The sequence below is a fragment of the Cibotium barometz genome, chromosome 12 (assembly GCF_041138505.1).
Source record: "Cibotium barometz isolate CiBa-2024 chromosome 12, ASM4113850v1, whole genome shotgun sequence".
NCBI lineage: Eukaryota > Viridiplantae > Streptophyta > Polypodiopsida > Cyatheales > Cibotiaceae > Cibotium > Cibotium barometz.
In genome coordinates, this window is record NC_141057.1 from 27,097,862 (window position 1) to 27,234,765 (window position 136,904).

Sequence of the window (136,904 nt, forward strand, 5' to 3'; positions counted from 1 at the left end):
AGCTTCTTAATCACTTCATTTAGGAAGTGGCTTCCTTTACTGAGTATCTCTAATGGGCATCCGAATCTTGTCATGATAGTTTCATAAAGAAACTTTGCTATTGATGATGCCTTGCAGTCTTTTAGGGCCTGTCTTCTACCCATTTTGTGCAGTAATCCATAGCCACCACCAAAATGTATCTATTTCCTGTTTACTGAGCTACTAGCTTGAATGGGCCAACCCCACTTCTAGAATGGCTCTAGTGGAAATATTGGGTTGTGAGGCATTTTGTCTGCATCATTTGGTTGGCCTAGTGTCTGGCACATGTCGCACTCCTTCGCGAACTTGTGTGTATTTTTTAATGCTGTTGGCCACCATAATCCTTCCTCGAACACTTTTCGCCCCATGACTTCTCCGAAAAAGTGCCCTCCACTTATCCCTTGATGCGGCCAGCACAGCCTATTGCTCATGCTTGGGGACACATCTTCTCAGTATTTGATCAATGCCTATCTTGTGGACTAACCTGCTACCACCATAAACGACTTGCTCCTGGAGAGTCAAATTTTTATCTAATCTCTAGATATATACTCTAGAAAGGACAAGTTGGAGTGGAACTGCATCATCTCATCATACCAGCTAGGTTTTTCTCCATCTGTGATGAAGAGCTAAGCATCCAAGAAGTCATCTTCCACCCCTTCTAGATCTTCTCCTGACTCCGATCTAAACAAGAAATCTACTACTACGTGCTTGTTTCCTGGGGTGTGCTGATAGTGAACTCAATCTCTTGTAACAGTAGCATCCATCTGGCTAATTTTCTTGCTAGGTCTAGTTTGTTCACCAGGTACAAGAGAGCTTTGTGGTCCACATGAAATTCAAACACATTTCCTAATAGATAGTGAACTCAAACTTTGTAAACAACAGCATCCATCTGGCTATTTTTCTTGCCAGGTCTGGTTTGTTCACCAGGTATACAAGAGAGCTTTATGGTCCACATGAAATTCAAACACATTTCCTAATAGATAGTGCCTGAATTTCTTGATTGAGTAGATCACCCCCAACAACGACTCCTTTTCTGTGGTGGAGTAGTTTCTTTCTAGCCTGGATAGCCTTCTACTTGCGTAGTAAACTGGTCGAAACCAACCCTCTTTGTGACTTCTGCATGAAAGCACGACCAATGCAAAAATCAAAAACATCAACAAATACATGGGACACCAAATCAAAGTTCGGATGTTGAAGAATGGATGCCGATGACAGTATCCGCTTAAGATTCCAGAATACGTCTCCTAACCGCATCTTGACCAAACATATTTTGCATCTTTCATAGCTAGGTTGTATAGGGGTATTGCCACATTTGCTAGGAATCTCAAGAATTTGCTATGTCATTTTATTAGTCCTAGGAATCTGGTGAGTTCTTTGGCATTCTTGGGCAGCTGCAATTTTACAATAATCTTGACCTTGCCCGAACCTATTGCCAATCCTTCTGTAAATACTATGTGCCGTAATAATAGGGATCCACTCATGACAACGAAGGCACACTTGGCTAGATTTAGGCTCAGTCTGGCTTTTTTGCACTTCTCTAGGCACATCACGAGGTGTGTTATGTGGTCTTATTTCATTCCAAACACATTGAAATCACATTTCAAACAAATTGAAATCATCACAATCTGACATTTGTCTGGGTTCAACTAACCACCCAAATCATCTAGCCTCTTTAGAGCCATCCTCAGCTTCTCACAATGGACCCATCTGCCGTTGTAGTAGATACATAAATTATCAATAAACACTTTAATGAAGGACCTCAAATAGGGACCAAACACTAGATTCATAAACCTTTGGAAGGTGGCAAGAGCATTTGTAAGCCAAAAGGGCATAACCATGTATGCAAAACACCCCCATGGGGTAATGAAGGTGGTTTTCTTCTGATCCTCTGAGGAAATTGAAATTTGAAAGTATATTGACCATCACACTATATCTTTCATGCCTAGCTACACGATCCAAAATCTCATCTTGGAAAGGTAGTGGATAATGATCTCTCTTGGTCACAGCATTGTCAACACAGACTCTCCACTTTCCATTCTTCTTAGGAGTGATCATTACTAGAGAAGCCCATGCAGAATTATCAAGTGGGAAGATAAACCCTGCTTTCAATAGTTTATTCACCTCCTCTCTCAATACCTGCTAATGTACAACTCCCAACCTTCTCAATATTTGCACAACTAGTTTAGCGTTTGGCTTCAACTGGATCTCATGATGTACTGTTGACACCCCCCTAACTTTAGTAGTATAATAGGAAATGGAAAGATATGGAAATTGTTGCAACATAGTTAGATACCCTTTCTGCTCAGCCTCAACTAGATCCTTGGCAAGCATTTTCTGTAAAACCTCCTCCCTATCTCACTCTAATTCAACTTCAAATTTTCCCCTTCCTTGGAACACAGCTGTAGAGAGACATGCACATGATCAGAATCTAGCTCAAAGAGATGAACCTCTCCCCCATCATCCTCTATTTCTTGAGTCCTTTGTGAAACTGGTTTCTTCATCTTCATCTTCATCTTCTAAGAAACTACTCTCTGGAATCAATTCTCTCCCCTTGGCCATGTCATATATGACTTGTTTCCTGGCAGGCTAATCCATCTCTAAGATAAGGTGTCCTCTCCACCAATCTTGTCCTGGTCTCATTGTTATCATCCATGGTCTCCCCAAAATTAATGGGTATGCTTCTGTCCTTGGCTGGCATTACATATGAACATCTAGCTCAACTTCCTATCCAAGAATAGTCACCTGTAGCTTCTTTACCACTCCCAGACATCTAACTTTTTCATTATTTTCCATTCAAACTCTAAACTCAAAAGGTGCACTTACCTTCATCCTTAAAGCCTCCATAGTCTATAGGGCCATTACACAAACCTAGGTACCACCATCAATGTATACTTTGGGAACTTTAAATTTGTTCACCCAGGCATCCATGATAGGCAGATTGTCCTTATCTCCTTTGACACACACTACATTAAGCTAACCCCCTTTCTTCTCTTTCCTAGAAACCCTTGTGCTAACCAATTTACTCCATGTTTTTCAGAGTTTAGGGCATGACTGCAAGAGTTGGGACCAAGTCAGCAGACTAGGTCCCTTCTACTGGAGATCCCTCATAAAAGCATGCTCTTCCTCTTGAGCCCCTAAAGGAAAATCTTGCATTCCAATACACCTTCTAGGCCTGCTCTTCCTCTTACCCTCTTTTAATCCGTCCTCTCCAATTGCTTTCCCTTCTTCCTCCTCTGGACGGTCTTGCTTCATCTTCATGCTCTACACCTCTAGTTCTTTTGTTGGCTAACATGTTAGCTTATTCATCTATACCAATTAGATTAACGTCACCTTTTCTAGGCCCATTTACTAGTCGTTTGACCGAACCTAAGGTTCCTGTGGATTTGGAATCTCCTCTTCCCTCCTGATAATCATCTTGCCTTTCCTCCCTCCTAGTAGGTGCCGGAGGATACACATCTCCTCCCATTCTCTTGGGGTAAGGACACTGAGGAGAGGTATGACCCCTCTCCATACAATTGAAACACTAGACATTCAAGTTGGGTCCTCCTCATCCTCTACCTCTCATTATTTCTCTATCTCCTACCCTAGGGGAATTTTAGCCTCCTTGCAACAAACTCAGATTCAAATTATCCATTTGCTGAGTCGGCTGATTAAAACCCAACATCAAATGATTAACAGCCCACTATCCTCCCTTGTTCTGTCCTTCTCTCCCCAGTCGTAGGTCTGCCCTTAGCTAGAACCTCCCTTTGCTTAAGAGCCAACCTCTGAAGATTCCATTCCTTCTCTCTTGCAATCCTTAAGGTTTCATCAAAGGTTCCTGATCTTTTTAACTCCACCTTCTCTTTTAGATCAGCATGAAGGGATTGAATGACTCACAACCTTTTCTTCAATAGAATTCTATCCAAACAACACCAAGATAACCAAAACAAACTAGAGAACTTTTTAATTCCACACAACTTGACCTTCTTTGAATTTAAAGAAAACTGTGCAACTCACAACAAACCCTGAGAATTGGGAATTGAGCAGATGAAAGAAAACAATAAGAACTACAGCAATAACTTGCAAGCTTCAACCATCCAATATAACTAGGAATTGGTTTGAGAAATCCTTGATCTAATCCAAGTTTCAACAGTTATGCAACCTGAGAGGTTCTGGGGGACAACACTTTCCACACAAAACCCATTCTTCAACCTTCCAATATAACTAGGAATTGGTTTGAGCAATCCTTGATCTAATCCAAGTTCCAACAGTTATGCAACCTGAGAGGTTCTGGGAGACAACACTTTCCACACAAAACCCATTCTGCAATCCCTACTCTAGAAAGATCTAAGTCTCCTCTAACAGTCCCCACATCCCTTCTTCCCTAAGTCCCCACGTCCCTTTTTCTCAGAACAAGCCAACTGATGTCTAACAAGCTTTACAATAAACTACCCAACACAAAACTCACTCTCTCACCACTCTCTTCTTCCAAAAACACAAGCTCTCATACATCCAGCTTTCTCTCTTTTTCCCTTCTTCACGCAATGCTCTATATACATGCATACCTCAACTACTCTACCCAATCTTGTCAGCTTTTCTCCATGCAATAGTCCTCCCTCTTCTTAACAACAGTAGTAAATAACAACTAGTTTACAAATGCACAGATATCCATGCAATAATCTCTTACCTCCTAAGGTTCCTAACCATACCCAATTTGTTATTTTCTTCTCTTGGGGTTGGGGTGGACATCTCCATTGAGCATATCCCTTTCACCACAAAAAATCCTATCAACGTGTGTATGTATATATGAATATATATATATGTATGTATGTATGTATATAAGTGTATATGTATATACAAATATATAAATATACATATACATGGACACACATGCACATATATATGTATGTGTGTGTATACATACATACATACATATACATATATGTATGTATATGTATGTATGTATGTATGTGTGTATCTGTATGTATGTATGTATGTATGTGTGTGCGTGTTTGTGTGGAAGGAATTATGTATATATCGTGTGTGTTGTAGCCATTTATATGGTAGTAATGTGTGGACATAGGCTAATAATGGGCTGGGGCACTTTTTCACTTCCTAGGAGGTTTTTTTCCCCCAGTGTATGTACACACTCTTATGATTATATATAAGTGACCTTATCATGTCACTTCACTTATTCTCATCAATCTTCCTTAAGCATTGTGCTTCTCACCATCTCTCTTTACTTGTTGCATCTGTTTGTATGTTGCTACCTTCGTCTCCACTCTAACAATTGGTATCAAAAACAAGTTCTTTTGGCCCTCACTCCCTTGTCATCGAGATGCTCTTTTAATTGTCTTAGATTGAGGTATCCTCTTAGGTGGATAAGGTATACCCTATTGTGTATTGTTATCTACGTTAACACAAGTTTTATGTATTTTAGGGATTGTTCCCATGTTGTAAGGTTTTCGTAGACATCTCAAGGAAGTGTGAATTCGAACTGTGTTTGTTTAATTTTGGGTTTTATGAACTGCAAACAAGGTCATTGTCATCTTTAACATCGCATCTTTGAGCTCATCATCTATCACCACCATAGCTTTGATAACATCATCATCATTTTCATTGATTTTTACATTCCAGCTAGTAACATTTCTACACTTGCACTTTGTTATTTTTCATACACTTTGCAGGTTTCCTTCATCATTACTGATCTATGGTAGCCATCTCCATTGCATTAATGGGGGCAACTATAGTACTTGTAGGGCAGTTGGGGTATTTATATTTTATGTCAAAGATTCGTTACTTTTACAGGCTAAAATGATAGACAGTGATGTATTTTGGATGCTTTCCATTGAACAGGACCAACTACCCATTGTGGTCCTATATGATGTGTCATGTATTAGTTACCAAAGGGCTTTAGAATGTTATTATTGACATTGAGGTATGCCATGTTGTTGAGATATCGAGCTCATCTAGTGAGGCGGTGGACATTCATGACCCACCTGGGGGATAGGCCCCACACTTACACCATTGGCATGGTTGGTGAGGTCATGGGTGATATGCGGCCAGTGGGATGACAGGCTATGTGATAGCCATTCTAGAGAGACTGGCATAGTTATAGCGCCAGCTCATTTAGTTGGGTTCACACTATAGAGAACCCTAGTATGTATTTGGTTGAGTACCTTTTCATATGTGTGTACTCTTATCTTTGTATATGGTGTGTTGAGTGTTAAGTAAAGAAGAAGAAGATTTTCAGCCTCTCACCTTGTGTGTTCTCTTTTAGGGTTTTGTGAGTGTGTGTGTGCTTGCAAGAGCTCAAGCTCTCTTCTCCCCTGCATCTTTTCATGGTATCGGAGCCTGGTTCATGCTAAGGGCTGAGCTGCAAGCAAGAGAAGCACAGGAAGCGGTACGAGGGTAAGAGCTTCATCTACTCTTTCCTATTTGTGTTGGCGACTACACCCTTGTTGGGAGATCCACGAGAGGCACCGGCAAACGATCTCTGATTGAGGAGCTTTCTTCGTTCACGGACAAAATTTTTGGGGCCAAAAACGCGTTCCGAGCGCGTTAGGACCTCCGTTTTTAGAAAAGTGGGTGATTTCGAGCACTGAGGGTAAGTCATTTTGATTCTCTGCAGAACTCTGTTTTAAGAACTGCAGGAAGACAGATTGGTTGTGCAGACATTGTGTGTGCTGCAAGGAGGTCAACAGTTTCCATTGGGTGTATGTATGCACATTGAGGTCACTAGTTGTAACATTTGAGTGTAGTACAGTACCGTTACAGAAAATACAGTAGTTTGTGCAGGACAAACCAGAGTGCTGTTTCTGGTAAATTTGTGTGTCTGGCAAGATGTCAAATGATGGCATAAATTAGATTGTTGCAGAGAAACTTGATAAGGAACAACTTCCATGCTTGGAGGTTCAGGTTGACGAATTTCCTGATGGGAAAGGGTTACTGGGACTACATAGAAGGTGAGCATGAAGAGGCACCGGAGATATCGAAGATCAATCCGACTGCTCCAGATGTGAAAAAGTTCAAGGATTGGAACCAAGGAGCCAGAAAAGTTATGTATTGGCTCTCTATCAGTATACAGGACACCATGATTGGGCACATACAGGATGCCAAGTCCCCCAAGGAGGCGTGAGACACCTTGGTAAAACTCTATGAAACGAATACCAAGGCACGAAAGATACAGTTGAAGAAGGAACTTCATACTGTGGAGAAAAAGAGTATATCTGTGAGTGACTATGCATTGAAGATCAAGGGTATTATGGAATCCCTTGCATCTATTGGCGTTTCAGTAGATGATGATGATAAGGTGGAAGTCTGTCTATGTGGTCTCGAGCCACAATAGTAAGGCGTTCAAGACGTCTATTCAAACTCGGAAAAACATTCCCAATTTCACAGATTTGGTGTCTATGTTGATTATAGAAGAGAAGAGCTTGGGTGAAGATCAACAGTTTTCATAAAACAAAAACAGTTTAGAGCAACAGGCCTTCTACACAAGTTCAGGAAGAGGATGAGGTAGAGGAGGCCGTGGACGCGGCCAAGGAGGTGGCCAAACAGGTAGTCAGAATTATGGCTAGCAAGAGCAGCAACAACAACAGTCCCAGAATTCACAACAACAATAGCACGCAAGTGGAAGAGGCCAATGCAGAGGCAGGGGGAGTCAAAGAGGTCGTGGAAATTGGCAAAGGCAGTATAATGATACACGTGGATGCTTTTATTATGGTGGTAAGCCTGGACATGTGCAAGCAGATTGTTATAAGAAGCAAGCTGACATGCAAAATGGGAAATTGCAGCAAAACAACTATGCATCCTCGAGCAGAAACAATGAGGATAATGAAAGGTTGTTTGTTATGCAGCGTGTCATTAATGCCATGTCTGAAAATGTTAAAGCAGCATATAAAGATGATGTATGGTACGTTGATTCAGGTGCTTCGAACCACATGACAAGTCATGGGGAGTGGTTCAAGGAGATGAAAAACCTGGAAAGACCAGGTTTTGTGGAAACATGGGATGACACTGCTCATCCAATTGCCCATGTTGGAGATGTGCCATTGTCTATGCAGGATGGCAAAGTGAAGTACCTTGCAGATATACTTCATGTTCCAAACATAACAAAGAATCTCGTTTCAGTTGGCCAGATGATTGAGCAGGGTTTGCAGGTTCGGTTTAACCCTGATGGTTGTTATGTTGAAGACTTTAAAGACAAGTACAGGTTAGTTGCAAAAGGCAACAGAGTGGACAGAATGTTTACATTGAATGTAAACATGCCTGAAGTGGGTGCTGCGATGTTTGCAAATGGTTCAGAAACTATTGCAGACACAAACATTTGGCATAAAAGAATCGGACATGTGAATGTACAGAGAATGAAGTCTATGCAGACTAAAGGAATTGTGACAGGGCTGCCAAAGTTTAAAGTTGAAGGTATGCAGAAAATATGTGAAGCATGCCAATTTGGAAAGCAAACAAAGCATGTATTTCCACGTGACAAAAATGTGAGCAAAAATGCACTAGATGTTGTGCATTCAGATGTATGGGGTCCTACGAAGACCATGTCTATAGGAGGCTGCAAGTATTATGTGACATTTATTGATAACCACACAAGGAAAGTGTGGGTATACTTCATGAAGGAGAAGAGTGAGGTGTTCACTCATTTTCAAAATTTCAGAGTTATGGTTAAAAAGCAAATAGGGAAATATGTAAAGTGCCTAAGGTCAGATGGAGGGGGAGAGTACTTCTCCAATGAGTTCTCTGAATTTTTGAAGAAGAATGGTATTCGAAGATAGTTTACATGTAGATACACTCCGTAGAAAAATGGAGTTGCTGAGCAGAAAAACAAGCACATTGCTGAGATTGCGCGAGCATTGATGGGAGAGAAGAATATGCCGCATAGCTATTGGGCTGAGGCTGTTTCTACAGCAGTTTACATCATGAACAAGACTCCAACTGCAGCCATACATGATGTAACTCCAAAGGAGAGGTTTACTGGCAAAAAACCTGATTTGTCTCATTTGAAAGTCTTTGGATGCATTGCATATGTGCATGTGCCAGATGAGATGAGAACTAAGCTGGATCCAAAAGCTAAAAAATGTGTGTTTATTGGGTATTCCCTTGAGCAAAAGGGATACAGGTGTTATAACCCTGCTACACGTGAGTTGAGGGTAAGCAGGGATGTTGTTTTTTATGAGATGAGCAGCTGGTATGTTGCTGAAAAAGAAGCTATTGGGGCTGACATGAGTGGAAATGTGGTTGCACAGAATGCAAGTCTTTGAGTGGACCAGGAGAGTCCTCATATAGTGGTTCAATTTGATATACCATGGAGTGGCAGGCTGCGTCATAATACCAGTCCTGCAAATGTAATTAGTACATCACATAAAGGTAAAGAGAAAGTGGTTGAGCCCCTTAGTATGCCTGACATTTTTGCAGGGCATTCTCGTGATGGAGAGTCTAGTGGCTCAGAGATGAGCCTTGATGAGGATCTTGGGATACCAGTTATGAGAACACCTGGTGTAAAGAAGGCTATGGAAGCCATGAATGTAAAGCTGCGAAGATCTGGGAGAGTGAAGAATCCTGTGCAGAGGTTTACCTATGATGGTTATGTGGCACATCACTATGCATACATGGCAAAAGTTGTACAGGTTGTAGAGCCCTTGTAGAGCCCACATGCATTGATGAGGCTGTTGGAAATGTGTGTTGGGAGAAAGCTATGGATGAGGAGATGGATGCACTATATGGAAATGAGACTTGGGATTTAGTGCAATTGCCTAAAGGCAAGAAAGCCATTGGATGCAAGTGGGTGTATAAAGTAAAACATAACAGTGATGAAAGCAGGTTCAAGGCTAGATTGGTAGCCAAAGGATATGCGCAGACATATGGCATTTGATTATGAGGAAACTTTCAGCCCAGTTGCCAAGATGCAACAGTGAGAGTTGTGATAGCAGTGGCTGCGTCAAAGCAATGGTCTTTACATCAGATGGACGTAAAGAATGCATTCTTGCATGGGTATTTGCAAGAAGAGGTGTATATGTTGCAGCCACCTGGTTATGAGGATGTGAGTCACCCCGAGCATGTTTGCAGGTTGAAGAAAGCCTTGTATGGCTTAAAACAAGCACCAAGAGCATGGTCTGACAAGATTTCTGAATATCTTGTCACTATTGGCTTTCATGTAGCCAATGCAGATTTCTCGCTGTATGTGAGACACAGTGATAGAGGGGTTGTGCTTGTTGTCATCTATGTAGATGACCTGATCATTACGGGGGACCATGTTGCAGAGATCTTTGATGTAAAGATCTTGCTTAGACAGAAGTTTGAGATGAAGGATCTGGGGGAGCTCAGATATTTCTTGGGCATTGAGGTGATTAGGTCACCACACATGGTATTGGATTACCACAGAGACAGTATGGCTTGGACATGTCCAAGTCTGGTATGACAGGCTGTAAGCCTATCTCAGTGCCATTGGATCAGAATGGCAAGTTGAGTGTAGATTCAGGAGAGATTTTGGAGGATCCTACTATGTATAGGCGCATAGTAGGAAGCTTGATCTACATGACGATCACCAGGCCAGATTTGAGCTATGTTGTTGGGTTGGTGAGTCAGTTTATGCAGGTTCCACAGGAGCCGCATTTGGATGCATTGAGACGCATACTGAGATATGTGAGATCTACTTTGCATTGTGGACTATTTTATGAAACTGGGATAGAGATATGTGTACATGGGTACACAGATGCTGATTGGGCTGGTAGTATCTCAGATAGAAGATCTACTAGTATCTTCATGTTTTCTTTGGGGAGTGCTACTGTGACTTGGAGCAGCAAGAAGCAGCCTACGGTTGCCCTATCCAGTACAGAGGTCGAGTACAGAGGTGCTGCTATGGCAGCATGTGAGGTAGCTTGGTTGAGAAAGCTACTTGCAGATTTGGGTCTATCAGTGGGGATAGACAAGTTGTCATTTTTTGTGACAACATTAGCAATATACAGTTGGCTAGGAACCCAATTTTTCTTCATGCTCGCACGAAACATATAGAGGTCCCCTACCATTTTTTCAAAGAGAAGATTTTGGCAGGAGACGTTGACCTTGCTTATGTCAGTACCACACAGGATCAGGTACCTGACATCTTCACCAAAGCATTGGGTACAGAGAAGCTCCGCAGATTCAGGGCTTCTCTTGGTGTACATAAGATGGAGTTGAGCTCGAGGGGGAGTGTTGAGATATCGAGCTCATCTAGTGAGGCAGTGGACACTAATGACCCGCCTGGGGGATAGGCCCCACACTTACACCACTGGCATGGTTGGTGAGATCATGGGTGATATGCGGCCAGTGGGATGACAGGCTGTGTGATAGCCATTCTAGCATAGTTATAGCGCCAACTCATTTAGTTGGGTTCATACTATAGAGAACCCTAGTATGTATTTGGTTTACCTTTTCATATGTGTGTACTCTTATCTTTGTATATGGTGTGTTGAGTGTTGAGTAAAGAAGAAGAAGATTTTCAGCCTCTCACCTTGTGTGTTCTCTTTTAGGGTTTTGTGAGTGTGTGTGTGCTTGTAAGAGCTCAAGCTCTCTTCTCCCCTGCATCTTTTCACATGTCTCGCCAACACATAGAATAGTATAGGTACTTTGGATGGTGACACTAGTTTAGATGTAGCTATGGCATCTACATCTGCACCTCCCACAGTGGAAGAGACTAGGTGGGATGGTAGAGATTCATAGACACATGCATTTTTGGAACTTTCTGTGAAAAGGAGAATTATTCCACATATTTTCTCATATAAGACTGTCAAGCAGGCTTGGATGCACTTGTTGCACTTTGCCAAGTATGTCACATGCAACATGAGTGGCCTACTTGTGCAAGCAGTTATAGTCCAAGCAGTTATAGTCCAAGCATACAAATGAGAGAGATTTTATGGATGAGTTTCTCACAAAGATCAAAGATCTCAAGGAGTAGCTTATTCCACATATTTTCTCATGTAAGACTGCCAAGCAGGCTTGAATGCACTTGTTGCACTTTGCCAGGTATGTCACATGCAACACGAGTGGCCTACTTGTGCAAACAGTTATAGTCTGAGCATACAAATGAGGGAGATTTTATGGATGAGTTCCTCACAAAGATCAAAGATCTCAGGGAGTAGCTTATATGCATTGATGAGGCCTATCCAGACAGTTCATTGGTGTCTCCTGTTCTCACATCTTACTTGATTTATATGAGGTCTTTTTATCCACTCTTCAGCTCATGAGATGAAACCCCAATGCCCCGGTGCCCCTACCTTTGATAATTTAGGTGCAATGCTCTTGCAAAAGGAGAAATCTTGGTAAAACCAACCTAATATGCATGTGGGATATTAGACATTCATTGCTAATCAAAAAGGTAAAGGAAAAGCCTTTTCTCAGGGAGGCTATAAGCCAAAGGCAAAATCAGCCCAATCTTCTCACAAGAATGTCAAGAGAAGGAGGGTGATAAGCTTAAAGAGAAAGGACAAAGAAACTATTGTCAGAAGCTAATCCATTATATCAATGAATATAGAAGAAATAAGGAGAAGAAGAAGAAGAAAGAGTCAGGCATGGATGTGGACTGATGCATCAACACCAAGTGCTGAAAATAAGGAGTCAACAAACTATATACAGGATGATTGGGCATTCATTGTGAACTGCACTTATGACCTATGCATGATGTATATATTTTAGTGCAGATCAGCATGTTTGGTATCTTGATAGTGGTGCTAGCAAGAAGTAATGTGCTAGCAAGCACATTACTTCTCAATGTGATTTGTTTTCCTTCCTTGAGACTTCTCCTCATCAAAGAGGCACAGTCATATGCGAAAACAACTCCTCATATCTAGTGAAAAGAGTTGGTAAGGCTATTCTTGCTTATACAAATGGTGGGATGATCACTCTCTCAGAAGTCTTGTTTATGCCACGCATTAAAAATAACTTTTCATCAATCTCTGTCATTGCTAGGTTAGGCCTAATGGTGAGATTTATTGATGATAGACGTATAGTTCATGAGACTAGAGTGATGGAGATATGGATGCATGATATCCACCCAGTACTCTAAGGTATGGGCTTTAAAAGTTAGATACACATGAGACATTTGCACATAATGCTTGTTCAATAACTCACACACGTCACGAGTGATGTGAAGCTATGACATGCCCGCTTTGGTCACTTGAATTTTGAAAATTTATTGATGATAGAACTCTAAGGTATGGGCTTTACAAGTTAGATACACATGAGACATTTGCACATAATGCTTGTTCAATAACTATCACACACATCACGAGAGTGATGGGAAGCTATGACATGCCCGCTTTGGTCACTTGAATTTTGACAATTTGTTGCATCTTAAAAGGCAAACGATGGTGTTAGAGTTGCCAAAGCTTGAGACTCCTATAAAACTTGTATGTGAGGGGTGCATTTTGGGTAAGATGCAATGGGCATCATTCCCAAAAGATGGATCAGTAAGGGACATCTAGAAATTATAGCTTATACATAGTGATGTATATGATGGTACATCACTATCCATCTATAAAACTTGTATGTGAGGGGTGCATTTTGGGTAAGATGCAATGGGTATCATTCCCAAAAGATGGATCAGTAAGGGACATCTAGAAATTATAGCTTATACATAGTGATGTATATGATGGTACATCACTATCCATCGATCGATGGTGTCCTTATAGGACCACATACATAGTGATGTATGTGGTTCTATGAGGACACCATCGATCGGGGATATCTCTAGTTCATGAATTTTATTGATGACTACTCCAGGCACACTATGTGTCTCCGTTGAAAGGAAAGTTAGAGGTTTTTATATGATTTAGACACTTTGTTTCTAGGGCTGAAAATGTGCCTATATGTAAAGTTGGCACCCTTCATACAGATTGTGGTTGGGATATGGCTGAAAGAGGCATAAAAAATCAATGAACAATGCCTTACACACCTTAACAAAATGGTGTGGCAGAGAGGAAGAATAGATAAAGCTTGGAATGGTAGGAAGCCCTGTGCAGCTCATTTACATGTTTTTGGTTGTCTTGCTTATGTTCTTGTACCTAAGAAACAACGCAATAAGCTAGATGATAAGGTAGTAAAATGTATTTTTGTGGGATGCAACTGAGAAAGCAAAGCATATAAACTCTACCATCCTACCACAAAGGTAGATTTTGGTGAGTAGAGATGGTGTTTTTGTTGGAGAACTTAGTTTAGGCTATGCTTTTATGTTTTTGATACACTCCTACCTTTATACAATGCCAAGCAGCCATATATGGAGCAAATGAATGCAAATCAGTCCATATCGAGGCGCCGGGGACTAAGATCAACTAAAATTTCAGCCCATATATCAGCCTATTGATTAGGCAATTATGGATGATAAAGTGGATGATGAAAGGGCATTCATACATGCATCCAATACTATGCTAAAATGGTTGATGCAGCATTGTGGGATGGAAAATTAGCTACTCCATTGCTTAGCAGAACACATGCAAGTTCTCATCGTGAAGTTATTCTTTTATGAATCATACACTTGTCATTGCTAATATTTTTACTAATAAAGAGAGACATGTTTCATTTGAGAAAGCACGTGAAAATGATCATTAGATACAGGCCATGCAGGATGAGTATACGACTCAACCCTAAAAAATAACACTTGTTATTTGTGCCTTATGGTAAAAAGGCCATTGGTACAAAGTGGATTTATAAGCTTAAGCACATGATAGTAGCGTTGAGACCACTATAAGGCAAGGCTTATTACAAAGAGCATAGATTATGATGAGATATTTGCACCCATGTCTGATATGACTACAAAATCAGGGGTATTATAACATTGGCAGTTCATCATGGTTAGAATGCACATCAGTTGGATATCAAGATTGCCTTCTTGAATGGTGATTTACATGAGGAGGTTCATGTATCTTAGCCTCATGGTTTTATTAAGAAGAGATAGAAGTCGAAAGTATGCAGGTTAATAAAAGCTTTATATTGACTTAAGCAAGCTCCTAGAGCATGGCACAAGAAGATAAACACATGTTTGGTTACAGATGGTTTTTGCAATAGTCCAACTAAGAGTACCCTCTATGTAACCTCTATGTAAAGAGGAGTAAAGATTATTTTTTGGTCATGATTTTATACATTGATGGACATGCTGCTCACATGCCCTAAATGAGAAGAAGATTTCAACCTTCAAGGCTAAATTATATGTGTCATTTGAGACGATAGATTTAGGCTCGTTGCCTTGTTATTTGGACATACAATTTATGTAGCATGATGATGGTATTGTGATGTTGCAGTAAAAGAAAATACAAAGGCTTCTTACACGCTTGAAGACTGTAAGTCTATTGCTACATCAGGAGAGACAAGTGCTAGGCTTAGTCTCCAAGATGCATGTGAACCATTTGATGTTTTGAACAATAAGCATAAAAGAAGTCTATTCATAATGTCCATGTAATGCATGAGAAATCAATGCAAAAATGCACAGAGATCCTATCACATAAACATTTTGTCTAACATATAGAGGTTGCAAAACATATGCATGTCCATGAATGTAAGAGTGCTCGGAGGAAGGGTTAACAGTGCACTTGAGATAACCTGCTGGTCTACCCATGGGCCCAAAGTCTTTCCACATTCTCACCATCACTAAAAACGAAGGTATCTCTGAAGAGGGTGATGATAAGACATGGACTACCCTGGTTACCATGGGCCCCTCGTGATAATAACTCCCATGCTCCTAATTAATGACTCTTACATTCATGGGCATGCAATATTGAAGCATCCCACTTCATGTAAAGAATATAATAAAACGTACTCATCAATATTTATCTTTAGAGTGTGAAGCAAGCTTCGAATAAAAAAAAGATAAATCATCAACTCTAAAAATCTCTTTAAAGTGTAACGCAAGCTTCAAGCATAGTAAAGGATAAAACCTACTACCTATATTTCGCATTATCTTTTAAGTGTGAAGCAAGCTTCGAGCACAGTAAAATATAAAGCCTAAACCTAAACTTTTATCTTCTAAGTGTGAAGCAAGCTTTGAACACAATAAAAGATAAATCATATTCCTAAGACTTTATCTTTCAAGTGTAAAGCAAGCTTCGAACACAATGAAAGATAAAACTAATTTTTATTTTCTAAAATATATGTACAAGTGTGAAGTAAACTTCGAACATAGGTACACATATATCTAAACCTATATCTAAGGTTCTTTTACTTATTATATTAGAAATATTTTTAATTTTTCAATTTTAGAAACACTACCTTGAAAGGAAGTGCTTCTTTTATTAGCTTACAGCCTTCAGATATCGAAAGTCGTTACACATAGTACATTGGAAATGATGTACTATTTTTGTAGTGACTTGTTTTAATTGACAATATATCAATCTCGATAAAGTTATCGATGGATATATTATCGATCAAAATGTAAGAACCTAAACGTATAACCCAAAATACGTGATGTGTCACCGTATAATATGCCCATATAAGAGAACAAACGTATATAAAATGGACATTATTCACGTATAAAATAAATCTCATTTAACATATAATGCAACTTAGAAATCAACCATGGAAAGCAAGAATGGAAGTTCACCACACAATGTGGTGACATCTCATGAATGCTTCCACCTTGTCTCCTGATGAAGAGGATCTTCGCACATCAACCTTGAGCATTCCCTTCACAACCACCATTCCAACCTTCCCATGAGCATACTTCTTCTAAGAGGAATGATGCTGATGTTCATGCCCTCATTGAGTGCAAGAAATCACTTGTAACATTAGAGCCACATTTCAGAATTTAGAACTAGAAGCCTAGTTGTTTTACCAGCATCCAATCCATGTTATATCAGAGGATATTTAGGTATCTCCATTCCCATGAGCATACTTCTTCTAAGTGGTATGATGTTCATGTTCATGCCCTCATGCATACATATATACGTGATAAGCTCATTGTGTGCAAGAAATCACAAGTAACATTAGAGCCACATTTCAGAATTTAGAACCAGAAGACTAGTTATTTCTCACTAGCATCCAATCCATATTGTACCAGAGGATATTAAGGTATCTCCATTCATGCATACCCAACCTTGGGTTCAGTAGCCTATCTACTATAGTTTGACCTCAACACTATCCTATCCTATCCTATCCTACACAAGACTAGCCTATCAACACTATCCTATCCTATCCTACACAAGACTAGCCTATCAACACTATCCTATCCTATCCTACACAAGACCCATACTCCAACCCTATTCTGAAAAAAAAATCCAAAAACATGTCCAAGCCCTAGTATATGGACAAAAGCACAAATAGATAATGGAAATTTGTTTGCTGTTGACTTGGTTATAGCCCAGGATTCAGACTCCACCCACCTGGATGGGGGCATTCACGCATTTGGAGATACTCATTGCAGTGAGAGACTGCTCTGGGGATTGCACATTGTTCTTTGAGGTGGGTGAGGGTGGACGACTTCACAGAGTCATGACTGAGTCGGAGCTTGTGGTGGTTGACTGCATCTTTCAGCAGTTCCGAGTAGTAGGAGCTTGTGGTTGACTGCATCTTTCAGTGGATCCGAGTAGTAGGAGCTTGTGGGGCAGACTTTGGCATGTTGACCCAGACCCGGAGGCCATCACCGTTGACTCTGAGTGGCGCCTTTGGGCATGGGAGGCCCGGCCACTGGCCCGTTTACAGTGGGACCCAGGCGAGTGGCAGTGGAGAGACCCTTTTGCCTCGGCAAAGAGACCGCCCACGCCGTTCTTTCAGTATTCGGCATGGCTTGGCAGACATATTTTGCTAGCTCAACCAGGCCAGTCCAGCTGCTCTGCAGAGCATTGGCGGGGTGAGGGCATTTCAGCAGAGTTCCTGACTACATTCTGGCAGCGCATTTGGAGTAGTAGACAGCCCAGGCATACAGTTACCTTTCAGTGGTGGCTAGTTGCTCATAGAGCCATTGCTATGGGCACTTGGCTCAGTTTCGGTGGGGTAGGCCACCAGATTGCTCCAGCTGTGGACACCCACAAGAGACATAGAGGCACTGCCTCTGAGATTGCTCTCTTGCACAACAGATCTGGCGACGGATTTTGCGATTATACAGCCACCTTGGGGGGAGCCACCTTGGGGGTGACCAGATCTTTACATGGGGTGCCGTGGCTTGGAGCACTCTTTCAGGACCCGCACTTGGATATGAGATGACAGTAGATAGTCTTGCTCTTCAGGCTCAGTGAGGTCACCTTCTTCCACTTCAAGTTCCAGACTTCAGCACTGCTTTATGGTCGGGAGAGGGCGATCCTCACTACTAGGAGCTCATTAGCAGCCTGGCACTTTGGTTTGTATGGCGGGCATGCTGTAGACGCATCTTTGAGCAGAGGGTCATTCCACCAGCTGAGACTGTTCGAGACTTTTGGCTGGAGCTTATCCACACACTTCGAGATCAGTTTGACAGACTTCAGGGGAGTTCAGACTCCATGATCCTTCGCAGGCTTGCCTTCCTTCGACTATGGAAGAGCGGCCCGTTCTTTAGTGAGCAGCAGGGCATTGTGTGCTGGAGCCATAGGCCACCTGTGTGGCTATTCCCTCCACCACCTCATACTTCAGATAGCTTTAGAGAGTCTGGGTGTGTGAGTGGGAGAGCCTCCCTTTGTCTATACTGTGATCCCGCCTGATCGGGAGTTTGTAGTCCACTGGGCAGTTCTGTTGATAACTAATGGAAGGATCTTTTTGTGGAAAAAAAAATTGTTTGCTGTTTAAGAAAAAAAACCTCATTTTGGTGATTGATGAAGGCATCTAGGCCGGACCTCATTTTGGCCGACTGATGATGGCATCTGGGCTAGAGATTTGAAGAGGGTTACGAAGTCGTTGAAGAAGATGTAATTAAAGGCATCATCATCCCTTCCCCCAACTATCTTGTCACTCTCAGCATTTGCACATCGATCAAGCATAAAGGACCTCGTCCAATATATATTTGAGAAAACATGGAAACAATAGACTATTAGCAATGCTCAAATAAAGAAGCCTTTGATGAGATCGATAAAGAAGTAGCCTTTGATGAGATCGATAAAGAAGTAGCCGTTACTAGAAAACTCACCGCATTAAGAATGAGGGCACAAATGACCTAAAGCTAGCAAGAATAATGCAAAATGGCACACGCAACAAACATGCGAGAAAAATCCCCAATAATTATAAAACTTTACAAAAGCAATATCTTAATTTTTTTATATTTATATATATAATTAAATATGTCTCTCTCTTTCTCTCTATACCCTCTCTCTCTTTCTCTCTCTCAACATACACACTCTCTCTCTATCCTCTCTCTCTCTCTCTATCCTCTCTCTCTCTCTCTCTCTCTCTCTATCCTCTCTCTCTCTCTCTCTACCCTAGTTGTCTCTCTTAACATGCACACTTTCTCTCTCTCTCTCTGCCTGTATGCCTCCTTTCCTCCATGTTCTCTCTCAAACTCTCTCTTGATCTCTCTTTCTCACACAATCTCTCTTTCTTTCTCATATACTCGCTCTCTCTTGATCTCTCTTTCTCTTTCTCACACACTTTCTCTTTCCTTCTCACACTCTCTCTCAGACACACACACATACACACCCTCTCTTTCTATCATTATCTCTCTACCCTCTTGCCCATCCTGTCACTCTTTTTCACTCTCTCTGCTCTTTTTCACTCACTATCTCTTGCCCCACACACAGCATGGTAAAGTGAAGAAAGAGTGTATGAGATAATTACTTAAGTTGAGGATGGGCATGCTCAAACTTGTAAATTATAATAGAATAAGCAAATTTTATATGTATGCATTTTTTGCTATAAATATATGATAAGTAGTATTTAGTACTAAAGAGTTTCTATTATAATTATCATTATTGTTATTGAAAAAAAACTAGTCTTTGTGGATATATAGTGATTCTGTGAAGTCAAATATCCTTTCTTGTATTTGGATACATATTATTTACAAGAAAAATACAAGTTTTGTATATAGAGCTTGTTATTTAAATAAATTTAAAAATTTAAAAAAATATAATGAATATTCAATTTATGTAGATTAATTGACCATATAATTATATACACCATGAGTTCTCAACTATATATATGACCATATATATTTATTTAAAAACATAATGAATATTCAATTTATATAGATTAATTAACCATATAATTATATACACCGTAAATTCTCAACTATATAGATGTTACTACTTTTGCTATATAGAGATCATTAGTTTACTAGATGAAAGTTAGATTTCCTATATAGATATTCTAATTTGCTATATAGACTTCATTTCTTTCCTAGCAATGAGCTGGGTTTTCTATATGGTTATTATTATTTACAATATAGAAACTTCAGAATGCTATATAGGAAATGGTATTTGCTATATAGGGAAAATGTATCTACTAGTTGTAAGATTAATTTTTGATATAGATATTCACATTTCTCACATAGAAATCACTTCTTTACAAGATGAAAAGTCGATATTACCATTTTCTATATAGGAATCACTTATTTACAAGATAGATAATGAAATTTGCCAGGTCAAGATATAAGAAATCACGCTTAAGAAAAAAAAAGTGTGTTGAGATCTAGTAAATTTGTAAGTGTGTTGAGATCTAGTAAATTTGTAATTTGCGATGTTGGTGGGGGGTGCCTCTTTTGTTTTGTCTGGGCGTTCAGACTACAAGTGGCAGTTGATGACATCACCCACTGTACATAGTGGCAAGTGAGACATTGGTAATTCCAGTTGGCTCGTGTCGTGATTCCTGCCTCTCCACATAAAAAGAACACGCACGCACGCACGCACGCACGCACGCACGTGCGCGCCCACACACTCGCTCTTAAACCATTAGAATTCATATGAGTCCATCAATCATAACCTTCATTTGTAGCCAATTAGTTTTTTTTTTAAGTACTTAATCTTAAACACAAATTGAGTATAATGTGCATTTGTAGCCACAACAATTTCAATTAGTCTACTTAATCTTATACACAAATTCAATTCATCAATATCAAGCTTATCCACAAGTTCAATTCATCAATATCAAAATCAACCTTATATTATTGAGGCCCCTCTAAAACAAGTGTGCCTCTTGTTCACGACTTGTCTTCCATTGTCAATCTCTCTACGCATATAAACCTAAATCAAAATCAAGATATCATCAAATAAATCTTGATAGTAGAATAGTCTTTTTTTTAATTCACATAGAAAGTGAAAAGTGAGTTAAATTGAATATTGCACAATTCTTCAATACATTTCTCCCCTTGATCTCCTCAAGAAAAATAATTTCAACAATGATTGGTCTTGATCTCAAGAAGGCTCCATAAACAATTTGTAAAGAATTTCTCAATGCCGGCGCATATGCTACTTGTGCAGTCAATAAAAGTGAGACTTGGGACACTCAATCACACTCATAATGCCCTAGCTTAGAGTGCATCCATTTCCTTTCCAACCAGAAAGGTGACTCCCACCAATGTGCACCCATCTACCCCTCTCATCTCTCCCTTAATACAAGGCCCTTTTTTTGAGTCCAAATTTTTCCTAATGAATGGTACAAAATTAAGGAGCAAGGTCTAGACAAATAAGGATCTGGAAAGGGACACAAAAGTGCAAGAGTGCACAAATGCAAAAAACAAGATGCAACTCTAGAACTACAATTAAATAGCTAGCTCTTACAATCATTGTTAAATAAAATAGAGGCAAGCAATTTGAGTGATATAAAGTTCAGACATCAAGAAGCAATCATCATGCAATTGGCATGTACATCGAGGAGCATTCGTAGAGAAACCTAAAAGAGTCAAATGAAACTTTCAAAAAATATACTTTAGAAATTTCTCATTTTAAAATTTGAGCTCAAAAGTAAAGTTGCTAATTCAAGAAACCCTAATTTACATCCTTGTGGTCCTATTTCCTTTGCACTTCATTTCATGTTCTTAGAATGTTGAGCAAGATGTCCCCTCTCTCTCTCTCTCTCTCTCTCTCTCTCTCTCTCTCTCTCTATATATATATATATATATATATATAACTTTCCAGTACAAGATAGGTTTTTTCTTCGTCTTTTTTTAAAAAAGATCTATGGATGACCCAAGATATGGGAGGGTGCACTTCGCTTTGAGATTTTAAGTTGTGATATTGCTTTTATTCATTGAGCGTCTACATTATCTTCTGCGTGCAAGGATATGATCCATGCCATCTTTATGGGGAATTATCCTCTACTTTGTTACACCATTGGTTCAATATTAACCAACACCAAAGGCATTATGATTCGCCTAATCATATTTATCAACTTGTTTAAGACAGTTGCAGCATTCTTAGGTTACTTCACAAAGTTGCTTTGCTTACTTAATAACTCTTATTATATTCATATGGAGGAAACCCATAGCAAACACATGGCAAACCAATGGTCTGATGTCAAAGATTAATACAAAAAGAATGGGTACAAAAAGGGCTCTTCTCAGTTCCTTGATGTACATTTGCGTCTAACCTCTCCTTCATGACCTGTGAGAATGTTTGTTTGACTCAATTTTAGCATAGATACACTGAATTGCTCAAAGAACTTATCTTCATTTTGTGCATACAATTCTACCAAACTTTTGGACTTGGGGTTATCCATAAGTACTGAATCTGAGTGGAACAAGACCCTTTTTGCTAACACATTCTTGAAATAGTTGTTATCAAAGTGGTCTTTTGATAAGAAGTCTAAGTGAATGGTTAGCTCATCCTTGGAACTTGTTGGTAAGCACACCTTAGAGAGGTTATGTACAAAGAGTTCATCAATATCAGGTGAAACTCTTGGGAAAAGTTGGAGGTCAAGAGTTTTGCAATGGGCTTCACCAATAGTGTGTGCACCTGCAATTCAGTCAAAAAATAATAATCAATCAAATCTTCAGTGTGGATTCAAAAAAATTCAACACCTTGGAGCTCACCTAGTGAGCCAAAAGAAGAGGTTCACTTTGCAAGAACAAAAACCACGATCCAGATTAAGCTATAGCTTTATTAAAAGTGGTTACAAGGAAAACTCCAACAAATGAAAGGGAGGCTTCATTTGATACATGAAAGGTCACATAAATTTATTTTGCTAGTAATAATCACAAAACCAGATGAGAGGTGGATTAAAGGTGCTTGATCGGTGAAACCTCTAAAAAAACTTAATTAGAAGTATGTAGTTGCATGAAGAATAGATACACATAAGGTGCATACACTAATGCAATCTATATGTAGCAAACTGATACAAGAGGTCCACCAAATCAACCACATATATTCTCTTAAGTAGATTATTGTAGTTAAATTAAATGAAGTACATATCCCTTCATCATTAGTGATAGTTTTATTTTTGCAACAAAGCTAAAGTGCCTTGGTTATGGAATTCATGAATAGAGAGGAGAATTTCATTGCATAGATCTGGTGTTAGATATGATCAAACAGGTGGGTTTTTGAAGTAAATAGTGTTGTATGTAACTATTTTGCCCCCTTTATAAATTCTATTGAGAGCAGCATTAACGGCTAACAAGAAGAAGTTGAAGTAACACTAACCAGACAAGGCCACCAAGTCTTGAAGGTCTAGGCCATGGCCCATGAAGTTCTGATGCAATGCAGCAAAGCCATCAAGTGGAGTTGGAAGAGATTCCACAACAATCTTGTTGGGTGCTGGTGTTGGACTATCCCTCCGCCCACTAGGCATGGGAATCAAAGGGCCATCTGCCTGTCATAAACATTGTTCTAACAGTTAACATGTTTTTACACCCCAGAAATGGCATGGCCACCCAATCCATTTGCCCTTTTTGGCTCTTGTTGGGACCAATGCTAGAAAAAGAACTATCCTTTTGTGCAATTTTCACCGTTGTGATGGAAAAAACAAATTAAAATTCGCGTTAGGCTTGAATAATATTTTGGCAATGTAGCTCAGAATCAATTGAAATTTGAGTTAGCCTTGAATAATATTTTGGCAATGTAGTTCTAAATTGGTTTTTGTATACATGGTTGGAATTGACTTGGGGTGCTCATGGAAAAACATACGAACATCAAGACTTCTCCTTATTTTGGTTTTTTCTTTTTTTCGACAGTGATATTTGAGAGCACCCCCTCCCTCTTCCTTCTTTTTCAAAAAAAAAGAGGAAAAAAAAATATGATATCACTTTAGTGGGCAAGATATGTTCTATATGAGATTTTTTGAGATATGAAGAATTTTACCTTGGGTTTTGTATTTTTTTAAGAAATTTCTTTGTTAACATTTGATGAGCTTCCCATCACCATGATATGTGAAAAGGGAAGTGTTCCATTGTAATGTGTGGAGGTAATATATTTGAATTAGCTACGTAGCCTTATTTGCACTTGAAACTCCATGGGCAACATGATTGCATTTAAAAATAGATGCCTATCAACCCCCCCCCCCCCCCAAAAAAAAAAGGGGAAAAAAAAGCACACATTATGTGAATGATATCCCAACTTTAAGTGTGGATAGGGGGGATACTTAGTCCAAAAGCAGTGGTTGGCTACGGTTACCTTACTTAATGAAAAGGATACTAGTTAATGAAGACCCCAAAGATGATTATCAATAGTACTTGTAACGATTAGATCCTAAGTATCATTATGGATGGTACTTAGGGCTTTTAAAGACCATGGTTGAAACGGACGGAGATTTAAAAGTGAAAGTGATCTTGAAAACTTAGCCCTCGAGAGTAGTGAATGGGGGGAGGAGAGCCTTGAAAATTTAGCTCTATCCTCCCCGTCGAGAGTTGTGAATAAGGAAGGGAGTCTCCTTTGTCCATCTTCTTACGCCCGCATGTTACTAGGCAAAGAGCCCTATCTTCCCACCCCGTGTTTTTAGGCGAAACACGGGGCGAGAAGATAGGGCTTCTCGTCTAATAGGAGGTGGAGAGGAAGATGGACGAGGGAGACTCCCATCCAAGTAAGCACTAGGTAATGTAGTTATTTTCAATTAATTTATTTATGAATTCCATGGAAGACTAGAAGACTTACAAGGAAAACTGCCTCTCTTGCTGCTAGTGCAATAACGTCAGCACAAGACACTATTCCTGGGCACACCAGCTCCAAGTCCTCTTTGATGTTGTCCAGAATCTTGATGGATGACATCCGAAGTGAAGCTTTGTTAGGGGGAGCGTTTTGCTCACTAAAAGGCCTTTCAAGCAGGATAGAGGCATCGCACCCCTGCAAAATTGACAGAGCCAAGATCCATCATCATCCATCATCAACTTGCTTTTGAGATCTGGAAATTAGTAATTATTCGTAGACCCAATTAACTCCCATGAAACATTAATCTACTATGATTCAGCTTTTCATAAATCGATTAAATGTAGCTGCATTGGCAGAGAATCGATGGCAAGCTATAGGTTTCTCTCTCTCTCTCTCTCTCTCTCAAGGCTTGTAGACCTGAACAAAGCAGTCATGAAAAAGAATCCGAAGAAGCCCAGCTGCCTCACTTGGGTTTATGAGCATGCTCCTCCTCACTCCGTGTGCTATGATATGATGAGCTTGAGGGCACGAGGCCTTGTAGAAATCAAAGGAAAGGCCAGGGGCGACTCTATGGGATCTGAAGCTAGCCAGGCCATTGTTGTGATGGCGATGTAGCTTGTAGAAGTGCACGTGATGAGGAGAAGAGGTTGCTCGAGTGGCGATAAGAACACAGAAGAACAAGGCATTCCAAGCATAAGGCCCCATGGATGGGTGAGAGTAACGTTGAGAATCGCAAGAGCCTCACCCCCACAGGCCCCTACTTTGAGAATCATAAGAGGCGATAAAACACATCGAATGTGTGGGGGTGGGAGAGAGAGAGAGAGTGTGCGCGTGAGTGCGTGTGAGTGTGAGGAGAGAGACCCGTGTATGGAATACCCCCTACCAGAAAGTGGACTCACTGATTAACATACAATTGTGTGTATGTGTATATAGGTATCTAGGCATATATTTAATGTACGTATGTAGCCCTATACACAAATCTGGAGAGAACGAGAGGACATCTTGTCAATGCGCACATGCATATGTGCTCTTGTACACGCATATAGACGAACATCGGTCCTTTTGATTGATTGATTAAGAGAGAGAGAGAGAGAGAGAGAGAGAGAGAGAGAGAGAGATGCACATGCATGTTTCTATACACATATAGATAGACAAACAAAGGTCCAAGAGATGTTTGCACATACGTACAAATGGAGAAATATAGGAGAAACACAAACACAAATGGAGAAACAAAAGAGAGAGAGAGAGAGAGAGAAAGAAAGAATTTTGTAAAAAGATTGCTTACAGCTGGAAATTAGGTTTAAAACCAGATCATAATGCATGCATGTGTGTGTGTGTGTGTGTGTGTGTACATATATATATATAGAGAGAGAGAGAGGTAGAGGTCAAAAAGGCCTCCACTAGATGAAAGGTGGTATGATAATCCACCTTTTCCCCATGCAAGGAGACCACTAGTGCACATGGTGGAACTATAAAACAACCCAAAAAGAAAAGGTATCGAATCACTTTATATCTTCCACCAAACACAAAAGCCTGAGCAAAAGTGACCTCCTAAGACAAAGATAAGAAGCCTTGATTGCATGTAAATTTATATGCTATAAGGAAGGACAAACAATCACAAAATATGTGCAAGCTTAAATCAATTTCTATAGTTTCTACTCTTTATACATACATTCATTTATACATATTATATACATGTATTCATACACCATGGGTGTTAATGTGTGTATGCACGCGGGGAACATACATGCACAAATCTGTGTGCACCCACACATGCACACAAAAATTGTGTCCCATGCATGATTACATTGCACTCAATTGTTCATTGTAAGTTTTCCTCTAACATGTAAAGTACCTTTAGATGTCATGAAGTAACATTAGTAGACACATCAATGCATGAAGTAGTCGAAAAATAATACACAACTAGTAGTACAAAGCACTGATGAGGGGATGTGGTATCAATAATACTCATTGATGGGCTAGAATGATCATAGGTGGTTAAAAACATTCATGAATGTAGAAAGTGAAAAAGCTTCTAGCAATATAGTGCACATAGTAAAATACTCTCTCGATAACAATGTGCATTGTATATCCTTGGATGCCCCTATTAGGAAGCCTCTTTTAGTAATCATTTTGCATCTCCTTTTAGTAGCATTCCAACTTGTATTATAATACTAGGGGATTCATCCTAATGTAATCCAGATGATTCTCTAATTTTTGAATTAATGTTTTTGGTGGTTTTCATACTTAAACATGAGTCTACTATACTTTGAGAAATAATGTGTTTTATAACACCACTAAATACTTAAGTGGCTTCAACTTTAACTCATGGACCTCCACATGGTTGCTTGCCATTCTCTTGAAAACTTGGCAATAAATTATGATTGGGAGAAAGTATTTAGCCATATGGAAACAAGTAATGAGACCATCCAATGTCAAGCAATGCATGTAGTTTTCTAAAGGCTCCATTAGTGTATTGTTTAGTTTTTATGTAAGACCAACTTTCCATATGGATTTATCTATTTTACAAGTGATTTTATTGCATGAAGCCAAGTGTCTATCTCCACTCTTTTAAGCCACATTCTTGCCAATGGCAAGGTGATAAGTAATGTTGTCAAACAATTTTACACATCAACCTCAAGCCTTTGTTCGTGCTAGGCAACCTACCTTCTCTCCTTATGGAATATACAAAAAGGGTAGAGAGGATATGTTAAAGGGTTTATTCGAGCGGTAGCGCCCTCCCAAAAGGGAGGTATATTTAAGGGGTTTTCCCCAATGGCACCCATTACAAACTCAAATACAGATCCAAACGCTTTTTAGGGTGGGGGGAAATCTATCAACATTTAAGAATTGAAAGAATAATTTAAATAGGGTCAACATTATATGGGCCTTGGGATATAAAAGCCTAGACGAAGACTAGTGCTACAATTGTGATGCAATACTTTTTAGTAGCTCATTTTAGTGGCCTTAAGATCAATAAGGTCAACACATGTGATATTATAGTGTGGGATTTGCACCTTGGTTTAGTGATTTTTCCCACTAATACTACCATCACATAGTCATGAGTGGCTCCTAGTGCTTGTGCCTAGTTGGCTAAAGGAACGAAATAAGAGCCCAAGGGCTTTGATTTCTAGCCCCCCCTCCTCACGTGGCATAAGATATCTCATCCATCTATCAAGGGTTTAGAATGCTCAAAAACTAGGGAGGATTGAAGCAAATAAAAATGGGTTATTTAAGATGAAGGATTTATCGAGATAATAAAATGAGTTACCTTAAGATGAAGGGTTTTATTACCAATATAATAAACTCACAAGTCACATCAATCTATTGATCAAGTTCTATCTTGAAATGAGAGCCAAGTATATCCTATTAGATCTTAGTGAGCATTGCTTACTTACACAAATGCCATGTAATTAGAGCTTTCCAAATTTCCATGTGGCATGTTATCCATGTCATTAGCACAAAACATGTGTCTAGCCCATGTGAATCCAAATCATCCTTCACATTATATCATCCATAACCTATGGAATCTGTACACCTTTTCTCGTCCAATTACACTCACTAGACTCTTGACCAAATAACCTTTGGACCAAGTAGTCCCTACAAATGTGAAGGAAAATAGAAAGATGCTTCCCCTCAATTTCACAACCTCCATCACCACAATTTCAAACTCCTCCTTGGTGATGGAGCTCCATGATACTCCATGTGTGCCCACCTATATACTCTAGGCATCTTGGCTTGGGCAAATCGGACAAGATTCCTTTAAAGGCAAGTCCTTCCCTAAACCTTGTCCACCCTCACAAACAATGGAGTGGGAGACATTTGAACATAGATGGTGGAGCCATATCCTTTCACACGACTGCTCATGGCAAGTTTAGATTCGACTTTGATTAAGGTATTGATTTTTCACTCTATCCTAAGTTGTTTGATTAGTTGCATGCTTTCACATTACACTTTTTTCTTCAAAACAAGGCTCCAAAATCTATACCAAGAGTATCTTTCAATAAGAGTCAATGTTAGCAAGTCTCCAATTGTGATAAATGCCTTCTCACCCTCCCATATACTATGCCTATATTGATTTGTATGCGAATGTCTACGAATATCCTTCTCGATAAGGTAGTGTCTTTGAACTCTCCTTTGTTTACTCTCTAGGCTCCTCCCTCGCTAGGATAGAGTTTATTTTATATCCTCTTACCTTCACAATCAACACATTAGATGACTGTTTTTTTTTTTGTCGTGAAAGATAACTTTTTTCCTTCATATGCTTAACTCTCTAAGGTGCCAATGCCTCTTCCTTATTGGGTAGTGGTCATTCTTATGCTCGTTTTCTTAATACTTAGCACATTAGATGCATGTTGTTATGTCCACATTTTAAATGATAAGCTCTGTGTGTGAATGTGTGTGTGTGTGTGTGTGTGTGTGTGTGTGTGTGTGTGTGTGTGTTTTGGTGTAGGTCATGGTGGTGCTATTTCTCTCCCTCTTGTTTGCAATCTTTAGTTCTCTTTGTTATGGTCTAAGTTATAGTGGTATTTGCTTGTTTGCAAGACATTATAAGACTGTGTTCAACTATTATATAAGTAGAAAACATTACATCTCGTAAATGGCATAACCTCTTTAACGATACACTGGTAGCACGCCATTGATAAGATACATTAACTGTACTTCAACTTCCACTGGACACGATGTGCACTAGGCTTCATCACTTAGCATGTCTCTGATGCAAACCATGTCATAACCCATCAATGCATAAATTTACGTAAAAATCGAACCTACATGAGAATATAGAGAGAATGACAAATGTTAAAACTAATAGAGAAAGGCATGCAAGATTGAAAAAGTAGAAGAATGTGGTTAGGATTCACTTCACAAGCGTCCATCACATCTTCTTAAAGGCATGTGGATGTGCATGATATGCGAGGCAAGCAAGGGGTAAACATCCTTGTCAGTCTTCGAGAAATGGTAGCCTCATCTAATAATAGTGTTTTTTTTTCCAAAATTGAGAGGGAATTGAGCCGATTGAAAACATGCAATAACAGTGTTTTTTTTCAAAATTATGATTATTTTCTTCCAATTTTTGGCTTCATGAAAAATAAAGAGGAATTGTGTATGTTTTTTCAAAAGAAGTTTATTAAGAGCCTTAGAGAAAAAGTCTTAGTCAAATGATGTTGATCAATGTTGAAGGGATCGAGAGTTCCTTTTTTTTTCATTCTTGAAAATTTGGGACTTAGTATAGATGTGTTCCAATTTGTATTTATTGTATATTTTTTTATTTTCTTTTAAAATGACAGCTATTGAAAGTGATTGCAAGACACTTTGTGTAAGTATAGTTATTGTTGACAATAATAATACTACGAAGTGGTGGTAGGATAACTTTTGCAAATGGATATTTGTAACTTGTTTCTTGTTTGAACCAAAAAATAATAATCCAATGCTGTGTGACTTTGAATTTTAGTTTGAATTTCATCTTAAAAGATATGACTAGACGAAAATGTGTGTGCAAAAGCACGTGTGTGTGTGTGTGTGGAGAGAGAGAGAGAGAGAGAGAGAGAGAGAGAGAGAGAGAGAAGGGTTTGTACATGAAGATCCTAATAATGAAGGCACGATTGTAAGCTCGAGTGCATGATGCTTTGAACGGCTGAACACAAAAGTCCTTCTCCTCCATACCAAACCTTAAGCCTTCCCAAGTAAATGTGTACAACAAGTATGTGCTAAAGAACTGTTGGAACAGAGGAGGCTAGAGAGGATCAAAGGAATAGAGAACATAAAGAAAGTCCAGAATGAAGTAGAACCATGGTGGCCATGTTGGAAATTGGAACAGCTAAACATAGAGAAGGGCAGAGAACATAAAAAGGGAGTGCTAATAGCTGTGGCCTGTTAAATAATGCCAAACATTGGCAGCAAAAATCTCCCAGAGACCATGGAAGATAACTTAGACATTACTTTTCTCAGCTAAAACTCAGGATAGAACCCACTACTTTCAATGGGAGGTTGTTGGTTCAAAACCCACCCACCTCTTTGATGCTAATGAGTGCATAGTTTTGTCCATTGTGAGCATGCCCAAAGCATACATGATATTGAAACCACTAGCACCTTCTATATACTTAAGTTTATCGTCCAAGCTGTATCCCTTCCCACTTCCTTTTTCACAATGTGTCGTAGGATGCCTAAAATGCAAGCTTGCACTCAATGGTACTTCATGGGAGTTCTTGTTGCCTACAAGCGGACTAATCTCTTTTAGATTAATATATAATGGGCTGGTAGCAAATGATCGCTGATATGTGATGATTTAAATTGATAAGGCAATGTTGCTATAGATATAAGGTCTATTCTAAGTACATGATGTGAGCATAATTTAAACAGGACAATTTTCAGAGATGTGTAGTGGATATTGTTCAAACGGTTCTCTCTGAGTTCACAAATGAGTAGATGGTTGCAATGAAAGTTATTTTGGTCCATTACAATCTACGCAGGAAAAGAGTTAAATGAACAAGACTTCCAATGTCGGCAGGAAGCAGCAGCAAGGCTTCAGCAGAAAGTTGAGTTTGTAGATCTGGATAGAATTGAAGAGATCGCCAAGGATGTTTCAGCCAACGTTAAAACTCAGCAAGAGAGGGTTCTCTCAATAGATGGAGATTTTCCATTCCAGGCAAGGAAGTTTTCCAAGAATTTGGACCAGTGAACACACTTTTCAAATATTGAAGGATCAGCAATCATTAAGAGGCTAGAGTTGATCCAGCAGACTCTAGTCTCAAAGTTTTATTACAGTGGTGGGTGAGATTTGGCATTCTGGGGGTATTAGAAGTACGAGGTAAGAGAACCTCCTTCAACACAACCAGTGAGGTACACAGAAGATATGGGAGGATCTGTCACAAGATGCAGTTCAGATTGACCACACAAAAATCGAATTGTACACTGGGCTGTAAATATCATGCACATAGACCTCAACATATGTTGGGTATTCAAACCACTCTAAAGAACAATACATTGCATTTTGTTTCACTATCCTGCATAGACTTTTAGTAAATGAAGCATGAAGAAAATCAAGCATTTTCCTTTGTATGAAAACTAACACTGGGCTTCTCCCAACGTTTTCTAGAACATGCATAAGGGAGCCTCCACAACGTGTTAAGCATGGCCCTCTGCCGTATCAGGGACCCCTTCATGGCTGCCCATCCATGGGCAAGATTGCCCTTCCACCTCCTCTGAATGTTCTGTAACCAGCCTACCTCTCCAGTTTAAGAGCATCCATTTTTGCAACTGCTGCCTCCTGTCTTGGGTCTCCTCCTTCCACTTGCACACCATGAGCATCCTCAACTACACACAATGCTAATACACCTCCAGCACTCCATTCTCTCTCCACACGCTCTCTAGCAGAGGTTCCAATGGTTATTGCAAACACAGCATCATAGCCACCGGCACCTGGAACTCCTGCAAGCAGTACCCCCTCCATATCCATGGTTGCATCAAGCAAAGTCGTCTGAGATGGAGGCTCTATCTGAAAGTGCAACATCCAAAGAATCAAAAAATACAGAAAGAAAGAGTTTACTGTGCTGTTGCTAAACAAGGGCCAAAATGTCCATGCCTGGTCGTAGAGGGATTGGACTGCCGGGCAGGAACCCGGGTTGAAATCCCACCAGCCTTCACCCACTGGATACCTATGGCCATGTATGTGTGTGTGCACATCTCCAAAAAATGGGCCAAAAAATGTGTGTGTGTGCCACACACCTCTCCAAAAAATGGGCCAATAAAAGAGAGGTTCCCAACCGACACCAAAAAGGGCTGAGCTAGACAAGGTGTTCAAGGAACGTGACAAAAGAGATGCAAGGTTTGAAAGGTACAACTCCTAAAGGTGTGTCAAGCCTGGGAGGGTGTTATGAGGCCACATTGCAGCTATTGGACAAGGGGGAACGTAACATGAGCAAGAGGCCCTCTCTCTAATATACTAAAAAAAGAAGCATGAAAATTAATGATGGCGAGCATTATGGTTTAGTAGGGCTTACCACCCCCTCCAACCCACCCCCTAACCCCTCTCCCCTCCCTTAAAGGAATTGAAAACAGCAGATTGCTAAACTTGTATCCAGGCGTTAGAACCAAGCATGATTTAGAAACTACAAACATACAGGCACTCCAGCTGCATCACCCATTTGCCGTAGCATGGACCGCACATCTTGAAAGGCACGTCGTGTTTCCAACAATGCTTTAGCAATCAGCTGATGATGAACAGTAGCAGCATCTCCTCCCACTTCTTCCCACTGAGAGAAAAAAAAATCAACACCAACCTTCGATTTGAGTGTTTTCAAGCACTCGAATTACTAGAGCTTACAGTTCTAGACATACACCAGTCCCTTCATGCATCATGAATGTGCAAAATATTTGATTACCAAACCTGATTTGCTACAGCACTTTTGAAAGATTCCATGGCCATTTTGTATTCATCTTTGTGGTCCTTGGCAATTTCTTTGAGCTGAAGTAGTCCCCTTTCCACACCAGCATTAGCTTGACCAAGTTTCGACCACAACAGATGAGCAATTTCTGGTTGTGCCTTCCGCCAAGTTCGAACTGCCCCTACCATAGATGGCGTGTGAGAGCCACCAAATCCTGGCTCGCCAACAACCTGTTAGATATCTTTATTTTTAGACCAAATGCACATTCCTCTGTAACACCAAGAAAGACAATTCTGTGCAATGCATCAAGCTTCTGGGTTTTTCTGGTCACCTTGCCTCAAGACTTAGCTCAAACCACTGCATAAGCAACTAGATCACAACTAAGGGTGGATACAGAATATGCCCCCTGTCAACAACATCGCCATTGGTTAGGGATGGATGGGCAATCTTGCCCATACAACCCACAGCCTGTCCCCATGGGCTGGGACTGTTTCTAAGAACGACCAAGATGATTCCTGCTTAGTTGTTAGATAATGCTGACACTGCTTGGTTTTGTTTTGTGCAACGAATGCAGATAGTCATTGTTGACTATGGCAAGTGGTATGTTACTGACGCCAAACAAAGACTTGAAATGGCTAAGCGACAAATCCAGTCGCTCTGCTCAGCCATTTTCAAACTCTTACGCAAGAACAAAATGTGTTGTGCGAAGCCAAAGCGCGTCTCTCTGAATCAACAAAGCTACAAAAATGGCAAGTCGGATCGAGATGTAAGCAAATCCAAGATAAAGGTTGCTCATCAAAACAATTTTTCAAAAGCTTACATGCTGATAGGCAGAGAGAGAAAATTATGCTTGTTAAGAAATTCGATGGCACATAGACATCCACAAAAATGGAGATTGCAACTGAATGTGTCAATCATTATCAACGCATATCCAGAGTTCATTTGTTGTGGATGTTGATGTCCAGCATCCCATTGTTGACAATGAATCTGCTTTTAGATATGATATGCCTTTCACTAGGGAAGAGCTGACACATGCGTTATATGGCATGGGACGTTGGAAGTCACCTGGTTGGGATGGTTTGACAGTTGAATTCTTTGTTGCCTTCTGGGATGAGCTTAAACTTTCGATCTTGACCCTGATTAATGTTGCATAGGAGACAAGATGTATACCTACAATACAATTCAATGGGACTACATAGCTGAGGTCATGGTTGCAATGGGCTTTGGTTGATGATTGGCGACCAATCACGTTGATGCCAGTCATCTGCAAATTGGCAATCAATAACTAGGCCAAATATATTTTTCAAGGCTTTTGCTACAACCACTTGAAGAATATATTTGACATATATTAAGGCTTCCGAATCCCTTAATGATTGGCGACCAATCACGTTGATGTCAATTATTACAAACTGGTGACTAAAATGCTTGCAAATTGTATTGGCGGACTACTTTTTCATGGTTTGCATCCACAACAATATGATTTTGTCCCTAGAAGACAAATTATGGATAATATGGCTAATGTATGTCTGGTGATGGAATATGCCAAATATTCTTATCAGAACGTCCTTGTAAGTGGATGTAGAAAAAGCCTTCGATACAGTTCAATGGGACTACATAGCTGAGGTCATGGCTACAATGGGCTTTGGTCGTAAAATGCAACAAGCTATTTTTTTGTTATATCACGATAGTACTCCCTAGTGTGTTTTGAGTCGTGATCTCTCATCGAAGTGGACATTGCAAAAATCTGTTCGTCAAGGATGCCCTCTTAGTGCATTACTGTATGCTATTTCCACACATCCACTTTTCATGTATATGGATGTCTTGACTGCACAGGGGCAATTACATTGTCTATAGTTACCCAATGGTTCGCATTTTGTGGCCCAGGCCTATGCAGATGATTCTTTGTTCATGCCCAAAAATGATCCAAATGCTCACAAGTGCATCATGAGAACTTTGGAATTATTTGGTAAAGCAACTGGACTTTATATCAACTTTTCTAAGCATGCACTGCTTCCATTGACTCCTTGTGACTGGCATGCACTATTATGGCCACAACAAATTATTTCACCGGACCACCTCGTTAGACATTTGGGATATCCACTAGCATGGTATATGTCTACGCCGGATGCCATTCATTGGGTATTGAACAAATTGAAGGCCATGCTAACATATTGGAAGCTTTCTACATGGCCTTTAGCAAAATCAAGTTTTTTCAAAAAAGTAAAAACCCAACAGCCCTACTCCACAATTCCAGAAATCATCCCGAGAGGGGATAGGGTTTTTTCCAAGAAGTCATAATCGCGATGACACCTTTTCCTTGTAGCATGTTCACGCATGCTTAGTCTTCTTATGTGTGGGCTTCTCGGCATCAGTTTTTAGGACAACCGAAGGACAGGACACTATCACTAGTGATTTGCATGCACTCTAGTCGGGAAATACCCTCTTGATGCTTCCAAGTTCCAACGAACACATTGACGCATTATACACAGATCCTCAAACACGTCACACCACCAAGTGGATATACCTAGAGAACAAAGACCTGAATTGGGCCTTGACCAAGCTCTAGCCATACACTGAGGCAGTGGGCTCTGACAGTAAGGGATGTCAAGGTTTATGTGAGCAGCTCAGCTTGGGAATGATTTAGCCTTGGGCTTGGCAAGGCTCTAGAAGAAGCTGCCGTTCGGTCATAAGCTAGATAGCTCTTCTAGTTATGGCCTTTACTACTAATGAGCATCTAATATGCAGGGATGTTTGTTTAGAAATTGAATACTAGAATGTAGGCAAGTATAAACCCTGATAGAGACAGAGTTGTTTTAGTTGGTACTAGAGTATATGCTAGACAGCTTCAAATAATTTTAATTTAAAGATAGAGTTTGTTCTCACCAGTTCAAGCAAGGGAGGAAGAGCATATTCCTGCCTCTCTTCATCCCATGGCTCATTCACCAAACTTCTTACAATCTCGATTAATGGCAAGTACTTCCTACCTTCCTGCAAGCAAACAACACGAAAATTGACCTACCCACTCTTTTTTTGTAGGAAGCTTTCAATTACATGATAAAACTAAAAACATAATACGATTGAAATGGAAAAGTCTTGCCTGTGAACTCTATGGACTTATGACTTATATTTAATTGATCACATTTCTTGTAATGAACCATGGGCATAGTTCAAAAAGTGTTGCACACACCTTGCCAATGCACATAAATTGCACCACATAAAAGAAGAGGGACACAACGATCTTTTGTTCTTTACTTGGTTGGGTGACCACCACAAGAAGGCCAACATTATAAACTGAACAGTTTCTGTGTGGGTTTAACGCAAAGGGGAAGAAAATCTTGGCAATTTAATCAAAGGCCAGGCTGCTTTTGCTTGAATTCACTCTCGCAAGTTTCACCTACCTTTTGCAGCTTTGGTTGAAACTCAAGGATTTTAAAGATTCCAATCTTAACATGAGCTAGGTCATCTGAAGATCCTCACAAAACATTTATATATCTCTCCAAACAGCTTCATAGCTGATTTTTTTTACAAATTCACATCGATGTGGAAGATCCATTTTAAACACTCAACTATATCTTAGCTTCTTTCATGCAACCACTAACATAGTCACACAATGACCAAAAAGAATTCAATCTTGAACTGCAAGCCCGCAAACCACTCACGGTTTATCACACCTGTATTCATGTTGTCAAACCACAGGTCGTTGTCTCAACCTGGACAGGTCAAAACTTGAAATGCTGGTTTTCTTTGCACCCACTCCTTAGCCCCTTTGTAAATGTTACATTTTGCACTAGAAAATCATCGACTCCTTGTACCATCATCCAGCATGTAAGGTTATCGAGGCTGCAACCACTAACCTGTTGGTCCTAATAGAGGTAATCAAAATGCAACATTCCACACTCCGTAGTAGGTTTTCCACACCTCGAAGTCCCTTACATCAAAAACTCGCAATGGAAATTCCACATATCTGATTTTTTGGAATGCATCATCAGGATGTCGTTACTTATGTAGCATGGTATAGAGGTGGGTGGCCAATAGTATGTACTTGGATATTCATGCAATTTTAAATGGTTCATTGCAGTTTCACAAGTGTTCAAGGCTTTCTTCAAGGAGCTGTCCGAAGTGATCTTGCCTAGTGGACAGGCAGAGTCTCAGTTGGACACAGATTTAGAGAAGTTTCCGTGTGTGCTGCAAGTTAATCTAAGGGGACCTCAAAGGTGAAGGAGCTCAGCTGTTAGGGTTAGGGTTGAAGTACAATAGCCACATAAAGATGTGACCTAAAAGTTGTGTTCACATGGTCCGGCCATAAAGTGTGCCATGTGGACCAAATCACTTATAAACTATTATAAGTGGAACTAAGCTAAAACTGGGAAAAAAACCTCCACTAACTGAAGTAAAAAGTGCCCCAGTAACCTACTGATGATCACTAGCACTCCTCTGGGTGCATACACAGCATAAAACCCAACAAACCCCGCTGGAGTGATATGTGATCACTGTACATCATCCACCAAAAGGAAAAAAATTCAAAGCAGTGCGGAATGCTTCGAATTTCGGACGTGGTAATGCCTTGGTGAAGATGTCTGCCACATTCTGATCTGTAGGACAGTAGATCAGCTGATATCACCTGCTTGGAGTCTCTCCCGAACAAAATGATAGTGAATCTCAATGTGTTTCGTGCGAGCATGAAACACAGGATTCCTGGCCACCGCAATGGCACTCTGACTACCAGTATAGATAGGTGTAGGCTCCTCCACTAAAATATCCATATCAGTCATGAGACGACGCAGCCATACACACTCAACGGTAGTAGTGTAGGCTGCTCTGTACTCTGCCTCACAAGACGAAGTGGCCACTGTGGTCTGTTTCTTGCTTAGCCAAGAAATACATGAAGAGCCAAGAAAGAAACAATTTCCACTAGTGGAATGTCTGGTATCAAAATCACCAGCCCAATCTGAATCGCTGTAAGCATATAACTGCATGCCCCTCAGGATAAAGCAATCCAAGAGACAAGGTACCCTGCAAATACCGAAATACACGCTTCACAGCTTGCCAATGTGACAATCGCGGGCTGTGCATGAATATGCTTTACTGAGATACGGCATACTGAATGTCTGGCTGTGTAGTACACAAGTAAATAAGGCACCCAACAGCCTGAGCATATGTAGTGGCATCAAATAAAATACTGTCATCTTGTAGTGACAGTTTCATTCCAGGCTCCATAGGAGTGCTAATAGGCTTGCAATCCTAAAATTTAAACTTCTCCAGAAGTTTAGCAACATACCGAGATTGCAACAACCCAATGCCTCTGTTATCCTGCATAAGCTGTATGTCCAAATAGTAGTGTACGAGCCCCAAATCAGACATGTCAAATGTCTGTTGCAGTATCTCTTTAAAAGCTGCAATTTTGTCATCGTTTGATCCCATGAGCAAAAGATCATCTACATAAAGACTGATGACCAGCAGATCTTTCTCTTCATGACCATGTTCTGCAAAACCTATGGGCTGATATACATAAACTTCCTCCTCGAGGTCCCAAAGTAGGAAAGCAGTCTTGATGTCCAACTGGTGAACAACCCAACAACGATGTGCAGCCAATGCAATGACACACCTAAGTGTCGACATACGGGATGTAGGAGCAAATGTCTCCTCATAATCAATGCCCTTCTTCTGTGCATAGCCCTTTGCAACTAGACGGGCTTTGTACCTATCAATGGATCCATCTGCATGTCTTTTCAACTTATAGACCCACTTAGTACCAATGGCTTTCTTGCCTTTGGGCAGATCAACCAAATCCCATGTTTGATTCCTTTTAATAGAATCAAGCTCATCCTGCATGGCTTTATTCCAATGCACATTGTCTCGTGCATCCACAAATGAATCAGGCTCATCATCATCATGTAAACTGGCTGCCATAACCATATTCAAATCCATGATGTGTGCATGCTCATTGGTCTGTGTCTCCCTACGAGTACGGCCAGCAAGAGGAGTCTCTAGATGGCTGTCCTGTAATGTCCTCAAATACCATCTAGGTATATGTCTGACCTGTGGAGCCTATTGCCCCATATTTGGCTCAACTTCTGGCTCAATCTCCTGCTGAATTTCTGCACCACCTTCATGATTTGCTGGCTGTCCTGCACCCTCATGGGTTGGATCACCAATTGTGGAATGAAACTCCATAGGTAGTAGACCTTCAAACACATCATTTTCAGCCTGATTTGCATCATAACCAACCATGGATATTTCTGATTTTTCATCAAAAATCACATCCCGACTAGTAAATATCTTCTTGGACAGTGGGTCATATAACCGGTAGCCCTTGCTCTCACGGCTATACCCAACAAAAATACATTTTGTGGCTTTATCATCCAACTTCCTCCTCAACTCTTTGGGTATGTGTGCATATGCAAGACACCCAAAAGTACGAAAATGTGATACCAAAGGCTTGCGGCCATGCCAAGCCTCAAAAGGAGTAATGGAAACCAATGCCTTTGTGGGACATCGATTCAAAATATAACAAGCACACATAACAGCTTCCACCCAAAAGATATGTGGTAGCTTCTTTGCCTTTAACATACATCTGGCCATCTCCATGAGTGACCAATTCTTCCTTTCTGCAACCCCATTCTGCTGTGGAGTATAAGGAGTAGTATAGTGATGTTTGATACCTCTACTCTCAAGAAAGGAATTCAACATGTGTGACACATATTCCCTCGGTCAGAACGGAGAGTTTTAACCTTGCATCCTGACTCTATTTCAGCAAGTGCTACAAAGGCCAAAAATGCATCATATACCTGTGATTTTTGTGTCAATGGATAGACCCAGCATATACGAGAGAAGTCATCAATAAATGTAGCAAAATAGAAGCGACCTCCTAAAGACTTCGTCTGCATGGGACCACAAAGATCACTGTGTATAAGCTGTAACTTTGCAGTTGCTCGTAGAGCCTGATCACGTGGAAAGGAAAACCGATGCATTTTTCCCAAAATACAACCTTCACATATGTAATCTCGAGGCTTCTCCATAAGAGGTAGGTTTGTCAACATGTTATGTCGCTGCATAAGCATAAGACTACCAAATTTTACATGCCCCATGCGAGCATGCCATAACTCCGCATCAACCATACATGGAGTAAGAGTGAATGCATTATAAGCAGACTGATCCATTGGCTGAAATGCATCCAACTGATAAAGTCCATGACATAATGTACCAGTAAGCATCAAGGTCAAAGCATTAGCTTTGTCTCTGACCATGCATTTGTCATCATCAAAGTGGACTTGCATACCACACTGTGCTAAAGAAGAAATGGACAACAAATTCTTCTTTATCCCTGGTACATATAAGGCATCTGTAAGGCGAATAATAGAGCCATCAATGGCTGTGAGCTGAATCTCCCCAATGCCACGAACTGGATATGAAGCATTATTGGCACACTGAACAGTTTTGCCAACAGGGGCAGGGCCTACATGACAAAACAAATCCCTGCGAGATGTGATATGCTTTGAAGCACCACTATCAAAATACCAAGTACATGCATGCTCTGTCACACTGAGTGCCTGTGAAGACCAAGAGGCATTATAGCTGCATGTGTAGAAACAGTAATCCCTGTCCTCAACAAAAGAAGCAGTCTCCGGAGGAGCTTTAGAGGCATCATTCACAGACATCCCAGATTCCTTTGCCTTTTCTTTGGCAATCCTCTTCCTACACTCTGTGATGTAGTGACCTGGCTTCTTACAGTAATGGCATTTGCCCTTCTTCTTGGGCTGTCCATCACCTTTCTTGGTATCGTGAGATGAACCACCATCACCTGAATTCTGATTTGAACTCTTTGGTTGAGATTTGCTTTTCCCTTTTTGACCTGTAGTAAATGCTTGTTCAGCACTTGTGTTCATATTCATGTTCTTCCTGATTTGCTCTTCTTGTAACAAGAGAGCAACAAGTTCCTGATACTTAAGGGGTTCAACAGCATTCCTCATGCTGAGGTTCAAAGAGGTATGAAAAGCCAAGTAAGATCTTGGCAAAGAGTTCAAGATGGTGGACACAAGCTGTGTCTCAGGAATAATCTCATCCACATTGATGAGTTGCTCTCTCAAATCCTGCAGCTTGTTCAAGTGGCTAGACATATCATCTCCTTCATGCATTTTCTGATTTTCCAGCTCTCTTTTCAAAAACGAGATTCGAGCCTCATTATGAGCAGCATACATCTGCTCCAAAGTCACCCATGCATTCCGTGAAGAGCCAGCTGAACGAATATGAGGTATAATAGACCTCTGTGCTGACAATGCAATAAGTGACAAGGCTTGTGCATCTCTGGCATCCCATGTCTTCTGAGCATTTGTTCTTTGAACAGGCAATGGCTGACCTGGTGCCTGTACCTGTTGCCCTCGTCCACGAGCACCCCCTTGGGGAGGAGTCTCTGGAGCCAATGGACCTGGACATGGTTCATCACCACTAACAAAATCCCAAAGACCTTTTGCCACGAGCACATTTCTCAGCATAAAACTTCACAAGGAGTAGTTCATGCCATCCAATTTGTCTTCCTTGGACAAATACGTGAATACATCACTCAGCTGTTGATTTGCCATTATGCTAATGCACAATGTTGTACCTGTGTATCAAAAAACCCAATAGCAACAACCCTGAAAGCAACTGTACTCCACTGAATACAGCTAACCCAAATATGCCTCCACTCTCAATCCTCTGAATGTGCAACACAATGCACCACTGACTGAGTAGAGCAGCAAAAATGGCTTACACAGTGCCAAAATGCCCAAAAATGCCCAAAGTTACTGCACCCAAAACCTTGCAAAAAACCTGTAGAGATTTCTTTGCAAGAAAGTCTGCCTGTATATCTGCCAAAAACTTTCACATAGAAAATGCCAAAATTTCAGAACTTGTAAAGCTTACCACAAATGTGATTTTGCAGGTACAGGTGGCTGTTGGTTGTCCAGTACAAGTGTACGGTACAGTGCAGGTACAGGTCAACAGTTGGCTGTACGGAACATTTGTACGGAAACAGATCGACTGTACGGCGACTGTACAGTGCAGGTACGCGCAGCAGGTACTGTACGGAAACAACAGTCGACAGGTCGGCTGCAGGTGTGCGCAGCAGGTACTGGACTGCTGTACGGAGCAGGTACGGTCGACTGTACAGCGGATGTACACAGCTGTAGGTACACGTAGCAGGTACTGTACGGAGCTGGGTGAGCAGCTGACAGCGAGCGTAGGTCGCCTGAAGGTATTGTACAGGTACAAGGCGACTGTGTACGGAGCAAAGCAGGCGCCTGTACGGAGCAGAGCGACTGTACGTGCATCTGACGGGTATTGAACAAAACAGGCGAAACCTGTACGTGCAGCTGACGACTAGCTGCTGACGAACCAGTACGAGCAGCTTGACGAACCTGGTTGTACGGACAGCTGAAGGCGTGGAACAGTACGGGCAAGGCGCGTGGAGCAGTACGGGCAGGGCAGGCCAACCTGGAAGCTCTGATACCAAATGAAGGAGCTTAGTTGTTAGGGTTAGGGTTTGGAAGGTACTTCAGCAAGAAAACATGAGAGGTAGAGAGAGGAACACGACTGCTCATATATTGAGAGTGATAAAAATGAAGTACAATAGCCACATAAAGATGTGACCTAAAAGTTGTGTTCACATGGTCCGGCCATAAAGTGTGCCATGTGGACCAAATCACTTATAAACTATTATAAGTGGAACTAAGCTAAAACTGGGGAAAAAACCTCCACTAACTGAAGTAAAAAGTGCCCCAGTAACCTACTGATGATCACTACCACTCCTTTGGGTGCATACACAGCATAAAACCCAACAAAAGGACCAGTTGTTGCCCGATGTGTTCATTGATGTTCCAATGTCAAATTAGGTTCCGTATTTTGAGATTGGAGTCAGCCGCATACGTCAGATAACCTAGAGAAGACAATTTATGTGGATTGTGATCCTTTCAAGAATTCAAAATTTTGATCATTTTGTTGTTGAGGATGCATTCAATAAAACAGAGATGTTGACGATGCGTGAAGGTTTGCTGTGATGCCTTGATGGATGGAGTGGCATGATTTGCCGGTGAGCATGAGATACACAATGATGATGATGGGATCTAGACTTCAACCATTCACGAGGCCAAGTTTCAAATATAGCAGGACTGGCAGATACCAGGCGGTCTTGAGTGGCATGTTGGACTAATGTTGGAAATTATAGGAGTGTTATGCATGCTTGATGGAAAGTATCGAAAACACAAGCCTGCTCAATGTTTTGAAAGGAGAAATGTGATTATTTTTATGGAGCAGGTTTGCTTCAGAATCCACTTGATAAGGATAGTGGACTTGATGCATTGGTTAATATACTATGGACTGAAAAAAGGTGATTTTCGTTATGATGGATGGGAGTGTGCAATCAGGTTGATGATTGTGATGCTGGATGACGGCACAAGGACGAAACAAATTTCATGATGGTTTTGGGCCCTTTGGGGTTATCCAAAGGGTCAATAAATTTGCCAAGAGGATAAATATTTGAAGTGGAAAGCTATAAGGAGCCAAGTTTGCTGGCTTCTTGTTTCTGTGCCCAGCCAGCCTTCCTACTTTCTATACTCTCAATTTACCTACACCAGCCAGCCGACCTTCATTCACTCCAGAGTCCAGGTTGCCAGCATTACGAGCTCTTATACACAACTCTTAGGCCACTCTCTCCCTTGGCAGATACATGGATTAGAGGAGGTGACGAATGTAGTATACAGATTAGTTTTAGATGATGCTTCCAGCTTACGGTTCTCCTGGTCCAACCGGAGGAAGGTGGGTGGAATTCATGCTAGGGCCTGGGATTGACAGAATTTAAGGGACAAGTGGGCCCTGGACAAAGGTAGCACTATCAGCTTTCACCAGACACTTGGAGATCCTCCTAGAGTGAGAGTCCCCAACGACCTGATCAGAACTTGACCTCTCTGGACTTCATCCTTGGAAACAAATCTGAAGCCCCTACTTGTGCAAGCATTGCAGAGCATCAATGATACTGCCTAACAAAATCCAAAAGGCCACTCTGTTATTTTGGCTGATAGCTTATGGTGCACTACTGGTCAACGTGTGGCAAGCTCACATGTGCGGCCCCTGGAATCCAAACAGCATTATGAATGAAATGCATATAGAGGCCTATTGAGTAGATCAGAAGACCGTATCGCTTATGCTTAACATCAAGACGGCCATTCTATCTCACTTGGGGTGGCTTATGGAGGCTTGGCTCGTGTCTTTTATGAGGGAGCCTCCATGTCACAGTGCAGACTAGGCATGTTTGAAGATCTCTCTGCATAGAAGTCATTGAGAAAACAAAGGGCTTCCATATGGAGTCTTTATCAGCTATCTGATCGGATGCTTCCCACATGCTACAGAGACCACAGAGAAACCCAAACATCCACCTGTAAGAAAAACGATTTGATAATCTCATGTATAAAGCTAACGCAAGGTAAGGATCTTGAATTACCTGTGCCGAGGACAAAATGGATGGAGAGAATCGAACATAGTGCTGGCTGCCATAAACTGCAGCACTTACATCAAAGCCACTGCCAATCTTCCCTTGTGCAAGACTATGTGCAGCTTGCGAAAGTGCATGTACAATATGCAAACCTTCTGTTCTCTGTTGCTGCCACGAGCTCATGCTGCAGAAAGGCAGCTGGACAGCTCCTAAATAATGAAGAATACCAGCCACTACTGCTGTTGTCATAGCAGCAGAAGACCCAAGGCCTGTTTTTGCTACTTCTGGAAGCATTGAGTTGGCATTGGATGCATCAATGCTGTTGAAGGTGATTGGTGAGAAAAGAGGGAGAGACGCTAGTGTTGAGCTTGTCAATGGTAATCCTTTTGCTTCGATCTGCAAGAGAAAAAATTGAAAGCGTGTCACAAAAACTGAACAGTCTCAATTGATTACAAAAGCAACCTCAAGAAATCACACAGATTTAACAATGAAAAGAGGGGGAGGGGAGGGTGTTAGAGAAGGGAAGGGAAAGACAAAGAGAAAGAAATAAACAAAGAAAGTTATATTAAAGTCTACAAAAGGCCAAAATGACCTATGAGACCAAAAGATTACATATGTCCATGGAACACATCATCATGGGTACTAAAAATAAAAGAAAGGAACTAGAGCTGAAATGCTAAAGCTGATCCCAATACAAAGAGCATCAAGCTCTTACATGGCCCTAAAATATCCTGCATAGGGTGCTGCATCATCGTACCCAATGTAGTAAAGTAGAGCCGGCAGGAGAAACTCTTGTGGTGGTGGGAAATGATGGCTCTGATCCTCTTGTGGTGACGCGAGTGTGGGCGGGGGCCACGGGCTCGGGGGCATCGGGCTCTGCATACCTCAATGGTCTATCTAGTGTCACTCTTTTCGGCCAGGCTCTTGCATCAACCTGGAGGTCGAGTGTAGTGGGTGGATCTGCTCTCGGAGCTCTAGTCTAGAAGAAGTCAATGAGAGCTCTCTGTGCTAGTCCTTGGGCGGGTGTAGCTGGTCTCGGCCGCAATAAGGAATCCGTGTGTCTGCGAACCTCCAGAAGGGAGAGCCCCAGGCATCTCTATTCCAAGAAATCCATGATCCTAGAAAGTGGTCCAAATCCGTAGAGAGAGAGAGAGAGAGAGAGAGAGAGAGAGAGAGAGATTAACGTCTTCAAAAGACCAATATAATCTATGAGACCAAAAAGGTCCCAACACCATATTAGATAATTTGGGAAAAACCCCATTCCCATTTGAAAATGGGATCATGGTGAACTTGTCCAAAATTTTATCAAAACCCCGTAATGTGACATACCATTGGAAAGATCTTGAAGAGTAGAATCTAGATCTATAATCTCCAACAAATTTGGAGTTGGCATGTTTAAGATGTATCCAAAATTAAATGGAGTACGAACCGCGAGCTCCCCAAACCCTGTTTCGCTCCCTTCCGCCTCTGATCCTTCCTCCGCCTCTGTTCCTCTGCCTTCGCTTCCTTCCTCCATCACTGCACCCCTCTTTCCTCTTTCGTCTCTTTCCTCCTTCGCTGCCTGAATCGCTCCCCTCCTCCTCCGCCTTTGTTCCTCTACCTTCGCTTCCTTCCTCCTTCGCTGCCCCCTCCTTCCTCCATCGTTTCCCTTCTCCTTCGCTGCGCCCATCCGCTTCTCTCCCTGCTTCGCCCCCCATCCTCCTCCGCCTCCCCTCCTTGCCTTTGCCCGCCCTATTTCGCCTTTCCCTCCAATCTGTCTGCCCCTGCCCCTGGCCGCCCTTCTCTTCCCTCAGCACTGTTGTGCTGCCCGTCCCCCGCCCCTCTTCGCCCTTTCCAGCCTTTTCCCCTTGCTTCCCTCCTCTTTTTTTTTTCTTTTTTTTTTTTGCTTTTCCCTTTTCCACCCTCCTTTCCTTTCCTCCACCTCAACGCCTCCCCCTTGGTTCGGATTGCTCCTCATCTGGGTTCAAGTCGGACTTTTTCCTCGATTAGCATCATGGCTAATCATTCTCCCTCGGCCGGGCGAACCATTGTATTTTCCGAAGCTGAGCTCGTGGTCCTCTACGCCGAAATAGAAAAAGACTCCAAAACAACCCTCATTGCCAGAATCTTTGGATCTCACCCGTCCCGTCTCCAGGCTCGGGATTGGGTCCTGGCGGCTCTACCCTCCGAACTTGCTCTACACTTTCGAGATGTCAGGTTGCTTGGAAGAGGTTTCTTCCAAGTGGATTTTGATTCTGAGGACGCAGCCTCAGAGGTTTTGAAGGGCAGCCCTTTGCCATTGGGCCCGAGGAAGATATTCTTTCTTCCCTACTCCAGCTATTTTGACCCTGTTGAGGAAGACTGGAACCGTTTCCCGATTACTCTCAGATTCCCAGGTCTTCCTCGTGCATATTGGCCTATGTTAGAGGCCATCGGGTCTACCTTTGGGCTTGTTCTTCAAGTCCCCCCCTTCACGCCTTGCCGACATCTTCTGCCCAGGTGGTCACTGCCTCGGCGGATGCTGTCCCCAGGGTCATGGTTCTTGCCCGTGACATTGAGCTCTTTGAGGACTATGTTTTGCTTCCGGGTCCTTGTGGCCCTTTGAAGCAACGTATGGAGATTGCAGGTAAACCCGATCAGTGCCGGGTTTGTCACCAACAGGGTCACTTTGCTCGAGATTGTCCTCGGGCTCGAGGTCGCAGGAGGCCTCGTAAGCGGGCCTCTCAGGCGCCACCTCCCTTGGTTCCTTCTCGTCCTTCAGTCCGCCAGGTGTGGCGAGCTGTCTCTCACACCCGCCCCCCTGGTGCGATTGATGGGAAGGCTTCGTCGGTTCATGTACAGATAGATGATGTTTCTGGTCAGAGGGATTTGTCAGCTGATGCGTCTTTACAGAGAGATGATATCTCAGATCAGGATGACTTTGTGGAGTCCTCTCTACTTGGAGGGGACGATATGCAAGATGTTCAGCACAGTGGGGATCATGTATTGTAGGATTTTCAGCATGATGCCATTGCCCTTGATGCCCCGCAGGGCGAACAAGTTTCTTGTACATATGCAGGCACGGTGCAGGGCCTCGAACAAGGGCATGTCAGTGGACTTTGCCCCGTGGACTTTCCCGTCCTCCAGCATTATGAGAGGCGTCCTCAGGCTGCCCATCGTCTTCTTAGATCGGGGGTCAAACCCTCTTCTCTTCCATAAGAATCGTCTCATGGAATGTTCAGGGCCTTGGAGGGCTTCCCACCTGTGGTAGGAAGCGCCTTCTGAAGGCCCAGCTTCACCTGCTGTTACACGAGGGCCTATGGATGTGCTTTTGTTGCAGGAACACAAATTGGATAGATCTCAGTGTGGCAAAACTGGTAAGATGCTTTCTGGCCACACCTTCTGGTCCTCGACGGCAGTTGGGACTAGAGGGGGTGTTTGTATTTCAGTGGCAACATCTATTATACCTCATGTTATTGGGCACAGTGTTATCATCCTTGTTAGAGCGCAATCATGCATGAGGGTCAGAAATTGGGAATCTTGAATATCTATGCACCTAACGTGAGAGGTGAAAGGGTGGCCTTTTGGGACACCATTACAAATGTCATTCCCTAGGTTGATCATTGGATAGTGGGAGGAGATTTTAATATGGTTGAGCAACCTTCTGACAAGAAGGGTGGACGCGAAGGGGGTTTACACCATTTGGAGCCAGCCTCATGGGAGAGGTTCACGCTTTTTGTTTTTGGCACGGATTGCTGGACTGAGGATGACTTCCAGAGAAGGCCAAATTCCTCATCTTCCTCTTGGCACAACCGCGGGAGCGGGGATGAGAGCATCTTTGCACGTCTCGACAGGTTTTATGTGGATGATTGGTCCTTGGACAGAGGAGGCACCATTGCTTTTTTTTTTTTTCGAGAAAAGATCCTTTCATTAGTTATATAAAAACGCCCGTAGGGCTACAAAAGATCTCTCCTGCTCCTAAGAGAGAGAAGAGCAGCGAATACATCATGGCAGCCCGGGAGACTCTCCCTAGGTGCTGCAAAATACAAGCATCAGTACAAAGAACTGAGCGGCTAAATCATACAATAGGGGGGGGGAAGAGCCAAACAGGTGACCTGTAGTGCCAACGGGGGGATCCCGTGTGTAAGGTGTAGAAAGGGCCACAGCGCCAAGTGGTGTGAAAGGCCTGGCGCCGTAAGATCGCCTCATCCGAGTCTCCCCGGATGCGGTCGTACTGTCCTCGCAGGGTGTGGATCAACTCCTGCCAAATCCCCCGTACAATCTCTGCTGGTGGCTCCAATCTCCCCTCAAAGGCCGTAAAGCACCGGGCCCTCCAGGTGAACCAGATGGTGAGGCTGCTGAGGAGCTCCCATCGTAAATCCCTCTCCTGTGTCCAGCTGGCGGACGAGAAATCCGGTGCCGGAACCAGGCGAGGCTGGCCCCTAATAAATCTGATGGCCTGACTGCCCTGCTCCATCTCATAGCCCATAGCAGGCCCTGACGAAGTCGACCAAGCAACGGCACCCCACGTAAACATACCCTCTGGAGAGAGGGGGGCCAGAATACGCAGCATCCGCAGCCAAATCTGCTGTGCCTGAGGGCAGTCCCAAAGGCAATGTCTCTGTGTCTCCATAGGGTGGCCGCATCAGACGCAGGCCGCATCGGACGCAGGCCGCCGGAAGACCGCTGTAAACAAGCCAAGTGCCAACTGCTGAGCCCCTGTGGACGACCAGTCCCACTGAAAAGCCGAGATCCTACGGGCCTGCCGACTAGCCCAGAGCCGAGCCCAGAAATCCTCCAGGAACTCCTGTGAGAGTCCCTGCAATCGCCAATGCCCCGCTGCCGCTGGAGAAACCATCCTCCTCGCCGTCAAAATATGCCGTCCCAGCCGAACAGTATACTGGAAAAAGGTGATCTCTGTGGCCTCAAGGGATGCATAAGGATCATGCCACTCGTACTCCCCGGGGTCCCACTGTAGCCGGGCCAAGGGGCGCGCTGCATATGCCCATATGCGCCAATCCGGGAGCACATCAGCAGGGTCGGGGTCAATATGCCACTTCCGAGAAGCGGCAGCCACTACCCGAATCCTCTGAAAGGTGCACTCTGCAACCAAAGGCGACTCCACCTCCACTCTCTGGAGTCTGCCCTCATCCTGAATCTCATAGTAGAGGCATCTGCCATCCTCAGTGCTAGCTCTGACAGCAATCAGGATCTCCAACTGTGTAAAGGCTCCCATCCACCGTGGGGCCACTGGCTCGAGAGGCGTGAACCACTCCTCTGTGAGTGCCTCCTGTATATCATCCCTCATAATCAACCCCCCTCTGAAGTGACTCAGCCTCTCCACCTGGATCTCCTCTGGTAGACTGCAGAAAGCCTGCCAGTCTCCAAAACTACGAGCTGGGCCTGCCGCTAAAGGTCCCCAGGCTAGACGAGGCCGAGAACCCAGCATATGACCCTGCTCCGTGCGAACCGCTGGGCTCCAGATGAGCGGCTGCCTGGCCCGCTCCTCAACACAAGAAGGAGGCCGCTGAGAGAGCCCCGGTCTCAGCAGCTCCCAAGCTCTCAGGATACTCAAAGCAAATCTGTCCTCCCATCCTCTACTGAGGCCTGTCCTCCTCATCTCTATGAAGATCCAGCGAATCTCTGGTGCCCAAGTACCCCCTACAGGGAGCGCCCGAGCCTGCAGTCGCTGCAAGAGGAGCTCTTTCCAAGGCTCAGCGCCTGGAAGCAACCCCCGAACAATAAGCTTCCCCAATAAGGCTCTACTCTGATCGACTGGATCTATAATGCCCAAACCGCCCTGAGCCAGTGGAAGTGTAATAACTGCCCATGCAACCTTTGCCCGAGCTGGCTGACCGTCCCGCCCAGACCACAGAAAGTTCCTGATCAGCCTCTGTACCTGGCTGATGCAAGAGCTCGAGAAAATCCAGCAAGACGTAATGTACCACATGGTCGCTAACAGCACCTGATTTGCCACCACCACCCTCCCAGCCAAGGATAGTCGAGCTGTACTCCAATACAATAGCTTCTTCCGAATGCTCAAAAGAAGCGGGGCAATCTGCTGCTCAGGTGACAAATCGAGGCCAATCTGGCATCCCAAATACCGCACTGCTGTGCCTGGAGGAATCCATCTAAAACCGGGGTCCGGGCTCCATGCCGGAGTGGGAGCACTACTGATCCAAAAGGCCACTGTCTTGCGCCAATTGATCAATGCTCCCGAAGCTGCACTAAAAACCTGGAGCGACTGCTCAGCCCGAATAAGATTGGCCTCTTGGCCATGCAAAAATAAGCCCGTGTCGTCTGCAAACTCAGCATCAAGCAAATCCTCCCCCCGGACTGGGAGCTGAAGTCCTCTCAAACCAACCTCCTCTGCCGTCAAATACATACTCATAGCCTCCGCAAAGAAGAGAAAAAGGAAAGGGGCGAGAGGACACCCCTGACGGACTGATCTGGTCAGCTCAAAACTCGGCCCCCGTCCTCCTGAGGAGGCACCATTGCTATTATGCCTGGCACCACCAAATCCGATCATTGCCCCGTCGTTTTGTGTCTCAGGGAGCCTGGGGCTCGCTCGGCCTCTCCCCGTATCCGTATCCCTGACTCTCTTTATCTAGATGCTGACATCTCCCTTGAGATCAGAGAGAGATGGAGATCTTGTGACGGTCCTGATCCTCGTCATAATATTGTGCTAGCTCTTGAGAGGACCAGCCATCATTATCATAGCGTTGCCTTGTCTAAGAAGGAGGAGGCTCTGGACAAGGTGAGAGCTATTAGGCGTAGGATTGCTGCTCTTCAGAGGGAACATGAAAAGCATCCACATGCGACTTGGATTATAGACCTCTTGACCACAGTTAGAGCAAAGCTACAGTTGGCCATGGACAAGAGGGCTGAGTTCGCCTTTCATGCGAACGAGGCCTTTTGGACTCAGATGGGTGGCAGATGCAACAAAGAGTTTTTTTCAGCACACAGGCCTTCCCATAGCAGGGATTCTGTAGGTACTTGCAAGATTCACAAGGTGAGGTTCAGATTGAGCCTAATAAGGTGAGGGATATTGCTTCAGAATTTTATCGGTCTTTGTTGACTGCTGAGATGCCCTCCCCTCAAAGAGATGTGGCACGGCAGAAAGTTTGGGAGTGCATGCCTAGGCTCATTTCAGATGCTATGTGTTCTTCCCTGGATGCCCCTTTCTCGAAGGATGAATTCCTTCACGCACTGCATGCTCTTTCCAGTGGTTCATGCCCAGGGGATGATGGTCTTTCTCCCGCCTTCTTTATTCTTTTTTGGGATCATATTGGAGATGCTATCACTGTTGCCCTTCCGGAAATGTGGTTGTCGGGTATGATGCCTCCACACCTCACGGAGGGGCTGATTCACCTTATCCCCAAGAGTGGGGACAAGACTGACATCAAGCAATGGAGGCCCATCACCCTCCTTGGATTTGCATATAAAATCTTAGCTAAAGCCTTGAGTATAAGGTTGCAGCCGATTCTCCAAAGGACTATCCATGATACCCAGAATGGGTTCCTCCAAGGAAGGAGTATATTTGATAACATCTTTTCTTTCTGGGAAGCTGTCGAGTGCGCAAAGTCTAGTCAGCAGCCTCTTGCCATTGTTTTGCTTGATTTTGAAAAAGCTTATGATAGAGTGGATTGGGATTTTTTGGAGGGCACTATGGCACACATGGGGTTTTCCCAAAACTGGATCAGAGGTGTGTCTTGCCTATACAGGGAGGCTCATAGCACTGTTTTAGCCTGTGGGGGGCGCGGTGAGTGTTTTCACATTTCCCGTTCAGTGAGGCAGGTTTGTCCCCTCGCCCCTTTACTGTACCTCATTGTAGCTGAGGCTATGAGCAGGTTTCTTCGGGCTGCCCATGGTGTTGTGGGTCTTAGGCTGCCTTTATGTACGGAGGAAGAGTTTTTGGACTCTGAGTTAGCAGATGATACGGTGTTGTTCTTTGAGGCTTCACATGCTTGTTTATGTGCTTTCCGGATAGCCTTGGAGGCCTTTTGTTTGGCAGCAGCAGGAGCTACCATCAATTGGCATAAGTCAGTTGGTTTTTGGATCAGTGATTCTCCTCTTGCAGATTGGGGTACAGATATTGGTTTTACTTGGATTGAGAGAGGATGCTCTGCCAGATACCTTGGTTGTCGAGTGGGCGTTGACATCTCCCCTGCACAACAGTTTGCTCCAGTGCTCTTAAGCATTAAAAGCAAACTTCATCACTGGAGTAGGAGGAAACTCGACTTGGCCTCTAGAGCTTTGGTGGTTAACCAAGTTTTGCTAGCCACGACTTGGTTTATCGCTTCGTGCTGGATTTTTCATAAGGGCTGCATTGGCCAGCTTCGTCGCCTTATTCGGAACTTTCTTTGGTCATGGCTTGATGGAAATGCACACACCAGGGCTAGAGTTGCTTGGGAAACCATTATCAGGCCTAAGCAGGAAGGGGGATTGAATATCATTGACCCTGAGGTGCAATGTAAGGCTTTGCTGTGTAAGCTGGTTGTTAGGGGCTTTCTTCCAGGCACTGAGCCGTGGAAGGACTTTCTCATGCAGCAGATCACGAAGTGTGTCCCTATTCGCAGAGGTGATTGGACTCTCAACTCACGCTTTATTTTTTCGGATGCAGTTCACCGCTCCAGTTCATCCCCCCTGGTTAGGTCCCTCCTACGGGCCTGGGACTGCCTGAGGAGTTTTTTGGTACACATTCCCCCGTGTTCAACGGAGGAAGTTAACCGGCAGCCCATTCTGTGGAATGACTTGATCTTAGATGTGCATGGTAGGCCTCTTGGGGCAGCTATGCATATTCTTTGGGCTGGCTGGGAGACCCTTTGCCCTACAGTGTTGGCTTGGAAGAGGTTTCAGAGCCTCACTGAGGTACAGAGATTGGATCTCACGTAGCATTTCAGAGGCTCTAGTCGGAGGATTGCACAAATTGATGCAGCCATTCCCAACCACTGGATTACTGGATCTTTCTTAGAAGACTGTCATCATTCTTAATTTGGGGTTTTTTCTGGGACAGGTGTTCCTCTTCAGGTTATGGGTCTCCCCTTGCCTAGGGAGGATGATGTACCGGTCTTTTTTTCTTTACAGGATGGATGGCAGTTGGAGAGATGTGACGTGCAGGACCTTATTGAGGGCCCCCAGATTCGTCCAGTCAGAGTTGTTGGCAGGTTAGGAAAGCACGTCTTTGTTGACCCCCCCCTCCAGGGATGATCACAGAGAGTGTTAGCCTTTGGTTGTATGGTGGCTACCCTATCAGACATTTGCATTGGGACCCCGGTGAGTGGGTGTGGAAGGATGCTTGTAACCCCTTGAAAAGCATGCCTTTTTTCAATTATACGGTGCGGAATGCCAGACATCTTATCTTGGGACACATTCAAAATGTCCCTACTCTTAGACCCCATTGGAAATCTTATGGCATTTTGACTGACATTCAGAGGGTTTTTTGGCGGAGATTGTGGTATTCTTATAGGAAGCCATAGATTTCCTCCTTTATCTGGGTTTCTCTTCATGGTGGTCTGGCCACCAATCAGTGGAGGTCAGTTACTGGTGCTTGCCGAGCATGCCCTAGATGTGCAGGAGCTTCGGAGTCAGTTTACCAGGGTTTGGTAGGATTAAGAGGGATGCTATCATTTCTTTTGGTTCTATCATTTGGTTGACAATGTCTGGGCCTCAGCAGAGATTCGAGGGGACTGACAGGAGCTTGGCCATTATGATTAGGCAAGGAGTTGCTCGGCAGTGTTGTCTTTAGGATTTGCCACTTTCACACTTTGTCCCTGTCATGTGCATCACAAATGCCATGGACATTTCTAGGGCTAGATCCAGAAGAGGCAAGCAGATAAAGACTAGGAACCAGATAGAGTCAGACTGTGGAGCACAAGATGCAGTAGTGGACAGGTTGGACTTGGAGAAGCACCAGGGAGCAGTCGGCTGAGGACAAAAGCTGTCGGCAGAACCAGGAAGCAAGGCGCATGAAGGCAAGACAAGATACCCAAGTCGGCTGAGGGAAAAAAGCATTTTAATAAATTCAGAACTGGCCGACCAGCAGTCGGCCAGCTCCTACCTTGTCCAAGAAGCCTATAAAAGGCATCAAGTGCTCATAGCATGGATCATTCCACCCACTACGGGTGTGGGTCACTTAGAGGTCCCATAGTGGACAGAATTTAGGGTTAGGAACCTTTTTATGAAGGCAGCCTATGGCTGTAAAGATCTGTACCTTTTTTGTACATAGTATATACTGAAATTCCAGCACTTCTCACTCTCTCTCTCTACTCTCTCTCTACCTGCGTTTTTGCATCAGATGGTGCGTTTTGCATCAGAAGGTTTCCAAGAGTGTTTAGGGCTGAAAGAAGACTACCCAGAGCTTCCGCACGTTACATTGGTATCAGAGCATCAGGCTCAGCCAAGCTAATCACTGATTCAGTCCCATATGATGGTGTACAGGTCCAAGGTACAGGAAAGTACACGGATTCGAAGCCCAGATGATGGTGTACAGGTCCAAGGTACAGGAAAGTACACGGGAACACAGATCGGGAAGAACTCCCAGGAGGTTTGTTGGTGGTGTTCCACAGTGCCAGATGGGGATGACAGTTCCGTGAGCCAGATGGGTTCTAAGGGAACGGTCCCAAGGGAGGTTGATCCTCCAAGGGTGATGTGAGAGTGCCAGACTCAGTTCCAGGAACGAAGACCAAGACGGTGTTCAGAGTCAGGGCAGGAATGGATTGTGGACTAGAGGAAGACCAGATGCATAGATCTTCATCAGAGACAGAGTGGTTTGGAGAACAGACCGGATTTTCAGAGAAAAAGGTTTGCCAGGGATGGATGATGACAGAGGGACTTCGGAACAGGATTGGGATGATGACAGTCATCCAAGAGCAGGGTGGATTCCCGTCATCAAGTTTAGCAGAGGGGGATGTCATGTGCATCACAAATGCCATGGACATTTCTAGGGCTAGATCCAGAAGAGGCAAGCAGATAAAGACTAGGAACCAGATAGAGTCAGACTGTGGAGCACAAGATGCAGTAGTGGACAGGTTGGACTTGGAGAAGCACCAGGGAGCAGTCGGCTGAGGACAAAAGCTGTCGGCAGAACCAGGAAGCAAGGCGCATGAAGGCAAGACAAGATACCCAAGTCGGCTGAGGGAAAAAAGCATTTTAATAAATTCAGAACTGGCCGACCAGCAGTCGGCCAGCTCCTACCTTGTCCAAGAAGCCTATAAAAGGCATCAAGTGCTCATAGCATGGATCATTCCACCCACTACGGGTGTGGGTCACTTAGAGGTCCCATAGTGGACAGAATTTAGGGTTAGGAACCTTTTTATGAAGGCAGCCTATGGCTGTAAAGATCTGTACCTTTTTTGTACATAGTATATACTGAAATTCCAGCACTTCTCACTCTCTCTCTCTACTCTCTCTCTACCTGCGTTTTTGCATCAGATGGTGCGTTTTGCATCAGAAGGTTTCCAAGAGTGTTTAGGGCTGAAAGAAGACTACCCAGAGCTTCCGCACGTTACAGTCCCTCCAGCACAGAGGTTAGACGGTTCTTGGGAGATTATTGCTAGCATCTCAGCCTGGAATATCTGGAAGGCTAGATGCACCGAGGCCATTGAGGGTACTCCCGTTCTTGTTTCTCAGTGTCTTTGCAGGATTTGGAGTGATATTATTCACACCATCATGGCTACCTGGGCTAGAATCCAGGGATCTTCGAGGGCTGCAAAGAGGAAGCGCGGCCAGTTTATGAGAGTGGGACATTGGTATCTTTTTCACGTCCTCTCATTCGGGACCCTATTGGCAGCACACGGCTCCTGATTGGTTGAGATCTCCACCTTTTTTGGTGTGAAATCTCCATTTTGTAAAAATTTTTCATACTTAATAGAAGTCTCCTTTCTGAAAAAAATAATAATAATAAATAAATGGAGTGATAAATTTCCAAAATATGAGATTTTTTCCAAATTATTTAAAATTGATATTCCTCTAGAATAGAACCCAAAGCAGCCATAGCATCTCTCTTCTCTGATGGAAGCTCACCATGTCATCAAAGAATATATTGGATCAGCAGCTCTGCCAAGTGGAAGAATGAGGCCTCTGAGATCTAAGGCGTCTAGCTCTCAAAAGGGATCCTGTTCACTCTCACTAGTGACACCCCGTGTATGTGGGACAAAAGGATCACGCATCTGTGTAGGCTGTCATGGACCTGGCTAGTCCTGCTATTGCTTTTGCCACTGCTCTGGCCAGGCCTTTGACCCAAAGAAATCTGTGATGGAGGTTTGGGAGGCACCACGCTAGCTCCGTCTCTCGGAATGCTGCCTCAGCATGATGGCAAAGCATCACTAACTACTGGACCTCATACAAACATCTCTGGTCCTCATACTACATGATCCGTGAAAGGGGGCCGAATCCATCCCGGAAGACATAATGAAATCTCCCTCGGATCTCATAGTAGGGTGGGCATCTGAACAAATAGTGCCCACCTCACCACTGGTGCATACTCTGCATATAGGTGCATCTCATGGGATACCCTCGGCTCTGCCAGACTCAACCCTAAGGCGATTACCCTCATCTGACCAATTGCTATCTGCATATAGGTGCATCTCATGGGATACCCTTGGCTCTGCCAGACTCAACCCTAAGGCGATTACCCTCATCTGACCAATTGCTATCTGCATATGGCATGTAGCATGTGCATCTATAAGTAACTGGGTCCTCAATGACCCCATCCCTACAAAATCCCAAAAAATGCTCTGTTAAACTGACGTTTCATGGTGAGCGCCGGTGGGACACCCATGTCGTGCTCGTGTGGAGCTCAAGCAAGTCTAGCCAAATGAGACGGTTGATCTCTTTCCGTGAGAGATCCAAAAGCGAAGAATCCAAGCTGTACTAGAAGGGAGAAAAGTGGTCCATCTCAAAGCCGTGCCCATCAAACCAATCAACCACCTTAGAGTACCATGATCTGTCATGTCCATCCTGATCAAACTGCATCGACAACTCAAGCACCAATGTCGGGAGGTGCTTACTATCAAGTGTGTATAAATGATGAGCATAAGTGATGTTCTGAAAGCGGGCATCTATGACCAAAAGGGCAGCTCCAAACGCTGCTAGCAAAATCACGTGGCATAGATGGCTTACTCCTTATCATCCATGAAAGCATCATCACCTGGAGTCTCCCTATGCTCTTCCAAGTTGCCTCGCTGAGATCTAGTCCAAAGAAAGGGGCCCAATACATCGTTGTTAGGCGCACCAAGGTATTAAATAGCCAACATTTGGTGCGGGGTTCTTGGAATTGGACCTCGAAAACCGCCTCTCCAGACAGGGTAGGGATGCATATCCTCTCGCCGAGCATGCATCGACAACTGGTCTCATGGAGAAAATCGGACCTGTAAAAGTAACCCTAAGTACACATGAGATGAGACAATCTCCACTTGGGCTCCCTGAATGAGAAAGATGGGCTAGATGTAACCCAATATGATGTGTTAAAGACCATGACCTTGGTTTTTGCTGAGATTCACAGTGAGGTCTCTCTCGTCACAAAACCTCCAAATGTCTCTGCAATCCCTCTCTCTCACCAATATATAGTGTGGGAGAGGGGAGAGAGCAGGCAACCCTGTTTGGCCCTAAAAGTGTAGCAAATATCCCCAACAAATCCTCCGTGATATGCATACTCTGTTAGTCACTACCTCATATGAAGCCACCACGGCCCATATCATGTCTAGTGGAAGCTTGAGTGCTTGCAGGCATCCCAACAAGTGAGACCGAGGCACAGAGTCAAAGGATTTGCGGAGATCCACAAAGCACTTGAACAATAGCAATTCATATGGCATGGGATAGGTGTCTATAGAGATATCTAGCTTTCTGAATGAAACCAGCCTTTGTGGTCCGCAGCTTGCATGTATTGATGAGGCCTATCCGGAAAGTTCATAATTGTCTACTGTTCTCATAGCTTTATTGAATACCAGGGTCTTGCATCCACACTTCGGCTCATGTGATGAAGGGAACCCCAATGCCCTTACTTTTGACGAGTTGGTTGCAATACACTTGCAAGAAGAGCACTCCCAACAAAACCAAACTAGCATGCATGTGGGAGATCATGCATTTGCTACTAATCAAAAAGGTAAAGCCAAATCCTTTTCTTAGGGCGGCTACAAGCCCAAGGTAAAATCATGTCATCCTTCTGGCAAGGATGTCAAAAAGTGGGGTGATAAGCGTAAGAAGAAAGACAAATGCAACTATTGTCGAAAGAAAGACCATTATATCAATGAATGTAGAAAAAGGCTAGAGAAGGAAAAGAAAAAAGAGTCAGACATGGCTGTGGCTAATGCATTAGCACCAAGTGCTAAAAAGAAAAAGTCGGAGATGAGTACGACTCAATGACACTTGGTATTTGGCACATTTATCTTAGGGTAAAAAGGCCATTGGTATGAAATGGGTTTATAAACTTAAGCATAAAGCTGATGGTAGCGTTGACCGCTACAAGGCAAGGCTTGTTGTAAAGGGTTATGCTCAAGACAAGGACATAGATTATGATGAGACCTTTGCTCCCACGTCTCGTATGACTACAATCAGGTGTATTTATTGCATTAGCAATGCATCATGGTTGGAATGTACATCACTTGGATATCAGGATTGCCTTCTTGAATGATGATTTGCATGAGAAGGTTTATGTATCTCATGCCTCGTGGTTTTGTTGAGAAGGGACAAGAGTCTAAAGTATGCACGTTAAGAAATTCTTGAATGGTGATTTGCATAAGGAGGTTTATGTATCTCAGCCTCATGGTTTTGTTGAGAAGGGGCAGGAGTCTAAAGTATGCAGGTTCAGAAATTCTTTATATGGCCTTAAGTAGGCTCCCAGAGCATGATATGAGAAGATAAATACATACTGGGCTGCAAATGGTTTTTGCAATAGTCCAACTAAAAGTACCCTCTATGTAAAGAGGGTTAGAATTATTTGTTGACATGCTACTCACGGGTCCTAATGAGGAGGAGATTTCAGCCTTCAAGGCTAAATTCCATGTGTCATTTGAGGCGACAGATTTGGGCATAAAATTTGTGCCTCATGGCCAATGAGGTGGTAGCTCAAGTGGTGAAGTGTTTGTCTTGGGACTGGGAGGACCTGGGTGGTTCAAACCCCCACTAGGTGCACCCGTTGCACTATTATTTGGGGATAAAATTCATGTTGCATGGCCAATGAGGTGGTAGCTCGAGTGGTGAAGTGCTTGTCTTGGAATTGGGAGGACCTGGGTTCAAACCCCCACTAGGTGCACCCTCTCGGCGGCATCCTCTACAGGGAAAAAGTACCTATGAATAGTGAAAAACGGTAACTATGGGAGGATCTTTGGCCTAAGGCCAGTCGGAAAAATAAATAAAAAATTATACAACATGATGATGGTATCGTGATGTTGATATTGTGATGTTGCAATCAAAGTACATACAAGGACTGCTTACACAGTTTAATCTGGAAGACTATAAGTCTATTGCCAGACCAGTAGAGACAAGGGTTACGCTCAGCCTCTAGGTTGCAGGTGAACCGTTTGATGCATCACTTTATTGGGTGCCTCATCTATCTATGCAATATGAGGCCAGCCATTTAGTTTGGGATCTCCTAATTGAGCAAGTTTATACATAGTCCCAGAAGTAAGCATTGGCAGGCTGCCAAGCGAGTATTCCGATACTTACAAGGCACTCAGTCCCTACTCCTATTCTATGCTATTGGACGGTGCCACTTCGAGCTATGAAACTGAGTACACGGCAACTTTAATAGCGATTGTGGAGTGTGTATGGCTCAGATGCCTTTTCGCAAATGTTGGTGTTGGACAGCAATCCCCCACCTCCATCTTGACTGACATAGTGCATTACTTGTTGAGCGTATTTCACGCTTGCACAAAGGATATTAAGATGCATTATCATTATGTTGGGGAGAGGCTCATTGCAGGAGCGATTAGCCTCGCTTATGTCTCTACACACCACAATGTGACAAATGTGTTCACGAAGGCTCTCTTATGAGAGAAGTTTGAAGCTTTTCACAAAGATTTGGACTTATTGCCATTTGGAGATTGATCAGGGACATGATCCCTATACATGTTCACATCATCACTATAATAAGGATTTGTAGCCATTAATACAGTAGTGATGTGTAGATGTAGGGCCTAGGCTAATAATGGACTGGGGCACTTTTCCCCTCCTTAGGAGATTTTTTCCCTTGAGTGTGTGTAAGTGACCTTATCAAGCCACTTCACTTGTTGTGCTTCTCTCTATCTGTGTTTACTTATTGCATGTGTGTGTGTGTGTTACTATCTTCATCTTCACTCCAACACTTTGTGTTTTCTTCCTCATGCATGTGACAAACTCCATGATGTCCTAAGACCACTCATTCTCACGGTTAGCAACATGTTGTGTGAGCTCTAGGTGATGGCCTCTATACACCACCAGCAGGCACACCACAAGGAAGAAAAGTAAAGGGATCAAAACTGGAAGATGCTAGAATCCCAGCTCCAAGGGCTCCAACCAGACCTACAAATGTCCCCAGCCCTCCAGCTGATTGAATGGGACACTTCAAAACTCTTCAAAACCCTCCCAACCTCCCTATCTCGCCCAACTGCCTCCTCCAACTGTCCTTTCAGGTCAGGTTTAACCTCCACAACTTTGAACAAAAACCCTCAGAGCCTCTCCTAACTCCAACTAACACCCAGCTAAACATGTCCACTCCCAGCTGACACAGAACTACTGGATTCTGCCTCCGAAATCCTCCTCTTGTCCCCAAGCAAAAAACTGTCTTGCAGACTTCCAAAATGTCCTCAAACTGCCAACTGACTTCACATCCACGTCCCCAGGGTCTCCCTGGACCCTCTGCCGAGTCCGACCCTCTTTTGACCCCTCTACTGACTGAACCAAACTAGATTCTGCCTCAGAATTCTCACACAGAATCGGCTGACAGAAAGAGTTAACCGACTCAGAAGACTCATCTGGAGCAGAAACTTCGTCTCACTTGTCCGCTGATGTCCTCAAGTCCTCAAGAAACACTTGTCTGGTCAAGATATCACAATAATAGCTTCCAGTTGCCTGCAGCTGATCCACAACTCCCTCCGAATGGATTGTCCTCTTAAAACCCACTAGTCTAATTTAGCTGACATCAGTTTCCTCTCTTCTATGTCAGTTGACACCTCTAGACCCACAAAACATTCAAGCCAAGCAAGGATCTATCACCAAGAACACTCTGCTGACACCAGGTACTCACAGCTGACTCTAGATCTACACTAAGCCCGCTACCCATCTGTCTATTGTCAGCTGACCACTCTTCTTGTCAGCGAAGTCCCACAAACACTTTTCGCAAACACAAAGAAGTCAAGGCAAGCCCTTTACATCATCAGCTAACAATCTGAAGGTCAGCTGACACCAAACAGACCCTGTACCTCCTCAACTCATTCTGATTGTCAGAACTAACTCAGAATCAACACCCCTGACACTAATCCAACACACCCCAGTGGTCTATCTCCATCAACTCAATCAAGCAACATCATATTACGACAAAACTTGAAAATGAAAGTCTTTGTATCCACTCATAATTGACACAAGCCGATCTCTCTGGATTCTTCAAATATATCAAACATAGCAGTGTCTCAACAGCCCTGAGACATGGGCACCAACGAAATAAGAATACATAGTGAACTCAAGGATCTCCCTCAAAAAGATCCCGGCAACAGCACTTCCAACCTTTACCTTCAGCAGCTACGGTGAAAGATGACTTGACTGAATCACGTATCTAATGGAAAGGCTACACAGAGAACCCGAAGTCACACCTCTAGGCCGATTCTCTGTTCTTCAGTGCCTTCTACTCTGATCCATTAAATCTTCCCGCACTGTGCTGGCTTCACCTCTTTTTCAAACTGGAATACATGCATACGCACTCGAGGACATGCGCAAAATAGGAAGGGGGGAATGTTGCGTGACGAGTGGTGATCAAGGCAAGGATGCAACACAAAGATGGAAGCAGGAAAACAAGAGACTTGACATTCTTATTTAGGGCTCTTGTAGAGAGTTCCAAGTTGTAGGTGAGTGTGGGAGTGGGCTTGAAAATAATCCCACATGGGAAGTTTTGGGAGTTTTAGGAGTTTTAGTATAAATAGTGGCTCATTTCAGAGCTCACACACACACTGGGCTAAACTCATGCTTGAGCTCTCTTGAGACTAGCTCTCCCTCTTGTTCATAGAGGTGCAAGCTCTTCTCTCTCCCCATCTACACTATTGTATGAGCAATGCTCTTCTAATTCAATGCAATGAGATGATGTTTTTCTCTCTTCTCATCTCTAATCTCTACGGCCGTGTATGGTGAATCCAAGCTGGTGAAAGGCGATGTGGCAGCCACGGATATAAACGCAGACAATTGAGTATCTCTATTCCATTATAACTAAGTCATGCATGTGAATACATCAATAGATTAGGTTTCTCTTTATCTAATGTGTATCTTGCATGAGGGAGAAGTATGTGCATGGGTTTAAGACTCTCATTAAGCATTAATCTTCAAATTTGAACTAGTCCTAAACCTTTTAACAAAAGAAATGAGAGATCTAACTCCTTCTGTATGAATGCCAAAGCCTATGCCAATATCTGTGTTGTATCATTGGAGAGATATCATAACTCTCCCAATGAGGCCTGAGAGTAGGGATCCTATGCATTTGTGTAGGGAGGAGAAGCCTAGCATTCTGGACCGTGAAACTGAAAAAGGGAAGGCTTTTCAATGGATCGAAGGCATCAATCCACTCCCACTCTCCTAGATCCCACTAAAGATATCTGATAGGACTGCCACCATATAGCCACAAACACCAAGAGCCATGAGTCACTATATGAGGAGAAGGTTCAATGAACCAGTGCTTCCCCGAATGACCAACAATCCTCACTGGACTAAGCCTAGTATCTGGGATGATCCCCTCCATGCTACATCTTCTCAATCTCTGTCCAGGCATGATAGAATAAACGATGCAATCTATAGCCTCCTGGCCCGGGAGAGCAATGACCTGCTGAGGTATGCCTATCCTTAAAAAGACTCCCAGCCAACTCGAATGATAGTCTCCATGAAAGGTCCTAGAGAGCCACTCATGCAATATAGCTGCATCAATCTAATCAATACATATGCGAGAGGCCCTAAGATGCTGAATGGATGCAACTCTCCAATCCTCCAAAAGACTCTTAAGGGTCTTCCAAGAAAGAACTGTGTCAAGGTGAAAAGGTACAGTAAGGTACGCATTCGGGTACAGGTTCAGATTTTGAGCTACGTTAAATACGTAAGGTCCGTAAAAACATAAAAAATATACTATACGGTGTACATATATATACAGAAAAATGAATGAAAAAACAATTCATTTCTGAACATTCAACAACAACACAATTACCAAAATGAGAGCTCCATCTGTCAACATGTATCCTTCGCTATCATACTCTCAGCTCTGGCTCTACAATGGCGGTGACCGCAGCAGCTGGCACCACATCATCATCATCTCTCGCTGCAATGTCTATATCAATGAGAACAATGGCTATGTTCGCACTTTGCATAAGTTAGCTAAAATCGGCGACGGTGGCCAGCCTAGGGGTTTTTTTGGCCCAAAATGTTTTTAAAAACTGCCACGTACTTGCCAATGAGGTGATAGCTCAAGTGGTGAAGGTGTTTGCCTAGAACCAAGAGGTCTTGGGTTCAAAACCCCCCTTGGTGCTTCCTCGGTGGCATCGCCTATAGGTGGATAAATAAGCAGCTACAAGCGGGTGCCTATGGGCGGTGAAAAATCGATAACTACAAGTGGATCTTGGGCCAAAGGTTAGTTGGGGGGGGGGGGGGGGACTTGCCACGTACAGATCCATACAATACGGTACAGTGCCGTACTGTACACTAAAACGTACCTTATAATAAGGTACATCATACTTATGCAACCTTGAGTTACTGTGTATGCGCATCTCTCCCATCTTGACCACTGCATGTAACGAGATGCACCAAGTGGCCAACCAACCTCATCCTTGATGAACTCATTCCACATAATAGGTTGTCTGTCAGCCTCATCCAAACACCTAGGAAGCTTTTGTCGCAAAAATGGTCTCATGCTTCTCCATGCTCTAACAATGGCTGCAATAAGAGGGGAAGATGGTGCCCTGATATCAGCCTTTGTGAACAAAAACCGTGTGCTGGGAAGCCAATCTCTCCCAACACGGGGTGTACATCCGGAAATCTGAGACAAGAAAAAATCCTTCCAAGGCTTAGTGCCTGGTAGGAAACCTTTGACCACAAGTTTGGAGAGCAACGCCCTGCATTGAACATCCGGATCAATAATATTCAGCCCCCTCTCTCGTCTGGGCTGAATAACTCTGAGCCAAGCTACCTTGGCACAAGTGTCTGTGGTGCCATCCAAACCCCAAAGAAAATTGCGGATCAATCTCCGCAATTGACCAATGTACGCACGAGAGAAGCACCAACAAGAGGCGATAAACCAAGCCGAGGCAAGCAATACCTGATTAGCCACCAAAGCTCTGGAGGCTACATCTTATCTACTGGAGCTCCAATGAAGAAGCTTCTTGCAAATACTCATAAGTACCAAAGCAAACTGCTGTGCAGGAGAATTATCAACCCCAGCCTGGCATCCCAAATATCTAGTAGTGCATCCTCTACTGATCCAAGTAAAACCAAGCTCTGCACCCCAAGCAACTCTCGGTGAGTCACTTACCCAAAAACCAACAAATTTGTGCCAATTAATGAGTTCCCCTCCTGCCAAACAAAACTCTTCCACTGCTACCCAGAAGGAACATACGCATATGTGAGGCCTCCAAGAACATGGCTGTGTCATCAGCTAACTCAGAGTCAACCAGCTCCTCTTGACCACAAAGAGGCAACCTCAATCTAGAAATACCAGCAGTGGAGCGGAGGAAGATGCTCATGGCCTCTGCAACTATGATATATAATAATGGGACTAAAGGGCAACCCTGTCGTACTGAGCGAGAAATCTAAAACCGCTCTCCTCTATCACCGAAAGCGAGCACATTACTGTGGGCATCGCGATACATGCATGAAACTCCCTTGATCCATCTCTGAGAGAAACCCATATGGCTAAGAGTACCCTCAAGGAAATCCCAATCCACTCTATCATAGGCCTTCTCAAAAAGAGCATAATGGCTAAGGGCTGATTGCTCGCTTTGGCCCATTCCACGCCCTCCAAAAATGAGAAAATGTTATCAAAGATGCTCCTTCGGTGTAAGAATCCATTATGGGTATCATGAATGACATCCTGCAAAATTGGCTGCAATCTAATGCTCACTACCTTAGCAAGAATCTTATATGCAGTTCCAAGTAAGGTGATAGGTCTCCACTCGCCAATCAATGTATTATCCCCACTCTTAGGGATAAGGTAGATAAGCCCCTCAGGGAGAGAAGAAGGCATAGAACCTGTGTCCCACATCTCTTGGAGAGCTGATGTGATCTCAGCCCAAGGTCACCACGAAATGTTTCACTATCCAAACGAAACGATGCTGAAACAATTTATTTTGGAACAAAATGTTTCAACACGAGGTAGGTGGACAATGAAACGTTGGACCGAAACAATCATATACATAAGATGTGAAGGTGCTGGCCAATAGTTATAAGATGATATTAGCATATTCATCATCAATAAACAAAGAAGACATACAAAAGAGAAGAGAAAAGAACAAATAGGACGAAAGAAGGAAAGAGAAAGAATTATAAAAGCTAAAAAGCGCACAAAATCACAACCTTTTTCCCCACATGAAACGATATGGTTTCAATGTGCACATGAAACGTTTCAACACTGAAACGTGAAACGAGTTTCAAAGCCATCGAAACGAGTTTCATGGTGACCATGTCTCAGCCCCAATCTCAACCCGAACAGTAATGAAAAAAAACCAGGGGAGAGACCATCCTCCCCTAGACACTTAATGAGGTAAGGCATGAAGAGCATGATTGAACTCCTGCATAGAAAAAGGGGCATCCAGAACGACACGCATCTCCTCAGTGATCAAATGTGGCAATGCATTCCAAACCTTCCTCTGTGCCCTATGTCTCAAATCAGAGTGTGGCTCAGCACTAAGAAGCTAGTGAAAGAAATCAGTGGCGATCTGTCTAACCATAAGAGGATCTAAGTGAAGAGTGCCATGTGAATCTTGCAACTGCCTGACACTATCTCTGGTATGAGATGGGCCGTCAGTAGCAAAGAAATGTTTCTTGCATCTGCCACCCATCTGGGTCCAAAAGGATTCCTGGGCATGGTAACGGCACTCCACATGCTGCTCAAGAGAGTGATGAAGTTCTGCCCTAACAGTACATAAAGAATCTGCAACCCATTGAGCATGAGGATGTTTCTTGTGCTCTTTCTATAAGGCAGCCAGTTTACGTCTAATAGCCCTTTCCAAGACCTCTTGCCTCTTAGAAAGGGAACATGTGTGATAAAAGTCGCTATTATCATAGAGAGCAGAGGCCACGCTTTGCGAGCCTGCGAGAAATCATGAGATCTCCAAATATCAAGCATACGACGTGATAGCTTTGCATCTGAAAACAAATGATCAGGGATGCATATGTGCTGATCCATGGCGACTCGGATCTCTAGTGCATAAAACCACTGGGCAATGATCTGATTTAGAGGTGCCTGTAGCAATAAAAGTATGCCCCCCTTTGTCGAGCACCCAATCATCCACATAAAATCTGCCTAACAGTGCATAAATACATCCTGCATCCCTTCTCCTATTAGACCATGAATAAAGATGAGTGGATTGTCTCCTCAAAATGTCATCCTCATGCCAACAATCTCTGCCATGAATGGAGAGTATAAACCTCTCCCAAGCCGCTCTTTCAAGAGGATGCACCAAGCCCACATGTCCACCTCTTTCATCCATTGGCATCTCAACCATGTTAAAATCCCCACCAATAATCCAATGGTCGGCAAGAGGCATCAACGTAGTGAAAGATTTCCAAAAGACAATCCTCTCACCTCTATGATTAGGAGCATAGAGGTTGAGACTACAAATGCGTGTGGTTCCTTGCATAAGAAGGATCCACTGCGCTCTCACAGGCAAAATGACACCATGTCCAATGATGCGCATCAAGCGTTGGAGCCTTCAGCCTAAGGAGCATCAACGATTGACCATTCAGCATCTAGAGCGCTTCAGCCCTCAGTGTTTTCAGCCAGTGTTTCATCCATCAGCAGCTAGGAGCATCAACGCATGTGCATTCAGCCTTCATCAACAAAACGCATCAGTATACAACATTCAGCCCATCAGGAGACCTTGCGTTGTCTGCATAGAAGCAGTTTTCAGCATACATATCATCATCGTTTTGCCACAGCACTTCGGTGAAGGTAACCCGCATTCATTAATTCAATTTCAGCATTCATACATAGCCTAGAACAATCCCAAACAGCCCATACCTCAACCTCAGATTTGCAGCCTGCCCTTATTCCATTGGGAAGAGTGCATAGACTCAAGATTGGTCATCATTGGTGCTTCTACAGCCGTGTACAGTTCAGCCCGACTCTTGGTCCTCCGAGATCTTGCATTTGGCTTATCGTCAATCCAAAGGCAGTCTCTTCAAAGTAATAAAGCAAATACTATTCCGGTAACGGGATCGGGGGCCCTTCAGTGGGTAATTCAGGACCCCATACAGTGTACAGTTTATCTCTCTCTCTAAATCTCTTAGAGTTCAAAGTCATAAAAGTGGATTGCTGAACTCGCGAAACTCAGGATACAGAAGGGTGTGTGAGACTTGTGTGACAGGATCCTTAATTACAAATACTTCTGCTGTATGTTACAGTCCCCCTGTGAGATCCACCTCTCCACTAGTCTCTACCTCAACCTATGTGACGAAACACGGAGTTGTCCCATTGAACTCCTCAATGCATGTGATAGGTGAATCCTGTACCCAGGCATCTCAATAACCCCTTCGTATACACTCATTTTCGCTGGGAGTGTGTCAGGTTGAACCAATGACTTGTGGCTGTAAAACATGTAAGCATCGCTCCCTGCGCCTAAACCCTCATGCATGTAGAGGGCCACAGATCTGTGGTCTCATACGCGAAGACTCTCCGTACAGGACGAAAACCTTCATTGAACAAACAATAAAAGCAACCTTGAATCTCATAGTATGCTGAACAATGCCGTAAAGCAATCTCCTGTCTCCACCTCCTGTATAATGTATAGCAACTTGCATATCCGAAGCTCACTGCGTTCCCTTGTGAGATCCACCTTTCAGCCTATCTCTACATGCAACCTCTGCAATGAAACATGAGTTGTTCCATTGAAATCATCAACGCATGTGAAAGGTGAATCTCCAAGTATCCAGGCATCTCCATTACCCTCTCTTCTTTCAGCATGAGAATTCGGTCTCTAATAGGCTCATTCTAGATGGAAGCGCATTAGGTTGAATCAATGTCTTGATGTAAAGCTGCCAAAGATCATCCTTGATAGCTCTGTTTTTCTCTTGTTTGGTTAGTATGGAAACTTGTGATCATGTGGGTAGATAGGCTTTGAGATGTCATCCATCCATGCATACCAACACTATGTGTCACCCTCAGCAGCTGATTGCACAGAGGAAGAGGGCCAACCATGGTAGTCTTTTAAGAGAAGAAAAGAAGAAAAGCCTTTGTTATGTCAGCAGAAGGCCAGGATGGCATATGAGACCAAAGTGGTACTAAATGTATACAATCAGTAAAAAGATGGAGGATGCCCACTGCATCCCTTATAGCTAGCATAACAAAGATAAAATGAAAGGACTTTTCTGCATATGCTGCTCTTGAGCTCGCTCTTTGTCAAGACAATGGGGTTACAAAACGAGAATCTGTCCTTAGAGAGCTGTGTGCCAATCCCTCGCTTGGCTTAATAAACATGTCTCTAATTCTCTTGTCCCTTGTGATCTCCTCTGAATGGCTGTGGTTTCAGAGATCCTTGATTTGTTATTTGATCTAAGGGCACTTGTCAGGAGTTTGTGACTAGGGCTCGTTGTGGCTTGTCATACTCTTATCAAAAGGTACATGTGTCTCCTTTGACACATGCTGCTCTAGCTTGGCCTTGGCCAAGGTTCTGGAAGAATGACGTATAAACTGTCTGACTATGGTTTCCTTGTCTTCTCTAGCCTCTGATAAGCCTATCTCTATGTCTTTGTATGTCGCCTCTGATAAGTCTATCTCTATGTCTTTGTATGTCTTGCACATCTTTGGTCCTCACATTATATGACCCATCCAGGAGGCCAAACCACTCTCTGAAAAGACAATGGAACTGAAAGAATATCATGCTCCTCACTTACAACCTCTCCCGGGTGACTGCCTTCTCTCTCCCAGTTTCATTGTGGAGTCTGTTTGATGACACCCTAATTTGACCCATGGAGATCCCAGGTGCAGGTGACATTGAGTTCCCAAGTATCCTTGCATCTAAATAAAGCCATCTCCCATGAACGTACAGAATGGAACTTTGAAGTTCCTGACTACATAGTGAAAGTGGCAGCCCTTGGTACATGAAACAGTGGTAGTGTGTCGATATTTTGGCACACCAACAGTTGTCCAAAAGATAAATGCATGGACAAAGACAAAGCAAACCATGGCAGCCGTTGCATGGTCTTGATCATGTTTCCAACGCTGCAGACCTGCTGTACCTAAGTGACCAGCTGAAATGAGGCATCGGTGTGAAGAGAGCGGAATGCAAAATCTGCTAGAATGATGTGGTGTGGGATAAACAGTTTGCTTCAGTATAGCTTGGTGTTCCTGTGCTATGGTTTTGTATAACCTAAACCCAGTAAAAATGCGAATCAAACATCATACAAACTAAATATGACTACAGTCCATGAACAATCCATGCCTTGAAACCAGTCAACTGACATCATTGCAAACATTTGAAATCATGTAAAGCTTCTTTGGAGGCATACATGCTTCCTGTAGGAATAGAAATCATTGCTTCCGAATATTGTAATCTCCAAACCTGGAAACAAAAGCATATCAAGGAAGCCAAGTGTAAACAAAACTACATCGTAGAACTTCTTCATATCACTAGGGAAGAATTGAAAGCCCTGGACTAAATACGAGTATGAAAGCGTGGTTAAGGATTTTAAATACAATGCATAAAGAACATGAATGGTACCAGGCACATAAAGTTCGGATTAGGGATGAGCATGCTTCTCTTTTATTACATACTACATGCTTATAAACACTCCTCTAGGCACACAACCTCTAATTTATCTCTAGAAACCCTTCCCCATAAGTTCTAGGCCACTCCTTTAGTCACACAGCCTCCAACTAGCCTCTACAATCAAAGAAAAAGCTATCAATATTCACAATCAAATTACTTCTTGTGCTATGCACACAATCCATTATCAAAGAAAAAGCTACCAATATTGGAATTTCGCAACTATGTCAAACATGCTTAGGCATACTGTGCTACAAGCTTCTCATCATATTTAATCAAAACAAACAAACAAAAAGCTGTTCAATAAATTCTTTCCACTGCAAATGAATAAGCAGGTACAAAGTGCTACCATTTCTCATGCATGATAGCACCTGTAATAGTGTGGTAAGGCAATCCACCCATCCTGGAGCATTTTTGCTTGAATAAAGAAGTAAGTGCCTTTGTTGTTAAATCAGTTTTACTACTGCCTCATAGAAGGTGGGCAGGTGGACAGGCTTGACTGCCCATCCATCAGCAACTGCTCCCTGCCTGTCGTAAGATCATCTAACTGCAAAGATGGGTGGAATATATTTGTAAAGACTCTCACCTAAGCTATGGTGGTCAGCGTGCGCTAAGACCCACAGATTGCAAATGTACCGATGGTTCCACTGAGTCACCCAAGTTTCAATGATATATGCTCCAAACAAAGCCAAACCTAACCTCCAGTTTTGATGAGGCAAAAAGGCTTTTTTGTCAAATTTTCAAGCATATTATGGTACCAAAGTTTGTTGCCAAAGTAGCCTCTATTTGGAAGGACACACCATTGATCAGGTGGCAAATTCTCAGGCACCCCCTTGGTGACCAACTAAGACAATGAAAGAGGAGTTTGACAAGAAACTATAAAAAATATTGCAGGATAACTCTATTCAGCCTAGTCATTTGACGCTTAATCTTTGTGAAGAGCTTGTGGTACAAGCCTATAACCTTTCATGAAAAAAGAGAATAGATGTTTGGGTTGATCATTCCACTGTGGAGTTTGCCCAAGTGCTGATGATCACTTGAAGCACCCCGGATTATCCTTCACAGGTACATATCTAAAAAGAAGGACGCTTGTAGCACACACTTGTAGTGTATATCATGGCCATTCCTTTTTGTTTCTTAGTGCGTTTTATGAAATGCAGCAACCAGAGCTCCTTAATTTTGGACCCTAAGAAACTCCAATCCTTTCAAAGAGGACACCTTAGGGATAACTCAAATTTTGTTTAAGATCCCTCTCTAAGGATCACCCCAGGCATGTAGAAAACCCCTTCTTTCAGTTATAAATTCTAAAGAAAGAAAATATGTCTAGAGAGAGAGTTTGGTTTTCAAGATTTGGCAAAACATGCTCAATTTTCGATTTCGACTCCGTATTTTTTAAGTTACAGACTTGACGGGAACCATAAATTGGGCCGGATTTGGAAAAAAATATAGAAAATGGGCGCTCTAACTCAGATTATGACCATGTAACCTCCCAAAGTTTCTCTCTCATAAAATTAAAGAACCCTGGAGAAGAAGGAATTTGGTTTTGAGCCTCTGAGCTTGGTCAGATGTAAATAGGATTAATTAGCCCTTATATTTTGCATTAAAAATCTCTTTTAATGCTAGAAAATTAGTTGAGATGCTAAATAGGAAAAAGTGAGATATATTTTAATCATTATGGATAAGAAATTAGTCTTTGTGCTGAAGAGAAATATATTTTATATTTTTCTTATATTAAATTTTAATAATCCCTATTAAAGTTGCTTTAGCTTTTTAAATTTGTACTTAAATTTCTTTCAATGCTAGAAAGCGCTTCAAGGAGATAAGTGAAGGGATTAGATATTTTTTCTTCATAAGAAAAATAAATTAAGATGCTTGATAGACGAGCTTAGTAAAAATTAATATACTTCTTGCTAATATAGGCTAAATAAATGACATTTAATACTTTATTAAGGGTCCCAGATACTAGGATAGATCGGAGAAAGGGTTAGGCTACTCTCGGTAATTTGCACTAGACTAAACATAGATTAATCTCTGATTCTTCAATTATAGGAGTTAGAATTTATTATACGTCAATTAGAATTTATTACACGTCTTTCCGCTTTTAAATGTGAGCTACAAATTTATATGAGAAATGAAATGAAATGATATATTAACGTCTCTAAGAGGCCATAATGGCCTATGAGACCAAAACTGAGAGTACATCTGAAGTTGGTGTCTCATCAAAGAGAACAACTAAATCACACTAAAAAGTACAATAAACTGATTGTCCTACAGTTATAAGAACAGAACTGCAAGACTCCGAGATGATACTGAGTAGAAAATACTCGAAAATACTGGAAAATGTATATCAGGTAGATCCATGTATGCTGATCAATTGAAGTGTTGCCCTCTCCTTAGATCAAGTATCTCCGCCATGGAGTTGTCTAGAATGGAGAGGGAGGTAGGCGCCTCCGATGCCGAGCAATAATGGCTCTGATCTGGCGATGGTGAGGATGCCATGGTCGGGATCCTGGTGGGTGTTGCCGACGAGCACGACATAAGATAACTGCTCTATCAGTGGTGACTCCCTGGGAGCGTGGTCGGTGCCTTGATGGTGTCACAAATCCCTATATTCTAGGGACATGCGGATGCGTGTCAGGCCTAGAAACATGCGGATGCATGTATGTATTATATCTGGGCATGTGTATGGATCATATGAGTGGATGCATATGAGTCCAAGGACATGGCAGGACATTTGTGGACTTTCGGGCGGTGCCCGTGTGGATTCTGGCCATGCACACATGGTGTGTTATGATGGCAGGCGGAATATTTTCAAGTACAAGAATGATGATAGGTGGTTCTCCAAGTTTACATGTGCACAATGCATAAATGATGCATGCCATAACTTTATTTTACTTTGTGTGACATTGTCTTGCTGCCTGGACAATGCTTGTTATTTTGGCTTGTGAAGTCCGAGGGACCGGGGACGCCCGGGCACCTTGTGGACGCGTGTGTGCACTCCTGTTTGGGCCTAAAACTGTGGGCTTATGGGTTTTGCAGGTGGTAAGTGCGTCCACATTCAATTTACAGCTTATTTCATTTACTACTAAAGTTTATTGGTTTGCAGGTCCACACTTATTAATAAGTGGCCGGACAACTTATAATGCGTTCGCATTTGGTTGGACCAAAATTAATGAAGTCCGGACAGCTTATGGCCATTTCCCATTTGGTTGGACCTAAACTTATACAAACAGGACAAATGGAGTGAGGCGTCAAGTGCGACGCTATAGGGCTGAAACCGAAGAGCTTAGGTCATTGAAAAATGACCCGGATGTACAAAAGGTGTTGGCTGCGAAGGCAAAGGCTTCGGTTCATGAAGTCACTTTTGAAGCAATTGCAAAGGAAATGGATGTTGAGAAACCCCGAGAGCTTGCACTTGCATACTTAATGGTTAAGGGTGATGTATACACTGAAGCAGATGGTAGTTTGGCTTTCAAGAAGCCACCCCTCATGGCTGCCCATGGTGATGCACATGATGCACAACAAGCAGAAAGAGCACAGCAAGAGCCAAATGCTGAAAGGACAAGAGTCCCTGGTGCTAGGCTTGATGCAAGTCAAGAGAAGAGTAAGGGTGAGGGATCCTCTACTCATTCCCGCTTTGCTCCAAGAAGACATGTCCGTTCTCGTGTTGAGCTTTCCACTCATTTGGAGAGTGTGACTCAAGAGAGAATGAAGAGGGATCGTGAATCTTCATCGCGGCATCATCATCATACAGATGAACAGGATGTACATAGGGATGCATATAGAAGGAAGAAGCCTCGAGAGTTCAAGTCCGGTGACAAGGATGTAAAGTTTGAAAACTTTCAAGGACGGATGGACTCTACCAAAGCACTTGCTTTCATTAGACAGTTTGAGATAGCTTTTTGCAATGAAGACTTTTCGGAAAAGTCTATGCTCAGGCATGTGGGAATGCATCTCAAGGATACGGCAAGTGATTGGTGGCTTGCAAAAATACTTGATGGAAGTGCTGCCTCAACTTGGTCTTCTTTCAAAATTCAGTTTTATGATCAATTCTTACCACCAAACTTTGCAAAGGATGTACGCAAGGAGTGGGATTGGCTATCCCAAGATGAGGGAGAGTCCGTTGCTTCATACATAGCAAAGTTTTGGAAAGTCCTTCTCAAGGTTACTCCCTTCATGAAGATTGGAGAGGACGAGAAGAAGAGAAAGTTTGAATCGGGGCTCCATCACATCATCCAACAAAGCTTGGGAGTGTACCCAAATAAGACCATACAAGAGCTTATACACTCAGCCATGATTGCGGAGAACTTGCACATAAAAGCACCCACAAATAAGCCATTTGCAGGTCAAAACAAGAGCAAATTCAGGGCTGGTTATGACCAGAAAAAGGGTGGACAGCCACCTAAGAATGCTCCCAAAGATGGCCGAGATGCAAAGGATGACTCCGAAAAGAAGCCGGGGGGTAAACGCCACAATTTTGGGCTCTCAAAATAGCAATTGGAAGAGTACAGGAAGGCTGGAAAATGCTTTAAGTGTGGCAGTAAAGATCATATATATCCTAAATGCCCACAGAATCCTAAGAATGCTGAGCCTAATGTGCAAAAGCCTCTTGTGAATGTTGTACCCGATGTGCAGGGTAATACAGGGCATGAGCCCAAGAGTAGAGTCATATGCAAGGCTTGGGGCAAATTGAAGGATCAGCCCGCTTTGTTTCTTTTTGATGATGCTTCCACAGATAACTTTATATCCGTACAGATGGCTGCCGCCATAGGTCTCAATGTGGAAGACATGGGAATGCAAATGAATGCAGATGCCGCCTTTGAGGGCAAACAGGTTGATGTAACTCCGGTCATTGGTAAGCTCCGTGTACATATACAGGACTACCTCGACTATGAGAGCTTTTTAGTGGCTCCTCTTACAGGTTGTGATGTTTTGTTGGGGATGCCTTGGCATCACCGTTTAGAGCCTATTAAGGCTTACAAAGAGAAGAAAATCAGCTTTGTACATAGAGGCCGTGAGCACTCTATAGATGCTGGTACTACTGGAAGTACCATACCTCTTGTAAGCCATGTACAAATTAATAAGGCAATAAAGAAATCAGCTTGTTCTTACTTGGTTTTTGTACGTGATACCATTGAACATTCTAATGTTGATGTTAGTACATTAGATCAAGACAAGCTTAACTTTTTGAATGAGTTCAAAGATTGTTTTGCAAATGTTTTGCCAGCAAGGTTGCCACCAAAGAGGCCGGAAGATCATTGCATAGATCTAATTCCCGGTAGCTCTCCACCCAATAGGCCACCATACAGGGTGAGTGCTAGTCAACAAGAAGAGATTATGGCACAGGTGAATGAACTTTTGAAAAAGGGTTTGATTCGGCCTAGTTCCTCGCCATATTGCTCGCCGGTACTTCTTGTTCAAAAGAAGGATGGTACTTACAGGATGTGTGTTGATTACCGTGCCCTCAATAAGATAACCATCAAGAATCGGTTTCCCATTCTGCGTATTGATGACATCTTGGACAAGCTTGAAGGTTCGGCATGTTTCAGCCGAATAGACCTCAAGAGTGGGTATCATCAAGTGAGAGTGGCACCTCAAGATGTACACAAGACTGCATTCAGGACAGCCTTTGGTCTTTATGAATTTTTGGTGGTGCCTTTTGGCCTTACAAATGCACCCGCTACCTTCAACAGGATGATGGACAGGGTGTTCAGAAAGCATAGAAAGTTCACAGGTATATTCTTTGATGACATTATTGTATTCTCAAAGAATGAAGCCCAACATCGTGAGCACCTGGCTATTGTGTTTAAAGAGCTTAAGGAAAATCAACTCTACATAAATGCAAAAAAGAGTGAATTCTTCCTCCCAGAAATTCACTATCTTGGTCACATTGTATCAAAGGATGGTGTGCGCATGGATCCCGCAAAGATACAAACCATGCAAGAATGGCCAGAGCTGAAATCAGTCCATGAAGTGAGGAGCTTCCTTGGTTTATGTGCTTACTACAGGAGGTTCGTCAAGCATTTTGCTTTCATTGCCGCTCCGTTACATGATTTAACGAAGAAGAAAGCAATCTTTAAATGGACACAAGAAGAGAGAGATGCCTTTCAAAAGTTGAAGAGTGCAATCATCTCGGGACCGGTACTCATTATTCCGGATTTGCACAAACCTTTTGTTGTGGAATGTGATGCAAGTGCGGACTGCATAGGGGCTGTTTTGAACCAAGAAGGACATGCCATTGCCTATGAGAGCAGACGCTTGCAACATGCAGAGCTTCACTTACAGGTTTATGAGAAGGAGTTGTTGGCTGTAATTCATGCCCTTACTATTTGGAAACACTATCTTTTAGGGGCTGATTTTATGGTCAAAACTGATCATCAAAGTTTGAGATACTTTTTGACTCAAAGTAAGCTCTCAGAGAAGCATATGAGATGGGCAAATTTCCTCTCAAAGTTTCATTTTCAGATTTTACACACTCCAGGGAAAAAGAATGTGGTGGCGGATGCCTTATCTAGACGACCACAGGTTCATGCTATTACAGTTGCATACCATGAGGACTTATCGGATATGCGTAATACTTATCATCTGGATGAGGATTTTGCACATGTATGGGCTGATTTGCAAGAGGGTATTGCTGTCCCATCTTATGTCATAAGAGATGGATATCTCATGATGCAAAATCGTATGTGTGTGGTAAAGAACCTTCGCCATAACGTTATGGATGAGTGGCATGCTCCTCCATATGCAGGTCATAGAGGCATTTTGGCCACAGCACAAGCTTTGGAGAGGTATTTCTTTTGGCCACATATTCGCAAGGATATTGAAGCATATGTACGTGAATGTATGGTGTGTCAAAAGGTCAAGTTTGATCGACATAAAGCACCTGGATTGCTTCAGCCTTTGCCTATACCAAATGAACCATGGGAAAGCATTGCTATGGATTTCATTATGGATTTGCCAAGGACGCCACAGGAAAATGATGCTATTTGGACCATTATTGACAGGTTTAGCAAGCAGGCACATTTCATTCCCGTGCGCAAGACAATAAAGCCAGATCATATGGCTAGGATGTTTTTGGCACAGATATTCAAACACCATGGCATGCCTAAATCTATTGTGGGGGATAGAGATCCTAGAACCACAAGTTTATTTTGGCGCGCATTGTTTGACAATATGGGTACAAAGCTGAACTTCTCATCAGCTTACCATCCACAGACAGATGGGCAAAGTGAAATAGCAAATTCAGCCGTCCTCGACTTGCTGAAATCTTATGTATCCGACCGCAAATCGGATTGGGAGAAGTATTTGCCACTTGTGGAGTTTGCCTACAATAATACGGTACATACTTCTACGGGTAAGGCGCCCTTTGAGATTATCTATGGCAAGGTGGTACTACCACCCATCCTTCGTACAAAGGATGAGATTTTTGCAGCAGATGAGTATGTCAGAGACTTGGATACTGCATTTGCACAGGTACGGACAGCCATAGAGAGGTCTCAAACCAAGAATAAAAAGGCAGCTGATAAGCATAGAAGGGATGTACAATTCAAACAAGGTGATTGGGTCTTGCTGAAATTTGAAAAGGCACGCCTTCGAAAGAGGCCAGGAAAAGAGGGAAAGTATCCTAAACTTTCCAACAGGTACTATGGACCTTTTCAGATCTTGGAGAAGATCAATGATGTTGCATTTCGGCTTGTACTCCCAGATCATTGGAACATGCATAATGCTTTTCATGTGAGCCTATTGAGACCTTATGTGGGACCGACACCGTTTGAGCCGGTTTTGGAAGACCCACCCGAGGTGGATGAGCTGGAAGAGATTCTTCAACCTGAACAGATTGTTTTTCACAAGGAACGAAAGCTTGCGGGAGGCAAACTTGTTCGTAGGTACCTTGTGAAGTTCAAGAATTATTCAGCTTTGGATGCGAAATGGATGGATGAGGCCTACTTCGAGGATTACCCAGATCTTTTGAAGGCCTATCTGGAGGCTTTTCAGTTGCGGTCAACTGATTAGAAGCCGGGGGGATGTCACAAATCCCTATATTCCAGGGACATGCGGATGCGTGTCAGGCCTAGAAACATGCCGATGCATGTATGTATTATACCTGGGCATGTGTATGGATCATATGAGTGGATGCATATGAGTCCAAGGACATGGCAGGACATTTGTGGACTTTCGGGCGGTGCCCGTGTGGATTCTGGCCATGCACACATGGTGTGTTATGATGGCAGGCGGAATATTTTCAAGTACAAGAATGATGATAGGTGGTTCTCCAAGTTTACATGTGCACAATGCATAAATGATGCATGCCATAACTTTATTTTACTTTGTGTGACATTGTCTTGCTGCCTGGACAATGCTTGTTATTTTGGCTTGTGAAGTCCGAGGGACCGGGGACGCCCGGGCACCTTGTGGACGCGTGTGTGCACTCCTGTTTGGGCCTAAAACTGTGGGCTTATGGGTTTTGCAGGTGGTAAGTGCGTCCACATTCAATTTACAGCTTATTTCATTTACTACTAAAGTTTATTGGTTTGCAGGTCCACACTTATTAATAAGTGGCCGGACAACTTATAATGCGTTCGCATTTGGTTGGACCAAAATTAATGAAGTCCGGACAGCTTATGGCCATTTCCCATTTGGTTGGACCTAAACTTATACAAACAGGACAAATGGAGTACTATGGGCTGGACACCTACCTGGCCACCTTATGGGGACACTTGTCAGCCATTATGTGTACCCACCAAGCCCCTTAGGTGGCACTGGAGAAAGGCGCCTCCTTCAAGAGGCCATTTGGGCTGTTTTATTCATAACTCAACACATTGGAGAGCTGGTTGAAGCTTTTGGAGTTGCTACAGGGCTGGTTGCTTGCTTCCCGGACTCACACAAGCTTGGATAATGATCACCACACTCTTCTAAAGGGCTGGTTGGTAAATTTCAAACCTGTATTTTCTGGTTATTGCGAGTTTTGGGCTGGTTACAGGTGTCCAAAGTGTCATGGCCCTGTGAAAATGGAGCAGGACAAGTGTGTGCATGGTGGTTGCAGAGTCAGAATATTCTATGATTCACATGGGGGGTGCCCGGACAGTGTTTAAGATGTGTGGACATCCCTAGGTGTGAAGGGGGAACATTAAAACATTAACTTTTAATGTTTATTGAAGTTTTGCCCCTAGGCCTTAGTGGCCCTAGGAACTTATTAAGTTGGGGCCCTAGGGATTAACTTGGAAAGGAGTTTTCTCTCTCTTCACTCTCTCTCCTCCCTTTTTGGGGAGTCGTGTAGCAAAAGTGGAGAAAGCTCTCATGCGCTTGTGTACAATCGTGGGAAAGCTCAAGAGGAGGAGAAGGCGGCTGTTTTGCTGCAGATTGCTGCTGTTTTTCTGAAGGAGCCAGCCGTACAGCACTGTACGGCCAGTACTGGACTCTCTCTCTCTCTCTCTCTTTCTCCTCTGTTGCTGGCGGCGCACAGAGCAGCTGCTGGAGGCTGCGCAGAAGCCCTATACAGGCTGGACAGTCAGTTTTCCAGCCCATACCTTACTGTACGACTGCCGTACAGTGTACGGGCAGTCAGATACAGCTTATACAGGTGCAGGCGGCGCTTTACTGGGTGCTGGACAGACCTGTGCAGGCTGATTCAGGCAGGTACAGAAGTGGACAGCAGGCTGTTTATGCTAGTACAACGCCTGGCACGTATCCCGGCAACGGAACCTTGAAACCGGCCTCTGATAGAAAACCAGAGTGCGGTAAGAGCTAACACCCGTCCACTTGTAGTCTAGATGATAAACAAAACACAGATTGGAGCTAGAGTGCCCAAATCTGAATACACAACGACACCTGTTGGCCCCAAAGCTTGGCGCCCCTTGCGGTATTTCTTTATTCCATTAAAATAATATGTATGGCTGAGTACAACACAAAAATCAGCCAAGAGTTTACACCTGTAGTCCAATCTGACTGCCCACAAATCCTTCTCAGCACAGAGGATCTATGCACACAGATCTGTGTCCTCAAGCAACACACTGTGCCTCCCTCTGATCAGCCAAGTTCACAAAGCAGGCCAGCCATGGGCATACATCTGGCATAACTCAAGAGCATGATACATCTCCTCAGCTCAAACATACATATGCTGTTCAATCTCTGTCTTAATCCCTTGTCAATCTGCCATACTCCTCCTCTCACAAGGAGCCAGATAACACATACCTGTAGCAGACATCAAGCAATAGAAAGAGAGATAGATGAACAGAGTCAAGGCTTACCAAGTTCAGCTCGTGAAACAACTCTGGAGGAAGCAACAGCACTAATCTGTGCCTGCAGGCACTTGAATCCACAATCCGTCCCAATCTCTCTGAGCCATACACATGTATCATCATTCACTGCAAACCAATGGCATAGTAATAGTCCAAGTTGTATACCACTGTGAACCATACATATCCACAAAAATCTCCATGTGACTAGTACACATATATCATAGAAGTCCCATAAACAGATGTACTGTCAGCCTCAGTACCTTCGGATGAGATAAAATCTGCACCAAGCGACCTCTAGATGTCATCTGAGCCTGTCTGTATCAAGGGAGTGGAGGTGCTACCCCCCTCTTGAGCATCAGGTAATGCTCCAGACCCATGCTCTGCTGAACCTGAATGAGCCACAATAAGAGTCGGCTCTAACTCAAAGGCATCGAGATAAAGCTGCAAAACCTGAGGTGAATCTGTTAAGTCACCTTCCTCCATCCACTTGGCATCCATCGGTGAATAGTTCTTGAACTTCACAAGATAGCGACGGGAAACTTTACCTCGTACCTTCCTTTCTTTATGTGCCAGTATCTGCTCTGGGATCAGAACCTCATCAAGTTCCTCAACCTCCGGCTGAGCCTCATCTGATACATCCTCAGGCACATCCCCACGGAAAGGTCTAAGAAGACTCACGTGAAAAGCATTGTGAATCCTCCAGTGATCTGGTAACTTCAAACGATAGGTTACCTCACCAATCTTTTCCAAAACCTGAAAAGGCCCATAATATCGCATACTCAACTTAGGGAATAAGCGCTCTTTACCCTTCATCTTCTTGAGTCTAGCCTTTTCAAAACGCAAAAGAACCCAATCACCCAATGCAAACTGTAAATCACGTCTGTGACGGTCTGCGGCTTTCTTTTGCTTCTGCTGAGTTTTCGGGAGGGCCAACTTAACTCTCCGATAAGCTTCATCCAAGCTCTCCACATACTGATCAGCCTCAAAGATCTTATCCTTTGTATGCAAAATGGGTGGAACCTTCTTCCCTCCTTCTACAATCTCAAAAGGCGCCTTGCCTGTCGAGCTATGTACAGTGTTGTTATATGCAAACTCCACTAGAGGAAGATACTTTTCCCATTGTTGCTTGTGCTCTGATACATAACACTTGAGAAGATCCAACACTGTAGAGTTAGCCTCTTCTGACTGACCATCTGTCTGTGGATGAAATGACGATGAAAACTTGAGAGTTGTACCCATGTTGTCAAACAACCCTCTCCAAAACAAACTCGTCATGCGTGGATCACGGTCACTAATGATAGACGTAGGCAAGCCATGATACTTGAAGATGTTCGCCATGAACAACTTCACCATATGATCCACTTTAATTGTCTTCCGCACGGGAATGAAATGAGCCTGCTTACTGAACCTGCATATGATAGTCCAGATGCCATCATTTCCCGTTTGTGTCCGTGGAAGATCAAATACAAAATCCATGGCAATGCTCTCCCAAGGTCTATCCGGAATAGGTAAAGGCTGTAATAACCCTGGTGTCTTCTGACGGTCAAACTTTACCTTCTGACATACGATGCATTGCCTCACAAAGGCATCAACATCTCTTCTCAAGGTTGGCCAATAAAAGAAAGTCTCCACTGCTTTGACCGTGGCGTCAATACCTCTATGACCTGCATACGGTGGAGCATGACTTTCAATCATAACCTTGAGTCGCAATGGCCTGGTAACACACAGTCTGCCATGCATCAATAAAAACCCATCTCTGAGAGTGTAATGCTCATGCCGCTGACCCTCAGACATCTGATCATACAACCTTTCAAAGTCCTCATCATGGGCATACTGCTCTTTCATTTCATCAAGCTCATGATAATAAGCAAGTGAAACTGCAGAGACCTGTGGCTTGCGTGACAAAGCATCTGCCACTACATTCTTTTTGCCTTCCACATGCACAATCTGGAAGTGAAACATTGACAAAAAGTTTGCCCAACGCATATGCTTCTCTGAAAGCTTAGTCTGCGTGAGGAAATATCGCAAGGTCTGATGATCTGTCTGTACAGTGAAATCAGCCCCAAGCAAGTAGTGTTTCCATGTAGAAAGAGCGTGAATTACAGCCAACATCTCTTTCTCATACACCTGCAAATGCTTCTCGGCATCTTGCAAAACTCTACTCTCATAGGCTATCACATGTCCCTCTTGCATGAGAACTGCACCAATGCTACTTCCACATGCATCACACTGGACAACAAAAGCCTTTCGGAGGTCCGGTAACACCAATACTGGGTCCGAAGTAAGCTTTTCTTTGAGCTTTTTGAATGCTGTAATTTCCCGATCAGCCCATCTAAACGGAATTGCTTTCTTCGTCAAAGCATGAAGAGGTGAAGCAATTTCAGCAAAGTGCCGTATGTAACGCCTATAATAGGAACACAAGCCTAGAAAGCTGCGTACATCATGCACGGTCCTCAAAGCTGGCCAATTAAGTATTGCTTCCACCTTTGCTGGATCCATACGGACTCCATGACCAGACACAATATGCCCCAAGAAATGTATATCCTGCAAAAAGAACTCACTCTTCTTGCCATTAACCACCAACCTATGGTTTCTGAGTTCTGCAAACACAATGGCCAAATGCCTTCTATGCTCTTCCGCAGTTCGTGAATGCACAATCATATCATCAAAGAATGTGCCCACAAACTCTCTATGAGGTCTGAAGATCCTGTCCATCATTCTGTTAAATGTGGCAGGCGCATTCGTTAAACCAAAGGGCATAACCAAGAACTCATACAACCCAAATGTGGTTCGGAATGCTGTCGTATGCACATCCTCGGGTCTAATGCGTATCTGAGGATACCCGCTTTTCAAGTCAATACGACTAAAAACTGTGGAGCCCTGTAAGCGGTCCAAGATGTCATCGATCCTCGGTATGGGGAATCGATTCTTGATGGTATTCTTATTCAGCGCCCTGTAATCTATACACATGCGCCATGAACCATCCTTCTTCTGCACTAAGAGTACAGGTGAGCAAAAGGGTGATGAGCTAGGCTGAATCAACCCCTTATTCAATAGCTCCTGCACCTGACTCATAATCTCTTCCTGTTGGGCTGCACTAACACGATACGGCGGTCTATTCGGTGGAGTACTACCAGGAATCAGATCTATGGCATGATCTTCTGGCCTCTCAGGAGGTAATTCTCCTGGCAATGACTCGGAAAAACAGTCTTGAAACTCACTTAAGAAATCAGCCCTGTCCTTATCTAACATTGACAAATTAGACTTAGACTCATCATCCTGTGCATCCTTTACATAAATCAAGTACGCGGAAAGATGCTTTTTCATTACTGATGAAATCGCCGAAGCGGATACAATAGGAACAGATTCCCCTTTGAGTTTTACATCCAATACATGCTCGTTCCCTCTATGAGTCAGAGTAATTTTCCTGTTGTAAGTATCCACCACCGCATGTACCCTGTGGCACCATGGCATCCCCAACAAAACATCACAGCCATCCAAAGGCATGATGAAAAACTCCTCGCTGTCCACATAACCCTGCAAATGAAGCCGAAGCTTCCCAATAATAGGAGTAACGGGTTCTGCATACCCTGGACAAGCCATATTTGCCTCATGTAACGGCCCCATCTCCTCTGCGCGAATCCCCAATCGGCCAGCCAAATCTGGTGAAATGAAGTTGGCTCTAGCACCTGTGTCAAAGAAGATCAAAGCATTCTGATCTCTCACTTTGCCCCATGCCCTGCACAACTCTGTAGCTTCACCACCTAGCTGCTCACCCACAAGATCAGGAACTAAGCCTGCAGAAGGCTGTTGTTTCTTTGGCTTGGGCTCTCCTTTATTGTCAGGGTCCTTCTTGGACGTTCGCTTGGGACAATTGAATGACATATGCCCCTCTTCAGTACAGTAAAAACACTTTGGAGCATCTCTCAAAGCCTGTCTTTCCTCAGAAGTCCTTTTGGGCATTGGCAACTTCTTATACTTTGTCTCTGTAGACCCTTTAGCATCACGAGAAGCATGCCCAAATTTTTCAGCTTTCTTGCCCAATTTCTTACTGCCTTTAAATCCAGATGAACCACCTGTGAGTAACGCATTAGCTGTCATAGCATTTTCAATCATCTGTGACATGTTCGTTACTCTTGTCTTTATACAATAGTCTCGTACCTCCTTGGGCAGCCCACAACAATACTTCTCTACCTGCTCAGATAATGGCATGGCACGATAAGAAGTCACTGGGAGTAGTGCTTCCCAAAACTTCTTGTTATAATCCTCCAAACTATCACACTTTGAAGCATCACCAGAATGCAATCGAGGACGCTTGCCATCTTTCAAGAGGGGGGTATGTCATGGCCCTGTGAAAATGGAGCAGGACAAGTGTGTGCATGGTGGTTGCAGAGTCAGAATATTCTATGATTCACATGGGGGGTGCCCGGACAGTGTTTAAGATGTGTGGACATCCCTAGGTGTGAAGGGGGAACATTAAAACATTAACTTTTAATGTTTATTGAAGTTTTGCCCCTAGGCCTTAGTGGCCCTAGGAACTTATTAAGTTGGGGCCCTAGGGATTAACTTGGAAAGGAGTTTTCTCTCTCTTCACTCTCTCTCCTCCCTTTTTGGGGAGTCGTGTAGCAAAAGTGGAGAAAGCTCTCATGCGCTTGTGTACAATCGTGGGAAAGCTCAAGAGGAGGAGAAGGCGGCTGTTTTGCTGCAGATTGCTGCTGTTTTTCTGAAGGAGCCAGCCGTACAGCACTGTACGGCCAGTACTGGACTCTCTCTCTCTCTCTCTCTTTCTCCTCTGTTGCTGGCGGCGCACAGAGCAGCTGCTGGAGGCTGCGCAGAAGCCCTATACAGGCTGGACAGTCAGTTTTCCAGCCCATACCTTACTGTACGACTGCCGTACAGTGTACGGGCAGTCAGATACAGCTTATACAGGTGCAGGCGGCGCTTTACTGGGTGCTGGACAGACCTGTGCAGGCTGATTCAGGCAGGTACAGAAGTGGACAGCAGGCTGTTTATGCTAGTACAACGCCTGGCACGTATCCCGAGGCGGTACAGACGGGTACTGTGCTGATTTTCAGATCTGTATTTTTCAAGGACAGCATAGGAGTGAGCATCAGGAGGAAGATACAGGCAAGTGCAAGCACATGTGTGAAGCAGGATTGTGGATTCAAGTGCCTGCAGGCACAGATTAGTGCTGTTGCTTCCTCCAGAGTTGTTTCACGAGCTGAACTTGGTAAGCCTTGACTCTGTTCATCTATCTCTCTTTCTATTGCTTGATGTCTGCTACAGGTATGTGTTATCTGGCTCCTTGTGAGAGGAGGAGTATGGCAGATTGACAAGGGATTAAGACAGAGATTGAACAGCATATGTATGTTTGAGCTGAGGAGATGTATCATGCTCTTGAGTTATGCCAGATGTATGCCCATGGCTGGCCTGCTTTGTGAACTTGGCTGATCAGAGGGAGGCACAGTGTGTTGCTTGAGGACACAGATCTGTGTGCATAGATCCTCTGTGCTGAGAAGGATTTGTGGGCAGTCAAATTGGACTACAGGTGTAAACTCTTGGCTGATTTTTGTGTTGTACTCAGCCATACATATTATTTTAATGGAATAAAGAAATACCGCAAGGGGCGCCAAGCTTTGGGGCCAACAGGTGTCGTTGTGTATTCAGATTTGGGCACTCTAGCTCCAATCTGTGTTTTGTTTATCATCTAGACTACAAGTGGACGGGTGTTAGCTCTTACCGCACTCTGGTTTTCTATCAGAGGCCGGTTTCACAAAGTCAACTTGGACAATACAGGACAGCTCTAGGAACCTCCACAGGGCTGTAGGACCCTTTACAGGTGGATTTCTCGCGATGGAAAGTTGCTGTTTTGGACTGGTTATTGCATAAAACAGGCCGGACAGCAATGGAATATGTGAGCATGGATGTGTCTCAAGGATTCCTGGTGTAACAGGTGTTTAGGGCAAGCATTGGGAACACTTGCTCGCGGAGAACACAGGTTTCTGGATCAGTTTCTCGCGTGGAAACAGGGCCTAAAGATCCTTTTACATCCTGTGCAGGGCGGAGTACCTGTGAGGATTGTGATACTCTTGTGCAGGGCGGATGTACCTGTGAAGAGGCTTGTGCAGGGCGGATGTACCTGTGTGTAGGGCGGATGTACCTACAGATTCTCTTGTTTGAGATGTATTCATACATGATGTATTTGGAAGAATCAGGTGCAGGCTGGTGGTGAATCCCCAGGCACCCATAATCTTGTACTTTGCAGACTCTTTTGGTAATATAACCTAAAGGGGGGGGGTCAGCCTATCATCGGCCCCTTTATGTGGTGTACTGTTATTTTCAGCTTTGTGGTTGTAATGCTCAATTGTTAAGTGCTCAGAATCTTGTTCACATTTATACGATTCCAATACACGCGTCCGCCTCCCGTTACAGATGGCCCAATGGAGGAGGTATCAGTAGGTGTGTGGGCTGGGTTGCTGGTGCTGGTGCTGGTGCTGGTGCCAAAGAAATCTGTCAGGGTCCTCTATCTAGGTACATCATGGCTCGGCCTCCTGTCTGCCAAGAGGGTCTCTCTGTGTCTCCTGAGCTCAAGTAGAGAAACAATCCTAGGCATCTCTGATCCTCAAACTCCATGACCCTGCGTAATAGCGCAAAACCCTCTCGGAAGAGGCAGTGATATCTCCCTTGGATCTCATAATAGACTATACATCCGCAAATGTAGTGTTCCTCTGTCTCTACCTCCTGGTAGCATAGCTGACAAATGCGGTCGGAAGAGGCAGTGATATCTCCCTTGGATCTCATAATAGACTATACATCCGCAAATGTAGTGTTCCTCTGTCTCTACCTCCTGGTAGCATAGCTGACAAATGCGGTCATCCAAGATCTAATGCACATATCTCCCTGTCTCAATCCGCAGCTGGTGTGATGAGGTCCGGATCTATCCAATGGCACAACATATCCCATGTGATAGGTGTACATCCATGTACGCCGAGCGGGTGATAAAATCATCTAGTGTGAGAGGTGTAGAAAATGGCTCTTGTAATGAACCATTTTCGTGCCTAAGGGATCAAGGGGGCTAGTCCATGTCCTCTCTGTGTCCACTCTGATGATATCCATCCTAATCACGCGGTTTTGCTCTGAGCGGGTGAGATCCAAAAATGGACAATCCAGACTGTACTGAAAGGGTGGTAGTGCCTCTATCCGCAAACCATGTAGGTCAAACCATGATCTCATCTGAGCGTACCAGCAATGAGTATCTCCATCCTCTACCAACTGTATGGATGAGGTCAATGCCAATCGGGAGTACCTCTGCTGAGGGAGCTCCCATAGCCACTGTAAAAAGGTAACTGCCTGGAATAGGGCCTTGGTTACTACTGGTGGGGCACCCAACTCACCCGAACAATCTCATGTGGTACTGCTGATTTGCTCCGAATCATGCGGGCAATCATCATAATCAGTGGTCTCTCCATTTGCCTCCATCCCTCATCTGTCCCTCTCTAAGATTCTGTGATGTATACTGGGCCCCCAAATTGGAGCTCCGTACAGGAGGGTCGGTGTGACAAGCGTATCAAATAGCCACAATTTGGTGCGTGGCTCCTGAAACTGTATGTGTGCACACTGCCTCTCAAGTGCCCCCAAGGCTGCATGCCCTCGAGCTAATCTAGCTGCTGCTACCTCCTTCAGGGAGAAACGTGGTCCTATGAAAGTAACTCCCAAGTAGACATATGACCTGACGTACTCTACCGGCTCCCCTCGGAAAGTGAATTGAGGCTCTGATCTCGTCACCCATGCCTGTGTGGTGTTAAACTCCATAACCTTGGTTTTCCCAAGGTTCACTCTCAGATCTCTATCTGCACAGAAAGCCTGTAATGCATCCAGGTGTCTCTGTAATCCCTCTAGAGAGTCTGAGATTAGAACAATATCATCAGCATATAACAAGATGGGTATCAACACCCCTGCCAGGCATGCCCCTGGGCCTCCCAATCTGTCTACATAATCAGAGACCGCATCAATGTACAATCCAAAGAGGGTGGGCGATAGCGGGCATCCCTACTTCACCCCTATCGTGCTGGTCACCCTGTCAGATAGTCCGCCTAGAGCTCGGACTCTGCCCGTACAGACACATACAAAGCATATATCCCCCAGTGCATATCCTCGGGTACCTCAATGTCATGCAATCTGTGCATAAGCCTAGCACGTGGCTTTGCGGAAGTCCACAAAGCAACAGTATATCCTTCTCTTCTGTACCTTGCCCTCTTCAATAAGTGCCCGAAGTGTCAGTATGTGATCCAAGGTAGTAAATCCTCTCCTGAAGCCAGCCTCCATGTGCTCGATGACCATGCCTCTCTGCCCATCGGCTCAGCTCCGACTCCAATATAGAGCCATATAGTTTGGCCAAGTAATGACCAATCATGATCGTCCTGTAGTTGCCTGGTACCATGGGGTCCCCGCTCTTAAAGAGTGGTACAATGATATGCTTTGTCCAGCTTGTCGTGAAACCCTCACAAATGGCACGATTAAACACATGTAAGATGAGCAGAGCCAAAGTGTCTCGTGCATATGAGAAGTGCTCTCCAACTAGCCCATCATGATCCTATGCCTTTCCATTCTGTAACCTGTATATCGCATCTAGCACCATCCGCATAGTAAAAAAAATGCTGCTAGCCGGTCTAGCTCCCAGTGGAGGGGGGGTGGGGGGCTGTCCTCGTGCATCATATAGCTCTCTAGCATAAGTATGCCATGCCTGAGGTGCAGTAATCGGAGTACCAGGCTGTCTCTCCTGAAACATCTTCCATGCCCTCTTGCTGTCCTTCCCCAAGAAGAGTTGGTAGATCTCCTCCTCTAGCTTAGCCAGATAGGCTCGTTTCTTCCTCCGCACAAGGCGCCGAAAGATCATCATGGCCTGTCTATGCGTGTGAGACCCAATGGCAATCTCACGCCGTAGCTATGCTCGTGTCTCACGACACTCATCATCATACCAACTGTTCTGTGGGGCAGTGCTGCGGGGGTGGGTGGAAGGGATCATAGTGCAGGGAAACGCATATGAGGCGGATGCATGTAGTACACTTGCCAATCCTCTCGTGATCTCGTCCAGAGGGCTATGCGGGTCTAAAGCGAACAAGCCATCAGATACTGCATCTCGGTAAACCCCAACTATCTCACGTGTAAACTGATATCTCGGGTACCTAGGTAGATGAGTGACTGGCCCATCTCTCGGGGATCTACCTACTAGTGTGAAACTCAAGTATGCATGATCGGCTGCTATGCCAATGGGCCTACTGGAAATCGTGAAACCCCGCACATCAGGTATCAATGAAGGAGATCCCATCAAGTAGTCCACTGTGCTCGCTCCCCCTTTAGAGTTCCAGTGTGTGAGAGCATCTGATCCTTGCCATCTCGATAAGCCATTGTATATAACCAACCCATGTGCACTCCCGAGTGTGAGAAAATGCCTGCCATAATCTGTAATCTCCCCCTCATCCTGTGCTGATCTCTGCAACCCTGCATCCTCTGCCGTGATCTCCCGATACATAGCCTCTTGAGTATCACACAGCTCTGTCTGCTCTGTGCATGTACGTGCATTAAAGTCTCCCAATATTAATATGTCTCCCATGCTGGCAAACCTCATGATATCATCATATAGTGGTATATAGGGCGCTGATGGTGCAAACCTGGAGTGGACTGGGGGAAAGTAGCATACCGCCACATATAGCTCGCGGAGCCCCTCTGTGCATATTCGGACCCACATGTACCTCGCATCTGCGTCTCTACGTACCACATGTATTTTGTCACGAAGCTCCTCTCTGTAAAGTATTGCCACTCCTCCAGATCCTCTAGTACCTCCCACTGTGCGTGGCTAAGGGCGGAAAATTGATTCCCATCTATAACCCCGTACGTCAAGAAGCCTCTTGTTTGTGCACTGATGGGTCTCCGAATACATAGCAATATCACTGTGTCTGAAAGTATCCTCAAAGTATCCTGCATCTATTCTAAGGGCTCCGTTGCAATTCCACACCGTGAATCACAAGGCCTCATAGGCCGCGCACTGTCAAGCGGGCCTCCTCTCCGTAATGATGACTCGGCCATCTCTGTATACTGCCCATTTCCCCTCTTTCCTTGTCTCAAGCACACGCGGCATGTGTTCCTTCCAGTGTGCTATCTGTGCCGGTGTAAGGTCCTGATCCAAATAAATCTTTTCCCCTTAAGGGCCATCCTTTTGGAGAGGAAGGCCGCCTTCTTCTCCAAGTCACCAAACCTGATGATCAATATCTTCGCCCCGGTTTCATCTCTGCCTACTCGCCATGCTCCGGCAATGGGTACATCAGTGGCTCCAAATTTTGTTGCAAGAGCTTTTGCATCCTCTTGGGGATTTCCCTTATCTTCCCACCCAACTACACGTACATGTAAGGCACGTGCCCGTCTCTTGGCTTCCTCTTCCAATGTAGCATTCATCACCTCTACTTTATTGACTGGTGTATCCTTCTGTTTTTTTACTACTTCAATCCATGGGTTGACTTCCTCAATTTGTTTCTTTGTGGCACTGGCAATTTCAGCCCATGAATGCATTTCCTTCTCACCTGCAGCCACTTTTGCCTTACATGATTCCAAAGTGTTTTGCATTTCTGTGATGTCTTTTTCGCGGTCAGCCATACATGTCTTCAAAGTGCCCTCGTATGATGCAACTATTGTGCCAATCTCTCGGAGCATGTCATCCTTCCATTTCTGCATCTCTTTTTTCATTTCCGTGTGCATCAAGGCTTGGGCTAATTCCATCTCAACCCTTACTTGGGCTTGCATTTCTCCCTTCAATTGGACATATATCTCTTCCTTCAGCGTTTCGTATATCACTTTCCTTTGGGCATGCATCTGCTTGGTCCATTCCTTTTCAAGCTCCTATCGCATGGTGTTCATCTCTGTCTTTATGTGAAGCTGTATCTCCTCATAAAGGGCCTCATCTCATCGGGCCATCTTCGTAATCCTTTGTGAGCCAAGGGACATGATTCCTTCCCTCAGTCTTCTGCGGTAGGCATTTGGTGCCTTCGTGGGGGTGTGAAAGGTTGTCTCACCATCCTGTTCCCCCTCCAGGGGTTGAGACATGTTTTCCCCTACTAGTTGCTGCCTTGGGGGCTTGAGCAACGGTGGGTGGGGAAAGGGGATGGCGAAAGGGGGTGGCGACCTGCACACAGGACAGCGAGGGAGGGAGAAATGAAATGAAATGTTATATTAACGTCTTCAAAAGGCCATAATGACCTATGAGACCAAAAAGTTACATACTACTGGCACCTAGAAAATGAAACTCGAACTGGAAGGTAAACAGAAACCCTTATAGGGTGTGAATATAGTGAGGGGGGGGGGGGGGGGTACGCTATGGAGGTGAGTGGAGTTCAGTGAGGGGATACAATATCATGTGGAACGGGGGGGTACACTATGGAGGTGCCTCCATCTCATAATATGTGCCGCATCGGACGCTGGCGGATCTCCTCAATATCCTTTGTGGTCAGCACCCTGACTGGGTGTCCCGCATGTCTCGCAAGAATAATCCGAATCCGCCGCTGCAACCTCCGTCTATGCTGGGATGCCCTCCTCCGTAGTCGTGGGCGTCTGGACCACCCAAGCTCAATCGCACGATCAATCAGTGTACCGCTCGCTGGTGTGGGCAGTATCCATGTCCTACAGCTGCTGTGGTCCATCTGGTGCAGTGATGGCTGGACTAAAGAAGTCTGTAATGTGTCTCTGAGTCTGGCTCTCTGTGCGCCTAAGCAGGCTATCTCTATATCTCCGCAGCTCAAGCAAGAACAATCCCAAACACCTCTGTTCCTGGTACCCCATCACTCTGGAAAGTGGTCCAAAACCCTCTCTAAATAAACAGTGGAAACGACCACGTATCTCATAGTATGCAGTACAATGGCATATATAATGCAGCTCTGTCTCTGGCTCCCCATGGCATACTCGACATATCCTGGCCTCAGCTAGTATACCTCTATATCGGCCAATCTCAATCTCAAGCTGGTGTGAGGATGTGCGAATCTGACCAATAGCACATCGTATTGCATGAGACAAGTGTACATCCATGTAACTGGGTCTGATCACAAAACCATCTGCTGTGAGCTGAAGAAAATGCTCTCTGTAGAAAGCCATCTTCGTGCCCAGCTCCTCAGTCGGCTGTATCCATGTCCTCCTAATGTCCAGCTGAACTAAATCCTGACGGATGAGTCTGGTAATCTCTGTCCGTGTGAGAGTGAGAGAGGGTGCCTCCAGAGAATACTGGAAGGGAGGCAATCTGTCCATGCTAAAACCATGTGCCTAGAACCAAGATGTCATCTGTCCATACCAACAAGACGTGTCTCCCTGTAAAGCTAACTGTCGGGAGGACTCAAGGGCGAGGCGTGCATATCTGTCTCGGGGGAGATCCCACAAGCCATGTATGTAGGAGAGTGATCTCGTAAGAGCCTCAATCACCAGAGGGGCAGCCGCCAGCTCTGCTCGAATAATCTCATGAGGTACCGAGGCCTTGGCTCTAATAATCCTAGCAATCATAGATACCAAAGGCCTCTCCATACCTCTCCACCCGCCTGCGCTATGATGGCCCACTGAAGGTCCCCATATCTACACTCCATAATGCATAGCTGATGTCACTAGAGTGTCAAAAAGCCAAAGTTTCGTCCAAACCACCCAAGGCTGCATGTGCTCTAGTCAATCTAGTCTCTGCTGCTCTCCTCATCGAAAACACTGGCCCACTGAATACTACCCCAAGATATGTATATGCATCTGAGAGAGAGAGAGAGAGAGAGAGAGAGAGAGAGCTAGATAACCTCAAAGTATATTATACTTGGGGCATAGTCATCTCAACTATGGTTTCCCCCAGCTTTGTAATCTTGATGAAAGAAAGAAAGAAAGAAAGAAAGTTATATTAACATCTTCAAAAGACTACGAGACCAAAATGATGTGTACATAGTGTCCATGAAACCTCTTCATGGATGAAATAAGAAAAAGCAACAGTAAACTAAAACTGAAAACTGAAAGCTAAGATCATTGACAAAGGGATGTGTGAGTAAGCAAATGTTACTTGCTAGTTGAAATTAAGATTATCTAAGTTTATTAAAAATTAGTCGATGCCCATGTTCCAAAAAGGAAAACTGTGTATGAGTACTTATGTTCCAAAAAGGAAAGTGTTTTTGAGAGTATTTGAATTTAATTTTCAATACCATGCTATTGAATCTCTCATGATAAAGGTTATTATGTTTATCAATTGAATAATGCCAATAATCTGATGCATACACAAGGGAAATTAGAATTGATGACTAATGAATGGCTCTGCAGATCCATCCGAAGAACTTGACGAGCAAGGTGAGGTTATCCCCTCTCATCGGGTTAAGAGAAGAAATCAACAAGGGTATGACCTGCTCTAGCTCTTAAGTCTTCCAATTTGGCACAGGTGAGACCAGTCGAGGCGGCCTAGTGGTGCTCAGGCTCACTGGTGAGAGGCTATAAGATCTCCAGCCCTCAACCACAAGCTCTCACAAGAAGACAAGACGAGGTATCACCACCCAACCGCCGGATAAAGACTCTAGCCGGCTATACTTAGCCCTGGCCGTCCACACATGACCGGACACCCCTGAACAGCTCTAGCTCACCCTATCCCTACCCATGTCGTCCTGACATTACTCCCCCCTTTGGAAGAGCTTTCGTCCTCGAAAACAAAGGTAGGAAAGTGGGTCTTGAGAGTACTAAGGTCCTCCCATGTTGACCCCTCTTCCAGTCGGTCCTTCCACTTAACTAGACACTGTTGTCTAATTCTGTGACGAGTTTGCTTCTCTTGAAAATCCAAGATACGCTCTAGCTCATGTGGTAACACCGGAGGCTCAATTAAATCTACAAGAATACTTGTATCCACCACATTGGCATCTTCGCCTGGTCGTTTCCGTAGATGACTAACATGAAAAACTAGGTGAGCCTTGGAATGTTCTGCCAGAGCTAACTTGGAGAACTTCACCTACACGCTTAAGTATTGTGAAAGGTCCACAATACCTAGGTGACAACTTTGGCACTTTGCCTGTCTTCAAAGTTTCCGAGCTCGAAGGAACTTTGAGAAATACTTGGTCACCTTCTTCAAATGTGACCACTCTGCCGTCTTCATTCGCATAATGCTTGTTCAATTAAATCTACAAGAACACTTGTATCCACCACATTGGCATCTTCGCCTAGTCATTTCCGTAGACGACTAGCATGAAAAACTGGGTGAAGCTTGGAATGTTCTATGTAGGCAACTTCACCTACACACTTACGTATTGTGAAAGGTGCACAATACCTAGGTGACAACTTTGGCACTTTGCCTGTCTTCAAAGTTTCCGAGCTCGAAGGAACTTTGAGAAATACTTGGTCACCTTCTTCAAATGTGACCACTCTGTGGTCTTCATTCGCATAATGCTTGTTTAATTAAATCTACAAGAACACTTGTATCCACCACATTGACATCTTCGCCTAGTCGTTTACGTAGACGACTAACATGAAAAACTGGGTGAACCTTGGAATGTTCTGCCAGAGCTAACTTGTAGGCAACTTCACCTACACGCTTAAGTATTGTGAAAGGTCCACAATACCTAGGTGACAACTTTGGCACTTTGCCTGTCTTCAAAGTTTCCGAGCTCGAAGGAACTTTGAGAAATACTTGGTCACCTTCTTCAAATGTGACCACTCTGCCGTCTTCATTCGCATAATGCTTGTTTAATTGTATCCACCACATTGACATCTTCACCTAGTCGTTTACGTAGACGACTAACATGAAAAACTGGGTGAACCTTGGAATGTTCTGCCAGAGCTAACTTGTAGGCAACTTCACCTACACGCTTAAGTATTGTGAAAGGTCCACAATACCTAGGTGACAACTTTGGCACTTTGCCTGTCTTCAAAGTTTCCGAGCTCGAAGGAACTTTGAGAAATACTTGGTCACCTTCTTCAAATGTGACCACTCTGCCATCTTCATTCGCATAATGCTTGTTCAATTAAATCTACAAGAACACTTGTATCCACCACATTGGCATCTTCGCCTAGTCATTTCCGTAGACGACTAACATGAAAAACTGGGTGAAGCTTGGAATGTTCTATGTAGGCAACTTCACCTACACACTTAAGTATTGTGAAAGGTGCACAATACCTAGGTGACAACTTTGGCACTTTGCCTGTCTTCAAAGTTTCCGAGCTCGAAGGAACGTTGAGAAATACTTGGTCACCTTCTTCAAATGTGACCACTCTGCGGTCTTCATTCGCATAATGCTTGTTTAATTAAATCTACAAGAACACTTGTATCCACCACATTGACATCTTCGCCTAGTCGTTTACGTAGACGACTAACATGAAAAACTGGGTGAACCTTGGAATGTTCTGCCAGAGCTAACTTGTAGGCAACTTCACCTACACGCTTAAGTATTGTGAAAGGTCCACAATACCTAGGTGACAACTTTGGCACTTTGCCTGTCTTCAAAGTTTCCGAGCTCGAAGAAACTTTGAGAAATACTTGGTCACCTTCTTCAAATGTGACCACTCTGTAGTCTTCATTCGCATAATGCTTGTTCAATTAAATCTACAAGAACACTTGTATCCACCACATTGGCATCTTCGCCTAGTCGTTTCCGTAGACGACTAACATGAAAAACTGGGTGAACCTTGGAATGTTCTACCAGAGCTAACTTGTAGGCAACTTCACCTACACGCTTACGTATTGTGAAAGGTGCACAATACCTAGGTGACAACTTTGGCACTTTGCCTGTCTTCAAAGTTTCCGAGCTCAAAGGAACTTTGAGAAATACTTGGTCACCTTCTTCAAATGTGACCACTCTGCGGTCTTCATTCGCATAATGCTTGTAATGATCTTGGGCCCGTTTAACATTTTCCTTAATGATTTTCAGCATGTCATGATGATCTTGCAGAAAATCTTTCACTTTTTGAATTCTTTCAGTAGCTAACCCCACAGCTATTGGAGATCGGGGTTGAAACCCATACATAAGCATGAAGCCTGTAGTGACATGCTTCGCACTGTCGTAGGCAAATTCTAAAATTGGTATGTAATCTTCCCAATTCGTTTGCCGTTTACTCACATATGCTCTTAGCATATCCTCAAGTACTTGGTTGACCCTTTCTGTTTGACCATCACTCTTGGGGTGGTCAATGGTGCTCATACTGAGCATTGTGTCCAACCTTTTGAACACTGCTCGCCAGAAGTGACTATTAAACTTCTAGACTCTATCACTAACTATATTGGCTGGTAGCCCATAAAGTCAATAGATATTCTCAATGAAAAGCCTAGCTAACTCTGGCATTTTCACTGTGGTTTTAGTCAAAATAAACCGAGACATCTTAGTCAACCTGTCCACTATAACCCAGATGGCATCATGACCCCTGCTAGTTGTAGGTAGACCTACAATAAAATCCATAGAGATGTTTTTCCACTTACCATCTGGGATCGCTAATGGTTGTAATAGCCCGCCTATCTTAAGATGCCCAGTCTTATTGACCTGGCATTTTTGACAATGCAAAACATATTGTTGGACGTCCCTGTGAAGTCAAGGCTAATAAAATTGCCTTCTCACTAAGGCATAGATCTTCCTGATTCCAGGATGACCTGCACTTGGACTATCATGACACGCATAAAGTATTTGGCGCCTCGTGTCAGAGTCCAAGGGTACACACACTCTTCCTTTGCGTAACAAGTACTCATTATCGATGGAAAAATGCTTCCAACGATTAAGCTCGTCTCTAGAAAGAGAAGAGCTAGGTATGGAACTATCATCTGCACTCGCTACTGCGGAGTGGGAGGGATCCCTGCGTGTAACAACTTTCCACACCTGTGCAATGTTCGCACTTGCCTTTGAGTGCATCTAAAAACTCACTTTTTAACTCCGTGAAACTCAACGATTTGACTTGATGCATGCGACTTAAGGCATCAGCCACGACATTGTATCGACCTTTGCAAATCCTTAGTTGAAAGTCGAATTCTTAGAGGATTTCTACCCACTGAGCTTTACGACCTTTCAAATCTCTTTGAGTTGTCAACCATTTGATACTCTCATGATCAAAGACAATTTCAAACTTAGCACCATAGAGGTAATGTCTCCACTTGCCTAAAGCATAAATGATGGCATAAAGCTCACGCTTATACGCAGAATAATTCCGCTGAGCTCTGTCCAACTTCTTGCTCTCAAAAGTTACCAGTCTTCTGCCTTGAAGAAGCACAGCACCCAACCGCTAGATAACGACTCTAGCTGGCTATACTTAGCCCTGGCCGTCCACACGACCGGACACCCCTGAACAGCTCTAGCTCACCCTGTCCCTACCCGTGTCCTGACAGAGGCCATCACGCAAAGCGGCCACTAGGTGTCGGCATGCTGGTTGGGTCGACCCCAATGTCAAGCAGTTAGATTGAGGGAAAGCGTGGCGCTGTACTAGCCAAGGTCAGGTGGGCCGGATAAGTTTTGTGCTTTTCCTTGTGAATATGGTTATTTTCGAAAAAGCTTGAATTAGAAGTTGTCATTGCCTTGACCTCATGTATAAATATAGCATGTAGCCTACATCTCGAGTTGTTAATGTATTGTAAAAGTCAAGTTTTCAGTTATATGTTTCTCTTATAATGAAAAAAAAAAATTTTGAAGCTGGTGTTGGTTACAAAATAGTCCTAAAGAAAACACCTTATATGTCAAAAAGGACCACGTTGTTATCCTATATGCCACTATGTCAATGACATGTTGGATGGCACCAATGAGGATTTGATCACAACCTTTAAGGGTGACCTAGCCTTAAATTTTAAGATGTCAATGACATGTTGTTGATTGACACCAATGAGGATTTGATCACAACCTTTAAGGTTGATCTTCCTTCAAATTTTGAGTTGTCAGATCTTGGTCTTTTACACTACTATTTGGGTATGCAGTTTATACAAAGCATCAAGGTTTTGAGTTTGGACTACCCAGTTGGGCTCAGTAATGGAACTTTAAGGAGGCCACCGCCTACGTATGCCAAGTGGTCGATGGACCTGACGGCAGGTGGGTAGGGACCTCACAGTTTGATACCTTTCAAAGAGGACACCTTGGGGATAACTCAAAATTTGATACCTTTGCTTTACTAAATAATTTCCCAAACTGAGAACAACTGGATATTGTGAACATGAGAGTCTGTGTCCATCACCTTGAAGCAAAAGTTTATCGAATTCATGTTGTCTTCCACCCACTTGATTGATAGAAGTTGCTGTTGCAACCGCTAGTTGCAATGCCTCCTCCACGAATGCATTGCCATCTTCACTGCATATAAACCAAGTTTTTTTGTTAAAACTTTATATATATATATTTATTTATTTATTCATAAAATAAAGAGATTTAAGCGCAATTTTTGTGCTAGAAAAAACTTCTCCATATTTCAACTATTTTTGTGTCATCCCTTAATATAAAAACAATCCATAGTAGCCGAGATGGACTTGCTGCCATTGGCAACAACAAGTTTGCGGGTGGTTGGCTACACCTCTCATCTCGTTGTGGCCAGTGGGAAGAATCGAACCCAGGTTTTTCATGTCATCCCTTTATATAAGAATTCACCTATTTTGCTCTTTCTTCTTTCCCCCGACGATCACAATTTTACTTCTTCTGCTTTCAAGTTTTTTTTATTTACCTCTACCATGGTAAAACCAACTTGGACATAAGTATCATAAAAATATGATGCTTTTTCTATCTACTTTTCACAGAAATTCACAAATTTCTAATACAGAAACTATGTAGCTAAGATTCACCCTGAGGGAGATAATTTTTGTAATGTAAAATCTTTCAAGGAGAGTTTATAAGTTGTGTCCTTGGATAGCTGAGGAGATGAAATTCGAATGTCCGTCCACGACTGCAAAAGCATATGTTCATCAATTAAATGGAGATTCTTAACCTTCTCATAACCACATCAAAAATGGTAGATTACAATATGAAATACATATTCATTACCCAAGCCCAACTATCATCATTTAGAGTGGAATGTATAGGTTTCACTACAGCATAGAACCGAGCAGATGTGGAAAGAACAAGCCCTGCATTAGGCCGTTCAAGTATTAAATAAGCTCCTGTAAGGAGAACCTTTCCAGGAGCCGACACCACCCTGCAGAGAGCAACAAATTAAGAGTTTGTAATCACATGTGCCAACCGTATCAAAACATCTAAATCAAAGCAAGAGGTAGTAATAATAGCACACACATTTAGCGCCTGGTAAAATATACAAGTATCACAGCACCAACCAATCATATTATACTAGAACACACATTTTAGTTTGCCCATGAAGGAGCACCTGGTCACAGAAACAAGTATCACAGCACCAACCAAGTACATGAAAATCCTTTGCACATCAAAAAGGGGATGCCCGGTCTTGCACAAACACATGACATCACCAACCAAGCATATGGAGATTGTTCACACATCAAGGAACGTTTTTAACGCCATAGCCAAGCCAGTAGACCACATGTGATCCTAATAAGGAAGGAAAACCGGTAACACAAACAAGTATCACAGAAGCAACTAAGTGTAGAAAGAAGGCCTTCTTTCTACCCTTAGTTGCTGCTAGAAGAGGCAAGGAACTCAAGATCATTGGAAAGTTGACAGCTGATGGTGCCCTTGGATGGGGTAGACGGCGTGACTGCCATGGAATCTTTCTGAGGGGGACACTGACCAACTGCCTATAAGCTCAGACTAGCAGATGAGCAGCAAGAACGGAGGCAGCTGGAAACAAGGGAAAACAATGCTGGGGAAAATGACGGAAAAAGGAGGGGGGCAGGTGAAACAGGGGAGGGCTGTGCTGGCTGGCTGGAGATTCGAGAAAGAAAGAAAGTTGTATTGATGTCCTCAAAAAGACCCAAGAGGTCTATGGACCAAAAGCTACAAATCTCCATGAAAATATTGGTCCGTGTAAAAGAAACTGAAAGCTGAAATTTAAATTAAAAAAACTAGCTATGTAGCCATGTGCCAATACAAGGTGCCAATATATAAGAGGAGTGTATGTCTCATCTAGTAGTAATAGTAATTTCCTCCTCCATGATAGATTGCAGAGCAGAGATGATGTCCTCTGTCTATGGTGGGGCCTCTCCATGTCACTGAAGTATGTCCTTGCAGCTGGTGGGCAAAAGGACAGAACTCCTGGCTCGCAAAATGGATCGTGCTCTCTCCCTAGTGACTTCATAAGTGTGTGGGGCCAAAGGATCCTGCGATCTGGTATGTAATTGATGGCCTGTGGGATCCCTCTGTCCTAGTGGAGCCTGAGTGACATCCTGTGTCATGGATAGGGGAGGCCAGGGGGCGAAAGTGTGCGCATGTGAGGAAGGAGGAGAGGGGGAGCAACGCGGCTGATGGGGAAAGAGGGGAGGGCGGGAAGATGGCCGTTGGGCAGTGCTGCTGTGCAATGCTAAGGGGGCTTTGAGTGTGGCTTTTACAGGACCTTATTTGTAATTTTGTCATACTTCATAGATGTTCAATTTCTTGCAAAAATAAAAAAGGGATGGAGGAAGCAAGCTGTAGAGAGGAAGGCAATTCTATGGTTTCCTTGTCGGCCCCACCACCTTGGCCTCGACCATGACCTCTACCCCTGTCTCTACCTAAATTAGAGGGTGATATGGGTGGGGAGGTGAGCGATGGGGTGAGAACGCAATAGATCAGGCGAGGGGGGAGAGAGCAGTACGTGCAGTGCGGGGTGATAAGCACATGAAAGTTGTCAATAGGCAAGAGAAGATAAGTGAAGGAGTAATATGCGAAGGGGGTATAATTGCACGGTACTGTGATGGCAAGGAGGTGATAAGTAAATGAATGACGTGATAAGCACTGAGAGTGGGCAATACGTAGGTATGAAGGGCGGACAGTGTGGGAGTAATGGTGTGGGTCGGCGTTGCCCGGAAGGAGGGGTATGAATGGGCTCAGGTAACTGCAGGTAAGGGTGCCGGACAGCGAGTGCAGACAGGCGGGCTGCAATGGGCGAGCAGGCAAAGGGTGCCGAGTTGACGCGCGCCGACAAAGTGAGACCTGGTGATAGGTGTGGAGGCACTGTGCACTGTGACAGACGGCAAGTGGACAGACGGCGCAGTTAGTTTACAGATGGCGCTGCAACCCGAACTCCGCCATTACCACTGCAAGAGATAACAGAGTTGAGACCCATAAGAGACAGGCTAGCCGGTTCTAGGATGGAAGTAGTGTGGAACGCAAGGAAGCAAGTGGGGAATTGGGCAGGTGACTAGGAGGAGGTAAAGGCAATGAGTTAAGGGTAAGCAAGGGAGGGCAATAAGCAAGGGGTGAGTGCGAAGCTGTGTGGTCCAACAAGACGCAAGTAGGAGAACCAAACACAAAACGCGAGAAATAGCGAAAGCACAAAAACTAAGTAGACTCGAGGGAGGGGGAGCAGTGGAAGCTCGACCCGTCCCCAGCAGGATCACCAGAAATAGCAGGATCGCCAGAAATTCGACTACACCTGTAAACGAACTAGATGCCCAACAAAAGAGAGAATTAACAAATAAACTGGTTATTGCATTATGCCTCCAATGAATAGGGATCTCCCCTTTTTTTACATATACCCAAAGCACTTACAATCCCTTGCATATGGGATAACTTAACTTTGCACACCCCTACATGCAACTAACAATGGGCATTCTACCCTGCTACACTCCCCACACACCCACCCCTCCCCCCCCCCTCTATTGTTGAGCTCCCCTTCTTCCCCTCGCCCCACCCCAGGCAGCCCCCTCCGCCTGCCCCTCCCCCCCCCAACCTCTCCTCTTCATGCCCATCGCCTCCCTACCACACCTCATCCTCCCTAGCATGTGGGCGCTGCCTGATCCATCACTTCTCCAACCTCATGGCAATGAAAATTGTTTCTCCAAGTGGGGCCCTACCCCCAGAGTCGCCTAGCGGCCAGCCCCATATCACCATTTCTGCCCAAGTGGTCTTCCCCTATTTTGTGCCGAAACTAAGCTAATCTAATGAGCTGAAACTAAGCTAGGAGATCAAAACCAAGCTCTGATACCATGTTAAGAATCATGGATTAAGCTCTCCTAATGACACAACATCTACCAATCATAAACTAATCTTACACTAATGACATCACTAATCTAAGGTGGATAGAAATGAAGAAAACTCATCATGAGTGTGTGCTAATTAAGATGCACTCAAGTACAATTAGACACCAAGATGAATTAACTTGGATACATAAAGAGACTTGAGATAAGTGCAAGTGATGTCTTCATTGCTTGAAAATGGCTCCCTTTCATAGGAGTTGGGTACATGCTCTTGGACTTCCATATGTGGGATTATCCTTGCTTGCCTATGGGGCTTCTTGCTAGGCTTGTACTTCATTTAGGCTACTTGTACTCACTCCCTACCAACTCTTGTGCTCAATGGCACCACAAATCTCAACACCCCCCCTTGGTACCATATTCTTAGGCTACTGCAAGGTGGTCAAATGTGAGGTTTACGAATACTTCATCCCCCCTTAATGTAGGTGGTAGGTGGACTGACATTTGGACTTGGACATGGAACATCTCCCCCCCGGGTGCTTGATTAGCTACTCTCAGGTGGTCAGGAGTGTTTACATTTGCATCACTTCCCCTAGGTGCTCTTTGGCTACTCTTAGGTGGTAAAGCGTGCTTTCAAACAAATAGACTTGCCTACTTATTTGGTGGCTTACAACATATGAATTGATTAGGTTAGGATAGTGGTTGGTAGCTTCTTTGTTGCTCAGTGTTGCTACTTGTTGAAATCTTCTTGCTCATGGCTTGTTGTTAGCCACTGGCTTCTGCTATACCTTGGCTTCCTGGGGATCAGGCCGTTGGTGACTTTTGCTCGATGGCGTGTTGCATGCTTTTTTCTTTGCTTGCTACTCTCTATGCTCTTCTTGCCGAGCTGGGAAGCGAGCCTTTGAGCTCGAAATTCTGCTATGAGCTATGGAGGAGCTACCGTAGATTTGCAGCTTATAAGAGCTTGTCAATGGAGCCTAGGTATTTCTCCTATGCTTGAGTAGTTGCTGATTTACTTATGAGTTGTAGTGAATTCTTCACACTAAAAAAAACCAGTTGATTCAAGGATGCTTTATCTTCCTCTCTCAAGAAGGATATGAATGATGAATTAAGCTAGAGTCTAATGCAAATCCACACTCAATTGCATTGCTTTGGGGCTCTAAAGATCTAATCCTATAATGCACTACAGAATGATGAAAGAATAAGAGAGGAATCTAATAATCTTAATCTAACTCACACACAAATTTGAATCTCTAAACACACCCACCCTAATAAAGACCACTAATCTAATGAGCTGAAACTAAGCTAGGAGATCAAAACCAAGCTCTGATACCCTGTTAAGAATCATGGATTAAGCTCTCCTAATGACACAACATCTACCAATCATAAACTAATCTTACACTAATGACATCACTAATCTAAGATGGATAGAACTGAAGAAAACTCATCATGAGTGTGTGCTAATTAAGATGCACTTAAGTAGAATTAGACACCAAGATGAATTAGCTTGGATACATAAAGAGACTTGAGATAAGTGCAAGTGATGTGTTCATTGCTTAAAAATGGCTCCCTTTTATAGAAGTTGGGTACATGCTCTTGGAGTTCCATATGTGGGATTACCCTTGCTTGCCTATGTGGCTTCTTGCTAGGCTTGTACTTCATTTGGGCTACTCATACTCACTCCCTACCAACTCCTGTGCTCAATGGCACCACAAATTTCAACATTGACATGATTCACACTTTCTATGGCTAGAGCTCTAGGGAGACTCAGATCGCATGCGCAAGCGGCGAGAGGCTTTCTGAGTCACAGGGTGTCAGGGACCCTTTCTTTTTTATGGGAATGGCATGATCATTTGCACTAAAAGCCACTTGTCTGGCTCCCCCCCACACACACCCCCACTCCCCGCCCCCGTGTTGTATGAGGTAGTTCCCTCCGAAAGTGGCCAGTCATGGAGGGAATACCCTCCCTGTAACACGCGGAAGCTCTGGGTAGTCTTCTTTCAGCCCTAAACACTCTTGGAAAACCTTCTGATGCAAAAACGCACCATCTGATGCAAAACGCAGGTAGAGAGAGAGTAGAGAGAGAGAGAGAGAAGTGCTGGAATTTCAGTATATACTATGGTACAAAAAGGTACATATCTTTGCAGCCCTTGGCTGCCCTCTTGAAAAGGTGATAACACACCAAAACTGCCCTAGACTAGGACTCCTAATGACTCATACCCCTAGTGGGTTGAATGAATAAACCATAGAGCAAGGGGGACTATTTATAGCCCCTTGGACTACATGGGGAACTGGCCGACTGCTGGTCGGCCAGTTGCAAGTTCATAAAATCTATTAAATGCAGCCGACTGGGTATTCTTGATGCGCCTGCTGCCAGCACCCTCTGTCCTGCAGCCGACAGCCCTCTGGTACTGCTCCATGCAGCCGACAGCCTTCTGATCCATGCTTTGCTCCAAGTCCTGCTCCATGTCCACTTCAGATGCTACGCCTGAAGCTCCTACATTCTGGTTCTACCTATCTTCTACTGGTTCATGGTCTTTATCTGTTTGCCTCTTCTGGATCTAGCCCTGAGAATGTCCATGGCATCTATGATGCACATGACATCCCCCTCTGCTAAACTTGATGACGGGAATCCAACCTGCTCTTAGATGACTGTCATCATCCCAATCCTGTCCCGAAGTCCCTCTGTCATCTTCCATCCCTAGCAAACCTTTTTCTCTGAAAATCCGGTCTGTTCTCCAAACCACTCTGTCTCTGATGAAGATCGATGCATCTGGTCTTCCTCTAGTCCACAATCCATTCCGGCCCTGACTCTGAACACCGTCTTGGTCTTTGTTCCTGGAACTGAGTCTGGCACTCTCACATCACCCTTGGAGGATCAACCTCCCTTGGGACCGTTACCTGAGAACCTATCTGGCTCACGGAACTGCCATCCCCATCTGGCACTGTGGAACACCACCAACAAACCTCCTGGGAGTTCTTCCCGCTTCTGTGCTCCTCGCCTTGGGCTTCGAATCCGTGTACTTTCCTATACCTTGGACCTGTACACCATCATCTGGGACTGATTCAGCATTTAGCTTTGCTGAGCCTGATGCTCTGATACCAATGTAACACGCGGAAGCTCTAGGTAGTCTTCTTTCAGCACTAAACACTCTTGGAAAACCTTCTGATGCAAAAACGCACCATCTGATGCAAAACGCAGGTAGAGAGAGAGTAGAGAGAGAGAGAGAGAGAGAGAGAGAGAGAGAGAGAGAAGTGCTGGAATTTCAGTATATACTATGGTACAAAAAGGTACATATCTTTGCAGCCCTTGGCTGCCCTCTTGAAAAGGTGATAACACACCAAAACTGCCCTAGACTAGGACTCCTAATGACTCATACCCCTAGTGGGTTGAATGAATAAACCATAGAGCAAGGGGGACTATTTATAGCCCCTTGGACTACATGGGGAACTGGCCGACTGCTGGTAACCAGTTGCAAGTTCATAAAATCTATTAAATGCAGCCGACTGGGTATTCTTGATGCGCCTGCTGCCAGCACCCTCTGTCCTGCAGCCGACAGCCCTCTGGTACTGCTGACGTCAGCCTCCATGCAGCCAATAGCCTTCTGATCCATGCTTTGCTCCAAGTCCTGCTCCATGTCCACTTCAGATGCTACGCCTGAAGCTCCTACATTCTGGTTCTACCTATCTTCTACTGGTTCATGGTCTTTATCTGTTTGCCTCTTCTGGATCTAGCCCTGAGAATGTCCATGGCATCTATGATGCACATGACACTCCCCCAAATTATCCACACCTCTTTTTAGGGTTCTGAGCATGTACATGTAGCCTATGGCTGTTTGATTGTAACTAATAGAAGGATCTTTTCTCCAAGACAAAAACAAAATAGATCCCCCACTAGAAAAGAAGAAGAAATTTGATATGACTATAAACTATGTTGTTATAGCAATTCTCCATAAACCTGTAATTCTAAAGACTTCCTTTCGATTGATGCAGCAACCATTACGCTTCCAAGAGTCTTTTTTTTTTAAGAGCGATTTAATTTTCTTTCCTTGATAGACAAAACAGCATCTATTCCTCCATATAGACCGAATCACTGTGTGCCTTAAAATATGGAAGCCATGTGGCCTGTTCCCATACATATCTGAAAATAAGGTTTCTTTCCGAGACAGAGAAGAGGGGTGGTATTGGGAGAGTGTTTCCCAAGCTGCAATTGAGAGTTCAAGGATTGGGCATTGGAAGAACAAATGTTGAATGGTCCCAACCTTGCCACAATACTTGCATTTAGCCACCCCAAATCCCGGCCACCTTGGCCCGTGCGGGCCAATCGCCTGTCCTTGCCCAAAGGAATTTCTAGATCAGCCTCTACATCTGGCTGAGGCATCCCGGGAAAACGCTCAGCATGAAGTAATGTACCACATGGTGGCCATGAGAACCTAGTTGGCCACCAGCACGCGACCAGTGAGAGAGATCTGGTTAGTGCTCCACTAAAGGAGTTTCTTCCGCATGCTAAGATGCAGAGGGGCAAGCTGCTACTCTAGGGAGAGATCAATCCCCACCTAACACCATAAATATCTGACTGGGTCCACTAAAGACTCAACTAGATGCCAAGTCCTCAATCAAAAGGGGGGAGCTCAAGAAACTCTGCAGACCAGGGGAGACCACCTCCCACATGTGCTGCCACACTCTCTCGCTGCCTCAATCTGGGGGGTGAGGGGACCGGCCGAGAGAAACCCTCTATAGAAATTTGGGGCGATGACCTGCACCTGTCAGGGATCTGACTCAATAGAACCATCTGGACTATTCAACTTGCGAACCCTGTCTTGACGGTGGCTCGAAAAAATCCCACGTGACCCAGTCTCTTGCCTGGGTCTGGAAAGATGCACAGGCATGATACATGAACTCCACCCTCTCCTCAAACCAACATATCTTGGTGCGGACTGTCTCCAGCTATGACTCCAGCTACGGGCTGCTCCTGCAGTCTCTAAAGAGAGGCTAGGCTCCTGCGAAGACTCCTCTCCTACTACGGGCTATCTAGGATCTTCTCCTGTAGTCTCTAAATAGAGGTGAGGCTCCTGTAAAGACTCCTCTCCTGCTCTCGAAACACGATGAGCCTATCTTGGGCTACCCTCTATAAGAGCAAACTGATCTCTCGAAGCCACAAGTCTAGATCCGTTGATCCCTACTTGAGGGTGAGAGTGTCCCAAATCTCTACGATCTGTGTGCCGATCTAGGCATCCTAGACCAAGCTCTCTAGGATGCGGACACTCTATTGTCTCTTTAACCACCCCGTGAAACCAATCCAGTCCAATGAAACCAATCACTCGGGGCACAGATAGACAACACAGTACCAAAAACAAACTTTGAGACACAGCAAAAGAACCATAAACAACACCAAAAATACAGCACTGAGCTGGAACAGCCGGCCCCTAGTAGGAACTTCTTTATTCGATGAATAAACTGTTACAACAGCCCAAGGTGCGGGTGCAATCTTGCACCGGATTTCCACAAAGCTTCCTCAGCAAACACTTGCTCAGGGATCTAGGTACAAACAGCACCAAGAACCAGTACAAACCAGCCTCGAAACAGCCCCAAAATCAGTGGACAATTTTGGAAGAAGAGAGAGAAAGAGCTGCATTGTTGTACAGCCAGCGCTTAGGAGAGAGAAGGTGCTGTTCTGCTGTACGGCCAGTGCATCAAAGAGAGAAGGTAATTTGCTGTCCTGCTGTATGACCAGCACTCAGGAGAGGGAGTACTGATACACCCAGAGGAAGGAAGAGCTCGTTGCTGCCCTGCTGTACGGCCAGCGCTTAGGAGAGGGACTGCTGTTGTACCTGTACAACGAGTGCTCAGTGGAGAGAAAGGAAAGGCTACTACAACCGGCTAGTGTTGAGAAAAGCACACCACGACAGGCTCCATATGCCACACATGTACTGTCATGTCAAGCTCGATAATGGGGCACACTGTCCTTTCAGCCATGGAATCACTCCAAAAGCTTGAGCTAAACGCCAACAGTAATCCTCGAAAACAATAGCCCACAGTACACCACTAGCTTGGTTAGATAATTCATAAGAGAAATCATAGAATTCCTTTCCATAACAAGAAAGTATTTCCATCTGGACATGGTTATAGGCATTGCGGCCATAGTACAAGGAAAGTAGTGATCCATTCCAAAAAAATCTAAGACGTTGCTGTCTACAACAAGAAATCTCTGCTTTCCTAAAACACACTCAAAAGAACACACTTGCTCCTTGCATTTTCATGCGAGGGTGAGCTTGCTTGAAAACCCAAAAATTCTGAGAATATACATATATTGCTAGAACCAAAAAGTACAACTTACAAATAAGGTAGTACTTAACCAAAAAGGAAGCATAATCTTCGGAGGATTCCCAAAAAGCATAGCTCAAGCTATGACAAAACTATCTCAAGTAAAAGAAATTACTCCACAAAGAAAAATCCTCGATAATAATAGACGATCTCAGAGCTCCAGAGACTCTGCTTCATACTCATCTGGTTCAAAGCCAGTGTGCCTTGTTTGAGTTCATTGCTCAGACTCATCCTCCGAATCAGTCAAAATTATCAATTTGTGCAGTGAAGTGACTCATGGTCACAGAGGCCACAATATCCATAAGCAAGGGAAGACAGTAATGGCTTTCGGGTTTCCTATAAACTGTGGGGACCAAGAACCTGATCAAGCTGAAACCCAACACCATATTTAACTCTGCACTTTGGTTTTGTTTTCTTTCGAGGGACCTCCTCAGAGCCAAGAGGGAGATCCAGAGTCCTCTCCAAATCCTCGTGTCTAACCAGAGGTGTCATCAAAGAAAATCTAGCTAGTAGAATTAACCTGGATATCCCCATCCTTCCAAAGATATCTGTAAGCTAGATCTCTGGGGTTTTCTGCATATACTTGAGCAAGATCCCCAAAGATGTCCATAACATCTCAATCTCGAGCCACTCTTCCCTGGAAAAGCCTATTAACGTAAGGATCCCTTTTATAGAGTGTCAATATGGCTTCTTTGTCAGCCAATTGCTTCAAAAGTTTATCCAATTCCTCACAAAAGGATTGTTGCTCGCTATCAAGAGTCTTATGAAATATAGCAAACATCTGCTCAAAAAGCTCATCTAGATCATAACCCAACAAAGCTGACCCATCCATGATATGGAAGCTATCAAACTCCGTTTCCATCAAGATCTTTTCCTTTCTAAGAGTTACTGTCAAGCCTGCTCTGCTAGAAAGGTTGAGCTCTGATACCAATGAAACCAATCTAATCCAATGAAACCAAACCCCGGATCACTTGGGGCACAGATAGACAGCACAGTACCAAAAACAAACTTGGAGACACAACAAAAGATCCATAAACAATACCCCACTGAGCCGGAACGGCCGGCCCTCCGTAGGAACTTCTTTATTCAAAGAATAAACTGTTACAACAGACCAAGGTGCATGTGCAATCTTGCACCGGATTTCCACAAAGCTTCCTCAGCAAACACTTGCTCAGGGATCTAGGTACAAACAACACCGAGAACCAATACAAATCCGCCTTGAAATAGCCCCAAAATCAGTGGCCAATCCCGGAAGAAGAGAGAGAAACTATTGCCTTGCTATATGACCAACGCCAGGAGAAATGAAAATGAAATGAAATGATATATTAACGTCTTTAGAAGGCCAAAATGACCTATGAGACCAAAAAGGTTACAACAATTGGTGGATCTGATACAATGTCTGTGTAAGAAAAGCTAAAAACAAGTAAACAACTAACTGAAACTGAAACAACTATGAGGAAAAGTACGGTACTAGGAGCTCCTAATGGATAACATCTGGGAGGAAAACTCCAGCAACAAAGGTAAGCATCATACACATCACTATCCAAAGATGTCTCTCATCGGTCGATGGCGGATATCCTCAATGTCCTCCATGGTGAGTACTCTGACTGGACGTCTCCCATGCCGTGCTAGTATGGTCCTGATCCTCTGTTGTAGTCTCCACCGGTGTCGAGATGGGCCTCTCATCTTGGGGCGCCTGGACCTCCCCAGCTCTATAGCCCGATCAATACTCTGGGGCTAGCTGCAATGCCTGCTGGCCTGCTCGCTCAATCTCTAGTCGAAAGAAGTCTGTAATCTGCCTCTGTAGGTGCTAGAGAGAAGGTAATTTGTTGTCCTGTTGTACGACCAGCACTCAGGAGAGAGTACTGTTGTATGGCCGGCACCCAGAGGAAGGAAGAGCTCACTGCTACCTTGCTTTACGGCCAGTGCTCAGGAGAGGGAGGGAAACAGGCTGAGTAGAAATTAAGCCTATATTGATGGTTAAAGGTCAAAAAGGGTGTTTTTTCTCGACGCATTTGGAGCAATCAAAGCTGCTAATGGATGGAAGGTCAAAGATTTGGGTTGGTTGCCAACTTTGGGTACAGTTGAAAGAGACAGTTGCAATGTCCCCACACGTTTGGAGCAATCAAAGCTGCTAATGGATGTAAGGTCAAAGCTTTGGGTTTGGTTTTGGTTGCCAACTTTGGGGACAGTTGTGGCTTAAAATAAATTGGTAGATGTAAGATAAGTCATAGGATACTTTAGTTTGTAAAAAACTGTCCACTTTGACAATGAATACTTTCAATGAGTTTCGATTTGCCATTCGATGGTGTGGCATTAGATATCCCTAAAATGTGCTGCAGCCCTCTTTCAAGGTTGGGAACATTTTGCCACCTCTTTCTATCTCAAACATGGCCTGCAAGTTTAACAGCGGCTGATTTGAAACTTGCTAGGTGTGATGACTTTTTGGTCTGTCCATACTTTTGCTCTATCATGTCTTTTGTCTCCCCTGCTATAAAGTGACCAGGCATGTGATATGGACACAGTGATTTACTATTATCTTATGTGTTCATATTCCATGTCCTTTTATTTATTTAATATATGGAGGATTGTAGCTTGCTGGAAATCAGTGCTCCACCCTTGGGATCCAGCTAGCTCATGTTCGTAAGCCTGCTTATGAGGCTGGCGCCTGGCATCCTAGTTTGAGATCTTTTGATGATGGAGTGCACTGTGGGTGCTAGCCTGTAGTATATGGTGGCTGTTTGGTGTCCACTGGTGTCATGGATGGTGGGTGCTACTGGTGTCACTGATGGTGCTCATGGTTTCTGGCCCTGAAGGGGTCTAATGTAGACTATTTTTAGGCCATGACTTGAGGCATTTTTGGTCGCAAGGTTGGACAAATAGGGCCTATAAAGACCCCTATCCCTCCTGATTTCATGGTTCGTTTCACATGCCCATTGTGCATGGTGGCACAGTGTAACCCTCTTTATTCATCAGAATCACAGCCCCCATAAAAGCCCCCTATGCTTCCCATCCTTTCGGCCCTTTCCCCTCTTAGGGTTTTCGCATGTGGGTTTTTGTTCATTCGGTGAGGTTCTGCTCTCTTTGGTCTTCACCCTTCCAGGAGGATTCCATTGGCAGCCGCTCTGTCAATCCTGTGACTGAGGCCGCTGCCCCTTTCATATTCTCTGAACTGGACCTTCAGCTCTCGGCATCGGCAGTTTCCTCCCTTGTGGCATATTGGCTTGCAAGCTCATGGTAGGGAGCTGCCCAGCATGTGGTGAGATTGGGGATTTGCTCCAGGCAGGCCTCCTCGGTGAGCCCGGCAAAATCACCGATGTTCATTTTCTTGGGCACGGCTACACTTACATGGAAATTGACTCTCCTGCAGCGGCTGACAGGGTGCTTCAGCGGAGTCCCTTCGCGGTACGCACAGGTCAGAGGCTCGCTTGATGGCACCAAGACTACGACCCCACATCCACGACCCCCTTGCAGGACTGTCTGGCTTCCCCGTCACAGTTCTCTTTCCCAGGCCTCTGAAAGGAGTATATCCCCCTCTTGCAGTCAATTGGTCGATCGATTGGACATGTCTTGGAATCACCCCAGAATGCTGTGGTGGCCAGGACAGCTAGGATTCCCTCCATCAGATTATGCATTGCCTCTTGCCTCTCCAGAGGCTCTCCTGCAGGTCATCACGCCCCTTGGGCAGTATTTCATTTGTAGACAGATGGGGCATCTGGCTAGAGTCTGCCCTCAACGTCAAGCCTAGACCCGCACTTAGACCCGCTCAATCCGGGCGGTCTTGTCGGTGGAGAAACAACACCCCCCCCCACCCGGTGCGTGTGCTTGGGGTGGTGGCAACCAGAGGGCCAGATTGGTGGGACCCCCAAGGCAACGGTACCTACTGTTAACCATTATAAGTGTTTACCTCGGGACCAAGATCTTGATGGCAAGGCAGCCCCACCCACCCCTTAGGAGGTTCAGGATTCCTCTGTCCAGATGCTGCTCCTCTCTGCTGGGTCGGAGAACTGGTGAATCAGGCGACGCACAAAGCCACAATGTCTTCACCAGGAAGGGCCGTATTTTCCTGTACGGTATCGTACTTGACAACCATGCCCATGCAGATAGTCTCGTGGAACATTCCTAGGATGGGCGGGCCCTGTTTTCATAGCCGGAGTGGGTTCCTTTTGCAGGAGCTACAGAGCACCGTTGTAGGAGGCTGAGGGGGCATCCTTTTCCTTTAGGAGCACCACCTTTCTGCAGGACATACCTGTGGAAGCTCGGCAATAGCCACACCTTCGTCGCCTGCTTTTGGTCTTGAGGGGAACCAGAGGGGGGTCTTTGTATCTCAGTCTAGTGAGCAGTTGATATACCATCATTTTGGGGCTTAGGCACCATTGTCAGGGGAGAGCTCAGTGGGTGATCATCAGGACTGGGTGGGCCTCCTCAATCATACCCCCAACAGGGCGGCAAGGAATAGGGATTTCTTGATACAGAGTGTCGCTTTCCCCCCAGACCCCCCACCTGATGTAACCTCCCTCCAAGAGTGGCCAGCTACAGAGGGAGCTCCCTGCCCATGTTTTGTACATTTTGACTGCATTCCTGCAGGAAATGTATTCTGCCACTCCGGCAGGTTTTCCTTTTAACTAATAGAAGGATCTTTTCTCGGAAAACCAAAACTATTTCTGCCCCTTGCTCCTTCGTGGATCTTATACTGCAGCCAAGTTTGGATCTGCTAACATCAAGATCTGTATTTGAGGCTCACCTTGTCATAAGTAAAACAATTGTGAACTTACATGGAGCACTTAAATACAGGTGTCATATGTAAATTAATTGTGAACTTCCATGGAGCACTTAAATACAGGTTTCCACACTCCAAAAACAACAAGAAAACTTACACAGCCATGATTGAGTCTTGAAAAGGTGAAGTTGCTTAGTGGCTCATCACCACATCAAAGTAATGTAAAATGCTCCTTGCCTCCAACTTCTGTGGAAAAAAAAAAGGTCACTTTAAAATGGTCATAATATAGAAATAGTATTGGTGCTTGATACAACTCCCATGAACTTCTCCCAATCCACATATTGACCGTTACGCTACATCATTTGAAGTATAAAAAGGTTAATACCTAGCTTGCAGGAAACGTGTGTGGAAGAGTAGGAAACGCCTTCTGTAGAAGGGCCACGTTTCTCACCATGGGAAACACTTAGGAAACGGCGAGTTTTTACCCCAAAAAAAAAACGAATTTTGACCTTGGCGTTTTGGTGCAACACATTAAAAGAAAAACGGGGGCCACTTATAAAGTGGGCCGTTTTGTTGCAGACCATTAAAAGAAAAACGGGGGCCACTTATAAAGTGGTGTTGCAATTTATTAAAAGCATTAAAAAAAAAGGGCCAACAGGGCCCGTGTGTATATATATATATATATATATATATATATATGGCTTTTTTTCTAAGGTCCATAAAAAAAGACTCGCCATCCTTTTTTTAAGAAAAACGATTTCTCTCAATCTATGTTCCCAGTGTTCTCTCTACTCGCCTTCATCCTCCATGGGTCCATGCAACCTGAATGAGTGCCTTGAGGATCTAGTTGAGGATGAGGGTATACTTCCCATGTAATAAATTTGTATCTTGCACTGTCATTGATGGCTGAAATTCCGCCCTTATGGACTCCTTCCCATGTAAACAAGTTGTATCTTGCACAATCATTGATTAATGAATTTCAGCCTTCTTTTCATCTACTTTGTTACGTGCTTTTACATGTTTCCTCCCTTCAAAAACTATATGTAAACATGTGCTATATTTTTTCTAAATGTCTGTGTTCTTTTCAAATCTTAGCCTACCCCCGACGTTTCCTAGTAAATGGGTTTCGCGTTTCCTTGCGTTTACTTAGGCTTGCCGTTTCCTAAACAGAAACGTTTCCTGCAACCTAGGTTAATACTTATCCGAGTCAGTTATAAATAATTGTTCATTTACAATTTCAATCAGGCTTTCTTTTGCTTATCTCTATTGTGAAGGACTGTATAGATGCACAACACGTCAGTGAACATCAAGAGAGGAGAACCTAACATGTTTTCAACACAGCATGCCAGTTCCCCTATCTAGATCACCATATATCTACAAGGAATTAGAGACCATTTATTCAGTTATCTCAGGAAGTTACAGCTTCACAACCAAAGTATATCGTTTTACTTAGAGAGTACCACAAGAAAAGATTTCCATGGGACACAATTAAACTACTAAAACGAGAGGCTGAAGAGTAAAAGCAAGTGTCTCAAGGCATTCACTAGATCTAAGAAAAGCTTGTCCCCCGATTATCTACATTGGCTTGTTTAGATGGAGGCCTCACATATTTTGCTAATGGTGGAGGCTGTAGCATGATTGACTATTTCATGGGATCCCCAGCCTTTGTCTCCAACATCCTCAATCTCAATACCCTTTTAACGTTGATGGGAGCTAATCATACTTACCTCAGCAGATTCAGCTTCATATGCAGTCCCAAAACGGCTCGATCGCCAGATTGCACGGGCCCATCCACAGGTTTTTTTTAACCATAACTTGAAGGATGTTTATTGTTAATCTCCTGTACTATGCCCCAACAATCCAAACGAGACATCAATCGCTGTAGTGTCTCCTGCCGGTGACTGAATGAGAGGCAATGTCCTGTAGTGTCCCTATTCACGACATCACACCCCGGCCTTCTAATAACCTTAGTTAAAAATCTCTTTTTCTCACCCGTGAGTAGATCCTTCTATAGTCGCAATTTGGTACCCACCCAAGGGTGGCTTGAACTCCCAGCTCGAAGGCGTTACAAACTGGTAACTGCAAAGCAATCACAATACCAATGGAAGTCTATGGGGATTTGAACTCGGGACCTCCTTTCCCTGAGTCACAAGCCTTCACTCTACTAGGCTATGCACCCCTTGGTACCTTAGTTAGAAAGCTTATCCATACTACAAGTGTGAGATATTTGGTGCTTTCCCCCTCCACACACACACACACTTTTTTTTTTTAGTGGAATCATAAGTATATTAGATTTACAAGATGACTATCCAAAGTAGATAGTCCCAAAGTACATCAACTGAAGATGTCAATATAAGACATATATACATCATGATCTATTTGGTCAACCTGCATGCAATCGAAGAAAGATTGATGCAGGGAGTACCGAAAAAAAGAAAAAGCAGAAAAAACCGCATCACCAAAAACTGCATGGTTGCGAACTTTCCATAGTGTCCATAAAGCCCAGTAGCGCACCCATGAGAAGAAAAGAGAGAACTCTGGTCTGGGCAAATGAAGACCAAATAGCCAGAAAAACTTTCCAAATATCATATTTGGAAATCTAGCCCGCAGAAGCTGAATGAGAGGAAGAAAAAACTGACAAGAAGAAGGACAGCTCCAAAAAATATGAATGACTGTCTCCCTGGAAGCAGAGCATCTACGGCATGTGGATGAGGATATATGTCTGCGTGCCAGAAACTGTCCTGAGGGAATAACAGCCAAAAGAACGCGCCATAAAAAGAGCTGTTTGTCGAAGAGGAAGCTTCGACTGCCAAAGAGATCGCAATCGTCTTTTCCACCACCAAGATGACCGATGCATATGCCAGAAGAGATTTGCCCGTTCAGAAACCCAAGGCAATGGCAACAAATGTTTATACAGACCAGCAACTGTAATATCCGATAGCCTCAAGGGATGGCATGAAGAATCAAAAGAGGAGATAGTCCAATCCTGCAGGCAATCTCGAATTTCCACAGTGGAATCGGCAAAAAAGGCTGAAGCATCTGAATTATATCACGCCAAAGACGACGATAATGAGGTCCCAAGCCATAATGTGCAGCAGCCTGTGGAAAAGAAAGAGGGGAGCCATCAGGATGGATGACATCTGCCACAGAGGTAACACCCTTTGAGTGGAGAAAATATGAACGCCGGGGTAGTTGCACCGCCAGGGGAACTGAAAATGCTTTGGACCAGTGGATGCTCTCAGCGCGGAGAGAGTTGCCTTGTAAGGAGCCGCGACCATTCCATTTTAAATTTGAAAGAACAAGCTTCCAATCAGCAAGTAAGCCAGAAATGAGAGGACAGCCCTTAATTTTGCCAGTAATGAGAGGACAGCCCTTAATTTTGCCAGTAATGTAACCAAGAATAAAATCCCAATGAGTAGGTTGCCAATGGCCAAAAGCCGAAGTCGTCAGATGAAGTAACAAATGACGGATCATCGCTGTCCAAGGCTGAGTGCCTTCCAGAAATTGAAGCATCAGTTTACCTCTGTGGGCAAGAATATGCACCTGTAAATTAAGGATATTTAAGCCTCCATGCATTTTAGGGGTGCACAAACGATTTGCCGAAAGCAAACGTACACTCTTTTTCCCTTGCTTCGACCTCCAGAATATCTCAAAGATGGTGGACATAAATAATTTCAACTCCCCTTTAGAAAACCTGATGAGAGGAAGGTAGAACTGAATATAGGCAACCAAGATGGATTGGAGAATCCGTAAACGAACATGCAATGGCCATGTTGCAAGTTTCCAGTATTCCAACTTTTTCTTGAGCTTTGCCAAGACCCAATCTGTTTGTTGACGGCGAGTGACTGACCATCCCAAAGGATATCCCAAATGCTGAATCAAATGAGTGGAGTGAACTATTTCTCCTGGCCATAGCAAATTATGCCACTGTTTTGAATGCAGAGGCAACAATTTAGATTTCTGAAAATTGATTTCTAGGCCAGCCGCAAGGGCGAACAAAGAAAGAGCCTGCATCAAAGTAGAGAGATCCTGATGTGTGTTGCGAGGAAGAAAAAAAGAATCGTCAGCATATGCCTGAGCAACCAACTGACGTCTATTCTGAATGTCCAATCCATGAAGACTGCCAGTATCAACCAAATGATCTATATAAAGAAGCATGGGATGCGTCGCTATAGCATACAAAAGAGCACTTAAAGGGCATCCCTGCCTAACTGAACGATGCAAAGTCCATGATTCTGAGAGATCTCCTGACAATATACAAGCCGCCTGGCTATCAGCATAAAGCCAGTAAATGATATTCTGCATTTTTTCTCCAAATCCCAAAGCACGCATGGTTTCTTGAATGAAACCCCATTTAATAGTATCAATAGCCTTAGCAATATCCACTTGCAATAATAAGACATCCTGCTGCGTGTATTTGGCATATTCAATGCCAATATAAGCATTTGCAATGTAATCTGTAATGTGCCTGCGAGGAATAAATCCATATTGTGCAGAATGGAGTCCATCATTCAAGCAACCCTTAATGCGATTGACAACCATTTTACTAATAATCTTGTATATCAACGGCATAAAGGTAATTGGTCTCCAATCTGCCAAAGACTGACATAAGTGTTTTTAAGGCAACAGCTTCACTAATCCTTTTTTCCAGGAAGCTGGCATTTGCCTTGTCTCCCAGGCAATGTTTACCATACGCAGCAAAGGTAATTTCAGGGTGTCCCAATATGCAAGAAAAAATTCAACTGTAAGGCCATCCCATCTTGGAGCTTTCCATCGGCCACAAGACCTGATTGCATCAGACAATTCTTGTTCAGAGAATTTTGTTTCTAGTTGTTGCGCCTAAGTAGCAGAAAGGATGGGGGATACATGCTGTAATAACTGATGACGTGCATCACACACTTCCATGGCATGAGAATCGTCTTCACCAAATTGAGAGGAGAAATGGGTAACACAAGTCGCAGCCAATTGTGCTCGGGTGGAGGTCCACGTGTCATCTGAAATTAAAGTGCGACATATAGATGCAGCTTGTTTTCTGGAATGTAAACTCTTGAAAATTTTTTTGGAAGAGCAGCCTTTGTCCAAAAGCGCCTGTTGTCGTGCCCGTATCTCCCATTTGACAAGCTTTCGGTGATCATTTACCTGAATACAGTGACGAGCTTGACATAAAGAAGTGGCTTCAGCCAAAGTTAGGGAGCGAAGATGACTAAGCTCGATTAACGATTGGCATGTTTGCTTAGCATAAGCAACAGTCTGTCTCCAACCTTCCAGATACTGTTTACCATAATCACGGATGACTGATTGCATGCGAGCAATAAAAGCTGTCCATGCATAATCCAAGTCAATGAAAGATTGAGGAAAGAGTGGCTGACAGGCATCAAGTATCAGTGCTTTGAATGCATCATGCTCCAAGTAGCTATTATTGATGATAAGCAACCTTCGAAGTGGCAATCTGTCATCAGGCATGTCGTGCAGATGAACTCTGAGCCATAAGGGTACATGATCTGAATATGTAAATGTATAATCCACCCACAATTTGGTCGTGAGAGTATCATAATGAAACGGATCAAGTTGATACCATCGATCCAAGCGAGCTTTGAAAGTGGATCGTGCATTATGTTGGAAGGTATACCCAGGCATCAAGGGCTGAGATTCTTTCCAAAGATCAATCAGATTAAGCGTTGCTACAAAATCTGCCCACGAAGACGTCTCAGTAGCAAGCATATGTGTACGACCGGATGTATTATCACCAGGTTGAGGGGCATTATTGAAATCTCCACATATGAATGCTTTCTCTCTCCTAGGGTACAATTTCATTTGTTGCCATATCTGTCCTCTAGCCTGAGAGGATTGAGGTGCATATATTGATGCAAATTCAAAGATTTCACCCTAAATAAAGCACTGCATAACCATCCATCTGCCTTGGAGGTCATTAAATGCCATGACTGGCTGTAAATGATGTTTCACAAGAAAAAGTACACCCGAAAAGGCATGGTGGCTTGCATAAAAAATATCATAACCAGCATAATGGCCTTGCTGTCCAGCGTAGTGATGTTGATTGTGTTCCTGAAGAGCAACGATATCTGGCTGCATACGCTTCAAATATGCCCAAACCATCTTCCACTTTTTAGGGTCACACAAACCCTGTACATTGAGAGTCAAAACTGTGATATATGACATCATATTTATAGTGTATGTACAGTATGAACGAAAAAGTAGCTCAATATCTATGAGACGGGTGGCTAGCAAGCTAGCAGCCTCTTCTTCGGGAAACAGAGTACGACCTGCAATTACAGTAGCCCAGGTGATGCCAATTCCAGAATTTTCTTCAGGGGTATGCCCACTGGAGGAGGCTCCATTCCAAGTTCTAGAAGGCAAAGGATGCCTGGGGATAATTGTCCTGCGCGGTGGCTGAGATGTTTCTTGAAGTGTCTTTTCTTTTCCTTTTGGCAAAGAAGTAGAGGAATTAGCCACAGAAGAGACTGGCATTTTGCCTTTTTCTTGAGGCATAACATGAGTCTTTAGACTTTTGTTTTTAACCCCTGAAAGACCAGGAGTGTCCTTATTCTGCATTGGGATGGGCAAGGCATCAGGCGGCATCTTATGGAGGACCAGAGGACATTGAGATGCCATATGTCCAAACTTTTTGCACTCAAAGCATGCGCCTGCAAAAGCAGCTACACTCCAGAGCCCCAGCACCTCTACCCAAGGCGGCCAGTCCACTTTGGCTCTCGCTCTTCAGAGCCTCCCCTTGCGCCTGTCTGCAGTTATGCCTGAGAGCTTTTGACGCCAGCCAGCTCTCTGTGATCAGCCCTTCACACCTGGTCGGCTACCTTCTTTATTTGTCTCTGCAGCGCCTCCGCACGTTGTGTTTGGCATCTCCCAGCTGCCCCAGCAGCTTGGTCCCTGCACCTGCATGCTGCTAGCTCTCCAGTCTCTCTTGCGAGCCTTCTATATCATGCTCCCTTCGCACCAGGCGGCTGCTCACCCCCCTCGCCTCTGTAGACTCACAAGTCTGTCTCTACAGCTTTTACCAGCGAGCACTTCGTCAACGAGGCGGCTGCCTTCCCTTTGGCGCCTGCTTCTACGCTCGAGAGCCCCCCGGGCTCACACGGAGCCTTTACAACAGCTCTGCGCTAGCCTTCCAGCCACGAACATCAACTTTCACTGCTCTTCACAAAGGGGACCCCCAGTCCCTACACGATGGACACACACCCAAAGGCGTCTCTCTGCAGAACCTCAGCCAGCCAGTCCTTCTATGAGGCGACTCTCCTCTTCTCTCACGCGTCCCGCCGACTTTACTTCTTCGCCAGCCTTCCGGAGGTTTTCGTTGGCGGCTACGTTGCAACCAAATAGACAGCCATGTGGCCTTTTCTTTATGGCCATGTTAATATTATTATTTTCTTATTTTGTTTTAAGCCTAATGGATGGCCAGCTTTCCTTTCCATTTCACACCAATTGCTCAAGGCTACACTGGCGCTTTAATCATTAATTGCTCCCCATGCCTTCACACACTTCAAATGCAGCCTTCCAATGCCCACTCATCCTTGGGACGCATACATATATGAGCCATCGAGGAGCTGATATCACCTCCAGAAGACCTCGTTCCAGACTGCAACAACAAGCCCAAAAACAAACCATTCACCCAGAGCATCTGGCAACGCATTCAAAGCCAACCTCTTCACACCTGCCATGCACACGTATGTACACAAGTCCAAAAACGCCTTTCAGAAAAACTCCTAACATACTTTGCCAACCACCTAGCCTGCAGGACATTCATGTCCTAGCAGTTAGTATCCATAAACTGTCAGCCTCCAGGGTCAAAAGGCCACTGTTGCATGTCTCTTCCAATTATACACGCCTGCCCATCTATTTCTTCTAGGTGATATACCAATTGGGAGTTCCTTTCATTCAAAACTAATGGCATCACACCATTCTGACTATCCTCTTCATGCACACTCTTAGTATCACCAAAAACTGGGTCTGCATAACCCTCATCCACATCTTCTTCTCCTTGGGTCAATCCCAAACAAACTTGGGCCTTACTTGCCCACTGCACAGCCACAGTTAAAAGCATATGCATTAACAATTTGCAACCCAAATCCTTGGGCCTTTGATTACGTGGCTCATAAGCATTCACTGTTGTGGAAAAATTTCCGTCTTCTTCCAGCATAGCATTCCCAGACCTCATAACCCCAAATTCAACTGACTCTGGCTCCCACATGCCGGGTTTCTCAAGCATTAGTTCTTCTTCAACCGGTTCAATAAGAAAATTCCCAGAATCCAACAGATAAGCATTGCTCTCACTCACCAGATCATCCGTGACCAGCTTTCCACTTCCACTGTCCTCTTCGGAAGAGAGACTCATTTCCGAAGGTGCTTCAAGCATCATCTTGTCCTCTACTTCCTCATTGCCAACCACCTTTGGTTCTTCTTCAGGCTCTAGATTTTCCCTTGTCTCACCCCTTGTGTCAAATCCTGCTAGATCCTCTATTTGCAGTCCATCTCCTTCAATCTCTTCGTCTACTTGCTCTTCCACTCCATCCTCTTCTTGTAGACTATCTTCTGTCTCTCCCCTCCTCCCCTTAAGTTCCTGAACTAGCTCGTTAAGCCAAGAGAAGCATCTGTTGACATCTACATCCCTGCCTATGATTGGAAAAACCTTATTCTCTGCAAGACCTTTCTCTGCTTGAACTTTAGAAGCATAAATAACCTCACTTAACACACCTTGACGAGTGGAAACATTATCAGAAATCTGGTAATTCTCATACCCATAAGCTGGCATAACATCCACCGCTATAGACTTCACAGTGCTCTCATTAAACTGCCCAAAATCCTTGGTGATTACCTTAGGATCTACCTGGTACATTCCCCTGCCAATTTGTTGGTACATATTAGGTGTTTGTTGCACAAAATCAACCTGGACCATATTCACATCAAGACAACCATTCTTGACCACTTCATCTTCCTTGATCATCCCATAATCCGCCATTTTCTACAGCTTCCATTCTTTCTCTTCCACAATCCTCACTGCCTCTTCATAAGTAAAAGGTTGCTTCAAGTCCACTTTTACCACAACAAACTTTGCTTCAAACCTGCTATGAATTGCTTCTTCTTCACAAACATGGGGGGAACTTCTGTTTCAAGAGCTAAACACCATCTTATCCATAGCTCACTGAAAATTGTAACATAACTTGCCACACTCTGGCTTTCACCTTGCTTCAGCTGCTGCTGGAGCTCCTGCCAAACGTCATTGGGATCTTCTCTTCTCTGAAACTCCTTTGTAAGGGCTTCTCTCAAGTTTTCCACCATCATCATTCCAGATGGGCTACCAATCATTCTTTTTGCTTCAAACCCTCGAAGCCATGTACCCGCTGTGCCCTTCAAAAAGATTTGGAAGAGCCGTAAAATTTGATCCGGATTATCCACATGGTTGGTAATACATGCTACCTCCATTTGCTCCAAGAAATCCTCTACATCCTCATTCTTATCACCGTGAAATTCAGGATAAGCAAACGCCATGGTTGCAACCTGTAAACTGAAGGAACCTGAAGAAAGATCCTCAGTGGGGGGCACCAGAAAACTGTCAGGAGGCTGGGAAAAGAAGAAATGCCTCTACAGCTACCTGCCCAGCAGCCTTGGAAGACACAACAAACACAAGGGGCACCACCAGCACACTGCTAGAAATAGAAATCTCTCACTCTTCACCACCCACCCACACCAGAAAGAACAGCCAAAACAGGGGCACCATAAACCAAGTAACACCCAGCAACACATACACTTCCACCGTGTCCGTGAGTGACGAGGTAATCAAAGGCTGGCACAAAGTGCGCTGTGAGAGTGTAACCCGTGGACTACACCACCAAACATGTCAATCACGCCTTCTCCTGCAAATCAACACACCCAGAATACCAACACAACAACATAACTAGACACATCACCAGTGTCTTACATCTGTGATTTCCAATCTACACTTCATACAGCTTCTTCCGACATAGAAGCTTCACTCACACAACCTTTTCACATACACGACCCTCACATCAACTCCAGGATGTATACTTACCCAGCTATTCCCATTAATTTTGGCCAATCCCTGTCACCTTTCCTCAGAAACACATCACATCTGCCCATGCAGCAGTCTTCCCGTAATTACCTGCTTCTTTGCTCCCCCAGGTGGTTCTCTCAGAAGTCAGCACCACACTTTTTCATTGCTTCACTCTGTCCCCTTTTATTGCATCCCAAAGGCTCCCTCTGCTGTCAGCCTTCCTCAACTGACCACTAGTCCTTCGTACCAAGGCAGCTCCTAACCCTCTCGTCTTCAGCTGAACCACGAGCCACCGGCTACCAAACCTTCACACCTGCTTGCTCTCCACACTCGCTGCAGCACCTTCAGCTCCCAAACCGTCTTCTACAGGGCAGCTACTTTGTCTTTGGCGCCTACAAAACAAACCCAGCCGTCTCACCAGGCGGCCCTTCACTCTTCACGTCTGCCTTCGAGGCCTCTCTCACATCCAGCAACAATACCCGCCAGCCTTACAGTATGCTTACCCGCCAGCCTTTTTCACGTACAAGGCGGCTTCCTTTCCTTTTTCGCGTCTCTGCAACTGCACTCCAGAGCCCCAGCACCTCTACCCAAGGCGGCCAGTCCACTTTGGCTCTCGCTCTTCAGAGCCTCCCCTTGCGCCTGTCTGCAGTTACGCCTGAGAGCTTTTGACGCCAGCCAGCTCTCTGTGATCAGCCCTTCACACCTGGTCAGCTACCTTCTTTATCTGTCTCTACAGCGCCTCCGCACGTTGTGTTTAGCATCTCCCAGCTGCCCCAGCAGCTTGGTCCCTGCACCTGCATGCTGCTAGCTCTCCAGTCTCTCTTGCGAGCCTTCTATATCGCGCTCCCTTCGCACCAGGCGGCGGCTACTCACCCCCCTCGCCTCTGTAGACTCACAAGTCTGTCTCTGCAGCTTTTACCAGCGAGCACTTCGTCAACGAGGCGGCTGCCTTCCCTTTGGCGCCTGCTTCTACGCTCGAGAGCCCCCCGGGCTCACACGGCGGCCTTTACAACAGCTCTGCGCTGCCAGCCTTCCAGCCACGAACATCAACTTTCACTGCTCTTCACAAAGGGGACCCCCAGTCCCTACACGATGGACACACACCCAAAGGCGTCTCTCTGCAGAACCTCAGCCAGCCGGTCCTTCTACGAGGAGACTCTCCTCTTCTCTCACGCGTCCCGCCAACTTTACTTCTTCGCCAGCCTTCTGGAGGTTTTCGCTGGCGGCTACGTTGCAACCAAATAGACGCCATGTGGCCTTTTCTTTATGGCCATGTTAATATTATTATTTTCTTATTTTGTTTTAAGCCTAATGGATGGCCAGCTTTCCTTTCCATTTCACACCAATTGCTCAAGGCTACACTGGCGCTTTAATCATTAATTGCTCCCCATGCCTTCACACACTTCAAATGTAGCCTTCCAATGCCCACTCATCCTTGGGACGCATACATATACGAGCCATCGAGGAGCTGATATCACCTCCAGAAGACCTCGTTCCAGACAAGCCTGCAACAAGCCCAAAAACAAACCATTCACCCAGAGCATCTGGCAACGCATTCAAAGCCAACCTCTTCACACCTGCCATGCACACGTATGTACACAAGTCCAAAAACGCCTTTCAGAAAAGCTCCTAACAGTGGGCATGTGCCTCAGAGGTAATAATGATGTGTCAGTTTACCACTTGATTAGGATAGTGTGCTAGCAGTGTCTTGGGTAGGGAAAACTCTAGGATCTAAGAATGTGAAGCTCATGCTAGTGTGCTCTTGAGTCCTTACATGGTCTTGTGGGATAGAAGGTGTGGGTAGGTCCATGATGGTATAGCCGAGTGATACTACAAATGTAGGATTTGCCAAGCTCACAAGGGATGTTACCGTTTCGCTCATTGTGGGTGCTCGTACTTTGGATGTCCTGACTTGCATCATAGGTCTTTGGATCCTTTCATGTTCAATGATCCTAGATATGCAATCGTCGCGCAGATGCCCTACAAGCATTCCTATATATGCAATTCGCAGATGTCGTGCAAGCATTCCTCCTCCGTTGTGTCCTTAAAGACTGATTGAACAATCTCTTCCCAAATAACACTGTAGATTTGAGATGTGCCTAAATCCACAAGGATTTTTGTCTCCATGTCATACTCCTAGCCTTCTGTAAGAAGACGTTGATCCAAAACTTGCATGCCTAGTTTTTTCCTTGAGGTAGATGCAATGTTATTACGTGTGTCGAGGTTGTCGGGCACTACTTGTGTGGTCATAGATTTGGGTATATCGAGTTGTTTGGGCTGCTAATCGCTATTGTGCCAATTGCAAAGTCTCTTCTTCTTTGGCTCTAGGAGACTTGATTAATGCCTCTACTTCATACACTTCTTCTAATGTTCTACCGTTAGGCATAAGCACTTATGTAAGGTGTGGGTCAATGGGTAGAGTAACAGTAGGTGCAGTAGGATCTTCTTGGCTAGGGATATCAACGTAAATGCTTCTTGATTGTAAACGATGAGATTACACTAGTTGTCTCTCTCGAGTTTACCTTGACTCCTCCATCATGTGGTCACTATGTACTAAGGTTTGGTTCGGAGGTAGCAGTGGAGGCTAAACCTTTGAGGTAGCTAGCTACACACTTAAAATGATTGGTAGCTGGTGAGGCCTGGTTAGGGTTCTCACTTCTTAGGACTCAAGATTCTTCCATTGACTCGAAGTCAGACAAAGTATCACTGCCCCTATTGCAAGTCTGTGCAAGTCTTTGTATAATGCTAAACTACTGACTAGGCTAGTGAGGCATGGTTAGGGTTCTCACTTCTGGAGACTAGGGATCCTTCCATTGATGCAAAGTCAGATGAAGTATCACTTGCCCCTATTGGCAAGTCCTTGTACAATGCTAAACTGGGTTTCGATCGAAGGTCCAGACCCTAGTGTAGGCTGGTATGCACCTAACTCAATAGACACACTATCGTCTAAATAGGCCTCTAGTACACGTCAATAGACCCTAGTGTAGGCTGGTATGCACCTAACTCAATAGACACACTATCGTCTAAATAGGCCTCTAATACACGTCAAAATCGTCTAAATAGGCCTCTAATATACATCCAAATACACTATCATCCTCTAAATAGGCCTCTAATACACGTCCAAATCATAAGTATATCTAACTTAAGGCTGTAAAGGAATTGAATGGCCAATTTTTAATTTTTAATTCTTTTAAGTGTTAGAGAAACTTGTTCAAAGTGGGTTTTAGACAGTTCTGAACAATTTGGGATGCACTTTTTTCAGGCCGACCAAAGGTTCCTATAGTTATGGGTCCCTTAACTATGGGAAACTAAAAAGAAATTGCAATAGAAATTGAAAAAACTCCATAAATTAAAATACGTCCCAATTTAGAAGAAGCAAAAGCTAAACATTAATTCCTTAAGCTAATAAGAAATTACAACAGAAAGTAACCACAATGCAGCAAAATATACCATTTGTTAGGGGTTTCCTTTCTACTTCATTCTTGAACCAAAAACAAAAATCTCATGGAATTAAACCATTCACACACAAGTAATCAAAATTCATTGTGGCTATGCAGTGGGGCTATTCCCCAGTGGCGACGCCACTTATGGGTGGCCCTTGCACCATGGGAAGGGTGTAGGGTATAGCCACATGTCGTGGAGCTTTGCCCTTGCGCACTCGGGAGCACTATAGCTTAACCAAGAAACAAACAAATCCTGGCCTAGCACACAAATACACGGTCAACGTGTGTCACTCACTTTGTAAACGTAGGTCACCTATGATTCTCGTATACGTAGCGTTGCCGTGTAAGAGCACCTAAGAGCTCCACTCCATCGCCCCACCACACTCTAATAGAAGCTTGACACCCTCTCTCTCTCTCTCTCTCTCTCTCTCTCTCTCTCTCTCTCTCTCTCTTACACACACACACACACACACACACACACACACACATAATGAAGCACATAAGAGCTCAACACACACAAGCGATAATAAGCAAGGAAGGGGAGGAAAGAGAACTCACTTAGATTATGCATAAGAGAATGAGTGGTGAGAGTTACATTTTGCCTTTTATGTGTGGCTTCTAGAGTTTATACTCTTGGGTGGCCAAAGTTAAAAAATTAGGTCCTAGGGCTCATTCAACCACTCTAGCTTAAGCAAATACCTAATCCACAACTAGTACTCTCCACCTAAGATCTCGTAGAGTGAGCCTTTAATAAACAAGCGAAAATCACAAACGTAAAATAATGCAATATAAGCACATTCCAGTGAAATCCGGCATTTCCAGTGACTTTGGCCAAAATTATTGAAGATGGTAAAGGTGGCCGGCATTGACCTTGTGGATGTCTCTGGCAGTGGTTTAACATAGATAATAAAGCTCATTATTTTATAAAACAAATTAACACTAAATTTATAATTTTAGATGCTAATTACTCTAAACAAAAGCATAATATCATTGTAAATCCCATTGAAAATGAGTTGAGAATACATCAGTTAGACCCATAGTCTCCTCCATGATTCATTCAATCAAATCTCCATCCTCTTTATTATCTTAATCACATGGTTCACTCTTATCTTTTTACCTTCTCTTAATCACATGGTTCACTCTTATCTTTTAACCCTCTCTACTAGAATCTTCTTCACCACTTACAATGTCACCATTCAACTAGAATCTTATCCACTTTTTACATTGTCACATTTTGCAATGTCACCATTCAACTAGAATCTTATCCACTGAATAAAGTAACATTTGATTAACAAACCATACACATAACCTTTGTTAAGAGCCACATAAGCCCTCCACACATGTGCACTTCATTCTTAGGCTCATGTACTCCCCCTTAAATACAAACCATCCATTAGCATAATTTTCAAGAATAAACTCGTATGGATGACTTGAGAGAAGAGTTTTATTTGTTTAGTTCATTTTAAGTTTTGGTTCTTTGTTTGATCTATCTAGTGCAATTAATATGATTGTGTAAAGAAACCCATGTACATCCAAGTTTTTCTCAATTAGACTTAATGCCCCCAAAAAGGACCTAATAATTTCAATTAGATCCTATTCAAATCAAATCTCAATGAAATCAAACCCAATTCGTCGAGAAAGAGCCTATGCCCACTATGTTGACAAATTTTGAAAGACCCTTTAATTGTAAGCTTAGGAAGCCATAGATAAAGTCCATGAGAAGGAGAAAAGAGTAAATTTATAGCAGACTTAGACCCACCACTATCATAGCTGAAGTAAATATGTTTCATCCACATTCTCTTAGCTCTACTATTTCCTTAGCCATGAATTGTGAGAGGAAAAATGGATTTCTAGGCAAATAGTTCCAAACATCGGGATTCTTTCTAAATAAATTAGATAAACATAAGGATGATAACAATACTAAGAGGATTGACACTTCAAGGAATGATAACAATTCTAAGAGGATTGACACTTGAAGCAAGCCAAACAAAGGGGACTCCAAACCTCGTGTCATTTGGTGTTACAAGTGCAGCAAAGAAGGCCATATTGTAATGGATTATCGAGAGAAGAAGAAGAGGAATGAGGAAAAGCTACATATGATCAAGGATAGCAAGGAGGACAGATCATTCAACAAGAAAGAGGGTATAACACAACTATCATGGGTACTCTGACTGTGAAGGTAAACAAAATTTTCATTGTATTTTGAGAAGGCAAAGAAGGCCATATTGCAATAAATTGTCTAGAGAAGAAGAAGAGCAACAAGGAAAAGCTACACATAATCAAGGATAACAAGGAGGGCAAATCATTCAACAAGAAAGAGGGTATAATACAACTATCATGAGTACTCTGACTATGAAGATAAAAGAAAATCTCATAGGATTTTGAGAATAAAAGAAACTAGTATAGTGGTAAAGATGTTACTATTCTGCATGATGATGGTAGCACACATGAGTCTATTTTCGAAAGAGCTATGAGATTGCATAACCTAGAGTCTATTCCCTCACATAATAAGGTTAAAACTACTTTCACTAGCACAAAGTAAAATTGCAGTAATGTAGTGAAAGATGTAGGCATTTACATCAAACCTTATAATACGGAGAAAAGGGATGTCCTAGTAGCACCTTTGCAAGAGATAGATGTCATATTAGGTATGCCTTAGAGGCATACCTTAGAGGCATCAACGTAACCCCCTTAGATTGACTATGTTACGTATACTATGTGAATTACCAAAGATGGTAAGGGTTTGTGTCTAGAGGGTCAAATGAAAGAAGAGATTAGCCCTTTTCTTAGCTACACCCAAGCTAAGAGAGATTTACGTAAGAGGGAGAAAACTTATGGTGTTGGTTAACAAGGTTACAATTATGGAGACTAGTCCCTCACAAAACAAGCATTCATAGCTAAGTTTAAGGACTTTTTCTTAAAGGAGTTGTCTTCTAGACCTGAAGACCACAAGATTAAATTTCTCCCAAGTAATACACCACATTGTAAAAATCACCTTCTAGAGTCAATAATCTATTGCAAAAAGCAATTCATCATAAGATAGAAGTACTTTTAGAGAGAGGTTTGATTAGTCCTAGCAACTCACCTTATGGTGCTCCTGTATTTTCGGTGAAGAAAAAGAACGGCACTTATCATGTGTATAAGGAATAGGTACTCCATCCCTAAAGGAGTTGATTTATTGGATGAATTGAGAGGGGCTTGGGTGCTTAGCAAGATTGACCTTAATTTTGGCTATCTTCAAGTAGGAATGATTGAGAAGGATGTGTATAAGATTGCTTTTTAGGACTTTATCTACTCATTAAGTAATAATGGTTGAGAAGGATTTTTATATGACTACATTTAGGACTCAATCTAGTTTTTATAAGTTTTTTGCAATGCCCTTTCGACTTACCAATGCTCCTACAACTTTTAGCCTTATGATGAACTATATATTCTTCAAACATCAATATTTTGTGGTTATATTCTTTAATGGCATGTAAATGTTATGTGGGAAATCCAAATTTGAAATGTAAGGCTACCATCATGCTGATTGGATCTCCTTTAGTATGTTTTGAACCAACTTAATGAGTTTTTATCTCTTACTTATGGTTGAGTTTTATTCTTTATCTTTATATCTTGGTTGCCTCGCTTGCTCTATTAGTAAAAAATGATGTTATCTCTTTATATTATTTTTTAGACCTACTCATAAAAGCTACAAAGAATATGAACTCGTTCTCTAATTTTTAGACCTACTGGCCTTATTACTTTCTATTATTTTTAGGCCTACTCATAGAAGGTGCAAAGAATCGCAACTTTTCCTTTAATTGCCCTCTGCCTCCTAATTTTGCAAATTACCTTTATGCAATTCTCATTCAAAAAAATCTTAAACCAACCCCTTTGATTGAGTACAAGACACGTTTTCTTTGAAAAGATTCCTACACAACTCTACACCTCCTTCCATGTCAAAGGAAGAATTATTTTTATGCTGAGGGTCCTCCTCCTCAAAATGGTAGTGGGCATGGAGCAAAAAGGATAAGCGAAGTAACTTTCTTCACCACTCCTCCCCCAAACAACACAAACTCTCCACCGCTAGCTTACTTTGAGGTTTGAAGTCAATCTTGTGCTCCACCAAGGTATTTGCACTTGAGAATATATGTTTGCAAAATATTACAAAATCCATAAGAATCGAGATTTGGCTTGAAATTTTAATGCTAAAAACTAGAATTTTGGGACTTAATTAGAGTGCTCAAAGGCTTTGTGATTAGATTCCCTAAAGCTTGGGTAAAATTAGCAAGTATTTAGTGGATGTTAAAGGTAAATATATGCCCACAAATTTTCAAGTCATTCCTAGCAAACCCAATGTTAGGGCTTACCTATTGAAAGAAAGATGAAGAACAATTTGCAACATGTAGAGCGGCATGTTTTTACATGGTAAATAGAGCTTCATACCTCATTGAGAGAGCAAACACTTACTCTCCTTCCCTTTGGAAAATTTGATTCAACTATAACAATGAAGCATTTAGTGACTCATTCTTGTTCCAAATCTCTCTTTCATTACCTTGGCCCACCTCTTGCAGTCATTATTGGGAGATTTCCTTTAGCAAAGCCTCATGCCAAGCTAAGGCCATATCTTTCAAGAAATTGGGAAGAATTCTAGCTTGTTCCTTCATAGACCAATTTGTTTGCTAGATTGAAATCCCAAAGATAAGACCTTAAAATTAAAAGCTCAAAAATAAGACCTTCAAATCGAGAAGAATGTGAAGAACAGAAGAGATTAAGCACCTTGCAAGTAAACACACACAAATGAGTAGACAAGCACACACAAGAGTAAACACACACACACACACACACGAGTAGATAAGTACATGAGAGTAAACACACACACATGAGTAGATAAGTACATGAGAGTAAACACACACACACACACACACACACACAAAGAAGAGTAGACAAGCACATGAGAGAGATGGATGGCTGAATTTTCTTCTATATCTCTTCTCGTCTCTACAACCATAGCATAAAGAGATAAGAGTACATAGTATAAGGGAAAGTACTCTCCTACTATAATATACAAAGGTCAGTCCAAAGTGTGAACTTGACTACATGAGATTATGCCATAACTCTAGTACATCAAAGTGACCATTGTCACACAACTCTCTACAACCATACTATAAAGTAAGAGTACATACTATAAGGGAAAGTACTCTTTTGATATAGCATATAAAGGTCGGTCCATAGTGTGAACCTGACTACATGAGATGGCACTATAACCATGCCATAACTTTAGTACACCAAAGTGGCTGTCACACAGCCCTAGTGACATATCGCTTGTATAATCTCACCAACCCAACCAGTGGCATAAGTGCAAAAGCTATCATCTAGGTGAGTCATCAATGTCCACGCACTGTTGAGCTCGATACTCCCCCTTGAGCTTAACTCCACACACGGCACTCCAAGTAATCTCCTAAACTTGCAAAGTTTCTTTGTACCCAATGCTTTCATAAAGATGTCATCTTCTGATTCTCTGCACTAATATATACTAAATTCACATCACCTGCTAGAACCTTTTGGGTTATTGGTTGTATGCTGTTCATGTTATCGCAATAAATGACAAAACGGCCCTATCCATAGGTTCGCCTATATCACCAAGTAGCTTTTAAAAACAAGCTACCTCACAAGTTGCCATAATAACACCCATGTACTCTACCTCTATACTCGATAAGATAACTACCGACTATTTCTTGCTACTCCAACTTACAACAACAAGAAATAGCCATAGTAGCACTCGACAAGGAAAATGTTGGCTTTATATTTTTTTTTGGGAGTGCTGTTACTCCAACTCACAACAGTAAAACATAAAGCCATTGGTAGATCTCATGTCTAAGACACTACTAGCCCAATCAGTGTATGTATACCCATGTAGCTATATCTCTCTGTCAGTCTCATATAATCAACTGTGAACTTTAGCAAAGAGGACTGCTGTCCCGATTTCAAATGATGATGATGAGTAGAGAGGGATGCTATCCCAATATTGAATGAAGATAAGCAGAGAGGGCTGCTATCCCAATAATGTGAGCCAATGAACAGAGAGGGATGCTACCCCAACGATGTGATGATGATGAAGCAGAGAGGGCTATTGTCCCAACGATGTCAAATGAAGATGAGCAGAAAGGGCGGCTGTCCCAATGGAGGATGATGGAGTAGAGAGTGGGTTGTTGTCCCAAAGTCGATGGAGGAAAACGCCGAAGTGATGGAGCAGAGAGTGGGTTGCTGTCCCGAGTGTGCTGAATGAAGAAAAAACACAGATGTGATTTGTGCAGGAGAAAAACATTAGAGCTGATGGAGCAAAGAGTGGGTTGTCTCAAGATGTGCTAAATGAAGATGAGCAAAGAGAGTGGGTTGCTATCCCAAGGTGAGGTGAGGATCCAAGCTGTTGTTGCAGAGGTAGGTAGCAACATCAACATAAGATCGAGTAATGATGTCGAATACAATGTGTTGCCGTGCTACTGAATAGGAAATGATGTGTATATATATGGGGTGGCTGTTTGACCCAGAACTAGGGCTGTCGTCCAACAACAAGAGACAAAAACCAAATAAAATCTCCTTTTAGGGCTGGGAAAAATACCATTTTCACACAATACACTTGTGCCATATGTCAATATTTGCGATGACACGTATGTGTAAACAAGGCTACCTTCGCCTCAGGTATATTAACATCCAAAGTAAACATCTGGCATTTCTATTACCCTTTGTAACCAAGTGACATTGATTTTTGAAGTCTTCCAAAAAGCACCCTTCAGGATTGAACCTCACTTGCTGATGTAGACCTTGCTTAGCCATATGTCCAATAGAAACCAGGTTTTTTGAAATATTAGGAATATGAAGTACATATGGCAGGCACTTTATTTTGTCATCTTGCATAGACAATGGGACTTTACCAACATGCACAATAGGTGCACAGTATCATCACATGTTTACACATACCCTAGTTTTTCCATGTGCTACATCACAAACAATTGCTCACTTTTGTCATCACCCTGTATAGTTGCCTTGTTCATAACTTTTCACTTTTAATATCATTATGCATTTTATAGTAGTCCTTTGCAATGTGCCCTAGTCTGCCCCACAGTAATAGCACTCCATGATATTTGCATGTTGATTTATTTGCCAACCACCTCAGCCTCTCTAGCTCCTCTTGCCTCTATAGTGGCCTTTTCCACCTATATGAGACTGATTTTCTTGTTTTTATTGTTGCCTCTGGTTTTGATTTCCAAATCAACCACATGATGATGTGCCTCTATCTATACCTATATATAGTAGAAGGCCTACTCGTGTGAATTTTTGGAGGATGAACCTCCCCCAATATTCATCTCCTCGAGGAGAGGAGAGCAGTTCCTGAAAATCTAGAAAGTTATCTCGGACTCCAATGGAGGTATGACATTCACTTTATTCCTTGTAAAGACCATTCAAGAAGGTCAACGCCATGATACCATATCATCTACTGAGGTGATCCAATAGAAGAAAAGACATATGCCCTTTAATCTCATTGGGTAGTCATTTATTCTTAGCTTCCCTCTCATCATATTATGCAACTCTTGCTAGCTACATCTTCCGAGCTTGAGTGTTTACATTATACATCTTCACCAAGATGTCCCAAGCCTTCTTTTAGGAATTTGTGCATCGTATATATGCATAATCATAGAGTGTGTCACATTAACAGATAGTACCTTTTGGATCTTTCATGCCATGCTTTATATGCTTGCACTTGCTATTGCGTGGGATTTTCTTCTACAATCTCTAGCTCCTTTTCATCACCTATAATGAACTCCCAATATCCTTTCCCCATAAGGAAATTGGTTATCTTGAATTTCTAAACCTGGAAATTATTATTATCCAACTTCTCACTCACAATTTGTGACAAGTTATCCTACATCTTTATCTGTAACTAACCAAATACTTGCAACATAGTTATTTGCAACTAACTAAATACTTGCAATAGAGTTATCTGTTCCAACAGAGTTATCTGTATGCAACGTGCAACACTAATTAATCTACAAATGAGCTCACTAACGTCACTTCTGCTTACTCAAACAGCCACAACAAGTGATTAGAATATATATACATACATCCACCAACACCTGTAACACTTAGAACATGTGAAAAAAATGTATGCACATCGAATTCACACCACTGCTCTACAAAAACCACAATTTGGGAAAAAAGGTCCCAAAATAGCACTTTCTCATAGTGTTTGCAAAAACCTTTTGTTAAATCACTGCAAAACACAAAAAAAAAATATCTCAACCAAAATTTCTCCTTTGGGACATTGAATATGGTGGTGCGCGTGTGTGTATGTGTGTGTGTGTGTATCTGTGTGTGTGTTTACACACATACATATGTACGTATGTGTGTATATCTGTGTGTGTGTGTGTGTGTGTGTGTGTACACTAAGCAAGGATTACATTATGGGAAAACGCAAGCATGTATGTGTGTGTGTGTGTGTGTGTGTGCACTAAGCAAGGATTACATTATGGAAAAACGCAAGCATGTATGTGTGTGTGTGTGTGTGTGTGTGTGTGCACTAAGCAAGGATTACATTATAGGAAAATGCAAGCAACAACTAGCATGGATTTTTGACGCAAGCTTAAGCTATAAAATAGTAATATGTGTTACAATACAAATTTCTTGCGGGATTCAAACATTATCTTGGTGTGACTTTGTGACCATGGGAAAATTTGAGACTTAATAGTAGGAGAGTACTAGAGCAAGTTTGGTTCGCCCTTGTAAAATGGTGGTGAGTTGCTCATGTTGATGCAATTGACAAAGTGAGTTGCTTGAGTTGTTTTGGTGGTAGTGAATGATTTTTTCTTTTTTAAGAGACAAATTGAGTTAGTTTGCTTCACCTTTAGTGGCTTGGTTTTGGGTCTTGCATTTTGTTCTCTCATTCTCTCTCTCTCTTTGTCTCTCTCTCTCTCTCTCTGTCTCGGTCTCTCGTGTACATGCTTACAATGTGTGCATATGTGCCAAAACACACGCATTCACACGTACGTTTTTGGCACATATACACACATTGTAAGCATGAGAGAGAGAGAGAGAGAGAGAGCTAGTCTTTTTTTCTTAGTGTCCCGGTACAATTGCTCGCTTTTTGCTTCTTTTGAATGTATTCAAGGTGAGGATGGCCCTTAGGGTCGTTAATGTCAAAGGCATGCAAATGGACTTTCTGTAGTGATCGGTTGGGTGGTTCTCTCTCTCTACCTCTGT

At 43.6% G+C, this 136,904-nt stretch overlaps 2 protein-coding genes across 3 annotated transcripts; both read right to left on the reverse strand.

Annotated features, from left to right (window-relative positions):
• Positions 1–22,374: 22,374 nt before the first annotated feature.
• Positions 22,375–25,832, reverse strand: LOC147633242 (cationic peroxidase SPC4-like). The gene is made up of 4 exons (XM_086806267.1): positions 25,359–25,832; positions 24,948–25,136; positions 23,502–23,670; positions 22,375–22,817 (listed from the first exon to the last, which is right to left on the reverse strand). The coding sequence occupies exons 1-4, from the start codon at positions 25,644–25,646 to the stop codon at positions 22,423–22,425; spliced, it is 1,041 nt and encodes a 346-aa protein (XP_086662393.1). The 5' UTR covers positions 25,647–25,832; the 3' UTR covers positions 22,375–22,422.
• A 5,764-nt stretch (positions 25,833–31,596) lies between these two features.
• On the reverse strand, positions 31,597–114,608 carry LOC147633243 (phosphomevalonate kinase, peroxisomal-like). Of its 2 annotated transcripts, XM_086806268.1 has the most exons (11): positions 114,565–114,600; positions 114,337–114,425; positions 100,098–100,248; positions 99,899–99,999; positions 99,304–99,416; positions 70,632–70,684; positions 44,799–45,185; positions 36,209–36,313; positions 33,328–33,555; positions 33,062–33,193; positions 31,597–32,436 (listed from the first exon to the last, which is right to left on the reverse strand). In XM_086806268.1, the coding sequence occupies exons 2-11, from the start codon at positions 114,342–114,344 to the stop codon at positions 32,164–32,166; spliced, it is 1,551 nt and encodes a 516-aa protein (XP_086662394.1). In that variant the 5' UTR covers positions 114,345–114,425; positions 114,565–114,600; the 3' UTR covers positions 31,597–32,163. The 2 variants fall into 2 exon arrangements, with proteins under 2 accessions (XP_086662394.1, XP_086662395.1); XM_086806269.1 differs by lacking the exon at positions 36,209–36,313 and having other exon boundaries at positions 114,565–114,608.
• Between the last annotated feature and the right edge of the window lie 22,296 nt (positions 114,609–136,904).

Bases quoted from the DNA above. Each gene is read 5' to 3' on its own strand.
- LOC147633242 (XM_086806267.1), bottom strand. From the start codon at position 25,646: ATGGGGCCTTATGCTTGGAATGCCTTGTTCTTCTGTGTTCTTATCGCC. The intron at 25,137-25,358 runs GTCTACAAGCCT...TCAATTTTGCAG, and splicing joins TTCATGACTGCTTTGTTCAG to GGGTGCGATGCCTCTATCCT. The intron at 22,818-23,501 runs GTTAGTGTTACT...ACTGAATTGCAG, and splicing joins AGACTTGGTGGCCTTGTCTG to GTGCACACACTATTGGTGAA.
- LOC147633243 (XM_086806268.1), bottom strand. The intron at 36,314-44,798 runs GTAATTCAAGAT...GTTTGCTTGCAG, and splicing joins CCATTTTGTCCTCGGCACAG to GAAGGTAGGAAGTACTTGCC. The intron at 33,556-36,208 runs GTGAGAACAAAC...GATATCTAACAG, and splicing joins TTCCTCCCTTGCTTGAACTG to GTTGTTGGCGAGCCAGGATT.